This window comes from Entelurus aequoreus, linkage group LG10 (assembly GCF_033978785.1).
Source record: "Entelurus aequoreus isolate RoL-2023_Sb linkage group LG10, RoL_Eaeq_v1.1, whole genome shotgun sequence".
Taxonomy (NCBI): Eukaryota; Metazoa; Chordata; class Actinopteri; order Syngnathiformes; family Syngnathidae; genus Entelurus; species Entelurus aequoreus.
In genome coordinates, this window is record NC_084740.1 from 50629874 (window position 1) to 50774052 (window position 144179).

Genomic DNA, 144179 nt, shown 5'->3' on the forward strand with positions numbered 1-144179 from the left:
CATGTCTCAAGAAGTGCAGAAATACAAGAACACACTCACACACTGTCATGATCCGGATCATGTTTTTGTGTTTTCTGTTAGTTTTGGACTCCTTTCGTTCCTGTTTGTGCACCTCCCTGAGTTTGTTTTGGTTGCTAATTATGTTCACCTGTCTCTGATTAGTGTTCGGCCGCTCACTAATCAGAGGCATTATTTAAGCCTGCCATTGCCGGTCAGTCGGGCGGGCGTCAATGTTTCATGCCATGCCAATCATGCCATAGTTTATGCTGTTTGTTCGCTTCATGCCGTGTCCACGTGAGTCTTGTTTATTCATGCAACCCTGCTACGTAAGTTGTTTGTTTCATGCCAAAGTTACGTGTTTATTTCTTGTCCATAGTCCATGCTAATAGTAGCATTAGCTTCGAGTGAGACTTGTTTTCGTTTTTTTCGTACTACTTTGATATTTTGTGCAATAAATAATGTTCCAACCTGCACGCCATTTTACTTAAAGCTATTACAGTATGTCTCTATATGCATATGTATTTTATTAATTTTGGCCAAAGGGGGCGCATTTCCATTTCTTACACACACTTGTTATTTCATATGTTGACCAGAGGGGGAGCACTTTTAAAACTGACACACAGTCAATTTGAAAAATCCTTCCTTTTTGGGACCACCCTCATTTTTATAGATGTCACCAGCAGGGGTGCTAATGAGACATTGTCTATTAGATGCAATGTTATTGGGACCGTGATTTATGTCCTCACTTGTTCACACCTCCTCATAGGGAAGATACTTTTCCTTGTTCATGTGTCAAGAAGGGCAGAAATACAAGAACACACAAACACACACTGTGATGATCCGTGGTCCGGATCATGTTTTTGTGTTTTCTGTTAGTTTTGGACTCCTTTAGTTCCTGTTTGTGCACCTCCCTGAGTTTGTTTTGGTTGCCATGGTTGCTAATTATGTTCACCTGTCTCTGATTAGTGTTGGGCCGCTCACCTGCTACCCGAGCACTAATCAGAGGCATTATTTAAGCCTGCCATTGCCGGTCAGTCGGGCGGGCGTCATTGTTTCATGCCATGCCAATCATGCCATAGTTTATGCTGTTTGTTCGCTTCATGCCGTGTCCACGTGAGTTTTGTTTATTCATGCAACCCTGCTACGTAAGTTGTTTGTTTCATGCTAGTGATGGGTTGATGAGGCGTCATGAAGCGTTTCGACACATTGCAAAACTGTATTGATACTGTGTCGATACTGTGTCACTAAATACTGACATCTGCTGGACATGAAAAATCCCTACAGGCAACCTATGGACCCACTCAACTGACACTGATTTTATGACATAGTATATACAATAATATAAACCAAGTCATTGTATTTCATTTAGGAATATTTCATATCTTCATTTAAATAAAAATATATTTGTATCTTTTTTAGATACAGTCAATAAATAATGTGAACATGTATCATAACATGGAAAACTAAGAGAACGTGTTGTGAATGAGGATGCTTGTGGACTGGGAATTTATTTTTATTTTACACATTTTTATTAAAAAAAAACAGTTTTTCCAACGTATTCAATTTTAGATGATTTCTCTTAGTTATTATTTCTCCGGCTGTAGAAAAGACCCGCTCACAGACAATGTTCCCTCTAATTGTTCATGTGTGTGAGCAAACACAAAAACTCCCTGAGCATTCAGGGGAGCACATGTGCGCAACATCACACGTGGCAATACCAGCAGCACACCTGTCTCAAACCAATCTTTTATAATAACACTCAAATGAGAGGAGTCTTTTTCATGAGATTATTTTGGAATATTAGTGATTTGGCCCACTTGTAATGAAAATAAAAGAAATCTTGTTTTTCATAAGCTATGGATTAGTATTGTACAATATGTCTGGGTGGGGGTCCTGCTTTGGAAATCATTTGTACCCCTTTCAGAGATCACATTTAGTTCCCCTTAAACATCCTCATGTTGCACAATGAAATGTAAGCATAGGATGAAGTGTGCATTCCTGTAACTTTCTCTAGTAACAGCATTCCATGATTAATATAAATAAATTAACATTAATAATAAATGACAGTAAAATAAGCACACGTATGACTGAGGAGTCACAGTGTAACTTTGTGTGGTGTTTGAGTTGTCCGACTTTTTGTGTGGCCAGAAACGCACAGTGGCTTAGTGGTATGCGTGTTGGTGACAGATGACAAGTTGGTTTTGGCCTGGTTTGTACGGCAGAAAATGATTAGTTTTTCGAGATAGAAGTGTTTTACTCATGTTTTTGGTGTGGTTATGGCCGAATATAAACAGTTTTGCTCAATAAAGTGATCGATATAATTCCTGTCCTCAAAGCATCTGGATAGACGTTACAATAATTGAACGGTGTTCAATTGAACGGTGTTGACGAACGCCGTTAGGGCCGCTTGTTGTCACTGTCACTCAGAGTTGCATTGCAAAATTACACAGAATAAATGTGTTTATTTTGTTTAGACTTCAGATGGGATTTGATTTGGTGCGCGGCATATATTTGCTGTGCGCAGAGGACGCTTGAGCAGTGCGCAATTGCGCAGGCGCGCACCTTAGAGGGAACGTTGCTCACAGGGCACAGAGGAGGCGTCAGTGCGACACAGTTCGCGTATCGGTCACGCGACCAAAACAGCTCATGATCGGTCATGTGACTTTCTAAAAGCGGTACGCGCACCGACACAGGGTTTCGCTCTATGAGCTCGACGCATGCATCGGTGTTGCTGGACCCATCACTACTTCATGCCAACGTTACGTGTTTATTTCTTGTCCATAGTCCGAGCTAATAGTAGCATTAGCTTCGAGTGCGACTTGTTTTCTGTTTTTTCGTACTACTTTGATATTTTGTGGAATAAATAATGTTCCAACCTGCACGCCATGTCCGGAGTGGTCTGTCTGCATCCCGGGAGAACAAATCTCGCAGCAAGCTGCGTAAAACCCCACGCCCTGACACACACACACACACACACACACACACACACACACACACACACACACACACACACAATAACAATGACTTGGGCGAATCTAGCTGCGAGACAGAGACCCGTAATAAAAAGTGTTACAAATGTATTAGTATTTTATTACTATGGTATTTTATTAGTAATAGTATTGATTTTGTGATTTAAGAAAATGCTGATGAATTGTGCATTGCCGGTAATATTTTAGTCTGCCACATACAGTATAGTATTGCTGCCACTTTCTTGCTTTTGATCTGCACTATCCTTTTGAAAATCAGTATATGGAATTATTGTTTTTTAAATTCAGGAGGATCAATGTTCTTGCAATACATTTAGCAGCACAGTAATCCCTTGTTTATCCTTGTAAATTAGTTTCCATTAAGTAGGGCTGAATGCAGCTGGGATAGGCTCCAGCCCCCCGCGACCCCAAGAGGGACAAGCGGTAGAAAATGGATAGATGGATAGGAATTATTAATTAAAAAAAAATCGAATTATTTCATAATTGAAGCATAAAACACGTTTTGAGTACAACTGTTAACATTATTAGAGCCCTCTGTACATGAAATAACACCCACATTGTTACCTTTACACTCAAAAAGGCAGGGCTAGATGCTGCCTGAGGCTGAGCCAATCAGTGGCCACAATACTGAACAGCTTTGCTGATTGGTTTGGTCTCATCTCGTGGCCAATACTATTGTAGTATTGAGGAATTTTAGTTAATGTAGCATTTTTTTATGCTTAAAAATGTTCAATTTAGGCCAAAAATATGTAGAATGTGCTTTTTTTTAACAAAAAGAAAGCGACGATTACCCCATTAATTTGAGCCAGAATGAAAGATTTGTGGATGAGGAACGTGAGAGTGAAGGACTAGAGTGCAGTGCAGGACGTATATCTTTTTTTCACTCTGACCGCAACTTAGGTACAAGGGCTCTTTGGATTCCACACTTTCTCCTTTTTCTATTGTGGATCACGGATTTGTATTTTAAACCACCTCGGATACTATATCCTCTTAAAAATGAGAGTCGAGAACGCGAAATGGACATTCACAGTGACTTTTATCTCCACGACAATACATCGGCGAAGCACTTTAGCTACGGAGCTAACGTGATAGCATCGTGCTTAACTGCATATAGAAACAGACGAAATAAGCCCCTGACTGGAAGGATAGACAGAAGATCAACAATACTACCAAACTCTGGACCTCTAACCACACGGTTAATGCTGTACCGCCTGGCAAAGCCAAGCAATGCTGTTGCTAACGACTCCATTGAAGCTAACTTAGCTACGGGACCTCGACAGAGCTATGCTAAAAACATTAGCTATCCACCTACGCCAGCTTTCATCTGCTCATCAACACCCATGCTCACCTGCGTTCCAGCGATCGACGGCGCGACGAAAGACTTCACCTGATCATCGATGCGGTCGGCGGCTAGCGTCGGATAGCGCGTCTGCTATCCAAGTCAAAGTCCTCCTGGTTGTGTTGCTGCAGCCAGCCGCTAATACACCGATCCCACCTACAGCTTTCTTCTTTGCTGTCTCCATTGTTAATTGAACAAATTGCAAAAGATTCACCAACACAGATGTCCAGAATACTGTGGAATTTTGCGATGAAAACAGAGCTGTTTGTATTGTGATACAATGGTGTACCAATACTTCCGCTTCAACCATTGACGTCACGCGCATACGTCATCATACATAGACGTTTTCAACCGGAAGTTTAGCGGGAAATTTTAAATTGCACTTTATAAGTTAACCCGGCCGTATTGGCATGTGTTGCAATGTTAAGATTTCATCATTGATATATAAACTATCAGACTGCGTGGTCGGTAGTAGTGGCTTTCAGTAGGCCTTTAAAAAACGAAATGGAATTTGATGGTTTTTTCACTGAATGAGACACCCAGAATGTACATGAAAATAAAGTATGTGGGATTTACAATATTAACTATGAACGATAAAACACTGAATATTGACAACATATGAACATCACACCCCCTCTCCATCCACATATTTTACAATCAAGCGAAATCCAACAAAAATGCAACAAACACAGCGAAATATGAACACGAAGGTTAAACAAAACCCCACATACAATCTGATACATCTGATATATCACTAAGTTTAGAACTTTGTTGTAAAAATTTCCTTCCACGTCTGTCCCTGACACCCACATTTCAGGCTCTGGAAACACTCTGTGGAAACACTCCCCACCCACGCTGCTTGGTGCCTCGTCTGAGCTGCTGTGACTTAGATTACCATAGTAACTAATTAGATTACCATAGTAACAAGTATATCATGCAAAAGCGCAGATTCCAACCAATTGAAATACTTTGTATAGTTCAAGATTTATGGTAATTAGAAAACATCACTGCACATCATAATGGCGGCTACACTTTCCATCTTAAAGATCTAAAAAACTTATTTGGTAATGTCCTGTGGGCCAAGTTGAAAAGCTCAACGGGCCGCCTGTGGCCCCCGGGCCTTAATTTGCCCAAATCTGGAGTAATTAGTACTCCTAAGACACTTGCATAAAAATTCTAAAGGCATTCGTCAACATGTCAAACTCAGTTTGTCATCTTTTTAAGCAGTAACAATAACAATGTTTAAAGAAAGGAGGTCCTAAAATGCTTCTTTGGTCTAGGATTAGTCTGACACTCTTTGAACAGAAGTATTGGGACAGTACATTTACTGTAATTATACCGTATTTTTCGGAGTATAAGTCGCTCCGGAGTATAAGTCGCACATTATCGGACATTCCTACAACTAACTCCTATATTGCTCCGTGCGTAGTCAAAAACCAGTAAATAACCACCGCTAGTGGCTGTATTTGAAGTACTGTATCGTGACTACTTTGGTGTGAAATACATGTTCAACAGTTGTTTACAATGAGCTCATCAATGGTATTAAGGCTGGCTAAGCAGTTTTCTCCTTATCGCTATAACAACATATATAATAACATTGGTTAATTACTGCATAGTGCAATGTGTTTGTTAAAATGGCCGCCACTCCCTCCAGACAAATCATGACCTTTTGCGTGACAAAGTGCATGCAAAATGTCAAATAATGAATGACGGGGTACTTCATGTGAATTTTCACCGCAAATGTTTTCCTAGCCCACTCCTGTTTTGTTTTTAGTACAAATATAATGGCACATTTCACCAATCATTCTCATAGTCTCCAGTGGCTGGCCAGTGATGTGACAGCAGGGATGTTGAAGTGAATTGTTCTGAGGGCCACATTTCTAAAGAGCTAAGAACTGAGGACCAGACTTTCCCTTAAAGGCCTACTGAAATGAAATGTTTTTATTCAAACGGGGATAGCAGATCCATTCTATGTGTCATACTTGATCATTTCGCGATATTGCCATATTTTTGCTGAAAGGATTTAGTAGAGAACATCGACGATAAAGTTCGCAACTTTTGGTCGCTGATAAAAAAAGCCTTGCCTGTACCGGAAGTAGCGTGACGTCGCAGGTTGAAAGGCTCCTCACATTTCCCAATTGTTTACACCAGCAGGGAGAGCGATTCGGACCGAGAAAGCGACGATTAGCCCATTAATTTGAGCAAGGATGAAAGATTTGTGGATGAGGAACGTGAGAGTGAAGGACTAGAGTGCATTGCAGGACGTATCTTTTTTCGCTCTGACCGTAACTTAGGTACAAGGGCTCATTGGATTCCACACATTCTCCTTTTTCTATTGTGGATCACGGATTTGTATTTTAAACCACCTCGGATACTATATCCTCTTGAAAATGAGAGTCGAGAACACGAAATGGACATTCACAGTGACTTTTATCTCTGCGACAATACATCGGTGAAGCACTTTAGCTATGGAGCTAACATGATAGCATCGTGCTTAAATGCAGATAGAAACAAAAGAAATAAGCCCCTGACTGGAAGGATAGACAGAAGATCAACAATACTATTAAACCATGGACCTGTAACTACACGGTTAATGCTGTGCCGCCTGTCGAAGCCTAGCAATGCTGTTGCTAACGACGCCATTGAAGCTAACTTAGCTACAGGACCTCGTCAGAGCTATGATAAAAACATTAGCGCTCCACCTACGCCAGCCCTCATCTGCTCATCAACACCCGTGCTCACCTGGATTCCAGCGATCGACGGCGCGACGAAGGACTTCACCCGATCATCGATGCGGTCGGCGGCTAGCGTCGGATAGCGCGTCTGCTATCCTCAAAGTCCTCCTGGTTGTGTTGCTGCAGCCAGCTGCTAATACACCGATCCCACCTACAGCTTTCTTCTTTGCAGTCTCCATTGTTAATTGAACAAATTGCAAAAGATTCACCAACACAGATGTCCAGAATACTGTGGAATTATGCGATGAAAACAGAGCTGTTTGTATTGGATACATTGTGTCCGAATACTTCCGTTTCAACGATTGACGTCACGCGTTTTCAGCCGGATATTTCTTGGGAAATTTAAAATTGCACTTTATAAGTTAACCCGGCCGTATTGGCATGTGTTGCAATGTTAAGATTTCATCATTGATATATAAACTATCAGACTGCGTGGTCGGTAGTAGTGGCTTTCAGTAGGCCTTTAACGGTTAGTCTTAATTTGTATATTCCATAGAACCAGCATCCTCTACGGTAGACATTTATTTGGGGTCATTTATTTTGTCAGAGTTACAGGAGGGCTCTGCTGTTTTTAAGGACTTTTGTAAAAAAAAAAGTCTGTCAAAGATCATCTCTATGACAGCACTCTAGTGTTTTGAAGAATCTGCTGCAAAAATGTGAGTCTATCACTTGTTTTTTTAAACATAACTCCAGTTAAATAGCCCAAATAATGAAAAAGAGAGGACCTAAACTGGAACCCTGAGGAACACAACTAGTATAACTAAATAAGTTGAACATATGACTACTGACTGCATCTGAAGTAAACAAGCTACAGCAACACCTTAGTTATATAAATTACATTACAAAAAAAAAATGTAACTGCCAAACATGAGAGGACCTAAAGGAGCGCCTTGAGAAATACCTCAATTATGTAAATCACAGGTTTGGACCAAGATGTTTGGGTTAAAATACCAATGCAAGGGTCTGTCAACGTGTTTACAGTGGTCCAAGTTACTCTATAAAACAGGAGCGCTCTACTGTTTTTGGGAAATTGCTGCATACAAATGTTTGTCTCCCAAGAACTGTTGAACTGAACACGGGGGCTGGTATGACGTCATTCCCCAGGAGAATTTGTGCCAGGAACATCTCCAGTCTCTTTACCATGAATTTGTTTCAGTACAAAACATGCACCAAATTAAATTCAAGTTTAAATAAAGTATAAAAATACAAAACCCAAAAGCAGTGAAGTTAGCACGTTGTGTAAATGGTAAATAAAAACAGAATACAATGATTTGCAAATCCTTTTCAACTTATATTCAATTGAATAGACTGCAAAGACAAGATATTTCATGTTTGAACTGAGAAACTTGTTTTTTTTTTGCAAATAATAATTGACTTAGAATTTCATGGCTGCAACACGTGCCAAAGTAGTTGGGAAAGGGCATGTTCACCACTGTGTTACATGGCCTTTCCTTTTAACAACACTCAGTAAACGTTTGGGAACTGAGGAGACACATTTTTGAAGCTTCTCAGGTGGAATTCTTTCCCATTCTTGCTTGATGTACAGCTTAAGTTGTTCAACGGTCCGGGGGTCTCCGTTGTGGTATTTTAGGCTTCATAATGCGCCACACATTTTCAATGGGAGACAGGTCTGGACTACAGGCAGGCCAGTCTAGTACCCGCACTCTTTTACTATGAAGCCACGTTGATGTAACACGTGGCTTGGCATTGTTTTGCTGAAATAAGCAGGGGCGTCCATGGTAACGTTGCTTGGATGGCAACATATGTTGCTCCAAAACCTGTATATACCTTTCAGCATTAATTGCGCCTTCACAGATGTGTAAGTTACCCATGTCTTGGACACTAATACACCCCCATACCATCACACATGTTGGCTTTTGAACTTTGCGCCTTGACAATCCGGATGGTTCTTTTCCTCTTTGGTCCGGAGGACACGACGTCCACAGTTTCCAAAAACAATTTGAAATGTGGACTCGTCAGACCACAGAACACTTTTCCACTTCGTATCAGTCCATCTTAGATGAGCTCAGGCCTAGCGAAGCAGACGGCGTTTCTGGGTGTTGTTGATAAATGGGTTTCGCTTTGCATAGTAGAGTTTTAACTTGCACTTACAGATGTAGCGACAAACTGTAGTTACTGACAGTGATTTTCTGAAGTGTTCCTGAGCCCATGTGGTGATATCCTTTACACACTGATGTCGCTTTTTGACGCAGTACTGCCTGAGGGATCAAAGGTCACGGGCATTCAATGTTACATGCAGTGATTTCTCCAGATTCTCTGAACCTTTTGATGATATTACGGAGCGTAGATGGTGAAATCCCTAAATTCCTTGCAATAGCTGGTTGAGAAATGTTGTTCTTAAACAATTTGCTCAGGCATTTGTTCACAAAGTGGTGACCCTCGCCCCGTCCTTGTTGGTGAATGACTGAGCATTTCATGGAAGCTGCTTTTATACCCAATCATGGCACCCACCTGTTCCCAATTAGCCTGCTCACCTGTGGGATGTTCCAAATAAGTCTTTGATGAGCATTCCTCAACTTTCTCTGTCTTTTTTGCCACTTGTGCCAGCTTTTTTGAAGCATGTTGCGGGTATCAAATTCCAAATGAGCTAATATTTGCAAAATATAACAAAGTTTTCCAGTTTAAACGTTAAATATCTTGTCTTTGCAGTCTATTCAATTGAATACAAGTTGAAAAGGATTTGCAAATCATTGTATTCTGTTTTTATTTACCATTTACACATTTTGAGAACTTCACTGTGTTTGGGTTTTGTAGTTTGACATAAATAAAACTGATGATTTTTTTTGTAATTGTTCCTCAGGTAATAATTTAGCCCTGCTTGATGATTGATAAACACGTGGTTAAAGAGACATTCCATTTTCTCACGCAGCCCCAATTATTGTTAAAGTTGAAAAACATGCTAAATGCACTTTAAGTACTTACCGCCTTAGGTTCCTCTTCAGTGATAATTCGGACAATGTTCTTGTGTTTGTAAAGCTGGGTCTTGAAAAGGTGTTCTATTTGGGCGTTAAACTTCATAAAGATGACATACAAGGTGTAGCTGGCCACCAGCGCCATGCTCTCCCACCACATGATGACATTATCCAGGAAGAAGATGATGAGCAAGATGAGGTCCAGGATGTAGAAGGAAACATCTCTGAATAGAGGCCACCACGTGAGACAAAGAACCTCCCGGGAAAACAAAGCGCACATCCCGATCACAAACAGAATGTTGAAAACCGCTGAGCCCACGATAGTCCCGATACCCACGTTGCTGTGGGCTATGAACACGCCGATGAAGGACGTGAAAAGCTCGGGGGCAGAACCTCCCGCCGCCATGAAAGTGGCTCCTGCGACATCATCAGAGATAGCCAACTTGTCTATGATGACGCCCAAAGCGGGGACGAAGAACTCGTCGCACACGATAGCCAGGGACACAAACATGTAGACCATGCCAAGGATGTGGAGGACCACCCAGCCTTGCCGGCGCTCCTCCACTGAGAATAGATCTTTAGGGTACTCTCCCTTAACGTGAGGAGCGTCAGTAGGAGCCGATGGCGTGTTGGGGGGCTCCACCTTGGGGTCAGGGGGCACGAAGATGCAGTGCACAATAGTTCTATTAGTGGTGGCTCCAGGTGGTGTTTCAGCTTTATCAGTCGTGTTGGCAGACGTGGTGACCGTGTGAGGTTCTGGTGTCGTTTGATTTTTCACCTCCGATTGTACCATGGAGCTCTTTTCTCGACTCTCGCCTGCGACATCCTCCACCCAAGCGGCCGAGCCCTCTGCGAAAGCGTCTCTAAACTGCGGCAGAGGCAAAGTCTCGTAGCGTCTGGCGCTGATGGTCAGCTGGTACAGGACGCACATGAAGACGCCAGTGAGGAGGAACAAGACTCGCCTCAACTGCAGCCGCTTCCTCCTCAGGCAATGCATGGCCCTCCAAAAAGCAAAGATGCTGCAGGCTATATTAGGTTAAGATGCATTAAGGGACAGTGGGACGTGCCAGCTCCCTCCAATAAAAACTGGGGGCGATCCCAAACCTCCTTGGCATGTTTCACTTCACATCCCTGGTTAACATAAAGATATGACAGAAAATTATGAGGATTTTTGCAAAAAATAATTTTTAAATTTCGAAAGCAAACTTACCAAAAAAACTGTCAGCGATGTATCACGATGAGAAGCGAAGCTGAGGTGAGTGGTCCAAACACAAGTGGTTTATGTAGGACGCAGGACACGTCTTCACAATGGATCAGCATAATACCTAATACCTGCAGGCGTTAAGAGGATTATCCATATTGTCTCACTCTCCCTTCACCATTGGACCCGCCTCACCAACACATCCACGTTTAGGCTAAATGTCTGGAAATGGGTTGAACTGGTTTGTTCAAAAACAATGTAAAATGCTTCTTATAGAACATATATGACTTCTAAGAGTAGTTTTAATGCAACATACTTTTACTTTTACTTGAGTATATTTATAGAGAAGAAACGCTACTTTTACTGCGCTCCATTTATCTACATTCAGCTCGCTCCTCGCTACTGATTTTTATCCATCTGTTAATGCACGCTTTGTTTGTTTTGGTTTGTCAGACAGACCTTCAAAAGTAGGATCTATGGCATGCCTGCGTTTCACTAATCAAATACAGTCACTGGTGACGTTTGACTCCGTTTCACCAATCAAATGCAGTCACTGGTGACGTTTGACTCCGTTTCACCAATCAAATGCAGTCACTGGTGACGTTTGACTCCGTTTCACCAATCAAATGCAGTCACTGGTGACGTTTGACTCCGTTTCACCAATCTAATGCAGTCACTGGTGACGTTTGACACCGTTTCACCAATCTAATGCAGTCATTGGTGACGTTTGACTCCGTTTCACCAATCAAATGCAGTCACTGGTGACGTTTGACTCCGTTTCACCAATCAAATGCAGTCACTGGTGACGTTTGACTCCGTTTCACCAATCAAATGCAGTCACTGGTGACGTTTGACACCGTTTCACCAATCAAATACAGTCACTGGTGACGTTTGACACAGTTTCACCAATCTAATGCAGTCACTGGTGACGTTTGACTCCGTTTCACCAATCAAATGCAGTCACTGGTGACGTTTGACTCCGTTTCACCAATCAAATGCAGTCACCGGTGGCGTTTGACTCCGTTTCACCAATCAAATGCAGTCACTGGTGACGTTTGACTCCGTTTCACCAATCAAATGCAGTCACTGGTGACGTTTGACTCCGTTTCACCAATCAAATGCAGTCACTGGTGACGTTTGACTCCGTTTCACCAATCAAATGCAGTCACTGGTGACGTTTGACTCCGTTTCACCAATCAAATGCAGTCACTGGTGACGTTTGACACCGTTTCACCAATCAAATACAGTCACTGGTGACGTTTGACACAGTTTCACCAATCTAATGCAGTCACTGGTGACGTTTGACTCCGTTTCACCAATCAAATGCAGTCACTGGTGACGTTTGACTCCGTTTCACCAATCAAATGCAGTCACCGGTGGCGTTTGACTCCATTTCACCAATCAAATGCAGTCACTGGTGACGTTTGACTCCGTTTCACCAATCAAATGCAGTCACTGGTGACGTTTGACTCCGTTTCACCAATCAAATGCAGTCACTGGTGACGTTTGACTCCGTTTCACCAATCAAATGCAGTCACTGGTGACGTTTGACTCCGTTTCACCAATCAAACAGCGCCAGGCGGTCACATGATTAACAAGCTTAAGCTTACATGAACTCAACGTCAAATTTGAGGAAGCCCATGGCGGTAAGTAACGTTAGTAGATATGTTGGCTGTCACCGTAGGCTGATGTTAGCTTCCCTGCTATGAATCACTGTCAAATGTACATCATGTGGGGACGGCGTGGCGAAGTTGGTAGAGTGGCTGTGCCAGCAATCGGAGGGTTGCTGGTTACTGGGGTTCAATCCCCACCTTCTACCATCCTAGTCACGTCCGTTGTGTCATTGGGCAAGACACTTCACCCTTGCTCCTGATGGCTGCTGGTTAGCGCCTTGCATGGCAGCTCCCACCATCAGTGTGTGAATGTGTGTGTGAATGGGTGAATGTGGAAATACTGTCAAAGCGCTTTGAGTACCTTGAAGGTAGAAAAGCGCTATACAAGTATAACCCATTTATCATTATTTATCATTTATTTATTAACGCACTGCAGCCTCATAGACAAACACACACACACGCACAGTCGCGCACACACACACACACACACACACGCATGCATAGAAACACCAATCAGTGTGTTCCCAGGTGCAGTCCACACCTATCAGTTTATGGTTTGCGTAAAGGCTAACTTGTTATTTTCCTTTGTAATCTCTGCCTCCTGAGCCTACGGTGCTCTTAAGTTATTGTGGCTCAATTTGCCTTCATTTTTTTTATGTTAATGTATTATTATTTAATATATATTATTGTTTGCTCTTGAATACATCATAATTATCCCCTCAACTCCCCCCAAAATGGATTAACTCGCTGAAATAAAAAAGACAATATAACATACATCCATAAACGCGGATGCATATGAAAAAGTGCAATATATTTATCTGTACAGTAATCTATTTATTTATTTATATCTGCACCTTATTGCTTTTTTATCCTGCACTACCTTTGTTCATTGCTATTTTTATGTTTTTGTGCATTATTTGTTGCCGTCATCATTAAACGAACAGGTTACTCATCAGTTACTCGGTACTTGAGTAGTTTTTTCACAACATACTTTTTACTTTTACTCAAGTAAATATTTGGGTGACTACTCTTTACTTTTACTTGAGTAATAAATCTCTAAAGTAACAATACTCTTACTTGAGTACAATTGCTGGCTACTCTACCCACCTCTGCCTACAATACACGCTGTAGTAAAATAATATAAACATATAAATGGAAATAACAATAAGAATGTATCATTGTACTGCAGGGGTGTCATACTCATTTTAGATGGGGGGCCATATAGAGAAAAATCTGGGGTGCTGGAGCCTATCTCAGCTGCATTCAGGCGGAAGGCGGGGTACACCCTGGACAAGTCACCACCTCATCGCAGGGCCAACACAGATAGACAGACAACATTCACACTCACATTCACACCACAAGGAAGTTATGACAGTTGTAATTTTTCGCCACTAGGGGGCAATAATGGGGCTGCAGTAGTCATGCAGTTGTGTCTCACCCAACACCCCAACCCACCATCAAACATTTCAGGAAAATTGGAACATTTGTAAGGAAGTTATAACTTTTATTGTTTTTTACCACAAGGGGGCGATAATGGCACCACAGCTGTCATGCAGTAAGTCCCACCTCACACCCCAAACCACCATCAAAAATTTCAGGATGAGCATGTCAAAGGAAGTTATGAGTGGTATAATTTTTCAGCACAAGGGAACAAGGGTAGTGTCGAAATTAACATCGAGGCATGACAAGACCCCTACTTTAAAGCCTCATGTCCGTTTGGAAGAAGATCCGATCATCCAAAGTGCTGTAATGAAAGTTCTATTGGTCATAGCATGGGGTCAATTTTGCCCACTTCAAATGGCTATAAAATGGTATTAACCTATTTAGCACTTCAGGGCATCTATAACGTAATTTCTACCAATTAGGATCAAGATATACAGTATACATACAGTATATATACACAACTATATATAAATATATATATATATATATATATATATATATATATATATATACACATTAGGGTTGTACGGTGTACCGATATTAATATAGCACCGCGATACTAATGAATCACATTCGATACTATACCGCCTCTAAAAAGAGTGTATCTAGTCGATACTAGTTGTCATGTTCTGTGGTCATGTTTTGTTTTGTTATTTTCTGGTTGTTTAAGACTCTTTTAGTTCCTGTTTACGCTCCCTTGTTTGGTCACCATGGTAACTCGTTGTTTTCACCTGTCTTATTTGTTTGGACTCACGCACCTGTTTTAATCAGGAGAGACTATTTAAGCCTGTCATTTTCAGTTAGTCGTTCTGGCAACATTGATATTCTGTACCATGCACTGTGCTGACTTGTTTTCATGCGATTGTTCGTTTCATGCCATGCCACGTAAGTTTTGTTTTGTTACATGTCCATAGTTTCTGTCTTAGTGTTAGTTTTGTTTTCATTCGCTAAGTTGGTGTCTTCGCCTTGTGCGCGCCTTTTGTTTGTTCTTTTTATAGTCAAAGATTAAACATGTCTTTACCTTCACGCCATGTCCGGTCCAATTCATTTGCATTCCGGGAAAACAATCCACGCAGGAAACTGCACCATAGTCAAAGTCGTGACACTACTATGATTACGTAGACATTTTTAGCATCACAAAATCTTCTTTCGTTTTTTTTAAATTCATATTATATTTATAAACTCAGGAAATATGTCCCTGGACACATGACGACTTAAATTATGACCAATGTATGATACTGTAACTACTTGGTATCGGATCGATACCTACATTTGTGGTATCATCCAAAACTAATGTAAAGTATCAAACAACAGAAGAATAAGTGATTATTACATTTTAACAGAAGTGTAGATAGAACATGTTAAAAGAGAAAGTAAGCAGATATTAACAGTAAATGAACAAGTAGATTAATAACTCATTTTCTACCAATTGTCCTTAATAATTTTTACAAAATAATAGCATGGAAAATGACACAATATGTTACTGCATATGTCAGCAGCTAAATTAGCAGCCTTTGTTTGTTTACTTACTACTAAAAGACAAGTTGTCTTGTATGGTCACTATTTTATTTAAAGACAAACTTGCAATAAGAAACATATGTTTAATGTACCCTAAGATTTTTTGTTAAAATAAAGCCAATAATGCAATTTTTTTGTGGTCCCCTTTATTTAGAAAAGTATCGAAATACATTTCGGTACCGGTACCAAAGTATTGGTACCGGGACAACACTAATATACTGTACATACTTACATAATCAATTACACCTCTAATACTTGTTGCCGATAAAAGCTTTAAAATGTAATATCGGAAATTATCGGTATCGGTTTCAAAGTTATCGGTAACGGTTTCAAAAAGTAAAATGTATGACGTTTTAAAACGCCGCTGTGTACGCGGACGTAGGGAGAAGTACAGAGCGCCAATAAACCTTAAAGGCACTGCCTTTGCGTGCCGGCCCAGTCACATAATATCTACGGATCTTGACACACACACAAGTGAATGCAAGGCATACTTGGTCAACAGCCATACAGGTCACACTGAGGGTGGCCGTAAAAACAAGTTTAACACTGTTACAAATATGCGCCACACTGTGAACCCACACCAAACAACACATTTCGGGAGAACATCCGCACCGTAACACAACATAAACACAACAGAACAAATACCCAGAACCCCTTGCAGCACTAACTCTTCTGGGATGCTACAATATACAGCCCCCCCCCTCCCACCTCAACCCCCCCAACCCCGCCAACCTCAACCTCCTCATGTCCCAAATTCCAAGCTGCTGTTTTGAGGCATGTTAAAAAAAATAATAAATATGACAGTGCCATGTTGGCATTTTTTCCCATAACTTGAGTTGATTTATTTTGGAAAACCTTGTTACATTGTTTAATGCATCCAGCGGGGCATCACAACAAAATGAGGCATAATAATGTGTTAATTCCACGACTGTATATATCGGTATCGGTTCATATCGGAATCGGTTATTAAGAGTTGGACAATATCGGAATATCGAACATCGGCAAAAAAGCCATTATCGGAAATCTCTAGTCTGAAAGTAATTTACAAAAAGTCCCTTGTGTAAAAAATCCTAAAATAGATGATCTTAATTGTTGCATGAAAGGGTTAAAGAGGGCACACTACAATGTGGTATCGTAGCATTACACTGACCATGATAAAGAAACCGTAAAGCAGAAGCATCATGAAACCCAGCGTCTTACACAGTTTCCATTTACAGGATACGATGGAGATGATGAAGAAGAGGAGCGTGAGGAAAAGCAGAACAATTGCACAGAGGAGCCCGTCGGTGCTGACGGGCAGGACCATCAACCCGTGGCTGAGCGAGTACAGCAGCCATTTTGCCGGCAGACTTTTGAGAGAAAGAAAAAGTCTTAATTTCAAATAAAGGATTTGACTCTTCCCTGAGACTCACCATATAGTCACGTTGAAGATGTTGTTGCCCAGACAACTGGAAACGGCCATGTCACCAAAGCCTTCACGAGCCACAACCACACTGGTCATGATGTCTGGGATGGACGTTCCTGCAGCCAGAACAGTCAGGCCTATTATCTCCCCTGGTATGCTGAAGGTCTCACCGACCTGCAATAGTATATACAAACCCCGTTTCCATATGAGTTGGGAAATTGTGTTAGATGTAAATATAAACGGAATACAATGATTTGCAAATCCTTTTCAACCCATATTCAATTGAATGCACTACAAAGACAACATATTTGATGTTCAAACTCATAAACTTTATTTTTTTTTGCAAATAATTAACTTAGAATTTCATGGCTGCAACACGTGACAAAGTAGTTGGGAAAGGGCATGTTCACCACTGTGTTACGTGGCCTTTCCTTTTAACAACACTCAGTAAACGTTTGGGAACTGAGGAGACACATTTTTTAAGCTTCTCAGGTGGAATTCTTTCCCATTCTTGCTTGATGTACAGCTTAAGTTGTTCAACAGTCCGGGGGTCTCCGTTGTGCTATTTTAGGCATCATAATGCGCCACACATTTTCAATGGGAGACAGGTCTGGACTACAGGCAGGCCAGTCTAGTACCCGCACTCTTTTACTATGAAGCCACGTTGATGTAACACGTGGCTTGCTGAAATAAGCAGGGGCGTCCATGGTAACGTTGCTTAGATGGCAACATATGTTGCTCCAAAACCTGTATGTACCTTTCAGCATTAATGGTGCCTTCACAGATGTGTAAGTTACCCATGTCTTGGGCACTAATACACCCCCATACCATCACACATGCTGGCTTTTACACTTTGCGCCTAAAACAATCCGGATGGTTCTTTTCCTCTTTGGTCCGGAGGACACGACGTCCACAGTTTCCAAAAACAATTTGAAATGTGGACTCGTCAGATCACAGAACAACTTTGTATCAGTCCATCTTAGATGAGCTCAGGCCCAGCGAAGCCAACGGCGTTTCTGGGTGTTGTTGATAAACGGTTTTCGTCTTGCATAGGAGAGTTTTAACTTGCACTTACAGATGTAGCGACCAACTGTAATTACTGACAGTGGTTTTCTGAAGTGTTCCTGAGCCTATGTGGTGATATCCTTTACACACTGATGTCGCTTGTTGATGCAGTACAGCCTGAGGGATCGAAGGTCACGGGCTTAGCTGCTTACGTGCAGTGATTTCTCCAGATTCTCGGAACCCTTTGATGATATTATGGAGCGTAGATGGTGAAATCTCTAAATTCCTTGCAATAGCTGGTTGAGAAAGGTTGTTCTTAAACTGTTCAACAATTTGCTCACGCATTTGTTGACAAAGTGGTGACCCTCGCCCCATCCTTGTTTGTGAATGACTGAGCATTTCATGGAATCTACTTTTATACCCAATCATGGCACCCACCTGTTCCCAATTTGCCTGCACACCTGTGGGATGTTCCAAATAAGTGTTTGATGAGCATTCCTCAACTTTATCAGTATTTATTGCCACCTTTCCCAACTTCTTTGTCAAATTCTAAAGTTAATGATTATTTGCAAAAATAAAAAATGTTTATCAGTTTGAGCATCAAATATGTTGTCTTTGTAGCATATTCAACTGAATATGGGTTGAAAATGATTTGCAAATCATTGTATTCCGTTTATATTTACATCTAACACAATTTCCCAACTCATATGGAAACGGGGTTTGTAAACAAATATGTATTGACACAGCATTTATTTCCTATACAGCGTGCGGCGATAAGAAAATGTGAGTTTAGAAACTGACCAGGTGGGCCCACCACACCATGAGGTAGGAGAAGACAGAAATCCATAAAATGGAGCTCAGAAGTGTGACAAGGAAGAATTTTCTGGAATTCTTTAGGACAGAAAAGATTGTTAGGAGTATCCGCATAATTTAGTGATATGCAAAGCAATAATATGATAATACTCAGTTTTGGCAATCACTCTTCTGCAGTATCAGACATTTTCAAAAGCCCATGGGGATGATAGTAAATGTATCATTGCTTTGAATGCAGTAATGGTGACCGATTTAAAGCCAAATTTTTAAAACAACCTTAATATTTAATGTTATAATGAATCCAAACCTGCCCCCCAAAAATATAGTTTCTGAAGAACATTAGTTTTCTCGTACTTTTTGCACATTCATTGTGTTTTCTTTATTTTTTCAATTGATGCCTGCGGGGGGGGGGGGTGTAGTCAGCGCTGCTTGCAGGAGGAAAAGTGGTGCTCGTCCTCAGTACCATGGACAGCGGCGGGGCATGTGCTGACGGCGAGACACAGCTGGCAGGTGATTAGATTTCACAGGTGGTACGTGTTAATCTAATCATCTGTTGTCTTTAACAGTAAGCGGCCGGGAGCAGAGGAGGGAGAGGATTGGTGAGACTGAAAAGTCTGGAGAAAACTTTGCATAAGAAGATACGATCATTAAAAAGCTTGTTAAACCTGCACGCTGGACTCCTGTGCCGTGTCTGACAGTGGGACTGCAAGGAAGCCACTTCCACGGTGCCCAAGCGACATAGCAGTTTTGAAGTGGCTTCACTGCGGTAGGAAATAGATTTTTTATTGCGCGGCCCTCATTGGAAAAAGTTTGGACACCCCTGCCTTGGATCTATCAACCTATTTTCTTTTTATCTTTTCATATCCATTTTGGGCATTATCTGGAATATAAACACTTGACAATTAAACATATTGATTTAATTGTCAAACATGATTATTTACATAACTTGCAAAATAATAATAATAATGTTTTATTAATATCTAGTTTAGGGCTGCAACAACTAATCGATTAAAATTGATTATTAAAATAGTTGCCGATTAATTTAATCATCGATTCGTTGGATCTATGCTATGCGCAGAGTTTTTTGTTTTTTTTAAATAAACCTTTATTTATAAACCGCAACATGTACAAACAGCTGAGAAACAATAATCAAAATAAGTATGGTGCCAGTATGCTGGTTTTTTTTCAATAAAAGATAGAAAAGAAATAGAAATGTAGTTTGTCTCTTTTATCCGATTATTAATCGATTAATCGAAGTAATAATCAACAGATTAATCGATTATCAAATTAATCGTTAGTTGCAGCCCTAATCTAGTTATAAACGTACTTTTCAAAGTACTATAGTAAACTCTTATTTATCGCTGTTAATTGGTTCTGAGACAGGCCGTGGTAAAAAAAAAAAAAAACAGTGAAGTTGGCACGTTGTGTAAATGGTAAATAAAAACAGAATACAATGATTTGCAAATCCGTTTCAACTTATATTCAATTGAATGGACTGCAAAGACAAGATATTTTATGTTCAAACTGGAAAACGTTATTTTTTGCAAATATTCGCTCATTTGCAATTTGATGCCTGCACCATGTTTCAAAAAAGCTGGCACAAGTGGCAACAAAGACTGAGAACGTTGAGGAATGATCATCAAACACTTTTTCAAATAGTTTTTGGAAACTGTGGACGTCGTGTCCTCCGGAACAAAGAGGAAAAGAACCATCCGGATTGTTCTAGGCGCAAAGTTGATAAGCCAGCATGTGTGATGGTATGGGGGTGTATTAGTGCCCAAGACATGGGTAACTTACACATCTGTGAAGGCGCCATTAATGCTGAAAGGTACATACAGGTTTTGGAGCAATATAAGTTGCCATCCAGGCAACGTTATCATGGACACCCCTGCTTATTTCAGCAAGACAATGCCAAGCCACGTGTTACAACCGTGTGGCTTTCTAGTAAAAGAATGCGGGTACTAGACTGGCCTGCCTGTAGTCCAGACCTGTCTCCCATTGAAAATGTGTGGCGCATTATGAAGCCTAAAATACCACAACGGAGACCCCCGGACTGTTGAACAACTTAAGCTGTACATCAAGCAAGAATGGGAAAGAATTCCACCTGAGAAGCTTAAAAAATGTGTCTCCTCAGTTCCCAAACGTTTACTTGTTAAAAGGAAAGGCCATGTAACACAGTGGTAAAAATGCCCCTGTGACAACTTTTTTTGCAATGTGTTGCTGCCATTAAATTCTAAGTTAATGATTATTTGCAAAAAAAATTAAGTTAATTAGATTGAACATGAAATATCTTGTCTTTGCAGTCAATTCAATTGAATATAAGTTGAAAAAGATTTGAAAATCATTGTATTCTGTTTTTATTTACTAGTTACACAACGTGCCAACTTCACTGGTTTTGGGTTTTGTAAGATAATTTACACTAAGTAAGAATTATTTTTTATAAAATTAATTTTTTCAAGTAGCGATAGCATACAAACCCGTTTACAAACCACTCAATACTTTTTTAACACCAAGAAAGACCTCTAGACCTGAAATACTGTAGATTGAAATGGGGTCACGAACAACATTCAGAGCATCATCTTGGTAGTCCAATCTCCAAGTGGCTGTTTTTGTTTTGTTTTGTTTTTTTACCTTTTTGTAGATGTCTGGAACGGTGAGCAACAGAGGGAATATGGGCACCAGGAGAAGACTGGTGACTTGTTTACAGCAAGTGTGCGGCCATTCTATAGACAGAGGCTCCTCAAGTGGCTTTAAGGGGTCATTCTTCTCTTCATCCAGTGACTTATCTTTCGCTCTAGATTCCTGAAAAAAGGTCAAGTTAACACATGCTATTACAGACCATGATTACATTTTACAACACAATGCTTACTAGGAGTGTGGGAAAAAATCGATTCGAGTTCGAATCGCGATTCTCGCGTTGTGCAATTCAGAATCGATTCTCATTTTTTAAAAATCGATTTTTTTATTTGTTTTTTTTTTTTAATTAATCAATCCAACAAAACAATACACAGCAATACCATAACAATGCAATTCAATTCCAAAACCAAACCCGACCCAGCAATACTGCAATAAACAGAGCAATTGAGAGGAGACACAAACACGACACAGAACAAACCAAAAGTAGTGAAACAAAAATGAATATTATCAACAACAGTATCAATATTAGTTACAATTTCAACATAGTAGTGATTAAAAATCCCTCATTGACATTATCATTAGACGTTTATAAAAAATACAAAAAAAGAACAATAGTGTCACAGTGGCTTACACTTGCATCACATCTCATAAGCTTGACAACACACTGTGTCCAATATTTTCACAAAGATATAATAAGTCATATTTTTGGTTCATTTAATAGTTAAAACAAATTTACATTATTGCAATCAGTTGATAAAACATTGTCCCTTACAATTATAAAAACTCTTTACAAAAATCTACTACTCTGCTTGCATGTCAGCAGACTGGGGTAGATCCTGCTGAAATCCTATGTATTGAATGAATAGAGAATCCTTTTGAATCGGGAAAATATCGTTTTTGAATCGAGAATCGTGTTGAATTGAAAAAAAAAATCGATTTTGAATCGAATCGTGACCCTAAAAATCTATATTGAATCGAATCGTGAGACACCCAAAGATTCACAGCCCTAGTGCTTACCTTTGGTTCCTCACTGGATATAGCCTCAAAAGTGTCCCTCTTCTTAAGTAGATGTGTCTGGAAGGCCAATTTGATATGCACATTGAATTTCATGATAACTAAATAGAAGATGTAACTGGCTACCAGCGTCATGCTCTCCCACCACCTGATGACATTATCCAGGAAAAAGGTGGTGAGTAAGACAAGGTCCAGTATGTAGAAGGCTACATCTCTACAAAAGGGCCATTTGGTTAGATGAAGAACTTCCAGGGAAAACAAAGCGCACAGTCCAACCACAAACAGAAAGTTGAAAATTGCCCAGCCAACAATGTTGCCCATACCCACAATGCTGTAAGAGAAGAAATCTCCTATGATGGTAATGACAAGCTTAGGGATGGACCGAGCGGCGGCCATGACGGTAGCCCCTGCGACATCATGGGAGATGTCGAACTTGTCTATGATGCCCCACAGTGCAGGAACAAAGAACTCATTGCTCACAACTGCAAGTGACACAAAGGTGTACACTATGCCAATCATGTGGAGAACCACCCAGCCTTGTCTGCGCTCTTTCAAAGAAAAAAGATCAGCGGGGTATCCTCCGTTCCTGTGAGAAGAAGACGCACTGACGGTTGCTGGTATGTCTTGTGCACAGGTCATGTTGGAGGAATGCTGCTGATACATGCTTTGTAGTGGTGAAGGTGCAGTGGTTGCTTTAAACGAGGAAGATCCAACATCCTCTCCAGTCTGAGGTGTGGGAGAAGAGTTATGCAGTCTGATGAAAAGCCCAAGTAAGAGAAATAATATGTGCAGATGTCTCCTCATTTTGTCCAGAGAAAATGTGAATATTGACTACGAAGAATCAATCTGAAAAGGCACATTGACAAGAGTTTATAATCATGACGGTATTTATAATCACTTTTATAGTTATCCCGAACATGGAAAAGACATGATAAATGTTCAGTTCAGTTCAGTTTCAGTTTATTTGGAACATGCATACGATACAATGTAAGTAATGCATCACACATTTCCAGTTGTTTCATTACAGCACGTCCCAAAAGGAGTAGGAAGAGGCGGAGCTTATTTAATCCTACCCCTTTTCATACTATAGCAATTTAATCCAATTTCCTTGTTCTCTGTAACAGAACAGTGAACAAATAAATAATAAATAAATAATATACCATAGTAAGCAAACACATAATAAATACATAAATAATATTTTTGTCTCCATACAATAAAAGAAAAAAAAAAGGGTTCAAGATGTTCATCATAATTCTTGTTCTGTGTACTTTGTGAACACTTGTAGTTTGAACAGTCTCTTAAAAGGCCTACTGAAATGAAATGTTCTTATTTAAACGGGGATAGCAGATCCATTCTGTGTCATATTTGATCATTTCGCGATATTGCCATATTTTTGCTGAAAGGATTTAGTAGAGAACATCGACGATAAAGTTCGCAACTTTTGGTCGCTGATAAAAAAAAGCCTTGCCCCTACTGGAAGTAGCGTGATGTCACAAGCTGGAGTGCTGCTCACATTTTCCCATTGTTTACACCAGCAGCGAGAGAGATTCGGACCGAGAAAGCGACAATTACCCCATTAATTTGAGCCAGGATGAAAGATTTGTGGATCAGGAAAGTGAGAGTGAAGGACTATAGTGCAGTGCAGGACGTATCTTTTTTCGCTCTGACCGTAACTTAGGTACAAGGGTTCATTGGATTCCACACTTTCTCCTTTTTCTATTGTGGATCACGGATTTGTATTTTAAACCACCTCGGATACTATATCCTCTTGAAAATGAGAGTTGAGAATGCGAAATGGACATTCACAGTGACTTTTATCTCCACGACCACGACCGCGAAACACTTTAGCTACGGAGCTAACATGATAGCATCGGGCTCAAATGCAGATAGAAACAAAATAAATAAACCCCTGACTGGAAGGATAGACAGAAAATCAACAATACTATTAAACCATGGACATGTAAATACACGGTTAATGCTTTCCAGCTTGGTGAAGATTAACAATGCTGTTGCTAACGACGCCATTGAAGCTAACTTAGCAACGGGACCTCACAGAGCTATGATAAAAACATTAGTGCTCTACCTACACCAGCCAGCCCTCATCTGCTCATCAACACCCGTGCTCACCTGCGTTCCAGCGATCGACGGAAGGACGAAGGACTTCACCCGATCAGCCGTGCGGTCGGCGGCTAGCGTTGGCTAGCGCGTCTGCTATCCAAGTCAAAGTCCTCTTGGTTGTGTTGCTGCAGCCAGCCGCTAATACACCGATCCCACCTACAACTTTCTTCTTTGCAGTCTTCATTGTTCATGAAACAAATTGCAAAAGATTCACCAACACAGATGTCCAGAATACTGTGGAATTTTGAGATGAAAACAGAGCTTTTTTATATTGGATTCAAAGGTGTACCAATACTTCCGTTTAACTAGTTATGTCACTCGCATACGTCATCATACAAAGACGTTTTCAACCGGAAGTTTAGCGGGAAATTTAAAATTGCACTTTATAAGTTAACCCGGCCGTATTGGCATGTGTTGCAATGTTAAGATTTCATCATTGATATATAAACTATCAGACTGCGTGGTCGGTAGTAGTGGGTTTCAGTAGGCCTTTAAGGTTATATTCCTCCTCTTTTGTTGAGAAGAATTGTTGTACATTCTCGGGTCGCAGGTTATAGTTTGCTTTGTACATCATTTTAGCTGTTTGCAAATGCACCAAATCGTTGAATTTGAAATAAGAAATAAGAAGATAAATAAACAAATAAAAATGATGATTGAAGGGATTAACATTGAGCGAGTTGAGCAAAGTAAGTTTCTCGGTGTAATAATTGATGAAAAATGAAATTGGAATGCACATATTAAATATATTCATTTGAAATTATCAAGAAGCATTGGAGTGCTGGCAAAAGAGTTAGATGGAAAATCCCTCCAGCAACTCTACTATTCACTCATTTATCCTTACTTAAGTTACTGTGCAGAAGTTTGGGGAAATAATTATAAAACCAACATACATCCCTTAACAATCTTACAAAAACGGGCACTTTAGAATTATCCATAATGTGGGGTTCAAGGAGCACACAAATAGCTTATTTTTTAAGGTCAAAACTGTTAAAATGTCCTAAATTTAGTAGAATATTTGACAGGGCTTATTATGTTTAAAGCAAGAAGTTATCAATTGCCTGCAAATATTCAAAGTGTATTCATAGAAAGGGATGTGGGGTATAACCTCAGAGGAAGGGCAAAACACTTTAGCACAAGGAACATTTTGTGTCTCGGTCTGTGGGGTGAAAATATGGAACAGCCTGAGTGATGAATTCAAACACTGTTCAAACATTGAGCATTTTAAGAAATTGTACAAATCTAATATTTTGTTCTAGGCTTATTTTGAATGTGAGTATGAATGACTTATATGACTTACTTATGATGATATATTGAGAATTGTAAGCACATTGTTTTGGGCAAATTACTGTAAGTTATGTGGTTCCAGATGCATGTGATCAAATGGAAACTGGATATTAGTTAAAGTAATTATGTAAAAAAAAAAAAAAAAAAAAAAAGGGGGGGGGGGGGTTAAAAAGTGTATACTTCTTCTCATTACCCTTTTGAGATATGTTTAATAATTTTTTGGTTTTTTTTATTAATTAAATGTTATTTTCTTTTTTGTGCATGTACAGTATATGATGTACTACATGTATGAGGTGGAGTTGACTATGACATATTCAATAAACATCTTGACATCTTGAATGTTTGAATTAAAGAAAAAAAAACCTTCAAATTACAAACCCCGTTTCCATATGAGTTGTGAAATTGTGTTAGATGTAAATATAAACGGAATACAATGATTTGCAAATCATTTTCAACCCATATTCAATTGAATGCACTACAAAGACAAGATATTTGATGTTCAAACTTCTCTTTTTTTTGCAAATAATAATCAACTTAGAATTTCATGGCTGCAACACGTGCCAAAGTAGTTGGGAAAGGGCATGTTCACCACTGTTACATGGCCTTTTCTTTTAACAACACTCAGTAAACGTTTGGGAACTGAGGAAACTAATTGTTGAAGCTTTGAAAGTGGAATTATTTCCCATTCTTGTTTTATGTAGAGCTTCAGTCGTTCAACAGTCCGGGGTTTCCGCTGTCGTATTTTACGCTTCATAATGCGCTACACATTTTCGATGGGAGACAGGTCTGGACTGCAGGCAGGCCAAGAAAGTACCCTCACTCTTTTTTTATGAAGCCACGCTGTTGTAACACATGCTGAATGTGGCTTGGCATTGTCTTGCTGAAATAAGCAGGGGCGTCCATGAAAAAGACGGCGCTTAGATGGCAGCATATGTTGTTCCAAAACCCGTATGTACCTTTCAGCATTAATGGTGCCTTCACAGATGTGTAAGTTACCCATGCCTTGGGCACTAATGCACCCCCATACCATCACAGATGCTGGCTTTTCAACTTTGCGTCGATAACAGTCTGGATGGTTCACTTCCCCTTTGGTCCGGATGACACGATGTCGAATATTTCCAAAAACAATTTGAAATGTGGACTCGTCAGACCACAGAATACTTTTCCACTTTGCATGAGTCCATCTTAGATGATCTCGGGCCCAGAAAAGCCGGCGGCGTTTCTGGGTGTTGTTGATAAATGGCTTTCGCTTTGCATAGTAGAGCTTCAACTTGCACTTACAGATGTAGCGATTAACTGTATTTAGTGACAGCGGTTTTCTGAAGTGTTCCTGAGCCCAAGGGGTGATATCCTTTAGAGATTGATGTCGGTTTTTGATACAGTGCCGTCTGAGGGATTGAAGGTCACGCTCATTCAATGTTGGTTTCCGGCCATGCCGCTTACGTGGAGTGATTTCTCCAGATTCTCTGAACCTTTTGATGATATTATGGACCGTAGATGTTGAAATCCCTAAATTTCTTGCAATTGCACTTTGAGAAACGTTGTTCTTAAACTGTTTGACTATTTGCTCACGCAGTTGTAGACAAAGGGGTGTACCTCGCCCCATCCTTTCTTGTGAAACACTGAGCATTTTTTGAGAAGCTGTTTTTACACCCAATCATGGCACCCACCTGTTCCCAATTTGCCTGCACACCTGTGGGATGTTCCAAATAAGTGTTTGATGAGCATTCCTCAACTTTATCAGTATTTATTGCCACCTTTCCCCAACTTCTTTGTCACGTGTTGCTGGCATCAAATTCTAAAGTTAATGATTATTTGCAAAAAAGAACAAATGTTTATCAGTTTGAACATCAAATATGTTGTCTTTGTAGCATATTCAACTGAATATGGGTTGAAAATGATTTGCAAATCATTGTATTCCGTTTATATTTACATCTAACACAATTTCCCAACTCATATGGAAACGGGGTTTGTACAACCAGCAAAATAATAGCGGAACTATTGCACACCAGAAGGTTGCTTGCCAACCGCCATAAAAACAAAAGAATAATAATAAGAAGCATGGCGGAACTATTCATTTCTTTTTGTTGGCAACTCGGACGGACAAAAAGGTGCACGTGACTGACGTCAACACGACAGGCTTCCGGTGGTACCTAAACGGCGAGATTGAGCTCTCGATTTATTTAGCCGAGTTTAAAACAATTGTCTATCTGATGCATATTCTATTTATATAATAATTGTTTCTATAATCCATCGAATGACAATTTTTATTTCAATGTAGCGTCAGTTGTATAAAATACGAACGGCGATGCTAATGCTAGCATATGCTCAGCTAGTTAGCTAGCTAGCTAACCTCGCGTTTTAACTTGTAAACTCTGGCATTTTATTCCTTTTTTTTTAGTTCTCCCTGGAGTGGTCGACATTAGCAGCCAAGCATGCCTACTGTAGTTTTGGTGGACGCGTCCCTGTCCATGACGAGGCCAGTGTGCCAGGACAGCAGCGAGGAGTTCCAGAGGAAGAACTTGGCTGTGCACGGCCTCAACATGTTGTTTGAACACATGGCCTCCAACTACCGCCTGGAGTTCACCGCGCTTATGGCCTTCTCGTCCCTCTGGGAGCTGCTGGTGCCATTCACCAGGGATTATAACGCCCTACAGGTAAAACTCCAAGCGTCTGCAAAGTCGGCAGAAGAAGAAGGCACTAAAAAAACGCTACTTCCGGTACAGGATGCCCTGAGCGGTTTAGACGACTACGACAAGACCTGCGTGGAATCAGCTCTGAATGGGGTCAACAACGTGGTGCAGCAAGAATGGGGCAGTGGTTGTCCCTGTCAGGTATAATGTTAAATGCAGCTGCCTTCAGTCTTGTATTTATGTCACGCCCCCTGTGACCTGAAGGTGGTGCTGGTGACTGACGGATCTCTCGGGATTGGCAAAGGTTCTCTGCGTCATTCCCTGCAAACCCTGAAGCACCCTGCGGAAGACAAGAAGTTCCCTCTGCCCTTTCCTTTTCCGGCCAAAATTTTCATCATGTGCGTTGCCAATACAGAGGAGGTAATACAACAATGTATTTCACATGGATTTCATCACCCCTTGTTTACCTTTTTGACTAGAGTTTTTGATTGATTGATTGTTTGCAACTTTTATCAGTAGATTGCACAGTGCAGTACATATTCCGTACAATTGACCACTAAATGGTAACACCCCAATAAGTTTTTCAACTTGTTTAAGTCGGGGTCCACTTAAATTGATTCATGGTACAGATATATACTATCATCATAATATAGTCATCACACAAGATAATCATCAGAGTATATACACTACTGTTCAAAAGTTTGGTGTCACCCAAACTATTTTGTGGAATAGCCTTCATTTTTAAGAACAAGAATAGACTGTCGAGTTTTAGATGAAAGTTCTCTTTTTCTGGCCATTTTGAGCGTTTAATTGACCCCACAAATGTGATGCTCCAGAAACTCAATCTGCTCAAAGGAAGGTCAGTTTTGTAGCTTCTGTAACGAGCTGAACTGTTTTCAGATGTGTGAACATGATTGCACAAGGGTTTTCTAATCCTCAATTAACCTTCTGAGCCAATGAGCAAACACATTGTACCATTAGAACACTGGAGTGATAGTTGCTGGAAATGGGCCTCTATACACCTATGTAGATATTGCACCAAAAGCCAGACATTTGCAGCTAGAATAGTCATTTATCACTTTAGCAATGTATAGAGTGTATTTCTTTAAAGTTAAGACTAGTTAAAAGTTATCTTCATTCAAAAGTACAGTGCTTTTCCTTCAAAAATAAGGACATTTCAATGTGACCCCAAACTTTTGAACGGTAGTGTACATTGAAATATTTACATTATTTACAATCCGGGGTGTGGGATGTGGAGGGGGGGTTAGGTTTGGTTGATATCAACACTTCAGTCATCAACAATTGCATCATCAGAGAAATGGATATTGAAACAGTGTAGGACTGACTTGGTAGGATATGTACAGTGAGCAGTGGACATAGAGAGAGAGATCAGAAAGCATAAGAATAAGTATATACATTTCATTATTTACATTTGATTATTTACAATCCGGGGCTGTATGATGTGGAAGGGAGGGTGTTAGTTTAGGGTTGAAGTTGCCTGGAGGTGTTCTTTTAGTGCGGTTTTGAAGGAGGATAGAGATGCCCTTTCTTTTACACCTGTTGGGAGTGCATTCCATATTGATGTGGCATAGAAGGAGAATGAGTTTAGACCTTTGTTAGATCGGAATCTGGGTTTAACGTGGTTAGTGGAGCTCCCCCTGGTGTTGTGGTTATGGCGGTCATTTACGTTAAGGAAGTAGTTTGACATGTACTTCGGTATCAAGGAGGTGTAGCAAATTAGATGTCCGATAATGGCTTTTTGGCCGATATTGTCCAACTCTTAATTACCGATTCCGATATCAACCGATACCGATATATACCGTTGTGGAATTAACACATTATTATGCCTAATTTTGTTGTGATGCCCCGCTGGATGCATTAAACAACGTAACAAGGTTTTCCAAAATAAATCAACTCAAGGTATGGAAAAAAATGCCAACATGGCACTGCCATATTTATTATTGAAGTCACAGACAATAGTATTTTCAGTTGTTTTTTTTGGCCTAGTGGTTAGAGTGTCTGCCCTGAGATGGGTAGGTTGTGAGTTCAAACCCCGGCCGAGTCATACCAAAGACTATAAAAATGGGAACCATTACCTCCATGCTTGGCACTCAGCATCAAGGGTTGGAATTGGGGGTTAAATCACCAAAAATGATTCCCGGACGCAGCCACCGCTGCCGCCCACTGCTCCCCTCACCCCCCAGGGGGTGAACAAGGGGATGGGTCAAATGCAGAGGACACATTTCACCACACCTAGTGTGTGTGTGACAATCATTGGTACTTTAACTTTTACCTTTATGGACATTACTGACTATTTTGTCAATATAATGTTATTGCAATATATATCTCAATTTAGATTTTAGGCCATATCCCCCGTCCCTAGTTGTACACAGGGCGGAACAAATATGTTGGTCATAAAAATAGTTATCTTCAAAACAAAAAAACAATTAAAACAATCAGTCATTTTTCTACACAACAAAAACAACACTATATGGCCTTTTGATTTCATTAAATGCCTGCAAAGCAATTTTCTCTGCTCAGGAATGCGAGTGAATAACTACAGTTAACCATGTTAAATTTTGATATAATAATGTGCTTTATTATTTCTTTTATTTTGTGTGTAAAACAGTAAATTTGAGCTAAAAGTTTGCATAAGAAATATAATAATGGTTAAAGGGCTTCTGCATACTAGTGAATTAACCTACAGAAGCATTAAATATACAACAAAAAAAAGGTTTTGGTAGAGCTGTGTCATAAACCTTAGTTTGGGTAGTGGTCTAATACATTTGTTAAGCTAGTTCATGTTCATGTTCACTAGTTCATGTTTGTACGTGTTTAACATCTGGGTAAATGTGCTTATGCACCCCATTCCAAATAATGTTCAATGCAAAGTATATCCTATCTAAAACCATACAAAACCAAGGCAACATTTAAAGAAAAGATGATGGTTATATACTACAGAAATACCAGTGTTTCCCACACATTCATTTATTTGTGGCGGCCCGCCACGAAATAATTAATGCCGCCACAAATAGATTTTTTCATTTAAAAAAAAAAAAAGTATTTTAATTTTTTTTTTTTTTTGTCCTGTCCAGCTTCTCAGGCAAATCATATAGTTGATGTAGATGCCCATATCGGCTGTTCAGATTTACTTTACAAAAGAGAAGTGTAGGATCAAGATTTTTGGAGCTCTTTGTTCAGTGGATCAGATGTTTGATGAAGCTTTGTGTCTATCTACCACCACTACTGTTTTCTGTTTATTTGTTACTGACTGTGGCAGGACACCTCTGCCTCTGTTTCACTTTATGTTGCTGGTAAATAATATGGTTGTAGTAGTAGGCTAATGTTAAATTATTTAGTATGCACTAATTAAAGGGGCAGAGCTTTAAGAGACATTTTAGCTTTTATATTTTTATAAGATATATTTTTTGTAAGAACCACAATTAATAAATATATTTCAGTGAATAACTTATTGTTCAAATCTGTATATAAATATGTACATAAAGTGTTGTAATTATATTGTAAAATGGATGGATGGATGGACGTTTAAAACAAAACTGTTATTAATTAGTAAGTACACATTTTTTTAGCCTTTTTAGAGAAAATCATATCATTGTAGTAAATTATGCAAATTACTCGATGATGTCATGGTGACCACGCCCCCACCGCCGCAGGTATCTTGGCAGTTTATGGGAAACACTGAATACCTACAATTACCCTACTGTTGTTATAAAATCTCGAACATGCTTCAGTCTCTCATTAACACATGCAAACAATACTTTGTGATGTGTAAGTATTTTATATATAAAACATCAAATATTTTAGCATTTGACATGTGGCTGTCAATAGTTTGTAACCAGTGCTGCCCTGCCTTGTGTCATTAACAGTTAAACATGACAGGTGCTTTGGACAAATGGGAGGAGCTTCTCTGTCTGGGTGGAGGTGATGGAGAGGTCTTCACTGTAGAGGGAGCACTCTGCATGCAGGGTGTGCAGGCCATGTTTGGGTAGGGTGAAGTGATTTCCACTTTCAGTTCTCAATGTCTGTAAAGAAATTTAATGTTCTGTTATGTGTCACCAGGAGATTGATTGACAGGGCCTACTCTCCCTTCCATGCTGTGCTGCACTGTGGGAACTTGTCCTCAGACGTTCAGGTGTTCCCACGACCCGAGCCTGTCGTGGTGGATGAGGAGGTGGAACCTTTACCTCGAACTGTCAACACAGGTATTATAGGAAAATGCATTACACCCTCACAGTTTGTTCTACTGGTTGCCCATCGATATTTGATCCCATAATAGAAACTGTTGCCACCATAAAACCTGTATGAACGTTTCAGACCATTTTTAAACCATAGTTTTAGGTCATACAAGTGCAAAATGTAAAAAAAAATATCTTTAATGACAAGAGTGATTTGTGTCACCTCCTGCATCACTTTGGCATTCCTGATTTGTCAATCAAGTGCAAAAAGAAGTTAAGCACCGATTAAAATGGCAACACACGAGCTTACCTTTCATAACAAGTCAAAATGTCGGACATTAGACATTAGACAAACTTTAATGATCCACAAGGGAAATTGTTCCACACAGTAGCTCAGTTACAATGATGGAAAGTGTAAGGATGGAAAGGACAACGCAGGTATAAATAAACTAAATATAGCGATATAAACTATAACATACATGTTAACGTGTGTTGTTCTCAAATGAACACTTTACGACAGTTCTATGTTTCCCTTTACGGCTATTCATGCTGGAGGCGGGGCAGTGGGGGCTGCTGGGATATGGCATCTCATGGAGGGAACTATGTTGACATATCGGCTGCCTCAGTGTCTGAATAAAACTCAATATACTTAATATACGTTGTGTCTACTAAGTCTATATCAACATTGGTAGCAGAGGATGGTTTGAAGATGGCTGCGAACTACAGAGTACCGCCGAAGTTTGACGAAACCAGGCCGTATGAATGTTGGAAAAATGAAGTTAACATATGGGCACGAGTTACCGAACTCGACAAGAAAAAGCAGGCGCTTGCTGTGGCTTTGGGTCTGGAAGGACGAGCCAAGGATATCGCTATGGAGATACCAGCAGACGACTTGGACAAAGACACTGGTATGGCGACATTACTAGCAAAACTGGACGGTGTGTTTCAGCAAGAAGAAAAGGACCGCGCGTACGAAGCGTATTCCCAGTTTGATCGTTTAATGAAAGACAGTTCCGTTTCAATGGCAGACTACATAATTGACTTTGAGCAGCGATACAATCGAATTAAAAAGTACGACATGGCGCTTCCAGATGCTGTGTTAGCCTTCAAGTTGTTGGACACGGCCTGCCTCGATGAGAAAAACAGACAACTTGCACTAACGGCGTGCCCCGACCTAAAGTTTGCGTCCATGAAGTCGGCACTCAAGCGGATTTTTGGAGCGAAAACGGCGCCAGGTTTGTCGCACGGGATTCAACTAAACCAAGATGCAGCTTTCTTCACTGAACAACGACAACGACAAGGACAGGGAAGACGGAACACGTTTCAACAGACGAGTGAAAGGACACCGTTGCCGGGCACCAACCCATTGGATAAGTTCGGTAAGCGTTCAAGATGTGCCGTTTGTCAAAGCACATTTCATTGGGCCAAGGACTGTCCTTACAAGAAGAACGAACAAGTAAGACTAACAGAAGACGAAAATGTAGAAGAAGTTAACATAACGTTGTTGACAAATGACCCTATGTCTGACGCTGAGATTTTCATAACTGAATCCCTGGGATCAGCCATCATAGACACGGCATGCACTCGTACAGTATGTGGGGAGAAATGGCTTGACAGTTATGTTAGTTGTCTTAGTCAAGAGCAGACAGACAAAATGATGAGGACAGAAAACACCAGTTCAAGACCATTTCGTTTTGGAGATGGCAACTTAGTATATTCCACCAGAAAAGTGAAACTACCTGCCAAAATAGGACAAACAAAATGTCACATTGAGACAGAAGTGGTCAACGCTGACATTCCACTGCTGCTGAGTAAGTCCTCACTGAAGAAGGCAGGAACTGTTTTAGATATGGAGAATGACAGAGCAGTGATGTTTAAACAGCAGATTCCTCTTGAGTTCACCAGCTCAGGACACTACTGTGTGGACATAAGAGACAAAAACAGCACAACACAGCAAATGAAAGATGACGTGATACTTGCAGCGACAGCTGAAGATGAAGTCCTGACAGTGACAGAAAACATGTCTTCAGCCGAAAAGCGCAAAATCCTTCTCAAGCTACACAAACAGTTTGGCCACGCATCTGCAGACAGGCTGCAGAGGCTAATTCAAAGCTCGGGTAATAAAGACAAGGACTGCCTCACTATTTTGCAACAAATAGTGCATGATTGTGACATATGTCAGAGATACAGCAAAGCGAAGCCGAGGCCAGCTGTTGGTCTGCCTCTAGCTACAGAATATAATGAGACGGTGGCGGTGGACCTGCATGAGTTGGAGCCAGGAGTGTGGTATCTACATGTGATCGACCAATTCACCCGGTTCAGTGCAGGAAGCATTGTGAAGACAAAGAAGGCCTCTGAAATGGTCAACGCCCTCATCCACACATGGATAAGTGTTCACGGCCCTCCTCGTATTTTGTACAGCGACAACGGTGGAGAGTTCAATAATGAAGAGTTTCGTGACATGGCCGAAAACTTCAACATCGAGACGAGGACAACAGCAGGATACAGTCCCTGGAGCAACGGGCTGTTGGAGAGACACAATCAGACTCTCACCGACATCCTACTGAAGGTGAGACGGGAAAATGGATGTGACTGGCACACTGCCCTAGACTGGGCTCTTATGGCTAAGAACTGTATGCACAGTGTTCATGGTTATAGCCCACATCAACTGGTATTTGGTCAAAACCCTAACCTTCCCTCTGTATTAATTGATAAACTACCTGCACTCGAAGGCACTACTGTTAGTGCAAGGGTAGGACAACACATATCAGCGTTGCATGCTTCTAGGAAGGCTTTCACTGAAGCTGAATGTTCAGAGAGAATAAGGAGAGCGTTACGTAAGCAGCTCAGATCCACAGATGAAAAATATGAGACAGGAGACAAGGTCTATTACAAACGAGCTGACAGTACAGAGTGGAAGGGACCAGGGATAGTTATTGGTCAGGATGGGGCTGTTGTATTTGTAAGACATGGTGGTATCCTTGTTAGAGTACATCACTTGAGGCTTAATAAGTTACACACAACTGCTCAAAGTGAGGTTCTCGATGACACAAACAGTGAGATAATTGTACAGAATCAAGCAGCAGACAGTGAAAACACAGATGTAGTGAACAGAGCCACAGGTGGCTCATTCAGTACACAAAACACAGATGCTGATAACGAACAGGAAAGTGACAGAGAGTCCAATGCAGGAGAGGGAGCTCATTCGTTAGTGACTCATAATGATGTAATTCAAACTCAAATGGAGCACAATGTCTATAATGATAACCCTGTTATTCCTGTGTCCAGTGTCAAGGTAAAAGCGGGACATACTGTAACCTTTATGAAAAGTGATGAAAGTGTTCTATGTAAAGCAAAAGTCCTAGGTAGAGCAGGCAAAGCCACAGGAGGGTATAAAAATTGGTATAACCTGCAATTTATTGAAAATGATGGGAGTCATGGTCAAAAAGAAGCTGTTGATCTGTCACGTGTGAATAGTCTCAGCATTGAGTCCGATTCAGAAGTCATGGATGCTGATGTACTTATAACAAAAGACATATCATTTGATGAAGCTAAACAAATAGAGATTGAAAACTGGAACAATAATAATGTTTTTGAAGAAGTTGAAGATACAGGCCAAAGATGTGTTTCCACCCGTTGGGTCTGTAGTCTAAAAGAAACTGAGAACGGTATTGTGCCTAAAGCTAGACTTGTAGCCAGGGGTTTTGAAGAGTTCAATATCCAACAGGTGCAAAAAGATTCACCAACCTGTGCTTCTGAATCCCTGAGGTTATTGCTAGCAGTGATTAGCCAAAATCAGTGGAAGGTCCATTCTATGGACATTAAATCTGCCTTTTTGCAAGGCATGGAGTTATCAAGGGACATTCATGTTCACCCCCCCCCAGAAGCAAACAGTAAAGGGGTGCTATGGAAACTTAAGAAATGTGTATATGGTCTTGCTGATGCATCACTTTATTGGTATAATAGAGTGAAAGAAATAATGCTGAGCACAAGTGGTAAAGTGTCACAAGTGGATCCTGCAGTCTTTTATTGGTTGGATGAACAATGCAAAGTTAAAGGGGTACTTGCATGTCATGTGGATGATTTTCTCTGGGCAGGTTCACAAAACTTTGTAACTGATGTGATTCCTCGACTGAAGTGTGCGTTCCGTGTGGGACGTGAGGAACATGATAATTTCTGCTATGTAGGAATGGACATTGCCACTGTAAATGGTGTAATTGAGATGAATCAGCAGGGCTATATTGACAACATGCAACCCATAAACATGCAGCCAGCACGTGCTATACAGAGAGATTCAGCTCTTAGTGAAACGGAAAGAGAGCAGCTGAGATCAAAAATAGGACAAATTCTTTGGGTTGCAAAACAAACTAGACCTGATGTTATGTTTGACGCTTGTATTTTGGCATCTATTCTGAAAAATGCTACTGTGCAGTCCATTCATGATGCAAATAAGGTGATTCGTAAACTTAAAGCAGGAAAGGTTACTCTGAAATTTCAACATTTGGGTAATAATGATGCTTTGAACTTGACTGTCTTCAGTGATGCCTCGCTGGGAAACTTGCCTGATGGAGGTACTCAAGGAGGGACATTGATCACTCTCATGGGGGAAAACGGGAAGTTTTCTCCTCTCTGTTGGCAATCTAAGAGGATCAGGCGTGTGGTGCGGAGCACCCTTGCGGGAGAGACACTCGCTATGTCGGATGGAATAGACAATGCTATTTTCCTTTCTACTCTTTTTTCGGAGCTCACTACTGGGACCACCAAATTAAATGCTCCCACGTTGGTCTGTGTGACTGACAATCACTCTCTTTATGATGCCCTTAAGTCCACTAAACAGGTCACAGAGAAGAGACTTCGGTTGGATATAAGCGGGATCAAGGAGCTCATTCAGAGTAAAACAATCAAAAAGGTGCTCTGGTCAGTGACAAAAGCCCAACTAGCTGACTGTCTGACGAAAAAGGGGGCATCATCCCTAGTGCTCTTGAAAGCACTATGTGAAGGACTGTGGAATCCACCCTAATTGGAATTCACCCTAATTGTTGTTTAAAAAAAAAAAAAAAAAAAAAAACACAGGCGAGAATGCTGATTGTATTTTGTTATTTTCTTGAATGTTTTTCAATTGCCTTTTCCCTTGTTGCACTTGGCTTTTGTTTTTCTTATTTTAAAGAAAGAAGAGGGAGATTGTTAACGTGTGTTGTTCTCAAATGAACACTTTACGACAGTTCTATGTTTCCCTTTACGGCTATTCATGCTGGAGGCGGGGCAGTGGGGGCTGCTGGGATATGGCATCTCATGGAGGGAACTATGTTGACATATCGGCTGCCTCAGTGTCTGAATAAAACTCAATATACTTAATATACGTTGTGTCTACTAAGTCTATATCAACAATACATACGTAATATTTACATAATATATGAGGTGGCGACTTGTCCAGGGTGTACCCCGCCTTCCGCCCAAATGCAACTGAGATAGGCTCCAGCACCCCCCGCGACCTCAAAAGGGACACGCAGTAGAAAATGGATGGATGGATGTACAGTATATTATATATATTATATTATGTCTATATCATATATACAATATACCGTATTTTTGGGATTATAAATCGCAGTTTTTTTCATAGTTTGGCCGGGGGTGCGACTTATTCTCTGGAGCGACTTATGTGTGAAATTATTAACACATTACCGTAAAATATCAAATAATATTATTTATCTCATTCACGTAAGAGACTAGACTTATATCATCAATCGTCACACACACACATACGTCAACCAATACAAATTCGGCGGGGGCGGGTCATGGCAGAAGTGCATTGTGAAAAAAAAGATGCTACCTGCTACTACTTCCGTACCTATGAAAATTGATCATTTCAATATTGGCGGTAACTTATAAAAACTGAGAAGGGCTGAACAAAAATGGCACCGAAAAGGAAATCATATGCTGCAGATTACAAGCTGGAAGTAGTGAAATATGCAGCAGAAAACAGCAATCGTACACTTATTCAGCTTGTTGTTCACTATTCTTTATTTATTTTAAATTGCCTTTCAAATGTCTATTCTTGGTGTTGGCTTTTATCAAATAAATTTCCCCAAAAAATGCGACTTATACTCCAGTGCGACTTATATATGTTTTTTTCCTTCTTTATTATGCATTTTCGGCCGGTGCGACTTATAATCCGAAAAATACTGTATAACAATTACCATGTACAATATTACAGTATATGTGACAGCAGCAGCATAAAATAGAGAGTAAATCCAGCAGAAAATATACATTATAAACAAAGAGAGGTAGCTAACATGTCAGGTAATAGACAGATATCATCTATTGCTGTATGGCGAGTGATTATACAGCTGGATGGAGTGCGGAATGAAGGGAGTTCTTGAATGGAACACTGTGGGAAGGAAGTTGAAGGAGCCTGTTGGAGTATGAACTCCGCTGTCCCTCAAATGTCTGGTGGAGTGGGTGGGCAGGATTGTCCATGATGACCAGCAGTTTGTCCACTGTCCTCCTGTTCCTCACTGACACAAACGCCCCCAACTGCGTGCCAATAGTTTGGCCAGCAGTTGGAGGCGTTTGTGGAGTCATACTAAGTCAATAACTTGTAATGAATGAGTGTTACAACAAAAGCCAACGACATGCACTAAACTGAAGTCTCATTCAATATACTGGCATGTCAGAATGCATCATATCTTTAACATAAGATGTTCTCTTTAACACACCCAGAACATGAGTAAACAGAGAGTAGATGATATTGTCCTTACAAAAAGGCCAATATTAATAAGTGATCTAATATTCATCTACTGACAAGTAGAACAAGTGTGTCATGGATTTCAAACACACAGACCAAAAAGTATCCAGTGTGATTATCTGGAGACTATAGGAAGATGGTGCAAGATTGCAATTATTTAAAAAATGTTTTTTATGACTCATGTTGACCTCCAAGTACGTGTGTGCTTTTGGTTCCAGATCTAGAAATCATGGGCTTCATTGAGATTGCTGACATCTCCAGTCCACCTGTCATATCCAGACACTTGGTCCTGCCTATTGCTGTCAATAAAGGTGGGTGTTTGTGTGCATGTGCACTGAATATTACAGTCCAGTACTTTGAATGAAAAGACAAAGATTATTAGTCACAATATCACGTCTCCTTGCGAAATGGAAGATATTCCAGTTAAAACTGTGGTGGAATCACTAGTGGAAGATAAGGATGGTAATGTAATGAAGATAATGATGGTAATGGTAATTCATACGGGATTGCAGTACAAATGCAGGGCTGCTTTCATATTAATAAAATGTTTATTGTTACTACTCTACCTGCAACTTTATTTTTTTACATGTAAGCTCTTAGATCAGGGGTGGGCAATTAATTTTTACCGGGGGCCGCATGAGCAACCCGAGCACTGCTGGAGGGCCACACCGACAATATTTCATTTAAATTTTGCTCAAATTATTTTTGATATACCGTAAGATAAATAATAATAATAATAATAATTTCATTTAACCTAACTTAACTTTATACAAAAGCAGATTGCTTTTGATTGTTTTATTTTTAACACTGTCTTACACAACACTTCCTGATGTATAATACAATGCAAAAACGTCAATTTCTGTCACTTTATCCTGCATTCTCTTTAAAAGTCCAACATTTTTCCCCATCAGATTTGGACAACCATCTGTTGTCACACCTGCCAGCTTGTTCCATTTCAGTCCTAACATGTCCAAACACTCATTTACCTATGTGAACAAGTCATTACCTGTGGTTGTCTCTTTAATTGACTGCTTGGCTGCCAGCTACTCCGTGATTTGAAAGTCTGCAGTTATCCCACGTAAGAAGATGAGCAGCTGGGTGGTGTCACGTACATCGCAGCTCTCATCCAAAGCCAGCGAAAAACAGTCAAAGTCGGCCGTTCTGTTCTTCAGCTGAAGCTCCAAGTTTCCAGCGATGGTCTCAACCCGCCTCGTTACAGTACGTCGGGAGAGTGACACGTTGTCAAATGTGCCCCTCTTCTCCGGGCATATCAGTGCAACAGAGTCCAATAAGTACTCCTTTATAAACTCTCCGTCAGAAAACGCCTTACTTTTTCTGGCGATTTTGGGAGAAATGACAAAACTTGTCCTGACAGCTGTATCTCTGGGGGTGTGAAATTTGGCAAAAAGTCTTTGTTGGGTTTGCAGTTTTACCATCAATGCATCAGCCTCCCTTGTGCGCGCTTCATCAGACAGATTCCGGTATTTTTCCTCGTGCTTCGTCGTGTAGTGGCGATTCAAATTATATTCTTTAAACACAGCAACCTGTGTACTACAAATTAAGCACACGGCTTTACCTTTAATTTCTGTAAAGAAATACTTGGCAGTCCATGTCTTGTTGGAAACACGCCATTCCTCATCAACTTTTCTCTTTTTAGCGTCTCGGGGATAACCGCGCATCACTTGTCGCTGTGCACCTTCACTCACAGGTTACACACGGACATACGCCCATGAATAACACTTTTCAAAATAAAAGCAGCACAGTTGTATTGCACGCACAACATAGATTTTTTTAAATGTATTTTGTAATTTGTGATTGCCGCTGTTCACATTCACTAACAATCGCGCACGCGCATACGTCCACACGGAAGTAATACAAATAACGCTTTTCAAAACAAAAGCAGCACCGTTGTATTGCACACTCGACATAGATACTTTTTAAAATGTATTTTGTAATTTATGATTGGCCTCACGCGGGCCGGACAGGGACGCACAAAGGGCCGGATGTGGCCAGGTCTGTCTTAAAATTAAAGTATCAAGTTTACTGTGGCCCATTTAGCAGATTACTGGCGCTAAACACTGATTTGTGATTTCCTCTCAGAGGTAGATGACATGGGCACAGGAGTCACAGAAGAGCTGGAGGAGGAAGTGTCTGCCAGCCAAATGGCAGGGAAAAGTCCAAACTTCTGTGTCCTCTTGCATGGCAGCCTTAAAGTAGAAGGCATGGTGGCGCTTGTCCAGCTTGGGTGAGCTGAAAAACGTTTTCATTTGAGACATAAGCATGTGTGCACACAGATGTTAGGCAGTATACAGATCATGAGAAGTCTCAAAACTGGTCTGCTTGTCTCAGGCCTGAGTGGTTCGGCATGCTGTACTCCCAAGCAGACAGCAAAAAGAAGTCCAATCTAATGATGTCTGTGTTTGAACCTGGTCCTGAACCTCTGCCTTGGCTGGGCAAGAGCGCCCATTTGGGACCAATCTCAGGTAGCACCTTGTCAGTATGACCTCATTCTTTATCTTCACTTGTGACACTGACCTTTCACCTAATTGTTGCTTCCTCAAGAGCAAAGGTCTTTTATGTGTGTGTTTACGTAAACAGGAAGTTAATCATTGACACATCTTCAATGTTGAATGATGTCTGCTTTCATCCGTGCGCTTTGCCTCCTCACGCCTTCCAGAAGCGGCAGAAAATCCCTACGGAGAAGACGACAGCAAAAGTCCTTTCCCCCTGCAGCCGCCTGTCAAACGTAGCTACGCCCAGAACGTTACTGTGTGGATCAAAGCCAGTGGACTACAGGTGAAGTTATTTAGCACCAATTCACGACACAAGTTATTGCAAGTCATTTTACGCATGGAGCAGGTCTAGAACCACGCTCCTCATACTTAAAACACAACCAACAAGTAATTTTACGCATGGAGCAGGTCTAGAACCACGCTTCTCATACTTAAAACACAACCAACAAGTAATTTTACGCATGGAGCAGGTCTAGAACCACGCTTCTCATACTTAAAACACAACCAACAAGTCATTTTACGCATGGAGCAGGTCTACAACCATGCTCCTCATACTTAAAACACAACCAACTAGTCATTGGGCGGTATAGCTTGGTTGGTAGAGTGGCCGTGCCAGCAACTTGAGGGTTCCAGGTTCGATCCCCGCTTCTGCCATCCTAGTCACTGCCGTTGTGTCCTTGGGCAAGACACTTTACCCACCTGCTCCCAGTGCCACCCACACTGGTTTAAATGTCACTTAGATATTGGGTTTCACTATGTAAAGCGCTTTGAGTCACTAGAGAAAAAGCGCTATATAAATATAATTCACTTCACTTCACATTTTACGCATGGAGCAGGTCTAGAACCACGTTCCTCATACTTAAAACACAACCAACAGAAGCCCACTTGAGCAAGCACATGGCGGCAGAGAGAAATAAATACTCCCTCTATGCTGCTAATTGCTACCTGACAACTAGCGCACTAATCGTTAGCTGACAATACTATACTAATCGTTAGCTGACCACTAGTGCGCTAATCGCAAGTAGGGATGTCCGATAATGGCTTTTTTGCCGATATTCCGATACTGTCCAACTCTTAATTACCGATACCGATATCAAGCAATACAGATATATACGTCGTGGAATTAACACATTATTATGCCTAATTTTTTTGTGATGCCCTGCTGGATGCATTAAACAATGTAACAAGGTTTTCCAAAATAAATCAACTCAAGTTATGGAAAAAAATGCCAACATGGCACTGCCATATTTATTATTGATGTCACAAAGTGCATTATATTTTTTTAAACATGCCTCAAAACAGCAGCTTGGAATTTGGGACATGCTCTCCCTGAGATAATCCTGATACCCACTACAACTATGGGAAATACTATACTTTGACTTTTTTTTTTAAAACATGCCTCAAAACAACAGCTACAAAAACAATGACGGCACACAGCTTCAGTCCAGAGTATACTAGAAACTGGGCTCAATCTGCCCTGTTCTTAACGTATTCATACGAGTAACAAAAATGTGCAAATATAAACAAGAAAGGCACAAAAATAAAAAACTGCTTCAGTCTAGACAAGTAGAAAACACAGCCATCCTTTAAAGTGCATGGGGAAAAAAGGCACAAAACATAAATAAAACGGCTTCACTCAGTCCAGACTATTTGTGCAACAGATGAAGCTCAAAGAGTGGGCTAATTATTTTTCTCCTTGTCGTCACGTGTGAGAGGTAGATTTTTCTGAATAAAAACAAGCATCTGCAAAGGTTTCTGGGTATTTGTTCTGTTGTGTTTATGTTGTTACGGTGCGGATGTTCTCCCGAAATGTGTTTGTCATTCTTGTTTGGTGTGGGTTCACAGTGTGGCGCATATTTGTAACAGTGTTAAAGTTGTTTATACGGCTACCCTCAGTGTGACCTCTATGGCTGTTGCTTGCATTCACTTGTGTGTGTGTGTCAAGCTGTAGATATTAAGTGACTCAAGTAAATATTTGGGGGACTACTCCTTACTTTTACTTGAGTAATAAAACTCTAAAGTAACAGTACTCTTACTTGAGTTTAATATCTGGCTACTCTACCCAGCTTTGATCATAGATGCCAAACCTGAAAATAATACTGATATGTTTGATCAAATTATATGTTAATTTTACAGGAACATTTTTCATTGCCTCTGCCACCAAAATGCCTGCTAATGTGTGGTTCAGTTCATTTCCTTGACTAGTAAACTGCTCTGTGTGTAAAGTACCTTGAGATAAAGTTGCAAAACTGGCACTACGTAAATAAAAATACTTGCCTACTTAGGGAATTCTTCATTCCATAAGCACCCTTAAGAGATTCCCCTAAAATGCCAATTGAGTTTGTTAATTATAGTTTATGAAATAAAAAGGTAGCGTTAATTGTTGACATACAACTAAGAATATTTTAAGGTTCTTTTCAATTCATTTCAGACGGATGTGCAGAAGATTTTGAGGAACGCTAGAAAATTGCCGGATAAAACTCAGACCTTCTATAAGGTAAATTGTGCTGCTCAACACTTATGTTTTTTCTCTTTTGTTTACATCTTATTTCTGCATTTTATTCCAATTTACCAGGAGCTGAATCGCCTACGCAAGGCTGCCTTGGCATTCGGGTTTTGGGATCTCCTGAAGAGAGTGGCCGAGCTGCTGGAGAGAGAGTGCACGATGCTTCCCGACTCGGCCCACCCAGACGCGGCTTTCCAGCTGTCCCACGCCGCCCAGCAGCTCAAACTGGCCAGCACAGGTGACTCTCAATACGCCGCTTTTGACCACAACATTGTTCCCATGCACACCGACTTCTCAAGCTGAGCCACGCCTGACTTTGTTACAAATGCACTGAAATATGGATGCTGCTGACAGCACCTGGTGTGGAACAACTATGCTTATCTTGCAAAATATACATGTTTTTATACTTTTAGTAGTAAAGATTGTGTCGAATCACTGCCTCAATTAAAAGAATGACAAAAAAATACTAGAAAAGTACTGTGAGAGGTATTAATTTAGCAATGTTTATTATTGTGGTTACACTTTGCAATGGTGTAAAAATACCTTGTTCTACACCCCAAAACACAATGATGAAATTATTGAATTACTTTTGACAGTGTCACAGAAATCAAGCTTTTGTGGTGGGGCTTATCAGATGATGTGTACCTAAATAAGTGGCTGGTAAGTGTCTTTCACAAGTCAAGGTAAGAAAGCATTGGTCATCTAGTTTTCACCCTGAGGGCTGTAGTGATTCATTCTCAAAAGATGATATTCAAAAATACTGTAAACCAATCAAATGAGCACTAATACAGTAGCAGCTTAAAATCAAAATAGCCAAGCCTTCCACTATCATTAACAAAATGGGAAGAGGGTGTAGTAAAGGTTCTTAAAGAGTAGTCCCAGTAAACCATCAAGAGGAACCAATTAGCAGCAGGAAAAGAAGAACACATCAACATGAGAACTTTTAAAACAGGCAGTGACAGTGCATCAATGTGCCTTCCTCTTCTTGGTGCGGAAACGCTTCTTCCTTTGCTTGTAGAGATGACGAAAGTTGATAACGAGTCCTGAAAGAATGGCAGGATGTGAATTTTTTTAAACTTTAGTTAAATGGGAGGACTTACCCAGAAACATGAGAATGATGTATACACGCAGGACGTAGGAGAAGCTCAGAGAGAGGCCGATGGTTTTGGGCAGAGGAATGCTGAACAGTCGGGTCTCGTCAAAGATGGGAATGGACTGAATCACGGCAACAGCTACATGAGCGACAGGAGTGTTTGTTCTTTGTCTCGGCAGGTTAGATAATCAACTTTCAGACAAGTAAACATACCCTCAGCTATGACCCCTAGAGGGTAGAGCGGTATCCACAATGAGTATCGCAGCCATGTGAGGATCTTCCACTCTGTGTTGAAACATCCCAACATGTAGAATGGATACCTGCATCAAAACCATAGCACTTACATGAACTAAATACATTTGCAAACATCTCTATAAAAAAAATCATTGTATGTAGAATTTTAAGGACAAAACTGAATTTATTCTGGTTTTTTTTAATAAGGCCGCAGCGTAACAAAATGTGGAAAAAGTGAAGCGCTGTAAATACTTTCTGGATGCACTGTGTGATATGTTATGAACATGGCTGATAGTGCAGAAAAAAAAAACCTATTGGGCGATTAGAAAAATGTGATTGGTTGTCATGTGCCTTAAAAAAAAGGATGGTCACTACAGTGGACGTATGTCATTGACTTCAAAGTATTGTATTTTGTAAGTCATGCATTGATCATATTTACACTAATGCTGGTCAACTTTGCGCCTAGTGATCATAACTGGGATATTATTTATTCAGAAAAACAGACCAATAATGCTCTATATGTATTTGTAGCAATGCTTAAAGAAAGTAGCCGATTAACAAGCACACTTAAAGAAAGCGTTAGTTAAAGACCACGGCAATTTGGCTCAATAAACAAGTAAAAAGGTGTATAACTCAGAGATGAATCAAAGCAAGCTGCTGTAAAACCAGCTGATACGAGCATGTGGGGAAATACCGTACACTCAGAAGTATGGTGACAAAATTTAAACAATCACAAGAAAAAAACATCATTCAAATCAAATCTACAATGCGAAGAAGCACGGGAAGAAACTCTGGCAGGTTTTAATAACATACACCTTCTGTACTTGGAAGAGTTAAAAATAATGAACCTGCTTTTATTGAAATTGATGGTACATTTTTAACCAAACATGGTGAAATTGCCAACTATTTATTATGTTTTTATGAGTAAGGTAATCTATTTGATGAATAGACAACTTAAGCATACCGTATTTTTCGGACTATAAGTCACAGTTTTTTTCATAGTTTGGCCGGGGGTGCGACTTATACTCAGGAGCGACTTATGTGTGAAATTATTAACACGTTAGCGTAAAATATCAAATAATATTATTTAGCTCATTCACGTAAGAGACTAGACGTATAAGATTTCATGGGATTTAGCGATTAGGAGTGACAGATTGTTTGGTAAACGTATAGCATGTTCTATATGTTATAGTTATTTGAATGGCTCTTACCATAATATGTTACGTTAAAGGCCTACTGAAACCCACTACTACCGACCACGCAGTCTGATAGTTTATATATCAATGATGAAATCTTAACATTATAACACATGCCAATACGGCCGGGTTAACTTATAAAGTGACATTTTAAATTTGCCGCTAAACTTCCGGTTCGAAACGCCTCTGAGGATGACGTATGCGCGTGACGTAGCCCGACGAACACGGGTATGCCTTCCACATTGAAGCCGGTACGAAAAAGCTCTGTTTTCATTTCATAATTCCACAGTATTCTGGACATCTGTGTTCGTGAATCTGTTTCAATCATGTTCATTGCATTATGGAGAAGGAAGCCAAGCAAGCAAAGAAGAAAGTTGTCGGTGCGAAATGGACGTATTTTTCGAACGTAGTCAGCCACAACAGTACACAGCCGGCGCTTCTTTGTTTACATTCCCGAAAGATGCAGTCAAGATGGAAGAACTCGGATAACAGAGACTCTAACCAGGAGGACTTTTGATTTGGATACACAGACGCCTGTAGAGAACTGGGACAACACAGACTCTTACCAGGATTACTTTGATTTGGATGACAAAGACGCAGACGTGCTACTGTGAGTATGCAGCTTTGGCTTTTTTTTGCGTATGTACGTAACTTTTTTAAAATATATAAGCTTTATGAACCTTGGGTTAGGTGAACGGTCTTTTGGGCTGAGTGATTGTGTGTGTTGATCATGTGTTTGAATTGTATTGGCGTGTTCTATGGAGCTAGGAGCTAGCAGAGGAGCTAGGAGCTAGCATAACACGTACCGTACCGTAAGTGCGCGTCACGTACGTAACTTTTTAAAAATATATAAGCTTTATGAACCTTGGGTTAGGTGAACGGTCTTTTGGGCTGAGTGATTGTGTGTGTTGATCGGGTGTTTGAATTGTATTGGCGTGTTCTATGGAGCTAGGAGCTAGCAGAGGAGCTAGGAGCTAGCATAACAAACACGCAGGTGTTATTATGCAGGATTAATTTGTGGCATATTAAATATAAGCCTGGTTGTGTTGTGGCTAATAGAGTATATATATGTCTTGTGTTTATTTACTGTTGTAGTCATTCCCAGCTGAATATCAGGTACCGTGAGTATGCAGCCTTGGCTGCTAAACATTCGATAACTTGACCGTATGTGCGCGTCACGTACGTAACTTTTTAAAAATATATAAGCTTTATGAACCTTGGGTTAGGTAAACGGTCTTTTGGGCTGAGTGATTGTGTGTGTTGATCAGGTGTTTGAATTGTATTGGCGTGTTCTATGGAGCTAGGAGCTAGCAGAGGAGCTAGGAGCTAGCATAACAAACACGCAGGTGTTTTTATGCAGGATTAATTTGTGGCATATTAAATATAAGCCTGGTTGTGTTGTGGCTAATAGAGTATATATATGTCTTGTGTTTATTTACTGTTGTAGTCATTCCCAGCTGAATATCAGGTCACCCCCGGCTCTCACAGCATCTTCCCTATCTGAATAGCTTCAACTCCCCACTAGTCCTTCACTTGCACTTTACTCATCCACAAATCTTTCATCCTCGCTCAAATTAATGGGGAAATTGTCGCTTTCTCGGTCCGAATCTCTCTCACTTCATGCGGCCATCATTGTAAACAATAGGGAACTTTGCGTATATGTTCAACTGACTACGTCACGCTACTTCCGGTAGGTGCAAGCCTTTTTTTTATCAGATACCAAAAGTTGCAATCTTTATCGTCGTTGTTCTATACTAAATCCTTTCAGCAAAAATATGGCAATATCGCGAAATGATCAAGTATGACACATAGAATAGATCTGCTATCCCCGTTTAAATAAAAAAAATTCATTTCAGTAGGCCTTTAACATACCAGGCACGTTCTCAGTTGGTTATTTATGCCTCATATAACGTACACTTATTCAGCCTGTTGTTCAATATTCTTTATTTATTTTAAATTGCCTTTCAAATGTCTATTCTTGGTGTTGGCTTTTATCAAATACATTTCCCCAAAAAATGCGACTTATACTCCAGTGCGACTTATGTTTTTTTCCTTCTTTCTTATGCAATTTCGGCCGGTGCGACTTATACTCCGGAGCGACTTATACGCCGAAAAATACGGTACTAATATTTGCAACACTAAATCAATAGAACTGACAGAATCACATTAAAAAAGAGAAAACGTGCAACTTCACCTTTTAACCAATATCATTACTTGATGTCGGATTAAATACGATACATTTTTAACCCGAGTTTAAACGATCGTATATTACCCTAAACTTGGAAAGTAGCCAAAGTGACACCCATAGCCAAAAATAATAAGACTGCCTTATTTGCTGCCAATAGTAGGTCAATTAATATTGTACCTCATAATCAGCAAAATCATGGAAAAACTTGTGTTTTCTCCAATAATATATCTTGGTTCTGAGCTTCAGCATGCCTACAAAGATGGTCACTACAGCAATTGTCCATATGAATGATGATTAGCAGCAACAAATTGATGAGAAACCTTCTGTCTTACTAGATTGTTATAGCTCATGGTTTACTGTCGAGAATGCTCTCTGCATATGGTTTTAGGGATTGTGCAATTAGTTAGATGGAGAGCTATTTAACTAATCTGTGTCAATCTGTGTATTTTAAATGCTAACCTTTCTAATGCAAATATATTAGACTGCAGTTTCCCCTCTGCTCTTTATTTTTAGAAATTATTGTTTTTAAATGTGAAAAGCACATCTATAAATATGTATGCAGATGACTACACTTCAAATAACATCAATATTTTAAACAATGTACTGCAAAGTGAACTGGACTGTGTACACAACTGTGTTGACAGTAACTGGCTTGTTCTAAAAAACATGAAAAGAAAATACATAATTGTGTGATTTAAACACACACAAACATGTACAAGCTCTGTCACTCACATTGAAGAGTATTTCTGTGGAGCAGCTGCATGACATGTTGGGGTTAAATAAATAATCAAATTGACATTGGTCATGTCATATGAACACGATCGTGTCTAAAATGGGCAGGAATGTTTCTGTTGCTAGAAGATTTGCCTATTTTATGATTTATTCTTCAATCTTAACACGTTTTACAGTCACTGTTGTTGTCTCATTATTCAGTCATTCACTCCAAAGAAAGATATTCAAAAGTTCAATATTATGCAAAATAAAGCTGCATGCTTGGTACTGAAATGTCTCCCTTGGACTTGTATTGACAGTATGCCTCAAGACCTCTCATGGTTATCAGTTTATTGAAAAACCTTCTGGTATTTCCAATACTATTCATAGTACAATAAAGCCAAACAATCTTACACTCTAAAATATCATATTTTTCTAACAGACAGCCACTCCACTAGACAACAGACTAATGGAGACATAGCAGTACCAGGAGCAATCACATGTGTTATATAGGGGTGTAACGGTACACAAAAATTTCGGTTCGGTACGTACCTCGGTTTAGAGGTCACGGTTCGGTTCATTTTCGGTACAGTAAGAAAACAACAAAATATGCATTTTTTTGGTTATTTATTTACCAAATTTGTGGCTTTATCCTTTTAACATTGGGAACACTATAATAATTCTGCCCACGTTAATCAACATTAAACTGCCTCAAGTTGTTGCTCAGATAAATAAAATGACAAAACTTTTCTTCTACATATAAAAAGTGCAACATTAAACAGTTTCAAGTCAACTCATCATGCTTAATTTATTACAGCATTTGGGAAGCCTGTATTTGATTTTTATTATGTAAATGTTATCTTTTTATCAACATGTGATAGCAGGGACCCTGCCATTCAAAACTAGGCTGCTCCATTACAAATCAGTGTTTCCCACACATTCATTTATTTGTGGCGGCCCGCCACGAAAGAATTAAAGCCGCCACAAATAGATTTTTTTTTTTTTTTTTTGTCCTGTCCAGCTTCTCAGGCAAATCATATAGTTGATGTAGATGCCCATATCGGCTGTTCAGATAGGATCAAGATTTTTGGAGCTTTGTTCAGTGGATCAGATGTTTTATAATAAATGATAAATGGGTTATACTCGTATAGCGCTTTTGTACCTTCAAGGTACTCAAAGCGCTTTGACAGTATTTCCGCATTCACACGCACACACTGATGGCGGGAGCTGCCATGCAAGGCGCTAACCAGCACCCATCAGGAGCAAGGGTGAAGTGTTTTGCCCGTGACTAGGATGGTAGAAGGTGGGAATTGAACCCCAGTAACCAGCAACCCTCCGATTGCTGGCACGGCCACTCTACCAACTTCGCCACGCCGTCCCTACGAATTGATGAAGCTCTGTGTCTATATACCACCACTACTGTTTTCTGTTTATTTGTTACTGACTGTGGCAGGACACCTCTACCTCTGTTTCACTTTATGTTGCTGGTAAATAATATGGTTGTAGTAGTAGGCTAAAGTTAAATTATTTAGTATGCACTAATTAAAGGGGCAGAGCTTTAAGAGACATTTTAGCTTTTATATTTTTATAAGATATATTTTTTGTAAGAACCACATCTAATAAATATATTTCAGTGAATAACTTATTGTTCAAATCTGTATATAAATATGTACATAAAGTGTTGTAATTATATTGTAAAATGGATGGATGGATGGACATTTAAAACAAAACTGTTATTAATTAGTAAGTATACATTTTTTGAGCCTTTTTAGAGAAAATCATATTGTAGTAAATTATGCAAATTACTCTGTCATGGTGACCACGCCCATAGCCACGCCCCCATCCGCCACAGGTATCTTGGCAGTTTATGGGAAACACTGCAAATGATTAATGTAACTATAGCTGACAAAATGGTACAATAGCAATAGGAGAGACTATTCATCCCTGAACACCATGGAGTTCATGTAGGCTTAATGATGCAGTTACATTATTATATCAACTATCAGAGACAGAAACTCTTCATTTAACATAATGCCCTTTTTTGCTGCTTCAACACAGCTCAATCAACACAGAAAAAGGTAAAGTGAAATAACAGACAGACAGGGCTTTGCTGTCCGTAACACGCACGCACGCACACACCGCAAAACGAGCTAACGTTACGCTAAAAGCTAATTAGCATTCACCTCAAACCAGGATTGCGAGCGAGCTGAGCTGCCATTTATATTTCTAGAAGGTCAACGGGCTCACAGGGATGTTACTAGTAGTTGACTGGGAGGTTTTTATTATAATTTGGGGAGAGTCCGCTGCCTGATGCTTACCTGCTAAACACCAATCTGGTAACCCCACCGCAGAAGCACTGACGACATGCGCTCTGAATACGCACTGCTGATTGGCTGTTACCGCTCTGTATGTAACCAATCAGATGGTTGTGTGGGTGGGACAATGCTGAGTGCTGTGTAGAGTACTGACAGAGACGGGCAGAAGGAAGCGGAGCAGCTTGTTAAGACTTTAGCTTAGGCGGCTACTTAATATGTCCGTGTGGAAACTTGTTCGGTATACCTCCGAACCGAACCAAAACCCCCGTACCGAAACGGTTCAATACAAATACACGTACCGTTACACCCCTAGTGTTATACAAAAAACTGTGTTGTACAAAGCTGCTTCCTAGTGGAATAGGCTGCCTGGGGACAAGCCGTTGAAAATGAATGGATGGATGGATGGATAGGGGTCTTAAAGTAGTCAAAACTTTTAAATAAGCTTAAAGAGCTACGACACTAAAGTCTGCCTTTTCCTTTTCATTTAGTCTTTACTTTATATATGACCTGTTTGTATTTGATGTATCGTAGTACTGTTTATGTATAGCATTTTTTAAGCATATCCTTTGTTTTTGAGTGTCTTTTCTATGTAATGTTGAGTTTTTATATAAATGTTGCTATTGTCCTGTGTGATGGACCCCAGGAAGAATAGTGGCTACTGTGTAGCAACTAATGAGGATCAATTTAAAACAAATAAATGTGTGGGCATTGGGAAAAAAACAAATTTAATCCCAAATGTTTTAATAAAAAGACTGACATAGGTCACAGCACCCACAAACCACCGCTCTCATGTATGCTCTGCTATAGCGGCTGTGTGGAAACCGCATATTTAAAGTTACAGGCATTATATGGGCTCAGGATTCTATCAATTGTATATATTAATTACACTTATCGTGCGGTAGGAGGGTAAAATGGCGTAATAGTTGAATTTGGATAATTGACCATGGAATATGTGCAAAAAGTGAATGATAAACATGAAAAGCTTATAAACTGTTCATATAATAAAATACAAATGAACTTTATTCTGTCTACTCATTTTGTAGTTTCCTTTTAGTTGTATGTGAGTGCTTTAATAATAATAATAATAAGCCCAGTTTTTCCCACACATTCATTTATTTGTGGCGGCCCGCCACGAAAGAATTACGTCCGCCACAAATAAAAAAAAATTTTTTTTTGTCCTGTCCAGCTTCTCAGGCAAATCATATAGTTGATGTAGATGCCCATATAGGCTGTTCAGATTTACTTTACAAAAGAGGAGTGTAGGATACTTCTCTTGTTGCCTTATTTGTATTTGACCACTACTGTTTTCTGTTTGTTTGTTACTGACTGTGGCAGGACACCTCTGCTTCTGTTTCACTTTATGTTGCTGGTAAATAATATGGTTGTAGTAGTAGGCTAAAGTTAAATTATTTAGTATGCACTAATTAAAGGGGCAGAGCTTTAAGAGACATTTTAGCTTTTATATTTTATATATATTTTTTGTAAGAACCACAATTAATAAATATATTTCAGTGAATAACTTATTGTTCAAATCTGTATATAAATATGTACATAAAGTGTTGTAATTATATTGTAAAATGGATGGATGTTTAAAACAAAACTGTTATTATTAATTAGTAAGTATACATTTTTGAGCCTTTTTAGAGAAAATCATATAAGTGTAGTAAATTATGCAAATTACTCGATGATGTCATGGTGACCACGCCCAAAGCCACGCCCCCACCGCCACAGGTATCTTGGCAGTTTATGGGAGTTTTTTAATAATAATAATAATGGAACTACTACTCATTTTGTAGTTTCCTTTTAGCCGTATGTGAGTTCTTTAATAATAATAAGCCGTATGTGAATGTTTTAATAATAATGGATTAGATTTATGTAGCGCTTTTCTAGACACCCAAAGCACTTCACAGAGAAGTGAGAACCCATCATTCATTCACTCCACATTCACAGCTGGTGGTGGTAAGCTACATTTGTAGCCACAGCTGCCCTGGGGCAGACTGATGGACGCTTTAGATGGGGGCGGGGCTTACAGCAGCACTCAGTGTTTGCTGGGAAGATTATAAGTGCTTTCATTCCAGGGCAGATGTGGCTACAAATGTAGCTTACCACCACCGTGAGTAACAACACGCTTGGAGTCACTAGAAAAAAACGTGACACAAATCAAGTCCATTATTATTTTGATACAGCTCTCATAAAACTTAGATTGTCGGTGTACCTAATGCATTGTCCAGTGAGTGACAAGCAGTAGGTGTTGTGAGACACATTCAAAATAAACAGAATACAAAATAAGCATGCACCTTATAGTAATGTGTTGAGTGCTACCTGAATATTTCAATGGCGCTCCACAGGTAGAAAACAAAGAAAACCACCGACTTATTGTGCATTTCTTCCAAGCTGCCAAAAATGATGAAGAGGATGAAATTCCTTCCAACCACCTTTGAAAAGAGGAATAAATGTTATATTCCAGAGAGAGCACACAGTCAGACATGTGCTACCTGTATAAGAGTTGGGATAACGCCGGTCCTGACGATGCCAAAAGCAGCGTTGAGAACCTCGACGGCCGCCAGGATCTGGCAGAAGAACATGATGTCCGATATGGTGTGAAATGTGTCGTAGAAAGAATCTGAAAGTTGAGGTAAATAAGGCGTTATTATGGCCATGCCTCATGGGAAGTACAAACCCCGTTTCCATGAGTTGGGAAATTGTGTTAGATGTAAATATAAACGGAATACAATGATTTGCAAATCATTTGCAACCCATGTTCAGTTGAATATGCTACAAAGACAACATATTTGATGTTTAAACTGATAAAAAATGTTTCCTGTGCAAATAATCATTAACTTTAGAATTTGATGCCAGCAACACGTGACAAAGAAGTTGGGAAAGGTGGCAATAAATACTGATAAAGTTGAGGAATGCTCATCAAACACTTACTTGGAACACCCCACAGGTGAACAGGCAAATTGGGAACAGGTGGGTGCCATGATTGGGTATAAAAGTAGATTCCATGAAATGCTCAGTCATTCACAAACAAGGATGGGGCGAGGGTCACCACTTTGTCAACAAATGCGTGAGCAAATTGTTGAACAGTTTAAGAAAAACCTTTCTCAACCAGCTATTGCAAGGAATTTAGGGATTTCACCATCTACGGTCCGTAATATCATCAAAGGGTTCAGAGAATCTGGAGAAATCACTGCACGTAAGCAGCTAAGCCCGTGACCTTCGATCCCTCAGGCTGTACTGCATCAACAAGCGACGTCAGTGTGTAAAGGATATCACCACATGGGCTCAGGAATACTTCAGAAACCCGCTGTCAGTAACTACAGTTGGTCGCTACATTTGTAAGTGCAAGTTAAAACTCTACTATGTAAGGCGAAAACCGTTTATCAACAACACCCAGAAACGCCGTCGGCTTCGCTGGGCCTGAGCTCATCTAAGATGGACTGATACAAAGTGGAAAAGTGTTCTGTGGTCTGACGAGTCCACATTTCAAATTTGTTTTGGAAACTGTGGACGTCGTGTCCTCCGGACCAAAGAGGAAAAGAACCATCCGGATTGTTATAGGCGCAAAGTTGAAAAGGAAGCATGTGTGATGGTATGGGGGTGTATTAGTGCCCAAGGCATGAGTAACTTACACCATCTGTGAAGGCGCCATTAATGCTGAAAGGTACATACAGGTTTTGGAGCAACATATGTTGCCATCCAAGCAACGTTACCATGGACGCCCCTGCTTATTTCAGCAAGACAATGCCAAGCCACGTGTTACATCAACGTGGCTTCATAGTAAAAGAGTGCGGGTACTAGACTGGCCTGCCTGTAGTCCAGACCTGTCTCCCATTGAAAATGTGTGGTGCATTGTGAAGCCTAAAATAGCACAACGGAGACCCCCGGACTGTTGAACAACTTAAGCTGTACATCAAGCAAGAATGGGAAAGAATTCCACCTGAGAAGCTTCAAAAATGTGTCTCAGTTCCCAAACCATTACTGAGTGTTGTTAAAAGGAAAGGCCATGTAACACAGTGGTGAACATGCCCTTTCCCAACTACTTTGGCACGTGTTGCAGCCATGAAATTCTAAGTTAATTATTATTTGCAAAAAAAAATAAAGTTTATCAGTTTGAACATCAAATATGTTGTCTTTGTAGTGCATTCAATTGAATATGGGTTGAAAAGGATTTGCAAATCATTGTATTCCGTTTATATTTACATCTAACACAATTTCCCAACTCATATGGAAACGGAGTTTGTACAAAAGCAATCATGTGAGCCTCACCTCGGCCGAACCTGAGGAGGCGAAAGGTCATGTTGAAAAAGATCCATGAAAAGCCAAGGAACTGTACTAAGTTATACATAAACAAAAATGCTGTTTTCAGACTGATGAACCCTGAAACAAAAAAGCAACAGTCAATATTGGGATTGGTCAAAAAAAAAATTTGGTTAATGTTTCTGATTGACTTCAATGACCTTCCTCATCATGCTGAGGATCCTTCAGCTTGTTCCTTCTCTCCTCCTTTGCAAAGTACAAGCCGATATTATCTTTCCCCACATACCACAGGTGTGTTATCCTGCAACTTTCTGCTCACATTTTTCCTGATCTCCATCTCGGCGTCTGACTCATCGAGCCAGCGGTCGAAGTCCGGAACCAAGAAGAGCGGCTTACGTTCCTGTTTGGTCAATCTTTCCCACCAGCCTCTCTGCTGCTTCCTAACGGTGACGTTCACCTGCCGCTGAGTGGACTTGTGAGCCACCTGGACACAATCACCGTATTATAACATAACATATATCAAGAAAACGTGCAAATCAAATGGATTCGTACCTCTGTCTTTACAGGTAAAAGGAACTCCAGGCTGAACTCGTACTGGTTCTGCCCCTTAGCACCGTGACCCAGGGCTGCACACACAACATATGGAGTTCTAATTATCTTTCCCAAAACATGCTTTGCAACCATACAAGCATTATGAACACACACATATTTAGGTCACCTGTAAAGTGAAGCATGTTTTCATGCACATGGACATCAATGTTCTGCAGGGAGGAATAGAAGTGTTTTCCTGTTAGTCATGTTAAGGAGTGAGTAATAACATAACACAGCAACAAAAGCACTCATTTGGTCAGTTCATTCAAAAATAAAGGGAAGATAGCGAAAAATACACAGAGAGGGAGACGAAACCGTAAGACTGCATGCTGACAAGGTGACTCACAGGAAAGATTAGCCTCTAGAATGGAACCTAGGTAGGTGACCTCATCTTTCCTGGTGATAACAATGTCACCCACTTTTATAGTGAAGTCACTGACTTTCTTGAGATTGATTTGGGACCCAAATAAGATGATTCCGTTTTACCTAAGTGTATGGATAGTGCACTTAATTTTGCCTCAATTGGTTGCCCTAGGTATCAAACAGCATTGTGTATTTATCGATGACTATAACCATTGCTACTATATAGGTAGATCAACTACATTAGGGCCCTATTTAAGAATCAACGAAGAAAACAACACCTGACCTATCCCCCTGTGATCACTCTCGAGTCCATCCATCCATCCATCCATCCATCCATTCCTACCGTTTGTCCCTTTCGGGTCATCCAATAGTTTTTTTTAACTCACGTGACTGTAAACCTACTATATCTACTCATGACTGCACTATAACAATCTGTATGAAGCTGTTCATGCATGTAGTAATAGGCGCAGTACTGAAAACCACAGTAAAGCAGCAGTGTTGTGTTTAACAGGAGCCATTTATGCTACAAACCCCGTTTCCATATGAGTTGGTAAATTGTGTTAGATGTAAATATAAACGGAATACAATGATTTGCAAATCATTTTCAACCCATATTCAGTTGAATATGCTACAAAGACAACATATTTGATGTTCAAACTGATAAACATTTTTTTTTTGTGCAAATAATCATTAACTTTTGATAAAGTTGAGGAATGCTCAACAAACACTTATTTGGAACATCCCACAGGTGAACAGGCAAATTGGGAACAGGTGGGTGCCATGATTGGGTATAAAAGTAGATTCCATGAAATGCTCAGTTATTCACAAACAAGGATGGGGCGAGGGTCACCACTTTGTCAACAAATGCCTGAGCAAATTGTTGAACAGTTTAAGAAAAACCTTTCTCAACCAGCTATTGCAAGGAATTTAGGGATTTCACCATCTACGGTCCATAATATCATCAAAGGGTTCAGAGAATCTGGAGAAATCACTGCACGTAAGCAGCTAAGCCCGTGACCTTCGATCCCTCAGGCTGTACTGCATCAACAAGCGACATCAGTGTGTAAAGGATATCACCACATGGGCTCAGGAACACTTCAGAAATCCACTGTCAGTAACTACAGTTGGTCGCTACATCTGTAAGTGCAAGTTAAAACTCTCCTATGCAAGGCGAAAACCGTTTATCAACAACACCCTGAAACGCCGTCGGCTTCGCTGGGCCTGAGCTCATCTAAGATGGACTGATACAAAGTGGAAAAGTGTTCTGTGGTCTGACGAGTCCACATTTCAAATTGTTTTTGGAAACTGTGGACGTCATGTCCTCCGGACCAAAGAGGAAAAGAACCATCCGGATTGTTTTAGGCGCAATGTTGAAAAGCCAGCATGTGTGATGGTATGGGGGTGTATTAGTGCCCAAGACATGGGTAACTTACACATCTGTGAAGGCGCCATTAATGCTGAAAGGTACATACAGGTTTTGGAGCAACATATGTTGCCATGCAGATACTTTTTCTTTTTCTTATGCCTTCTGATCTCTCTCTCTCTCTCTCTCTCTCTATGTCCACTAGTTGATGTCCATACCCCCCCCCCCTCCACACCCCTGATTGTAAATAATGTAAATAATTCAATGTGATTATCTTGTGTGATGACTGTATTATGATGATAGTATATATGATAGTATATATCTGTATCATGAATCAATTTAAGTGGACCCCGACTTAAACAAGTTGAAAAACTTATTCGGGTGTTACCATTTAGTGGTCAATTGTACGGAATATGTACTTTACTGTGCAACCTACTAATAAAAGTCTCAATCAATCAATCAATCCAAGCAACGTTACCATGGACGCCCCTGCTTATTTCAGCAAGACAATGCCAAGCCACGTGTTACATCAACGTGGCTTCATAGTAAAAGAGTGCGGGTACTAGACTGGCCTGCCTGTAGTCCAGACCTGTCTCCCATTGAAAATGTGTGGCGCATTATGAAGCCTAATATACCACAACGGAGACCCCCAGACTGTTGAACAACTTAAGCTGTACATCAAGCAAGAATGGGAAAGAATTCCACCGGAGAAGCTTCAAAAATGTGTCTCCTCAGTTCCCAAACGTTTACTGAGTGTTGTTAAAAGGAAAGGCCATGTAACACAGTGGTGAACATGCCCTTTCCCAACTACTTTGGCACGTGTTGCAGCCATGAAATTCTAAGTTAGTTATTATTTGCAAAAAAAAATAAAGTTTATGAGTTTGAACATCAAATATGTTGTCTTTGTAGTGCATTCAATTGAATATGGGTTGAAAATGATTTGCAAATCATTGTATTCCGTTTATATTTACATCTAACACAATTTCCCAACTCATATGGAAACGGGGTTTGTACATGAGTTGCAGGTGTAACTTACCTGAACGTCCGTCAGCTCCACCCGCAGGTAAATGTCTTCATGGCGTTGAGCCCAGTAAACAAGCGGCGTCAGCACCATTGTTTTGTGCTTTCAATAGTTTTGTATCAAACAAATAATGGACCGAAATCCCCTTTTCCTCATGCTAGCCGCCTAGCAAGTTGCCAGAACATTCTACGAACGGGCGCGCTCGAATGATGTCATCTGTAGAAGACGTGCGCGTGCTCGGGAGCTCACGTTTCACCATCCTCGTCTCTGATTGGCTGAAGGGGGTTTGTTTACGGAAATGGGAACAGTTACCAACAGTCGGTAGCTAGACGAAGGAGTATTGTTACTTTAGGTGGTGATAAGTCAACATGCAGGCGGATGAAGATGTTCCTCTACCTCAAACTGACTTGGTGAAATCTCCCGGGACTTTCTGTGTTCTTGTTGGGGTGACGGGGAGCGTAGCTGCCCTTAAACTTCCACTTTTAGTATCCGAGCTTCTTATGCTGCCAGGGGTGAGCGTTTTAAAAGATGATTTTCTCCCTCTTAACACCTAAGCGTCTTTGTCTCCATCCATCCATCCATTTTCTACCGCTTATCCCTTTAGGTCTCCTTTGTAATAACGCACCTATGACCTTTTACAATGACTACTCACATCCGGGTACTCCGGCTTCCTCCCACCTCCAAAGACATGCACCTGGGGATAGGTTGATTGGCAACACTAAATGGTCCCTAGTGTGTGAATGTGAGTGTGAATGTTGTCTGTCTATCTGTGTTGGCCCTGTGATGAGGTGGCCACTTGTCCAGGGTGTAACCCGCCTTCACCCGAGTGCAGCTGGGATAGGCTCCAGCACCCCCCATGACCCTGAAAGGGACAAGCGGTAGAGAAGGGATGGATGGATATGTATATATATATATATATATATATATATATATATATATATATATATATATATATATATATATATATATATATATATATATCCATCCAAGCGGTAGAGAAGGGATGGATGGATATGTATATATATATATATATATATATATATATATATATATATATATATATATATATATATATATATATATATATATATATATATATACTGTGTATATAGTGTTTGTGTGTGTGTGTGTGTGTGTGTGTGCATGTGTCTGTCTGTGTGTGTGTGTGTGTGTGTGTCTGTGTGTACATATTAACATATATATATATATAGATATTAATATAATGTGTATATATAGTTAATATAATTGGAAAGTTTGTAATAGTCTGTTTACTTTCGTGACAATCACCCTAAAGTTTTGTAATCAATCAGAAATATCAAACATCTAAAATGTGCCAAACATGGATAAACGTAGAGAGTGCGTTGCATTTTTCCCATCATGCTTTGTTATGGATTTAAATGGGTGTAATTTGGATTTTTTTTTGTTTTTATGGTTAATGGACGTTTTTTATAATGTCCACAAAGTTCAGTGAGCAGGTTGTGTTATGTGTGACCATTTCTTTTGACATTTTGTGTTTGTTAGATTGTATTTATTTATTTATTTGTTTTGCACCATGACTAGGTAAGGTTATTTGCATATATAACTAAATGCTGCGCATTCATTCATTCATTCAGAGTATAATTAAATGTCATTGACCTAAATTACTCACATTGCTGAATGGCAACTTAACAACTGCATCAAAACAGTCAGACTCTTTAAATAAATCCAATATCCCTGTGGATAAGATTTTATTATTGAACTTAAGATTCTTTATTAAACTCATGATGTCTCGCAGGCCAAATTGAAGATGTCAGCGGGCCGCACTTGGTCCATGAGCCGTAGTTTGGACACTTGCTGCATCCCGTTTTAAAGTTTGTGGCTATAACTCTGCATATTTTGGCCTAAATTAAAGATTTTCAACAGTTAAAAATGGCTAAATGAATTAAAGTATCAACACTACAGTAGTATTGGCCACTAAATGAGACCAAAGCAGTCACAACACACTGGCTCAGCCTCAGTAAGCATTACTATATTGGATTGAATGAGACTAGGTAGATGCTATTACATATCTAGAGGGCTCTCATAATGTTAAAACCTATATTTAGAATGTAGTAAACATTTGTTTTATTATGTACCTGTAAAAATATTAAGAGTTATAATGAATAATTCCTATTTTGTGGAGGTTATTTTACCACAGGGTTTTACTGTACAGTACATTTGTGATGATACATTCATCTAAACCAGGGGGTTAGCAACCAAAAACGTTGAAAGAGCCGTATAGGACCAAAAATACAAAAAACAAATCTGTCTGGAGCCGCAAAAAATGAAAAGCCGTGTATATGTCTTATAGTAAAGGCAACACATGACGTAAGTGTCTATATTAGCTATACTAGCCTACTATCAAAATGACTGTTTCGCAGGCTGAAGCAAATATTCGTTGACAGAAATGTTGAAATGTAATATTTATTTTACACATTTTTACAACATTACAAACCATTAGTAAATCAGAGGCTACTCAGAAGGTGAGATAACTCTTGGAAATAACTGGCTTTTAATGGCCAAAGGTATAGATGTGTGTTTCCATATTGAAGGAAACAGCAGGCTGTCTTATTTTAGTAGATTCATTACAATCTTTGGCCAGCTAGGTAATGTTTGCTGTGGTCTGGAACAACATGGCACACAAACAACTATCAGAAATGCAGCCAATATTACATACAGATACTGTGTCATGAGGCAAACCTAAATTATATACAAAGAGGATAAAAGTAAAGGATATTAAATGAGCTCAAATACACCTACAAATGAGGCATAATGATGCAATATGTACATACAGCTAGCCTAAATAGCATGTTAGCATTAATTAGCTTGCATTCATGCACTGACCAAATATGCCTGATTAGCACTCCAACAAGTCAATAACATCAACAAAGCTCACCTTTGTGCATTCACGCACAGCATAAAACATTTGGTGGACAAAATGAGACAAAGAAGGAGTTGAAGATTTTACATGTAAACAAACTGTTGTGTCACAGTCCACACTATGGTGAGTTCAAGAACCACCTAAATTAGGACAAACGGATGTTCACCAAATACTGTCATCAGTGAAGCATACACACAAATATATTAAACTGTGGTAGTTCTAACAATTGGGAAGGTTTGTGTCATGTTTGTCAAACAAAAAACATACCAAAACAAAAAAACAAAATTTTCCCCCATCTTTATCCATTTTAATCCTTTTTTAAAAATGCTCCAGTGAGCCACTAGGGCGGCACTAGAGAGCCGCATGCGTCTGACCCCTGATCTAAACCAATGAAAATGTTTGCCATATGCTCCATTGTATCTGCTTAGGACATAAACATATACACATTTAAACAGGTTTGCCTTGGGCTACATACTTTGTTCTTAATAATTCTATTTTTGTGCTTCAGGTGAACGTAAGAGTTGTGACCACTGAGCATGCCCAGCACTTCTATAACCCCGAAGAGGTTTCTGTTAAAGTCTACAGTGACAAAGATGAATGGGAGGTAAGTTTTTCTAGTCCAGTGTGTGATAATTAACTGGCTGTATGTAGGATGGAATATACTGGATATATCGCGGGTTTGTCTCTGTGCAATATAGAAAATGACTATATGGTGATATTGGAGTATACATTCTCACACAGTTGCTTTTAGCTGCGGGCATTACACTACAGGCTCTTCTCACTCTTTCTTGTCTCTCCTTCACACAGAGACATAAAACAAGCGCACCTTCTTACATACGTCACATACGTATACGCCCTCGCTGAGCAGAGAGGTAGCGGCATGGGTAACGTTAGCTGTGGTGCGAGTGGTAATACGAGAGAAAGAAGGTGCGAATCTGGTAACAAATGAAGGAAGAATTAATTCCTAAGAAAAACAGCAGGGGGTCCATCGTCTGGCGGTGGTTTGGCTTCAAGCGGGAAGATGTCGAACAGACAACCGTAATTTGTCAAGTGTGGGGCGAAAGCGTTGCTACAAAAATTAGCATTACTGCTAATATGTAGCATCATTTGAAAAGTCACCCGCTAGAGAATGAAGAGTGTTTGAAACTCCACATGTCAACATCTCCGTTCGGTGCCACACCAACAAAATGCAGAGGCAACCATTTCCACATCAACACCGTATGAAACAAATAGTCCACGACATAAGGAGATAACGTCCGCAGGAACCTACCACCAATGTTCCCTCTAATTGTTCATGTGTGTGAGCAAAGGCAAAAAGTCCCTGAGCATTCAGTGGAGCCCATGTGAGCAACATCAGACGTGCACACTGCGGCTACACCAGCAGCACACCTGTCCCAAACCTGACTAAATGACTAGCTACATCTCCATCCATCCATCCATTTTCTACCGCTTGTCCCTTTCGGGGTCGCGAGGGGTGCTGGAGCCTATCTCAGCTGCATTTGGGCGGAAGGCGGGGTACACCCTGGACAAGTCCACACCTCATCGCAGAGCCAACACAGATAGACAGACAACATTTTATTTTTATTCTATTGTAATATTTTTCTATTTTATTTCCATTTATACCCCCATTATTTACTTTTTACTTTTTACATTCGATCTCAATTCTGTACACTACTTTTTTTTTTTTTAAATTTTCCTGAGGGAACTCTCCTGAAGGAATCAATGAAGTACTATCTATCTATCTATCTATCTATCTATCTATCTATCTATCTATCTATCTATCTATCTATCTATCTATCTATCTATCTATCTATCTATCTATCTATCTATCTATCTATCTATCTATCTATCTATCTATCTATCTATCTATCTATCTATCTATCTATCTATCTATCTATCTATCTATCTATCTAACATTCTCTTATTATTATAATCAAATGACAGCAGTCATTTCCATGAGGTTATTTTCTAATATAAGTGTTTAGGCCCACTTACAATGACAATAACAACAAATATTGTTTTTCATGAACTGTGTACTTGTATTGTTTGTCTGGGTGGAGGTCCTGCTTTGGAAATAATTTGTACCCCTTTCAGACATTGCATTTAGTTCCCATTAAAACATTAACATGTTGCACAATGAGATGTAAGCAGGGGATCATGTGTACATTCCTGCAACTTCCTGTTTGTAAAAAATATCTTTTTATTAGTATTTATTTAATATACTAACAGCATTTCATGATTAATATTTATAAATTAAGATTCCTAATAAATTACACTAGAATAAGCACACATTTGATTGGTAAATCATAGTGTAACGACCTGGAATGACACTTTATGTGTGGTTTTGGAGTTGTCCGACTTTTTGTGTGGCTGTAAACGCATCACTGGCTAAGTGCCATATGTGCATGTGTTGGCGCAAGTGAGAAAGAGCGATCGGCTGCTGTTGATGTAACAAAGTTGCTTTTGGTCTGGTTTGTACTGCAGAAAATGACCACTTTTGCTAGATATAATTTTTTTTACTAATGTTTTGGTGATGTGTTTATGGCCGACAATAAAGAGTTTTGCTCAGTAAAGTGATGGATGGAATTCATGTCCTCAAAGCGTCTCGACAGACGTTACAATATTTGAACAATGATGACGGAAACGGTTTTCTCTGTTGAAAATTGTTATGCGCTTATTTTTTTATTTGATTTTGTGCGTGGCATAGATTAGATAGCGCAGAGGACGCTTGAGCAGTGCGCAATTGCACAGGCGCGCACCTTAGAGGGAACATTGCCTACCACATAGCGAAGGACATACACTATTTGATTTCCTATTATGCAGCTCATTTTTATTTGACACTTATTGAAATATCTTGTGTGACATCATGCACAAAAGTGCACTTTATTTGTTTCAAACTATTGTAGTGGCGTTCTGTACAAAAAGTGCACTTTAATTTAGTGTTGTTTTGATATGTCATCTTAGTGACTTCATGCACAAAAGTGCACTAATAGCTTGTTTTAAAATGTCTCTGACAATCTTGCACTTTCTGTTTTGAAATGACATGAATGTTTGTGCCACTGCTTAATAACTGTTTAATAAATACACTTTTAGTTGTGGTTTCCCTCTCTGCATGAAAGTTTAAAAGTAGCATATATTAATGCAGTATGAAGAAGAATGTTTTAATGTAGACACATAGAATCATCATACTGCTGTGATTATGTGCATCAAGTGTTCATTCAAGGCTAAGGCAAAATATCCACATATACCTGTATATGGTGTATCGTGACATGGCCTAAAAATCGCCCAGCCCTATACTGTATGTGTACACAGCCAATTCTGACCAAATAAAAGCACACATTATCTTTCTATTTGTGTAGTCCTAGGTTGGCCTACACAGGCAAAAATAAACACACAGCAACATCCAGTCCAGTTAGTCCTCTCCTTCTTTAGTGTTTTATGTCTAAATTGCCATTTTCTTGCTTTTCCAGATGTGGACTCAGAGATCTGACCCTGTGCTACACATTGAGTTAAGACGCTGGGCAGACTTACTCGTCATCGCCCCCTTGGACGCAAACACATTGGGAAAAATTGCGAGTGGCATTTGTGACAATCTGTTGGTGAGCACATGTGTGATTGCTTCTTTAGTAAATGAGTGCTATGAGTGTAAAAAAAAATGGTACTTTGGCAGACATGTGTGGTGAGAGCCTGGGATACGAGTCGGCCTCTCCTCTTCTGTCCTGCGATGAACACAGCTATGTGGAAACATCCTATCACAGCCCAGCAGGTGGACAGGCTAAAGGAGTTTGGCTATGTGGAAATCCCCTGCATTGCGAAGAAGCTGGTGTGTGGAGACAAAGGTGTGTCATAACACCACTAAAAATACTGTAGATAATACTTTTTAAAATGACTTCTTTTTATATGATTAGGTTAGTCATTTCACAAAGGTATGCAATAATAGCAACAAACACTACATATATTGAACAATAAACTTGCTGAAATTACTTTTTTGATTTTAAGTTAGTTTTATGAAAGTGCATAATAATAGCACTAAAAACTACAGATGGATATTGAATAATATCCATCCATTTTCTACCGCTTGTCCCTGTCATATTCATGTTAAAATGTTATATTTTTTTGTATTAGGTTAGTTATTTTACAAAGGTATGCAGATACTGAATAACTACTACAAACGCCGTTTCCATATGATTTGGGAAATTGTGTTAGATGTAAATATAAACGGAATACAATGATTTGCAAGTACTTTTCAACCCATATTCAATTGAATGCACTACAAAGACAACATATTTGATGTTCAAACTCATTTTGCAAATAATAATTAACTTAGAATTTCATGGCTGCAACACGTGCCAAAGTAGTTGGGAAAGGGCATGTTCACCACTGTGTTACATGGCCTTTCCTTTTAACAAAACTCAGTAAACGTTTGGGAACTGAGGAGACACATTTTTGAAGCTTCTCAGGTGGAATTCTTTCCCATTCTTGCTTGATGTACAGCTTAAGTTGTTCAACAGTCCGGGGGTCTCCCTTGTGCTATTTTAGGCTTCATAATGCGCCACACATTTTCAATGGGAGACAGGTCTGGACTACAGGCAGGCCAGTCTAGTACCCGCACTCTTTTACTATGAAGCCACGTTGATGTAACACGTGGCTTGGCATTGTCTTGCTGAAATAAGCAGGGGCGCCCATGGTAACGTTGCTTGGATGGCAACATATGTTGCTCCAAAACCTGTATGTACCTTTCAGCATTAATGGCGCCTTCACAGATGTGTAAGTTACCCATGTCTTGGGCACTAATACACCCCCATACCATCACACATGCTGGCTTTTACACTTTGCGCCTATAACAATCCGGATGGTTCTTTTCCTCTTTGGTCCGGAGGACACAACGTCCGCAGTTTCCAAAAACAATTTGAAATGTGGACTCGTCAGACCACAGAACACTTTTCCACTTTGTATCAGTCCATCTTAGATGAGCTCAGGCCCAGCCAAGCCGACGGCGTTTCTGGGTGTTGTTGATAAACGGTTTTCGCCTTGCATAGGAGAGTTTTAACTTGCACTTACAGATGCAGCGACCAACTGTAGTTACTGACAGTGGTTTTCTGAAGTGTTCCTGAGCCCATGTGGTGATATCCTTTACACACTGATGCAGTACAGCCTGAGGGATCGAAGGTCACGGGCTTAGCTGCTTACGTGCAGTGATTTCTCCAGATTCTCTGAACCATTTGATGATATTACGGACCGTAGATGGTGAAATCCCTCAATTCCTTGCAATAGCTGGTTGAGAAAAGTTTTTCTTAAACTGTTCAACAATTTGCTCACGCATTTGTTGACAAAGTGGTGACCCTCGCCCCATCCTTGTTTGTGAATGACTGAGCATTTCATGGAATCTACTTTTATACCCAATCATGGCACCCACCTGTTCCCAATTTGCCCGTTCACCTGTGAGATGTTCCAAATAAGTGTTTGATGAGCATTCCTCAACTTTATCAGTATTTATTGCCACCTTTCCCAACTTCTTTGTCACGTGTTGCTGGCATCAAATTCTAAAGTAAATGATTATTTGCAACAAAAAAAATGTTTATGAGTTTGAACATCAAATATGTTGTCTTTGTAGCATATTCAACTGAATATGGGTTGAAAATTATTTGCAAATCATTGTATTCCGTTTATATTTACATCTAACACAATTTAGTTAAAATTACTTCTTTTTTTTAATATAAGGGTTATATAAGTGTGTAATAATAGCACTAAAACTACATAAAGATACTGAATAATAGCCTGTTATAATTAGTTTTTTTATAGGATTAAGTTAGTTATTTTACAAAGTTATGTCATAATACCACTAAAAACTACAGATATTGATGAAATTACCTGTTAAAATAAAGTCTTTAATGATTAGGTTAGTTATTTTCTTCTAACACCAGGGTAATAGTTTTTTAAAAGCTGTTTTTAAGTTTAATGATCGCAAGCGCTTTCTTTTGGCAATGTGCTTTTACAACAATATTTTAATCACTAGGTTTGAGGGGTTTTCTCAATAACTGAAAGTTATAAATCCACTGCTTGTTTAGAAAAATATTTTAGTTTTAAAAATATCCATCTATCTTTTTTCTACCGCTTGTCTGTCTCGGGCTAGCGGGGGGGCTGGAGCCTATCCCAGCTGCACTCGGGCGGAAGGCGGGGTACACCTTGGACAAATCGCCACCTCATATATATAATATATATTATTGTTAATGAGAAATCTGTGACTATTGTGACAAACAATGCGGTCAATACCACAGGACAAATAGACAAAGTTATACTGTAACATGCCGTCACAGTGTTACTGATAATTGTTCAATTTGTTCCAGGCAAAGGCGCCATGGCGGAGGTATCAACTATCATTGCTGTTATAGACCAGTATCTTCAGCAAACACATGAGCCATCTCAGGAAACATGACCAGCACGCAAGACTTGCAACTTTCATTGACTTTGTAGCTTTTAACTGAAGAACCGCAGCCAGAAAAATGGGAATTCTGGGAACAATGCCACAATTTCCTGACTTGAAAAGGTAAGGAAAAAGAGAAAAGAAACCTGAGACACCACAGAGTCCAGATGATAACACCAAAATAAAACTTCAAACAGCAACCTGACTCTCCTATCCATACAAGCTATTCATGTAAAAATGAACGCCATTTTATCATGACAAATGTAATCAAACTCTACGGCAATCCAGCAAATTTTAGAGTGCGTATATTTAAATTAAATTAATGTATGTACTGGTACATGCGTCAATCAATCAATCAATCAAAGTTTATTTGTATGGCCCTAAATCACAAGTGTCTCAAAGGGCTGCACAAGCCTCAACGACATCCTCGGCTCAGATCCCACATCAGGGCAAGGAAAAACTCAACCCAATGGGATGACAATGAGAAACCTTGGAAAACATTAGTTTTGGATGATACCACATATTTAGGTATTGATCCGATACCAAGTAGTTACAGGATCATACTTTGGTCATATTCAAAGTCCTCATGTGTCCGGGGACATATTTCCTGAGTTTATAAACATAATAGGAATTTAAAAAAAAGGAAAAAATAATTTGTGACTATAAAAAATGTCGATGTAATAATAGTAGTAACGACTAGATATGCTATTGTACTTGGTATCATTACAGTGGATGTCAGGTGTAGATCCACCCATGGCATTTGTTTACAAACCCCGTTTCCATATGAGTTGGGAAATTGTGTTAGATGTAAATATAAACGGAATACAATGATTTGCAAATCCTTTTCAACCCATATTCAATTGAATATGCTACAAAGACAACATATTTGATGTTCAAACTCATAAACTTTTTTTTTTTTTTGCAAATAATAATTAACTTAGAATTTCATGGCTGCAACATGTGCCAAAGTAGTTGGTTAAGGGCATGTTCACCACTGTGTTACATGGCCTTTTCTTTTAACAACACTCAATAAACGATTGGGAACTGAGGAAACTAATTGTTGAAGCTTTGAAAGTGGAATTCTTTCCCATTCTTGTTTTATGTAGAGCTTCAGTCGTTCAACAGTCCGGGGTCTCCGCTGTCGTATTTTACGCTTCATAATGCGCCACACATTTTCGATGGGAGACAGGTCTGGACTTCAGGTGGGCCAGGAAAGTACCCTCACTCTTTTTTTATGAAGCCACGCTGTTGTAACACGTGCTGAATGTGGCTTGGCATTGTCTTGCTGAAATAAGCAGGGGCGTCCATAAAAAAGACGGCGCTTGGATGGCAGCATATGTTGTTCCAAAACCTGTATGTACCTTTCAGCATTAATGGTGCCTTCACAGATGTGTAAGTTACCCATGCCTTGGGCACTAATGCACCCCCATACCATCACACATGCTGGCTTTTCAACTTTGCGTCGATAACAGTCTGGATGGTTCGCTTCCCTTTTGGTCCGGATGACACTGTCGAATATTTCCAAAAACAATTTGAAATGTGGACTTGTCAGACCACAGAACACTTTTCCACTTTGTATCAGTTCAGCTTAGATGATCTCGGGCCCAGAGAAGCCGGTGGCGTTTCTGGGTGTTGTTGATAAATGGCTTTCGCTTTGCATAATAGAGCTTTAACTCGCACTTACAGATGTAGCGACCAACTGTATTTAGTGACAGTGGTTTTCTGAAGTGTTCCTGAGCCCATGTGGTGATATCCTTTAGAGATTGATGTCGGTTTTTGATACAGTGCCGTCTGAGAGATCGAAGGTCACGGTCATTCAATGTTGGTTTCCGGCCATGCCGCTTACGTGGAGTGATTTCTCCAGATTCTCTGAACCTTTTGATGATATTATGGACTGTAGATGTTGAAATCCCTAAATTTCTTGCAATTGCACTTTGAGAAACGTTGTTCTTAAACTGTTTGACTATTTGCTCACGCAGTTGTGGACAAAGGGGTGTACCTCGCCCCATCTTTTCTTGTGGAAGACTGAGCATTTTTTGGGAAGCTGTTTTTATACACAATCATGGCACCCACCTGTTCCCAATTAGCCTGCACACCTGTGGGATGTTCCAAATAAGTGTTTGATGAGCATTCCTCAACTTTATCAGTATTTATTGCCACCTTTCCCAACTTCTTTGTCACGTGTTGCTGGCATCAAATTCTAAAGTTAATGATTATTTGCAACAAAAAAAAAAGTTTATCAGTTTGAACATCAAATATGTTGTCTTTGTAGCATATTCAACTGAATATGGGTTGAAAATGATTTGCAAATCATTGTATTCCGTTTATATTTACATCTAACACAATTTCCCAACTCATATGGAAACGGGGTTTGTACATTCATGGGTGCTAGCTTGCGGTTAGCGGTTAGCTGTCGTATCCTCCTACGGTATGTAGTGAAGCATGTTTAGCTATTCCTCGTCCTGCAGGGATGATACTTGTAAGAAACTCACTTTATTTGTCGCCATGGAGGCAGTTTTGTTCTGTAGCTTTGATGCTTGTGAGTGTCTTCAAGAAGCGCTGTTGTTGTTTTGTTATCCACTTTTTACATGAACAATGTAACTCTGCACGCGTCCATCATAATAGATGACATTTACAAAAATGTCCCATTAGGAATGACATAGGAGGTCGGACACAAACGTTAGCAACACTAGCTATCGGCTAACATTACAATCACATTTTAACAGCAACATCAGCTTAGCCTAGTTGCTGAAGAAAAACAAATGCTCCGCCGGTAGCAGAATGACTGATAGTTTATTTAATTTAGTGCAATATTGTTTTGATACTTTAAAGTCCTACTGAAAGCCACTACTACCGACCACGCAGTCTGATAGTTTATATATCAATGATGAAATCTTAACATTGCAACACATGCCAATACGGCCGGGTTAACTTATAAAGTGCAATTTTAAATTTCCCGCTAAACTTCCAGTTGAAAACGTCTATGTATGATGACGTATGCGCGTGACGTCAATGGTTGAACCGGAAGTATTGGTACACCATTGAATCCAATACAAAAATATCTGTTTTCATCTCAAAATTCCACAGTATTCTGGACATCTGTGTTGGTGAATCTTTTGCAATTTGTTTAATGAACAATGAAGACTGCAAAGAAGAAAGTTGTAGGTGGGATCGGTGTATTAGCGGCTGGCTGCAGCAACACAACCAGGAGGACTTTGAGATGGATAGCAGACGCGCTAGCCGCCGACCTCACCTTGACTTCCTCCGTCTACGGGCCGCCGACCGCATCTATGATCGTCGCTCCGTCGATCGTCGCTCCGTCGATCGCTGGAACGCAGGTGAGCATGGGTGTTGATGAGCAGATGAGGGCTGGTGTAGGTGGATAGCTAATGTTTTTAGCATAGCTCTGTAGAGGTCCCGTTGCTAAGTTAGCTTCAATGGCGTCGTTAGCAACAGCATTGTTAATCTTCGCCAAGCTGGAAAGCATTAACCGTGTATTTACAGGTCCATGGTTTAATAGTATTGTTGATTTTCTGTCTATCCTTCCAGTCAGAGGTTTATTTCTTTTGTTTATATCTGCCTTTGAGCCCGATGCTATCACGTTAGCACCGTAGCTAAAGTGTTTTGCCGATGTATTGTCGTGGAGATAAAAGTCACTGTGAATGTCCATTTCGCGTTCTCGACTCTCATTTTCAAGAGGATATAGTATCCAAGGTGGTTTAAAATACAAATCCGTGATCCACAATAGAAAAAGGAGAAAGTGTGGAATCCAATGAACCCTTGTACCTAAGTTACGGTCAGAGCGAAAAAAGGTACGTCCTGCACTGCACTATAGTCCTTCACTTTCACTTTTCTCATCCACAAATCTTTCATCCTCGCTCAAATTAATGGGGTAATCGTCGCTTTCTCGGTCCGAATCGCTCTCGCTGCTGGTGTAAACAATGGGGAAATGTGAGGAGCCCTTCAACCTGCGACGTCACGCTACTTCCGGTACAGGCAAGGCTTTTTTTTATCAGCGGCCAAAAGTTGCAAACTTTATCGTCGATGTTCTCTACTAAATCCTTTCAGCAAAAATATGGCAATATCGCAAAATGATCAAGTATGACACATAGAATGGATCTGCTATCCCCGTTTAAATTTAAAAAATTCATTTCAGTAGGCCTTTAAGATATGTAGCATGACATCATAAGCGGAAGAAGATGGATGGATGGATGGATGGACATCATACAAACATGAAACTTTAAAAGAGACTGTGCTAGGTCTCATTATTAGTTAATAACGTTAAACTTTTGCACTTTTCCCCTTTAGTCTTTAATGTAATCTTTTATATTTCCTTCTTTTCAATTTGGTGCTATTCCTCCTTCGTAAAGTTCTGATTTGGCCTTTTTAAATTTGATTTTTACACTAAGACTAAGGATTTTTTTTTTTGGAATTGCAGAAGTTCAAAACCTTTGTTCTTATAAAGTTCCAATGTGTTGATCAGGCATTAAAATGGCACCAATCGCATGTGTTTATTCAGCCGTCCACAACAACTCCGGTAGTTTAGTGCTGAGCAGGGTGCCTCTGGGGTTGTAATCATGTGCTGCAAATGAGTGGAAACATTTGATGCAATTCAGGTTAAAAGAATGCATTCACTTGTCAGCTGACAACTCCCAGAGCAGCACGCCCGTTAAGCTTTCTTTTCCATTTGTGTTTTTGCAGAATATACAGTGAGGAGACCATTAACCTGACACTCCAGACAAATTATATCACAAAAAAAAGATGTCTCCTGCATCCAGCTAACTGCCTTGTATAAACTATAAAACCATTACTTTTGTCGGGTTCAAACACTGATGACATCTATTAAACAAGACAAGAGGCAAAGAATCAAACAGAGACAGAATTCAATTTGGACTCAATATATTGAGGAGAGGAGCGGCGTCTGTACTCGCTGTACCGTCTTGCACCACGCTCTGACGAAAAAGGTTTACGTCTCCCCTTTTATTTAGATATTCAATGTTTACGCAACAACACATGTCTCAACAGGAATGGGGAGTATGTAAACAGTCATTGTTTTCGGTCACGTTAACACAAAACAAAAAGATGCCTCGGGCTTGGGCTGGTCCTGGATTCAGCTTGGCGCAGGTCTTCGAGGACAATAGATAACCCCTCCCGTCTCATTCCATCGTACACAGCGGAATTTTCCAAGACGTTGCTTGGTGCAACAAAGACAGCTCTCATCTGTTCACTGGAAAGTCAGAGAACGGAAAGTTTTTTGATAATTTACATACAATTTTTCTTACAGCTTTTTTAAAAATACATTATTTTTGTAATTATTTTTTTTAAAATAATTTTGTTATTAATAATATATTTGTTAAATTATATGTATATATACAGTACATATATATATATATATATATATATATATATATATATATATATATATATATATATATATATATATATATATATATATATATATATATATATATATTATATTCATGTATATATGTATATACAGTATATATGTATGCATATACAGTATATGTGTATATACATATATGTATATGAAAATACTGTATGTATATATATAATATATGTATATTCATGTATATATATGTCCCACAAGCTCATCTGCCAGTGTGCCGCTATTACTATTTGGAGTCTGTTTATGGCTTTTTGTCATGGCCAAAGAACCCATTGAAATACGTTGGAAAATTAACATAGTAGAGCTTTTTCATTGTTGTATTTGAAATACTTGTATACCTACAGTATGTACCATGATAACATCTTTTTGAAATTATTGCCTTATAATGACACCTAGATTAAAATGTTTCATTGTCCATAAAAAAAATTAAAAAAAAGTATTTCTAATAAGGGTGAATTGTTACTTTTCCTCGCAGCCAAAAAGCTACAAAAGCATTTCTAGTAAGTCAGTGAGCCATTATTTCCCCTCCTTCTGCATTCCATGTGGTATCATACTTTCCTTATCTTCCCATCAGATACAATTGAAGAGCATAGCAGGCATTACATTTTTGTCGTCAAGGTTGCAGTGCACATAGCTGTGTGATTTGCTCTCCAAACAAAAATCCTCATCATATAGCTTTTGGCCGCTGTGTGATTGTGGTAATGTACAAACCCTGTTTCCATATGAGTTGGGAAATTGTGTTAGATGTAAATATAAACGGAATACAATGATTTGTAAATCATTTTCAACCCATATTCAGTTGAATATGCTACAAAGACAACATATTTGATGTTCAAACTGATAAAACATTTTTTTTTTTGCAAATAATCATTAACTTTAGAATTTGATGCCAGCAACACGTGACAAAGAAGTTGGGAAAGGTGGCAATAAATACTGATAAAGTTGAGGAATGCTCATCAAACACTTATTTGGAACATCGCACAGGTGAACAGGCAAATTGGGAACAGGTGGGTGCCAGGATTGGGTATAAAAGTAGATTCCATGAAATGCTCAGTCATTCACAAACAAGGATGGGGCGAGGGTCACCACTTTGTCAACAAATGTGTGAGCAAATTGTTGAACAGTTTAAGAAAAACCTTTCTCAACCAGCTATTGCAAGGAATTTAGGGATTTCAACATCTACGGTCCGTAATATCATCAAAGGGTTCAGAGAATCTGGAGAAATCACTGCACGTAAGCAGCTAAGCCCGTGACCTTCGATCCCTCAGGCTGTACTGCATCAACAAGCGACATCAGTGTGTAAAGGATATCCCCACATGGGCTCAGGAACACTTCAGAAAGCCACTGTCAGTAACTACAGTTGGTCGCTACATCTGTAAGTGCAAGTTAAAACTCTCCTGTGCAAGGCGAAAACCGTTTATCAACAACACCCAGAAACGCCGTCGGCTTCGCTGGGCCTGAGCTCATCTAAGATGGACTGATACAAAGTGGAAAAGTGTTCTGTGGTCTGACGAGTCCACATTTCAAATTGTTTTTGGAAACTGTGGACGTCGTGTCCTCCGGACCAAAGAGGAAAAGAACCATCAGCGCAAAGTGGAAAAGCCAGCATGTGTGATGGTATGGGGGTGTATTAGTGCCCAAGACATGGGTAACTTACACATCTGTGAAGGTGCCATTAATGCTGAAAGGTACATACAGGTTTTGGAGCAACATATGTTGCCATCCAAGCAACGTTACCATGGACGCCCCTGCTTATTTCAGCAAGACAATGCCAAGCCACGTGTTACATCAACGTGGCGTCATAGTAAAAGAGTGCGGGTACTAGACTGGCCTGCCTGTAGTCCAGACCTGTCTCCCATTGAAAATGTGTGGCGCATTATGAAGCCTAAAATAGCACAACGGAGACCCCCGGACTGTTGAACAACTTAAGCTGTACATCAAGCAAGAATGGGAAAGAATTCCACCTGAGAAGCTTCAAAAATGTGTCTCCTCAGTTCCCAAACGTTTACTGAGTGTTGTTAAAAGGAAAGGCCATGTAACACAGTGGTGAACATGCCCTTTCCCAACTACTTTGGCACGTGTTGCAGCCATGAAATTCTAAGTTAACTATTATTTGCAAAAAAAAAAATAAAGTTTATGAGTTTGAACATCAAATATGTTGTCTTTGTAGTGCATTCAATTGAATATGGGTTGAAAATGATTTGCAAATCATTGTATTCCGTTTATATTTACATCTAACACAATTTCCCAACTCATATGGAAACGGGGTTTGTAAGATGAAATCAGCCAAGTGATTTATTTATGATTTATTTATTTATAATTTCAGTGAAATGTGGCCTCAACACCACAGCTGCTCCTGCTGGGTACAAACACTCTTGTTCTCATTACAAATGTGTCAATCTTATTAGTGTGAACAAGAAAAAAGAATGACCAAAATAAGTAGGGAAACATAAAAAAAATCCAACCTTTTTGATTTTGAGGAGAGATAATACTGTATATAGGACCCACTTTCTGTCAAACTGTTTATCAAAGTGATGACATCATATCAATTTAAAACGAAAAAACAAAAATTAAACTAAACCAGTGTGTGTGAGAGAGTAGAAGGATACACCTTTAGTCCAAAAAAGATTTACGACCTTAAGGTCAAAAGGTCATAGGGGCGTGGGGTGAAGGGGAGGTCAGAAGGAGGCGGGGCTGAGGGGGGAATACACTTTATGTCAAAATGTGATTGATGGCCCTGTAAGAGGAGGGGTGGGGTGAAGGGGAGGTCAGAGGAAGGTGGGGTTATGGGGGGAGACACTTTATGTCAAAATGCGATTTACGACTTTTTGAGTATTAACACATGTACGTACACACACACACACACACTGGTATATGTGAATGGTAAGTCTTTGTTAGTACGAGCATTAAGAGAAAATGGAAAAGATGGAGAAAGCTGTTGTTTCAGTAGGCATGATTAGCGAAACGCCAGTTTCAATTTATAAAAATGATAAAACTTACTACGACGCTCCTCGAAAAAGTAGGATTTTTCTGAATCGTACTCAAATTCCTCCAACCGAGTCTTTGCGGGAGAAGTGGTGCTTGGAGGGTTATGGAATGATTGGATCTTTTGGATACGTTTTCCGATACCAGATGGGAGATATCTGTTTGTTTCAGCTGAAAGAGAGAAGAGACGAAAGCCCTTTTTCGATTGCATCGTCGCTATCAACCGTGGATTGGGATGTTTTAAGTCTGACAATGCCTGATATTTTGTGGCATGATCCTTCTCCGATGGAAAAACGGGTAAAAGGAAGCTTGTTTACTTACCCGACGCTGGATGAGTTGCGTGAGAGAAGAATTCTGTTTAGCGCTACTTGGGAGACGAAATCTTCTGCCTCAGGTCGTTGGTTTTTTCGTGCCAGTCTCCGTGCTCCTAAAATCAACGGATCCTATCAGCCTCAGTCGACCGAACCAGACGTCTTTTCTTTGGAGTCTTTTAACTCCGAATGCGGGGTGTTTACCCCGGTGGTGGTGGTTCCTATAGCGGCATGGCGAGAGTGTATGGGAGAAATGAAGGAGAAGATAGACGTCTTGTTTCGAAGCAGTCGAAATTGGAAATGCGTACTGACGACGAAAAGAAGGTTGTCTTTTGAGACCACACCCCCGACGGAGTACGAAAGGACCTCCCCTGCCAATACATCAACCAATAGTATTTGAAAACAATCTTTCTACTAGTCTGATTGGTCAAAACATTTTACGGGGCTCCTCCCCTTTGAAAACAATACGCCCCGTAATTTTTTGACCAATCCACAACGGTTTCTTTTTTTCGTACCCTTTAAAAACAAGACAATCCTGCAATTTTGACCAAGCCACATCGGTTCCTTTCTGAACGTGCGATCTCTCAAACAAGAAAATGGCAAACAAGACAAGCAGACGCGTACAGACTTCTTTTATACCACAGGACAAATTTAAACCATCCGTACACACGGCTGATGAACCATCCGGCATTACGGCTGATGAAGCAGCCATGAGAGAGATTTTTAATCCTCCCGAGACGATGGTGGATGCAAACGGCGAAGAGACCCCTTCAATTCCGCCGTGTCGCTTCAGCAGATGCTTCGTCAGACAAGGCATGAAAACCTGCGAGGCTACACCGTCTTTGGCAGACAACGATACGGAGGAGGAGGTAAAGGAGAATTGTTTTGTAAACATAACTCCGCCATCATCCCAGCCATCATCTCCGTCACTCTTGGAGCCTACATTGCACATTGACGACGAAACCGATGGGGGTCTGTGGTTGTTTTTCGCCAGCACGGTGAAAACGGCTGTGTTTCATCTCCTCAACCACGCCATCTACAATTTCAGGCAAAGCAAGTGCTACGGTTGCTGGGTAAACCATCCGAGCCAGAGACAACACCAATGCCTGGAGCCGTATGAGCAGGACTTTTTGTTGTACAACTACGACGGAGTCATCAGGAGTCTACGCAGGCCTAAATTCATTCAGGCCATTCAATGCTTGCTGATGCTTCGTTGCATCAAGGCTGAGGATTCAAAGGTTGAAGCCTATGCAGACTCTTTGCTGTCTCAACTGGGATCTGAGACAAATATCTGGGGGGCTATAGATGGCATGTACAGCGAGCTGGTGGGAAATGATGAAACGATTTTTGGACATTTGGGTATGGTGACAGAGTGTTGGAAAAAATAAAAAAAGATGGGTAATTATTGGGGAAATCTTGTCAACTTTGTGGAGAACCATGCTGTTATATACCCATTGACGGACGTGATAGAAGCATTTATTTTAAAACGCGACAAACCTCAAAAAATACAAATCATTCTTGACTATGCCCGCTCTAAGCCCACCTGGGAAACTGTTGTTTCTCATGCTTCTGACTTTGACATTTTTGAAATGATTTTGTCTGAATGGTCTAAAGAAAAGTCTTTTCAACCTTCACCTTGTCATGTGTTTGTTTTATATGCTCTGTTTGTTGATATGACGATGTATCGGCTGCGCTATGGCATCCCCGTTAATGTTTTGTTTGAACTACAAAAACTACATAATGCGATTAAATGTACCTACGGTATACCTGTTTTATATCAAACCTTGATTATAGTTTATAGTTTATAGAAAAATTGTTTTAGATACAATGTGTTGTTTTTCATGAATAAAAACAAAATGTTTTAGATACACTGTGTTGTTTTTTATAATAAAAACAAAATGTTTTAGATACACTGTATTGTTTTTTCATGAATGAATAAAAGAAATGTGTACCAAGCAAACCGAGGTCATTTTTCTGTGTCTTTCCACAATGAACAAAGCTATGGAAAAAGCGTACTATACACCCGCACACCCTGGTAGTTTTGGAGGGGTAGATCGACTCCGTAGAGCTGTACAGGATGAAACGGGGCAACGTGTCAAAAGAGAAAAAGTTCAAGAATATTTAATGGGGCAAGATGCCTATACACTCCATCAACCGGTTCGCATCAATTTTCCAAGAAACAGAGTCTTTGTACCTAGACCCTTAAATCAATTTCAAGCCGACCTCTGTGACATGCAAGCCTTGGCTAAATATAACGACGGTTTTAATTATTTAATAACGGTCATTGATGTATTTTCCAAGAAGGCTTACGCAAGGGTTTTGAAGAGAAAGACAGCCGAGGATGTGGTTAATTCGTTTCAATCGGTGTTAGAGGAAAGCCAAATCCCTCTTAAACTACAAACTGACGCGGGAAAAGAATTTTTTAACAAAAGTTTTCAAGCTCTGATGAAGAAATACAATATTGTACATTTTTCTACAGCCAGCGATCTCAAAGCCTCGGTGGTTGAAAGATTTAATCGTACTTTGAAAGGAAAAATGTGGAGATATTTTACAGCCAATAATACTAGGCGGTACCTAGACGTCTCACAAGACTTGTTAAAAAGCTACAACCACGGATATCACAGCAGTATTAAAATGAAACCCGCTGATGTAACTTTGGAAAATACTCCTCAAGTGTTTGAAAATCTTTATGGTTCAAACACAGCGTCCAAACACAAATACAAATTTGTCACGGGAGATACGGTGAGAATATCCAAAGTGAGAGGAGTATTTGATAAAAAATACGAACAAAGTTTTACAAACGAGGTGTTTACAATAAACAGACGTCTCCCTCGCACTCCCCCTGCATACAAACTGAAAGATTTTGACGGAGAAATAATAGAGGGTTCTTTTTACGAAGCCGAACTCCAAAAAGTAAAAGAGAGCGAGAACAAGCTCTATCACGTGGAAGAAATTTTAAAACGACGGACGGTTGATGGCAAAAAACAAGTTCTAGTGCGCTGGAAAAACTGGCCCGAAAAATTCAACAGTTGGGTGGACGCTGACCACCTTACAAATGTATAAAACAATCTGATGCCATGATGAGACTCCCAGTCACGAGGACAAAAGATCAACGAGCATTATGGATCATTCCTACGAGGGTTTTTACCTCACCTTACCTTCAAATGCTAGCCTCAATGTGTTTAAAAAAAACAAAAGTTCCCATTACCAGATAGATTTGACTCAACATATAGATTTAGCAGGGTCATGGGAGGTGGCCTTAACAGAGATTTCATACCCTCACTCATGGTATAATGTTCGTAGCGGGGTGTTTTATGAATGGATGAAGATACCCCCACCTGAGCCCAACTCGTCTAAGGATTCTAGCAAGAGCCCTGTATTTAACTCGCAAGTTTTTCATTCTCATACTTTATACAAAGAAGCGGATGAAAATTCTAACAGGCGTCCCGTAAACATCCCTCAAGATGGGGTAGTTTTTCCCCTTCGGGAGCGCGAGACCTCTAAAACCGGCCACACCTTTAAACGACCGGAAGGAGGGGTACACCCCGCACAAGATGATGCCACATCAGAAGACAACTCGCAAGTTTTTCATTTTCCTACCTTAAACACAGAAGCGGATGAGGATTCTATCACGGGTCCCGTAAACATCCCTCAAGATGGGGTAGTTTTTTGTCAAGAAATGAGAGTAGGGTGTTATGAGACCGTTAAACGATTCATAAATGAGCTGAATGAATCTTTACAAAAAATTGACCCTGATGTGAGGATAGCCTTTGACGACGTTAAAAAACGAATCTCCTATCAATCAGGGGGTCAAACTATTTTTTGTTTTCCCCCACCCCTGGCTTACATTATGGGAGTGGAACCAGGAAAGTGGATCAAGTTTGACCGAGGGTCGGCCCCCTATCCGATGGATATAAATGCTGGTTTCAACCACCTTTACTGTTACAGTGACGTGGTGCGTCCTCAGATAGTAGGCGACGCTTATGCACCTCTCTTGAGAATCGTGAGTGTACAAGGAGCTTATGGAGACGTTGTCACCAAGTATTTTAACCCTGTCTACTATTTACCCGTCTCGAAAAATCACATTGAAAACATACGGGTGGAGATTAAATCTGATCAGAACAAATACGTCGACTTTACCTTTGGCAAGACTATTGTGAAGCTCCACTTTAGACCCGTCAGAAAGTAAAAACAACAACATTGAAAATGAGTCAACCCATGCACAACCCTCTACGTTTAGTGGGTTATTATGAAAGCCAAGTGGGGGGTTCCCTCCCCGGTTTCGCAGGTTCGCCTGTGATGTACGGGCGTGGGATAGGCTCTGTGTTTTCAAGGTTGTTTCGTTTTGTTTCGCCTCTGGTGAAAAGAGGTTTCGCCTTGGCCAAACCTCATCTTAAAACAGCGGCAAAAAATATTGCTTCCGACGTATTCGGTCAAGCTGTTGGAAAAACGGGTCGAGGAGTACAAGATGGATCGGGGGGAATAATGGTCCTGGCTAGACAACCCCGAAAGAGACCCCCAGGGCGACGTGTCTCGAGGGTTAATAAAAAACGTAGACGCCTAGGGAAAAAAAAATCAGTCGGCGAAAGACTTACAAAGAGAAGGACCACTGACACCTCGCACGATATATTTTAAAAAAGATGGCTCTTTTACATCAAAATTCATCCGAATGCACGATGGCGGAACTGGATTTATTTTCAGCTCCTATGACTCAAATGTCTATCGAAGATAAAACCTACACAGAAGTACGACCGTTGTCTGCCATATCAGATGGAGGACCTATCGAATTTTTTATCCCGGGAGAAGGTGAAAAGTACTTGGATCTGAATGACACATTACTTTACCTGCGGGTTAAAATTACCCGCGCCGATGGAACAAATATCCCCAACGACGCAAACGTGGGTCTCATCAATTATCCTCTAAACACCATCTTTAGCCAATGTGACATTATGCTCGGGGATAGACTGATTTCTCAATCCAGCGCCACTCACCCATACAGAGCAATAATTGAAACGCTACTAAACTATTCTGAAGCTACCCTCAGAAGTCAATTTTCTGCTGGTTTATTTTACAAAGACACCGCCGCCTCTATAGACTCTATAGCAGGGGTAAATAGACCCAACAAAGGACTTAACATCAGAAGCGGTTACACGGCCGAATCTAAAGAAGTTCACCTGCTGGGACCGCTTCACGCCGACATTTTTTTCAGCGAGAGACTCCTTCTCAACTCGGTGGATGTGAAAATCAAACTCACGCGCGCCAGTGACGCCTTTTGTCTGATGGGGGCTGTGGACAGTACTTTTTGTCTAAAAGTGCTGGGCGCTTCTCTCTTTACAAAAAAGGTCACCGTTTCTCCGGCCGTGCGATTGGGGCACGCTTCAGCCTTACTCAAAGGAAACGCGCTCTACCCTTTGTCAAGGCTCAGCGTAAAAACGTACTCTATCCCTGAAAATTCCAGAGTATGTACCCAAGAAAATTTGTTTTTGGGGACGATGCCTAAATACGTTGTTTTGGGCATGGTGAATCACGAAGCTTTCACAGGAAGAAGGGATCTCTCCCCCTTTAATTTTCAGCATTTTAATGCAGAATACATCACTCTCTGTCAAGCAGGAAAACAAATTCCCTCCAAAGCTTTTCAACCTCAATTTAACCAGGGGGCTTCAGTTAGAGAGTTTTACAACATTTTTAGTGCTGCAGGGAGGCATCTGAAAGATTTACCTCTATGCATAAACAGACAAGATTTTGAGCGGGGGTATTCGTTGTTCGTGTTTAATCTTAATCCGGGAGAGGACAGCGACGCATTGTCCAGGGTTTCAAACGGAACTTTAAGACTGGAAATGAGATTCAGAGTGCCCTTACCCAACACGGTCACTCTTGTGGTTTACGCCTGCTACGACTCTATTTTGGAAATTGATTCTAAACGACAAGTGCTGGTGGATTATTATTGATGTTGGAAATGAATAACCATCAATTGGAGAAGCTTTTGCAACAAGTGTTGGGGGATGTTTTTTGTGGTGTATGGGCCTCCGACCAACTCATCTCGCTGACTCACTCCTTCACCCCACCCTCCTACTTTATCGTCAACACTCACGAAGGACATCGGCCGGGGGAGCACTGGTTATCGATGACTCTGGAAGAAGATGGGACCGCCACTTTTTTTGATTCTTATGGATTTTCTCCCAATTTTGACTACTATCCACGGAGCATCTTGAGCTTTTTGGAAAATCGTTCTGATCGGATATTGTACCACGACCTCCAGCTTCAACACCCTTTGTCCGTAGTGTGTGGTCAACACTGCGTTTATTATCTGTACCATCGATTTTGTGGACTGTCTTTTAAACAAGTTTTGTCTTTATACGACGATGATGTAGTAAAAAATGATCTTGAAGCATATACCCTGGTTAAAAAATTGCAACGATGTACTTGCTTAAATAAGAATAATAGTAGGAGCTGCAACGTACAAACCGTCTGTTGTTTAGAAACTTTTTTGAATCGTTAAAATGAAATGAAAATGCTGTACACAATGCGTTTGATGAATAAAAACATTTTATTAAAACAAAAGTTTATGTCACATCATTCAAGGTTTAGCCAACGCGGGGATAATGTCACTTTTTTACTTTTTCTTTTCCTCTCAGGGGTTAGAAATGTTTCATTTTCCAAACCAACCCGTTTCTCCTCTTCATTCCATGCCGGTTCAAACTCCACACCCGCTTTTAGACGTCTGTATTGATCTCGTGCTCCTGGGTTATGAATGGTTGAGACAGGGACGTTTAGCTCCGACAACGCTGTTAAAATTTTTTTCCATCCCTCGGGTGGACGGTTCTGTGGTCTTTTGGTCCGTTGCATTAGGTGTTTTAGTAAATCGATCATATGAGATCCTCGCACCGGTGTTCCGTTTTGAACAAACTCTCCTTTGGCGGTCCAACCCTTATCATTCTCGGATAATTTTTTCATAATGTACTCGGCATTGCTACGATCGCGATGGGGGAGGTTTTTTATAACTTGGGTCATCGTGACATCCTCCGGCTCCCCGGTTGTGTTCCTTGGTTTATCCAGCGTTTTATCATCAGGGAAGTTCCACGGGTCATCCTTTGAATCCTTGTGTAAAGTCACAGTCATCTTTTTTTCCTCACGCTGGCCCTGCTTTACCAAACTAAGATATCTTTGCATCAAGGTGTCGTACATTTTTATTTTTTCATGAGGATTCATTCCGTGTTCGTTTAAGACGGTTTTCATTTTAGCGTCCAGATCATCCTCTGCCGAGTGTCTGATGCTCTGCTCAGTTCGAGTCAAACGATTTAATTGGTGGGGGGATAGGAGAAACATTTTTTGAGCCTTTTTCATCTTTAACCTTTTCCGCTCAATCCTCCGATAAGACTTCCTATAAACGGTATGATTGTAGAGAGCAAGGGTAAAAGAAAACCACCCGACTGTTTCATTAGAGTCTGACGTTTGCGTTTTAGTCCGGTCCTTTTATCAGCCAGCAGTCTGATGATTTTCTTTTGTTTTTTAAGTTTAGCAAATTGAGATGGAGATAAGGGAACATTACCCTTTAAAATGTTTAAAGCAATTTCACACAGCGTCCTAATAAAGTCTGGAGACCCGTAACTCAAAATGTCTCGACGTTTTTGAGGCGAGGCATGGTACAGAGCTTTTAACATAGGACCATTCCTTTTTACACGCTTTGACATTTTTGAAATTATGTTTTTGGCACGTACACAACAGGCCACTGGTGCGGAAGCAAGCCCGACCTTAGTCTGTATTGATCTGGGCAAAAAGGTGTCAGGTCAACCAGTAAATACCCACGCTCGTCCAAAGTAGCGTCCGCAAAACTTTCCAAGAAAAAACTTTTTTGTGAGGGAAACATTTGCTGAGCCAACACGTTAATCTGCAATCTGTCCCTCGGGTTCTTAAACAGTATCATATAATTACAGTTTAAGCTAATTGTGCGTGAAAATTTACCTTGATGAAAAACATTCTGGGTCAGCATCATAACGCTCATATTTCGATGATGTCTGTACTGAGTGAAAATTTTAACCACTTCAGGATGATTGGAAGCTTCAAAAATAACATCGTCCAAAATAACCAAATGAGTCTGATCGTCCGGAAACAAGTTTTCATCTTCAAAAGAATCAGGCAATCCTTTAACAAATTTTATTTTTTTATTCATCTTTTTTAGTTCAGCATAGATGGGCTGGAAGGAAGTATAAATCCACACAATGTTATCGGGTACAGAATTCATGACATGTTCAAGTCTTTCCACAACCGCTAGGCCCTACAATCAAGCATGAAAAAGGTGTATAAAATCTAGGCTCAAAGTCTACTTGTTCCATTTTTTCAATTTTTTTTCTAATACCCAAATGTTAACGTTTTTCCGTTAGAAAAGAGACGTCTCTTGTCGTACACCACTCTAAACTTCTTTTCAAATGAAGTGTTTTTTAAAAGGAAGCCCCTTTTATCGCGAACAATTTGTTGATGTGGCGTGTATATCTCACCCGTTTTCTCTCCCTGTAGATAACCCTCCACCAAATCTTTGACACTGTCAAAGTTGACCCTCTCGCAACACTCGCGGGTTTGAGTGATTCCCTTGGCACGCAGCACAGTTTTTTTACCCTGAAGGGTTTGGTAGGCATAACTCTTTGGACCGGCAGAGGCAAATTCTTGAATGCTGTCGCCCCCCAACTCATCCGTCAACTCCCCTAGATACGAACTCGTCTCCAGAGAAGCTTCCCCCTCGTTTACCGTGTAGATTAAACTATCGGTGTCTGTGTAAAGAACTCTCTCTTGCAGCCTCTCTAGGTACCCGTACATTTTTAAGCGTGCGTAAGCGGTGGTAAAAGCGGCGATAAATACATTATTTGTGCTACCGGGAAGCACCACGCTGTTTTTGCCATATCTCCACTGTACCATAGCAATCTTATCGCTGAGAAAGGAGAAATATTCAACCTTATATTTTCCTGAAAATACAAAGTCGAAAAATTCCGCACTTTTTTTCACCGAGGTGGTCTGAGTTCTATTGTGCCTCTCCGCAAACTTTCCCCAAAGACTGTTTAAAAAGAGTTTTGACATTTGTCTCTTGGCAGGGTTGAGCTCGATTTTTTTAGCATCCAGCAGTATTCCCTGATTTTCATGATATTCACGAATGTACTTTTCCCTGCCTTCTGCATCGATGACTTCTTTAGGATACCCAGAAGCTTCTTGCTTCCCCTTTAAAAAAGTTTGAACGTAACCCGTAAAGACGCTACTGCTCTGCTTTTCAAAGTGCCACACCTCCATAATCTTACCAACTCTGTACCCCAACTGCAGAGCTTTGGTAAATTCGACCGTGACCCAAACTCCCGTCAGCGCCCTACCTTCCTCATCATGCTCGCAAGACCCCTGTTGGTTATTGTTTTCGGCGCATGTACGACAAAGTGTAAACACTAGTTTGCCCTTGACCGTTCTGTGGGGTAGCATTGGAAAATAGAGACCGCGAGGAGGGTAAACCTTGGCTCTGACCAGACCAAAATAGTTTTGAACATTGTCAAAATCCGTATGGATGATGACGGGATGACCCAGCGGATAAGAAAATGCACTGTTGACATACGGGTAGAGAGAGGTGACATCCTCGTACAATACACGCTGCTTCTCACCCGCCGTGTACCTCAATCTAAACGCGCTCGTCCTACCCCCAAAAAGAGCATCTCGTGGAATGAGAGGTTCGGGGAAATTGCGAGTTTTAAGAAAGTTTATTACCCCGGGGTGTGATTTTTTCATCTCATTCCACTCATGCTCTCTAATGATAATGGTGTTGACCTTGTGGTCGCGCTTTAAAGCCTCCTTTTTTTCCTCGGTAGCCCTGTGCAACTCTTCAAAACGAGTGTTTGTCAAAGGACAAATGGCACTGGGTTCAAAACACGTCGGGCAGCCATGATAAAAACATCCCTGAAATTCCCAGACAAACGGTTTGTCGCCGATTACAGCAAAACCGTCTACAAAGTATGAACCCATCTGTTTTTCTCCTTTGTTTAAAGCGTGCTGTATAAAAATTCCACGACGATGCGCCTCCCATTCTAACCATTGGATGCCGGCATGTGAGTATTTTTTACATGTCCCTCGGTAGTTATCTGAGGAAGGTATGGCTAGAGAGTCTGCTTCGAGAAAATTAGTCACAAACACCTTCATACATGCCGAGGCTATGGTAATTTTACTAAAGGGATCAACATGCGTTTCGTTCATAAATTCCTCTCTAAATTTGATGCATCCTGCCCGCAAAACGTCAACATCATTTTTACAGTAAAGTATCGCCTGTTTTTGAAAATCAAAGACCTCTTGACTCTTTTCATGATCATCATCAGCCATTGTCAGTCCACTGCTGGACGAAAGCCTCAGCATGTTTCTGCCATAGTGAACGATCTCTAGCTGCTCCCTGCCACTGCACTGTTCCCCAATATTTGTCTATCTCATCTCGCCATCTCACTCTTGGTCTTCCTCTATTTCTGCTCCCATCCATGGGTCTCCATGATGTCATTAGGGAAGTCCATCTATTATCTGTTCTCCTACTGATATGTCCAGCCCGCTTCCACTTACTTCATTTGATAGTTCCCATAATGTCTTGGACTTGCGTTTGTTTTCTCACCCATTCGTTTGTTTTTCTGTCTTTATATGTGATTCCGAGCATATTTCTTTCCATGTTGTGTTGTGCTGCTGCTATTTTCTTTTCCATTTTATTTGACAATGCCCAGGTTTCAGCTCCATATGTCATGGTTGGTAACACGCATTGATTAAAGACCTTTCTTTTTAGGCTTAACGGTATTTCTCCTCTCATGATGTTGCTCAGTTTTCCATATTGGCACCAGCCCAATCTGATTCTCCTCCCTATCTCCTGTTCTTGACTATTTTCTTTCAGGCTAAATCTCTGCCCCAGATAGATATATTCATTAACTTCATCAATTTCATTTCCATTAACAGTCACAGGTCCATGAGGTACCATGGAATTTGCCATAACTTTTGTTTTTTTCATATTCATTTTCAATCCACAACATTTGCTGGCATTTGCAAGGTCTTTAAGCATATCTTCCACTTCACTGATTTGCTCTCCCAAGACAACAATGTCATCTGCAAATCTCAGATGATTAAATTTGTCTCCGTTGATATCAACTCCTTTATCCTCCCACTCCAGAGAGCGAAATATGCCTTCCAAACAAGCTGTAAACAGTTTAGGCGAAATTGTATCGCCTTGTCGGACACCCTTCTTTATGTGGATTTTCTCGCTTGGTTTGTGCAGCGTAACTGTGGTAGTGCAGTTTGTGTAGATGTCCTTTTCATGATACCACATCTCAAACTTGTACAGCTCGTCAGCCGTCATGCGTTCTACTCCGTAATTGGTGATTGGGGGGTATTTTCCAACATAGTTTAAATGTTCCTCCGAACTAAATTTATGAGGAAAATACCCCTTGGACCAGCAATCATCGAGTCCCATCGCATTAGGCATGGCGCTGAGTGGCATGGTAAGGAAAGAAACCGAGTCAATGTATTTTAGCCTAAAATCACGGTCTTCAAAAAGGAGAACTTTACTCCCCTGCATAATGATAGAGGGTGCTATGCCCAACTGTACCATACCACTCAAAATCAAGTATCCGTCAAATCCTCTGGAATTGTGGGCAATAAATGTAGATTGACGAAAACGAGCTTTCCTAAAATGTGTGAGAAAAACGCAGTCCGTCCCAAAAGCACACCACTCTTCTCCTTGCAACGTCTTTGTACAGACTAAAAAGGGAATGTGTGTGTTATTGGCACCGACAAACGTCTCAAAATCGTAAAATATGATGTTATCATTGTGCTTTACATCGCATGGTAGTTTTTGTATATAGCAAAGATGTCCTGTTCCTGCCGCCTCTGTGTCACCGCGGGGTAACGCCACTTTACATATTTGACATTTTGACTTGGGGCACTTGTGATTGACAATACCTGTAGCAACGGGTACATCGTAATATAGCCCACATTCAAGGCATTTTTTTCGACGATCGCAAATGCTGACGAGTTTACCCATCACCAGCTGTTTTTCCCTATGTTTGAGTAGACATGTAGGTGACAGGGCCCACATGTTGCAATCCTGGCAAAAGACCATTTTTCCCGTTATTTTTACGCAGTCGTTATCATTACACACTACGCAATGGCCGTCGCATTGGTGTCTGCTGTAATTGGTGTACCCTCTGTAACAGTAGTGGCAAACGTACGGTTTTGACAAAAATCCTTTAATGTCAGAGATACCGTTGTAATGATTTTGAGATAAATACAAATACAACGGGTTATCTGATTTTGGAAAATCCGTCTCAAACAGTGAAAAGGGACGTTGATCCTCTTCTCTGTACAGTATAACAATTTTACGTCGTACAACTTTTTCAAATTTAGAAATATCACTAAAAGTGATATATATATATATATATATTGTATGTTTTTTCTTGTAAAATAAAAATCGTACCTACCAAATTGTGATTGTGAAAAAGCAATCACTTTAGATTCTTCCCACAAGCCCTCTATAAAACAAAATAATGAGTACGCATAATATTACACATTTTAATAGTTTTAACTCACCCTGTGAGTCATTTTCCAACTTTGTAAGATCAATCGAACAAAGCTCGTCGTCTCTTACTTCATCGTCGATTAAATCATCGTCTAATAAAATATACCAATAACGTTATAAAACAAAGGTAATAAAACAATGTAAAAAAATAATCTGTACTTACGCAAAATGGATAAAGGTTCTGCTAGAACGTCCCTTGGTTGAGCGTGAATTTCGGCGCGATGAATAACTGTTTTTATTAAAAAATAAATACTTGTTATTATATAAACTGCAAACAAATATATTACAATCAGTAAAAAAATATACCCTTCATTTTCAAAAGCCTCTGGAGACTGTGTGTGCGCTAGCAGAGTTTTTTTCTCTTTAAATATGCTTGAGTACCTAATCTAAAAAACCTATGTTTGTTAAGAACCTGTTTTAAAAGACATGGTTACTTGCTTCGACAAATTCTTCAACCTTAAATCTTTCTCTACCAGTCACTTCAGGTATGGTTTTCAACTAAAAGCAGACATTCGCCTTAAATCTGTCTCTACCAACCATGGTTTTGTCAACAAAAAGCATCTGCCAACAATAAATCTGTCTCTACCTATCTCTTTGAGCATGGTTTTGTCAACAAAAACCAGATGCCAACAATAAACCGCATACCAACCAATTTGCTGTGTGTGTGTGTGTGTACGTGTGTGTGTGTGTGATTTCATCCCGCCAAAAAAAAAAAAAAAAAAAAAAAAAAAAAAAAAACTATCAATAAAGATGGTAACTTTGCTTAAAAATATTTATTCATACCGTAATTGTGCTGTTTCTTATGTGTGTATTTTTTAAACATTTTCATGACTTTTGCTGTGCATGTCTTCTCACTGCTGCTGTGCTGCTGCGAAAGTCCCAAAAGGGTGTTCTTACCCCTCCAAACTCTCTCTCTCTGTTTATAATGCATATTTTCTGCTAGATTTACTCTCTATTTAATCCAAAGAAAAAAACTAACCAACAATGGTAAATTTTTACCATCGGTCTCCAAACTACGGCCCTACCCCAAACGCGGTACGCCGACGTCCAAAATCCGGCCCCCTAATTTTTTAGATATTTTTAGATTATTCTGTACATATTGGGCATCCTTAGACTCACGAGGTCAGCGGCGAGACTTATGGTAATGGTATCAGTGTAATTTTTGAACATTTTCATGACTTTTGACCACTTTTCCAACAAATTAGTCAAAAAACTACGGGGCGTATTGTTTTCAAAGGGGAGGAGCCCCGTAAAAAGTTTCGACCAATCAGACTAGTAGAAAGATTGTTTTCAAATACTATTGGTTGATGTATTGGCAGCGGAGGTCCTTTCGTACTCCGTCGGGGGTGTGGTCTCAAAAGACAACCTTCTTTTCGTCGTCAGTACGCATTTCCAATTTCGACTGCTTCGAAACAAGACGTCTATCTTCTCCTTCATTTCTCCCATACACTCTCGCCATGCCGCTATAGGAACCACCACCACCGGGGTAAACACCCCGCATTCGGAGTTAAAAGACTCCAAAGAAAAGACGTCTGGTTCGGTCGACTGAGGCTGATAGGATCCGTTGATTTTAGGAGCACGGAGACTGGCACGAAAAAACCAACGACCTGAGGCAGAAGATTTCGTCTCCCAAGTAGCGCTAAACAGAATTCTTCTCTCACGCAACTCATCCAGCGTCGGGTAAGTAAACAAGCTTCCTTTTACCCGTTTTTCCATCGGAGAAGGATCATGCCACAAAATATCAGGCATTGTCAGACTTAAAACATCCCAATCCACGGTTGATAGCGACGATGCAATCGAAAAAGGGCTTTCGTCTCTTCTCTCTTTCAGCTGAAACAAACAGATATCTCCCATCTGGTATCGGAAAACGTATCCAAAAGATCCAATCATTCCATAACCCTCCAAGCACCACTTCTCCCGCAAAGACTCGGTTGGAGGAATTTGAGTACGATTCAGAAAAATCCTACTTTTTCGAGGAGCGTCGTAGTAAGTTTTATCATTTTTATAAATTGAAACTGGCGTTTCGCTAATCATGCCTACTGAAACAACAGCTTTCTCCATCTTTTCCATTTTCTCTTAATGCTCGTACTAACAAAGACTTACCATTCACATATACCAGTGTGTGTGTGTGTGTGCGTACGTACATGTGTTAATACTCAAAAAGTCGTAAATCGCATTTTGACATAAAGTGTCTCCCCCCATAACCCCACCTTCCTCTGACCTCCCCTTCACCCCACCCCTCCTCTTACAGGGCCATCAATCACATTTTGACATAAAGTGTGTTCCCCCCTCTGCCCCGCCTCCTTCTGACCTCCCCTTCACCCCACCCCCCTATGACCTTTTGACCTTAAGGTCGTAAATCTTTTTTGGACTAAAGGTGTATCCTTCTACTCTCTCTTGTGTGTCCCGCCTTCTGACATCCGGCTATGATTTGACTGATCAATCTTTTAAAGATGATAATGTAGTTTACAGACAGTCTGATACTCACACTATAATTTGTCAGATGTCACTTTTTTTGAAAATAATAATCTATATACAGTACAGGCCAAAAGTTTGGACACAACTTCTTCTCATTCAATGCGTTTTCTTTATTTTCATGACTATTTACATTGAAGCTCGGGCACCCATGGTGGACACTTTAAATAAGGGGACAGTGAGATAGATGAATGAAGAGGATCTTAGGGAACGTGAGGGCGAGGCGACATGGATCAGGTCAGAGAGATATGACGGAGAGAGGTTATGGATGGCTTTGAAAGTGAGGAGAATTATTTTAAAGTGGATACGATGTTTGATGGGTAGCCAGTGGAGTTGCTGCAGAACAGGGGTGATGTGCTGGATTGAAGGGGTTCTGGTCATTATCCGGGCTGCAGAGTTCTGGAGAAGCTGGCGTTTGTGAAGTGACTTGTGAGGGAGACCAAACAGGAGAGAGTTGCAGTAGTCCAGGCGAGAGGTGACCAGGCTATGGACTAGTATGGCAGCAGTATGCGGGGTAAGGGATGGGCGAAGACAATTAATGTTCCGTAGATGAAAGTAAGCAGACCGGGTAATGTTGTTTATGTGGGCTTGAAAGGAGAGTGTGCTGTCGAGGTAGATAGCACTCTGTCAGTGTGCTGATCGAGTGATTGCAGGACATACTTGTTGGTCACAAAAAACATTCATGAAGTTTGCTTCTTTTATGAATTTATTATGGGTCTACTGAAAATGTGAGCAAATGTGCTGGGTCAAAAGTATACATAAAGCAATGTTAAAGGCCTACTGAAAGCCAATACTACCGACCACGCAGTCTGATAGTTTATATATCAATGATGAAATCTTAACAATGCAACACATGCCAATACGGCCGGGTTAACTTATAAAGTGCAATTTTAAATTTCCCGGGGAACCTCCGGTTGAAAACGTCTATGTTTAATGACGTATGCGCGTGACGTCAATGGTTGAAGCGGAAGTATTGGGACACCATTGTATCACAATACAAACAGCTCTGTTTTCATCGCAAAATTCCACAGTATTCTGGACATCTGTGTTGGTGAATCTTTTGCAATTTGTTTAATGAACAATGGAGACTGCAAAGAAGAAAGCTGTAGGTGGGATCGGTGTATTAGCGGCTGGCTGCAGCAACACAACCAGGAGGACTTTGAGTCGGATAGCAGACGCGCTATCCGACGCTTGCCGCCGACCGCATCGATGATCGGGTGAAGTCCTTCGTCGCGCCGTCGATCACTGGAACGCAGGTGAGCACGGGTGTTGATGAGCAGATGGGGGCTGGCGTAGGTGGAGCGCTAATGTTTTTATCATAGCTCTGACGAGGTCACGTAGCTAAGTTAGCTTCCATGGCGTCGTTAGCAACAGCATTGCTAGGCTTCGACAGGCAGCACAGCATTAACCATGTAGTTACAGGTCCAGTGTTTGGTTCGGTGTCTCCTGATAGTAGTATTGTTGATTTTCTGTCTATCCTTCCAGTCAGGGGCTTATTTCTTTTGTTTCTATCTGCATTTAAGCACGATGCTATCATGTTAGCTCCGTAGCTAAAGTGCTTCACCGATGTATTGTCGTGGAGATAAAAGTCACTGTGAATGTCCATTTCGCGTTCTCGACTCTCATTTTCAAGAGGCTATAGTATCCGAGGTGGTTTAAAATACAAATCCGTGATCCACAATAGAAAAAGGAGAAAGTGTGGAATCCAATGAGCCCTTGTACCTAAGTTACGGTCAGAGCGAAAAAAGATGCGTCCTGCACTGCACTCTAGTCCTTCACTCTCACGTTCCTCATCCACAAATCTTTCATCCTCGCTCAAATTAATCGTCGCTTTCTCGGTCCGAATCGCTCTCGCTGCTGGTGTAAACAATGGGGAAATGTGAGGAGCCTTTCAACCTGAGACGTCACGCTACTTCCGATACAGGCAAGGCTTTTTTAATCAGCTACCAAAAGTTGCGAACTTTATCGTCAATGTTCTCTACTAAATACTTTCAACAAAAATATGGCAATATCGCGAAATGATCAAGTATGACACATAGAATGGATCTGCTATCCCTGTTTAAATAAAAAAATGTCATTTCAGTAGGCCTTTAATATTTACTTACATGTCCCTTGGCAAGTTTCACTGCAATAAGGCGCTTTTGGTAGCCATCCACAAGCTTCTGGTGGAATTTTTGACCACTCCTCTTGACAAAATTGGTGCAGTTCAGCTAAATGTGTTGCTTTTCTGACATGGACTTGTTTCTTCAGCATTGTCCACACGTTTAAGTCAGGACTTTGGGAAGGCCATTCTAAAACCTTCATTCTAGCCTGATTTAGCCATTCCTTTACCACTTTTGAGGTGTGTTTGGGGTCATTGTCCTGTTGGAACACCCAACTGCGCCCAAGACCCAACCTCCGGGCTGATGATTTTAGCTTGTCCTGAAGAATTTGGAGGTAATTCTCCTTTTTCATGGCCCCATTTAAAGCAGCAGTTCCATTGGCAGCAAAACAGGCCCAGAGCATAATACTACCACCACCATGCTTGACAGTAGGCATGGTGTTCCTGGGATTAAAGGCCTCACCTTTTCTCCCTCAAACATATTGCTAGGTATTGTGGACAAACAGCTCAATTTTTGTTTTATCTGACCACAGCACTTTCCTCCAGAAGGTCTTATCTTTGTCCATGATGTTCGCAACTGTAGATACAATATCTATAATAGCTGTTCCAAGCTGGGACCCGGGATGGACCACTGCTCTATGCATCAGTTGTTGACGTCTCTGCTCTGCTGACTTGTTTACATACAAGAGGATCCACTGCTGGCCTCACTATGAACTAGACTCTCACGTTATTAACAGCATCCACTCGGCATCCATTGCACTGGTCACCCGGGGAGTTGTCCCCACATCTGCGGTCCATTCCAAGGTTTCTCGTTGTCCCTATTGGGTTGGGTTTTTTCTTGCCCTGATGTCGTTGTGGCTTGTGCAGCCCTTTGAGACGTTTGTGATTAAGGGCTGTATAAGTAAACTTTGATTGATTGATTATATAGTTCATATAGAAAGGCAAAACACATCACACACTCATTTTACTCTGTTGTTGTTCACATTAACATTTTGGCAACAATCAGGTGTGTGTGTGTTGTGTGCCTGTTTATCTGCATGCTTGCGTGCGTGTGTGTGTGAGTGTGTGTGCGCGCTTGTGTGTGTGTGTGTGTGTGTGTCTGACGCAACTTCAGCTGTCTCTGGGCTCAACCTGTTTGTTTCTCCTACTGGGAATACACACCAGGGTTTCATCAGACATCCTAAGAGATCACCTGCAATGCTTAGTTGCATCACCTTAAGCCATTACAAGATGTGACTACGCACGGTTTAAAGGCCTACTGAAATGACATTTTTTTATTTAAACGGGGATAGCAGATCCATTCTATGTGTCATACTTGATCATTTCGTGATATTGCCATATTTTTGCTGAAAGGATTTAGTAGAGAACATCGACGATAAAGTTCGCAACTTTTGGTCGCTGATAAAAAAAAAGCCTTGCCTGTACCGGAAGTAGCGTGACGTCGCAGGTTGAAAGGCTCCTCACATTTACCCATTGTTTACACCAGCAGCGAGAACGATTCGGACAGAGAAAGCGACGATTACCCCATTAATTTGAGCCAGGATGAAAGATTCGTGGATGAGGAACGTGAGAGTGAAGGACTAGAGTGCAGTGCAGTGCAGGACGTACCTTTTTTCGCTCTGACCGTAACTTAGGTACAAGGGTTCATTGGATTCCACACTTTCTCCTTTTTCTATTGTGGATCGCGGATTTGTATTTTAAACCACCTCGGATACTATATCCTCTTGAAAATGAGAGTCGAGAACGCGAAATGGACATTCACAGTGACTTTTATCTCCACGACAATACATCGGTGAAGCACTTTAGCTACGGAGCTAACGTGATAGCATCGTGCTTAAATGCAGATAGAAACAAAAGAAATAAGCCCGTGACTGGAAGGATAGACAGAAAATCAACAATACTATTAAACCATGGACCTGTAAATACACGGTTAATGCTTTCCAGCCTGGCGAAGCTTAACAATGCTGTTGCTAACGACGCCATTGAAGCTAACTTAGCAACGGGACCTCACAGAGCTATGCTAAAAACATTAGCTATTCACCTACGCCAGCCAGCCCTCATCTGCTCATCAACACCCGTGCTCACCTACGTTCCAGCGATCGACGGAGCGACGAAGGACTTCACCCGATCATCAATGCGGTTGGCGGCTAGTGTCAGATAGCGCATCTGCTATCCAAGTCAAAGTCCTCCTGGTTGTGTTGCTGCAGCCAGCCGCTAATACACCGATCGCACCTACAGCTTTCTTCTTTGCAGTCTCCATTGTTCATTAAACAAATTGCAAAAGATTCACCAACACAGATGTCCAGAATACTGTGGAATTTTGCGATGAAAACAGAGCTTTTTGTATTGGATACAATGTGTCCGAATACTTCCGTTTCAACAATTGACGTCATCATACATAGACGTTTTCAACCGGAAGTTCCCCGGGAAATTTAAAATTGCACTTTATAAGTTAACCCGGCCGTATTGGTATGTGTTGCAATGTTAAGATTTCATCATTGATGTATAAACTATCAGACTGCGTGGTCGGTAGTAGTGGCTTTCAGTAGGCCTTTAAACGCTCAACAATACCTACAACAGGCCAGTCTGTATTTTTGCGTCCTTGCAGAGCAGTGTATTTACATTTCATTTCGTTACATGTTTGTCTTTCTCCTCAAAGTGTGTCAAATAACTGACAAACACTTACTAAAACCGAGCATTGTTTGTAATACAGCTCTTGTATTGGATGTTACCGTATTTTTCGGACTATAAGTCGCAGTTTTTTTCATAGTTTGGCCGGGGGTGCGACTTATACTCAGGAGCGACTTATGTGTGAAATTATTAACACATTAGCGTAAAATATCAAATAATATTATTTAGCTCATTCACGTAAGAGACTAGAGCAGTGGTTCTAAACCTGGGTTCGATGGAACCCTAGGGGTTTGGTGAGTCGGCCTCAGGGGTCCGGCGGAGGTCAAGACACACCCCACTCATCGTGTAAATAAAAACTTCTCCCTATCGGCGTATTACGGATACGACAACAGCAGAAGTCACTGATTTGCAGGTGTGTAATTTGTTGTGAGTTCATGCACTGTGTTGGTTTTGTTGTTTGAACAAGGTGATGTTCATGCACGGTTCATTTTGTGCACCAGTAAAAAAACATGGTAACACTTTAGTATGGGTAACATATTCACCATTAATTAGTTGCTTATTAACATGCAAATTAGTAACATATTGGCTCTTAAAGGCCTACTGAAAGCCACTACTACCGACCACGCAGTCTGATAGTTTATATATCAATGATGAAATCTTAACATTGCAACACATGTCAATACGGCCGGGTTAGATTAGTAAAGTGCAATTTTAAATTTCCCGCGAAATATCCTGCTGAAAACGTCTCGGTATGATGACGTTTGCGCGTGACGTCACGGATTGTAGCGGACATTTTGGGACAGCATTGTGGCCAGCTATTAAGTCGTCTGTTTTCATCGCAAAATTCCACAGTATTCTGGACATCTGTGTTGATGATTCTTTAGCAATTTGTTTAATGAACAATGAAGACAGCAAAGAAGAAAGCTGTAGGTGGGAAGCGGTGTATTAGCGGCAGGCTGCAGCAACACAAACATGTAGCCGGTGTTTCATTGTTTACATTCCCGAAATATGACAGTCAAGCTTTACCATTGGCCTGTGGAGAACTGGGACAACAGAGACTCTTACCAGGAGGACTTTGAGTTGGATACGCGCTACCGTGAGTACGCAGCTGCGGCTTCCAAACGTTTGATCGCTTGCCCGTACGTGCGTGCCGCTATGTGCATGTCACGTACGTAACTTTGGGGAAATATATGTGCTGTATGAACTTTGCGGAGGTGAACGGTACTTTGGGCTGTGGGATTGAGTGTGTTGTGCGGGTGTTTGATTTGTATTGGCGGGTTATATGGACGGGAGGGGGGAGGTGTTTGTTATGCGGGATTAATTTGTGGCATATTAAATATAAGCCTGGTTGTGTTGTGGCTAATAGAGTATATATATGTCTTGTGTTTATTTACTGTTTTAGTCATTCCCAGCTGAATATCAGGTCCCACCCGCCTCTCACAGCATCTTCCCTATGTGAATCGCTTCCACTGCCCTCTAGTCCTTCACTCTCACTTTCCTCATCCACGAATCTTTCATCCTCGCTCAAATTAATGGGGAAATCGTCGCTTTCTCTGTCCGAATCGCTCTCGCTGCTGGTGGCCATGATTGTAAACAATGTGCAGATGTGAGGAGCTCCACAACCTGTGACGTCACGCTACTTCCGGTACAGGCAAGGCTTTTTTTTTATCAGCGACCAAAAGTTGCAAACTTTATCGTCGATGTTCTCTACTAAATCCTTTCAGCAAAATATGGCAATATCGCGAAATGATCAAGTATGACACATAGAATGGACCTGCTATCCCCGTTTGAATAAGAAAATCTCATTTCAGTAGGCCTTTAACTAGTCATTATTAAGTACTTATTAATGCCTTATTCGGCATGGCCTTGTTATAACCCTAACCCTCTAACCCTAAATTAAGTCTTTGTTACTTAGAATATGTTCCCCATACTAAAGGGTTACCAAAAACATAACTTTTTCTTGAATTAAAAAAAAAAAATTTTTAATTTTTCACTAAAGAAGGGTTCGGTGAATGCGCATATGAAACTGGTGGGGTTCGGTACCTCCAACAAGGTTAAGAACCACTGGACTAGACGTATAAGATTTCATGGGATTTAGCGATTAGGAGTGACAGATTGTTTGGTAAACGTATAGCATGTTCTATATGTTATCGTTATTTGAATGACTCTTACCATAATATGTTATGTTAACATATCAGGCACATTCTCAGTTGGTTATTTATGCCTCATATAACATACACTTATTCAGCCTGTTGTTCACTATTCTTTATTTATTTTAAATTGCCTTTCAAATGTCTATTCTTGGTGTTGGCTTTTATCAAATACATTTCCCCCCAAAAATGCGACTTATACTCTAGTGCGACTTATATATGTTTTTTTCCTTCCTTATTATGCATTTTCGGCTGGTGCGACTTATACTCCGGAGCGACTTATACTCCAAAAAATACAGTAAAATGAATTGTGAAGACATTGCACCTTTGCATGGATTTGGATATATTATGGTTTGCACATGCAGCCGTGTGAATAATTTTCAATGCAAAATAAAAATCTAATATTCTCATGTTTATTTACTGGTGGGGACAGCAATTAAAATTGATCTCTGAGCTTAACGCTGCAGAGCTCTGTTTTAACAACTGATGTGTCGCATATGTCCCTCTCGCTCTCACACACACACACACACAGTTAGCCCCATGACGCCTTATGTTGCTGAGCCTTAAGCTGTATTGCCACGGTAACAGGAAGTGCGAAGCTACTCCGATGGGAAAGGTCCATGTCGTCTTCTCACCAGAAACACTCGCTTGCATGTGTGGGAGACACCGACGTGTCTAGACCAAACTGTGGCGGTCCTTTGGGGGCTCATAAATGAAAGTCCAACTCACAGATGGAGACGGGCTGGTATGATGCAAGGGCAGGGAGATGTTGACTCATTCACCAGGCGAGTAAACATCATTCAGTTTGGCAGGGACAGAAAAATATTGTCATGATGTCATAATGAAAGCTTTTGTTGCAGGATGAATAACTAAAAAGGCAGAAGATATTTTGGAAGAGCTGACTTTCATGTTAGTATTGTACAGTATAGTGCAGGCCTGGGCAATTATTTTGACTCGGTGAGCCAAATTTAGAGAAATAAATGTGTCTGTGGGCCGGTATATCTATATATATATATTAGGGCTGGGAATCTTTGGGTGTCCCACGATTCGATTCAAAATCGATTCTTGGGGTCACAATTCGATTCAGAATCTTTTTTTTTTTTTCAATTCAACACGATTCTCGATTCAAAAACGATTTTTTTTTTTTTTATTTTATTTTATTTTTTTAATGAAAACAATACACAACAATACCATAATAATGCAATACAATTTCAAAACAAAACCCGACCCAGCAACATTCAGAATAGCAATAAATAGAGCAATTGAGGACACACAAACATGACACGGAACAATCTAAAAGTAGTGAGACAAAAATTAATATTATCAACAACAGTATCAATATTAGTAACAATTTCAACATAGCAGTGATTAAAAATCCCTCATTGATATAATCATTACAAACATTAATAAAAAAAATAAAATAAAAAAAATGAACAATAGTGTCACAGTGGCTTACACTTGCATCGCATCTCATAAACTAAATGTCTAATGATAATGTCAATGAGGGATTTTTAATTACTGCTATGTTGAAATTGTAACTAATATTGATACTGTTGTTGATAATATTCATTTTTGTTTCACTACTTTTGGTTTGTTCTGTGTCGTGTTTGTGTCTCCTCTCAATTGCTCTGTTTATTGCAGTTCTGAGTGTTGCTGGGTCGGGTTTGGTTTTGGAATTGGATTGCATTGTTATGGTATTGCTGTGTATTGTTTTGTTGGATTGATTAATTTAAAAAAAAATAAAATAATAATATTTATTAAAAAAAATAAAATCGATTTTTTAAAAATGAGAATCGATTCTGAATCGCACAACGTGAGAATCGCGATTCAAATTCGAATCGATTTTTCCCCACACTCCTAATATATATATATATATATATATATATATATATATATATATATATATATATATATATATATATATATATATATATATATGTATATATATATATATATATATATATATATATATGTATATATATATATATATATATATATATGTATATATATATATATATATATATATATATATATATATATATATATATATATATATATATATATATATATATATATATATGTATATATATATATATATATTAGGGATGTCCGATAATGGCTTTTTGACGATATCCGATATTCCGATATATTATCCGACTCTTAATTACCGATACCGATATCAACCGATACCAATATAAACAGTCGTGGAATCAACACATTATTATGCTTAATTTGGACAACCGCCACTGTAAAAAAAAATTCTGTAAAAAAACAGTCATCTACTGGCAGCTACGGCTGCCAAACGAAAACCATAAAATTAAAGTAAAACATTGTAAACCAAATAATGATCAAAAACATTATATTTACAGAAATTTTCATAAAACGTTTTGTGGAAAAATATCGTAATTTTACAGATTTTTACTAAATTATTTAGATCAACCACATTTAATAAAGTGACGATGCAAACAGTTCTGCAGAAAAATACCTTTATTCTACAGAGTTTTTCCAAATTATTACGATCAAACACCTTTAATGAAGTGACAATGCTGGCAGTTCCACAGAAAAATACCATTATTTTACAGATTTTTTCTGAATTGTTAAGATCAACCACCTTTAATAAAGTGACGATGCAAACAGTTGTGCAGAAAAATACCTTTATTCTACAGATTGTTAGTATGGACATAGACTTTTATATAACAAGCTACATATTTAATAAAAGATAATTACTGTAATTTTACATGAATTTGAAAGTAATTTAAGGAAACAGAAAATGCTATGTATAATTAATTTGGTATTTTTCTGTAAAAGAAATAGAAATATACATAGTTTGTCATTACTGGCTAATTACTTAAAATAACAGGGAGATTGTTTATTTACAGATAATGTCTTCAATTCTACAGTTTTATCAACTATATAAAAAAAATAGAAAAATTACAGTACAAATTTAGAGTAAAATAACCATAAAAATAGGATTTTTTTTTTTTTACAGTGCAGGTATGGTGAAGATGAGGTCCTTTTTTAAAAAAATCAATAAAATAAAATAAGATAAATAAATTAAAACCATTTTCTTGAATAAAAAAGAAAGTAAAATCATATAAAAACAGTTACATAGAAACTAGTAATGAATGAAAATGAGTAAAATGAACTGTTAAAGTGGACCAGCAGCATGCACAATCATGTGTGCTTACGGACTGTATCCCTTGCAGACTGTATTGATATATATTGATATATAATGTAGGAACCAGAATATTAATAACAGAAAGAAACAACCCTTTTGGTGTACTAATTTTAAGTGTATCTTGTGTTTTTTATGTTGATTTAATAATACAAAATTAAAAAAAAAACAAAAAAAAACGATACCGATAATAAAAAAAACGATACCGATAATTTCCGATATTACATTTTAAAGCATTTATCGGCCGATAATATCGGACGTCCCTAATATATATATATATATATATATATATATATATATATATATATATATATATATATATATATATATATATATATATATATATATATATATGTTGATTGGCAACACTAAATGGTCCCTAGTGTGTGAATGTGAGTGTGAATGTTGTCTGTCCATCTGTGTTGGCCCTGCGGTGAGGTGGCGACTTGTCCAGGGTGTACCCCGCCTTCCGCCCGGATGCAGCTGAGATAGGCTCCAGCGACCCCCCCGCGACCCCAAAAAGGGACAAGCGGTAGAAAATGGATGGATATACGTATATAGTATATATATAGTAACCACTTTGTGTCAAACTGTCAAAAACCCATCAATCAAAATGATTTATGACCTATAAGCCCCGCCCCCTGGTGTGTATGTCCCGTCCCTTGGCTTCCGGTGTGTATGTCCCGCCTTCTGGCATGTATGATGTGATAAGATATGATTTATATTTAATATATTTAATTTGGACAGGTCTTCGAAAGATGTGTCTATGACATCTCTATATATTTCATACATTTAATTTAACAGGAAAGTGTATGTGAACTATACAACGCGTCTTCATTGTTGCAAAATAAAATGGCGAGGGTGTTATGTTAGGCTTGGGACCACCCAAAAAGGATAGAAGAATGTCTTGTTCTACCATGATGGGTTTTATGTGGGGTCAGCCTTTTCCATGTTCAGAGTTGAAAAAACAAATGAGGAAAAATATATTTAATCTGTTGGTGGTATTTAAAATCAAGATATATTTCAGAAACAAAGAAAGACTTATTTGTAACTTTGTTAGTTTGACTATGGTATAAAGTAAGATTAAAAGTAGCATTGTAAAACAGAGTGTTACAGCATTCTCCTGAAAATAGTGGACAGTGTCAGGGTTAGGTAAAAACTGATGTGATGTTGCGACGTCATTGTATGATCAATTGTCTCAGCATCATCCAACGACGAGGAGCGTGGTTACATTCAACAGGCATGTGATCTGAACTTAATGAAAAAAACTGAAACTAATCCTTTGACAATTGAAGGTCGGGACACACATGCATTGGTGCAGTCATTAGCCAACCCCCACCAGGTTCGACAAACCCCTTTCATCGTTATCTCAATCAACATCAACATCTTTATCCAAACACACGCTACGATGACTTTTATTATTAATAAACAGAGCACCTGTTTCAACTTGAGCCCTCAGGGAGTCAAGACTTCCCCTTTTTGCATGGTACAGGCTGACCCCTACTGACCCCCACATAAAACCCATCATAGTGAAACAAGAAATCCCCCAAACTTCCTGTAAAAAAAAACATAACATAAATATATTCTACATATCCTCTACATTTAAGTGCAGTCAAGGAACATATGCATTATACAGTCTGATGGCTGTCGGTATGAAGGACCTCCTGTGTCGTTCCGTGTTGCATTTTGGGAGTCTGAGCCTTCCACTGAACGTGCTCATTCTCTCTGCCAGGTCCGAGTGTAGTGGGTGGGAGGTGTTGTCCATAATGGCTAGGAGTTTTGCTAGACTTCTCCTCTCTGACACCACCGCCAGAGAGTCTAGCTCCACTCCCACCGCGTTACTGGCCTTCTCTACCAACTTGTCCAGTCTGTTTGCGTCCCTCGCCGTGGCCCCAGCAGGCCACGGCGTACAATAAGGCGCCCGCCACCACCGACTCGTAGAACATCTTCAACATCTTTGTGCAGACGTTGAAGGATCCTAGCCTCCTGAGGAAGTAGAGGCGGCTCTGTCCCTTCTTGTAGAGTGCCTCAGCGTGTTTTGACCTATTCAGCTTGTTGTCCATGTGTACTCCCAGGTATTTATAATCCTCAACCATGTCCACATCCACCCCCCTGATGGAAACGGCGGTCGTCGGAGTACTCCTCCTCCTTCCCAGGTCCACAACCAGCTCCTTGGTCTTCGTCACATTAAGCTGGAGGTGGTTCTTTCCACACCATGTGACAAAGTCCTCCACCAGTGCCCTGTATTCCTCATCATCACCATCCTCAATACACCCCACTATCGCAGAGTCATCAGAAAACTTCTGAAGGTGGCAAGACTCTGAGTGATAGTGGAAATCGGTGGTGTAGGTGGTGAAGAGGAAGGGGGAGAGGACTGTGCCCTGCGGGGCCCCGGTGTTGCTGACCAGCCTGTCAGACACACAGTCCTGCAGTCGCACGTACTGTGGTCTGTCAGTCAGGTAATCAACAACCCAGGACACCAAGGGGGCCTCCACCTGCATCGTCTCCAACTTCACACCCAGTAGTCCAGGCCGTATGGTATTAAAAGCACTGGAGAAGTCAAAAAACATGACCCTCACACTGCTCGCAGGCTTGTCTAGATGGGTGTGGGCTCGGTTCAGCAGGTAGATGACTGCATCCTCCACTCCCAGTCGGGGCTGGTAGGCGCAATGGAGTGGGTCCAGGTGGGGCTTGACTGTAGGGCGGAGTTGTTCCAGGACCAACTTCTCCATGGTCTTCATGATATGGGAGGTTAGAGCCACCGGCCTGTAGTCCTTCGATGTGCTGGGTCGCGTGCACTTGGGGATGGGGACCACGCATGAGGTTTTCCACAGTGTGGGGACTTTCTGCAGCCTAAGGCTCATGTTGAAGATGTGCTGTAGCACACCACACAGCTTTGAGCACCCTGGGGCTCACACCGTCAGGACCCGCGGCCTTGCCTGTTTGTAGCTTATTTAGCTGTGCATTCACCTGTTCTGCAGACAGACACACTGGGGGGGTCTCAGGTGATTGGGGGAGGGGGGGGGGGTCATCATGCTGAGGGTGAGGTGTTAAGTGGGGGGAGGTAGTCATTGGAGTTGGGGGGCTGTGAGGAGGGGAGGGGGGGTGAATTGTTAGGGGGTCGGCTGGCAGGTCTTGGGGGGGGGGCAGGAACTTGTCGGAGCCACTGTGTCAAACCTGTTAAAGAACTGGTTTAGTTCATTGGCCCTCTCTTTGTCTCCATCCACCCCCCTACCCCCTGACGGTTTGAGGCCGGTGATGGTCTGCATACCTCTCCAAACCGCCTTCATGTTATGTTATTTTCATTTATTATGCGCCCCCCAACCAACTGTTACATCAGCCCGGGGCGCAGCCCGAGTAGAGAAATAAAACAAAAAAACAGAAACAGAAACTGAGACACACAAAGGAATCTAAACTAAACATTTAAGACTCACAATGAAAACATAAATTAAAAGTCATCTGCGGTAAAAAGGTGAGTTTTAAGCCGTGCTCTAAAAGAGTCCATGTTGTTGTCCTTCAGCTTCCTTTCCAGCTTCCTCCTGTAGTTCTCCTCAGCCTCCCTGAGTTTGGTCTTCAGCAGCCCCTGAACTCTTTTCACCTCCTCCCTGTTACCAGCATTGAATGCCCTCCTCTTCTCATTCAGTAGGGCTTTGATGTCCTTGGTCCCCCACGGCTTGTTGTTTGGGTAGCAGGTGACCGTCTTTGATGGGACATTTGAGTCAACACAGAAGTTGATATAGTCTGTGATGCACTCGCTGAGCCCGTCAATGTCCTCTCCATGAGGCTCCATGAGCACCTGCCAGTCAGTTACCTCAAAACAGCCCTGTAGTGTCTCTTGGACCCCTTCTGACCACCTTCTCACTGTTTTTTTGGTCACAGGCTGTCTTTTGATCAGAGGCACATAACAGGGGTTGAGGTTAACAAGGTTGTGGTCTGACCGGCCCAGCTCTGGTAGTGGTATGGAGCTATATGCATCCTTGATGTTTGCGTACAACAGGTCCAAGATCTTATTTCCTCTGGTGTGGTAGCTGACATACTGAGTGAAGTTGGGTAGTGATTTGTCCGTAGTAACATGGTTAAAATCCCCCGAGATGAGGATGAGAGCTTTCGGGTGCTTGGTTTGGAGTCTGGCTATCGAGCTGTGGATGACGTCACTGGCAGCTGCAGCGTTAGCAGAGGGGGGGATGTATACTGCTATCATGATAACATGCGGAATCTCCCTGGGCAAATAATATGGTCTGAGTCCTACAGCTAACATCTCTATATTCGGGTCACAGTGGCGCTCTTTTATTGTGATATGACCGGGATGACAATATTTCTTATTAATAAACAAAGCAAGCCCCCCTCTTTTCCGCTTGCCGTTGGTTCAGTCCCGGTCAGTGCGCACTGTTTGAAACCCGTTTATAGAGACGTTACTATCCGGAACATGGTCGTGCAGCCACGTCTCAGTAAAACACATTAGGCTACACTCACGATATTCTTTCTGACTAGCGGCAAGCACCGACAACTCATCCAGTTTATTAGCCAGAGACCGCATGTTACCCATGACGACGGAAGGAAGATATGGTTTATATCTCCTTCTCTCCCTCCTCGCTTCAGCCCTCTTCTGTCTCGAGCGTCTCCCTTTCCCTCGACAGCCACGAGCACCTCCATTAGTCCTTTTTAGCTCCTCCGGGATCTGGTTAGTTAGCGCCGGGTCCGTTAGCTGGATGCTAATAACTGATGTCGCTAACAACTGTTCCCTGGTGTAGATGAAAGAGCCTCTCAACTGTTGTCCGTCTGAGCTCTTTAGTAGCGTCCCCACCGTCAGTAGGACGAACAAAACACTTCTAAACTGCATTTTTAGAAGGGCACGACTTGATAAAAAGTAAATGTAGACTAAATGTAAAAGTATAAAAAAGAACAAAACGAACAAAGAACAAAGACAAAAGACAAGGACGGAGCGAACTGCAGCAGCGGCCGTCTAGATCGACGCATGCACACTAAAAAATAAAAAAATTAAACTAAAAAATTAAAAAATTAAAAAATCATATCATATCTTATCAAATTATAGAGGCCAAATGGCGGGACATACACACCGGATACCAGAAGGCGCGGAAGCCAGGGGGCGGGACATACACACCGGATGACAGGGGGCGGGGTTTAGAGGTCATCAATCATTTTGATTGATGGGTTTTTGACAGTTTGACAGAAAGTATATCCTATAATCTCTCTATCCTTGCCTTCATGGCGACAATTAAGCTGTGTTTCTTACAAGTTTCGACCCCGCGGAATAAGGAATGGCTAAACATACAATATATATACAATAACTAACCGCCAACAGCGAGCTTGTGCTCCTGAATGTAAACAAATGTCATAAGTGGATCTACACAGATATCGACTGTAACGATAGCAAGTACAAGAGCCGTGTATATACAATGATTACATCAATATTGTTAATATCACAAAACCTTTTGTCATTTTGTTGTTGTTTAGAAACACAGGGGGACTTTAAATATGACCTATGTATGAACCTGTAACTACTTGGTATTGGATTGATAGTAACGTGTGTAGTATCACCCAAAAATAAAGTATTAACAACAGAAGAGTAAGCGCTAATTACATTTTAACAAAAGTGTAGATACGCTTGCACAAAAGTGTAGATTACGCTTGCACCTCCTGGTACCCCAACACCTCCAAAACCCTCAAATCTAGACTCCAAACATCCCAGAACAAGCTAGTCAGGTTACTTTTAAACCTCCACGCCAGATCACACCTCACTCCTACCCACTTCTCCAAAGTGGGCTGGCTCAGGGTGGAGGACAGAGTAAAACAACTTGCACTGAGCCTAGTCCAGGGGTCGGCAACCTTTACCACTCATAGAGCCATTATGACCCGTTTCACAAATTAAAGAAAACAATGGGAGCCACAAAACTCTTTTGAAATTTAAAATGAAATAACACTGCATACAAAGTTTTTTTTTGCTTTGTGCTATGTATAAACCAGGGGTCTCAGACACGCGGCCCGCACCTTAATATAAAAATGTAAAGTTAGTGCGGCCCGCAAGTTTTATATGATTGGCGCTTGACAGCGTCATACCAACCCTCCTGATATTTCCGGGAGACTCCCGAATTTCAGGGCAACTATTCTCTCGAATTACTGTTGATATTCGCCCAAACAACAATAATAAGGGCGTGCCGTGATGGCATTGCCTTTAGCGCCCTCTACAACCTGTACATACTGCGTGCCAGCCCAGTTACATGTTATATGAGGCTTCTGCAGACACACATGAGTGACTGCAAGGCATACTTGGTCAACAGCCATACAGGTCACACTGAGGGTGGCCGTATAAACAACTTTAACACTCTTACTAATATCCGCCACACTGTGAACCCACACCAAACAAGAACGACAAACAAATTTCGGGAGAACATCCGCACCGTAACACAACAGAACAAATACCCAGAATCCCATGCATCCCTAACTCTTCCGGGCTACATTATACACCTCCGCTACCACCAAACCCCCCCCCCCTCCGGAATATGTACTGTACTGTGCAATCTACTAATAAAAGTTTCAATCAATCAATCAATCAACATGTTAAAACAGAAAGTAACCAGATCCCTACATCCATCCATTTTCTACTGCTTGTCCCTCATAATGTTGACAAAATAATAGAATGGGAAATGACACAATATGTGACTGCATGCGTCGGCATCCAAATTAGAAGCCTTTGTAACCCGTTTGCTTGTAACACGTTTGCTTACTTACTATTAAATGACAAGTTGTCTACTTTGTTTACTATCCAATTGAATGTCAAAATTGGTCTTTTATTGCAATAAGAAACATATTTTTACATATCATAATATGTTCTGTCATAAATAAAGCCACTAATGACAATTTATTTTGGCCCCCTTTATTTTAAAAAGTAATAAAAAGTACCGAAATACATTACCAGTATTTTGGTACTGGTAAATATTGGTATCGGGACAACAGTACCAGGCACCGTCAAGAACAGACCTGGGCAAATTAAGGCCCGGGGGCCACATGCGGCTCATTAAGCTTTTCAATCTGGCCCGCCGGACATTTCCAAATATTATTTTTAGATCTTTAAGATGGAAAGTGTAGCTGCCATTATGATGTGCAGTGATGTTTTCTAATGACCGTAAGTCTTGAGCTAAACAAAGTATTTAAAGGCCTACTGAAAGCCACTACTACCGACCACGCAGTCTGATAGTTTATATATCTGATGAAATCTTAACATTGCAACACATGCCAATACGGCCGGGTTAACTTATAAAGTGCAATTTTAAATTCCCGGCAAACTTCCGGCTTAAAACGTCTCGATATGATGACGTTTGCACGTGATGTCAATGGTTGAACCGGAAGTATTCGGACCCCATTAGATCCAATACAAAAAGCTCTGTTTTCATCCCAAAATTCCACAGTTTTCTGGACATCTGTGTTGGTGAATCTTTTGCAATTTGTTTAATGAACAATGAAGACTGCAAAGAAGAAAGCTGTAGGTGGGATCAGTGTATTAGCGGCGGACTACAGCAACACAACCAAGAGGACTTTGAGATGGATAGCAGACGCGCTAGCCGCCGACCTCACCTTGACTTCCTCCGTCTCCGGGCCGCCGACCGCATCTATGATTGGGTGAAATCCTTCGTTGCTCCGTCGATCGCTGGAACGCAGGTGAGCACGGGTGTTGATGAGCAGATGAGAGCTGGCTGGCGTAGGTGGATAGCTAATGTTTTTAGCATAGCTCTGTCGAGGTCCCGTAGCTAAGTTAGCTTCAATGGCGTCGTTAGCAACAGCATTGTTAAGCTTCGCCAGGCTGGAAAGCATTAACCGTGTAGTTACAGGTCCATGGTTTAATAGTATTGTTGATTTTCTGTCTATCCTTCCAGTCAGGGGTTTATTTCTTTTGTTTCTATCTGCATTTAAGCCCGATGCTATCACGTTAGCTCCGTAGCTAAAGAGCTTCACCGATGTATTGTCGTGGAGATAAAAGTCACTGTGAATGTCCATTTTGCGTTCTCGACTCTCATTTTCAAGAGGATATAGTATCCGAGGTGGTTTAAAATACAAATCCGTGATCCACAATAGAAAAAGGAGAAAGTGTGGAATCCAATGAGCCAGCTTGTACCTAAGTTACGGTCAGAGTGAAAAAAGATACGTCCTGCACTGCACTCTAGTCCTTCACTCTCACGTTCCTCATCCACAAATCTTTCATCCTCGCTCAAATTAATGGGGTAATCGTCGCTTTCTCGGTCCGAATCGCTCTCGCTGCATTGAAAACAATGGGGAAATGTGAGGAGCCCTTCAACCTGCGACGTCACGCTACTTCCGGTACAGGCAAGGCTTTTTTAATCAGCGACCAAAAGTTGCGAACTTTATCGTCGATGTTCTCTACTAAATCGTTTCAACAAAAATATGGCAATATCGCGAAATGATCAAGTATGACACATAGAATGGATCTGCTATCCCCGTTTAAATAAAAAAAATTCATTTCAGTAGGCCTTTCAATGGTTGGAATCTGCGCTTTTGCATGATGTACTAGTTACTATGGTAATCTAATTAGTTACTATGGTAACCTAATTAGTTACTATGGTAATGTAAGTCACAGCAGCTCAGACGAGGCACCAAGCAGTGTGGGTGGGGAGCGTTTCCACAGAGTGTTTCCAGAGCGGCCAGCCTGAAATGTGGGTGTCAGGGACAGACGCGGATGTAGATTTTTATTACAAAGTTCTAAAGCTTAGTGATGTATCAGATGTATCAGATTGTAGGTGGGTTGTTTTTTTTCCCTTCGCTTTCATATTTTGTTGTGTTTGTTGCATTTTTGTTGCGTTTCGCTTGATCGTAGAATATGTCGATCGAGAGTGGGTGTGACGTTCATATGTTGTCAATATTCAGTGTTTTATCGTTCATAGTTAATATTGCAAATCCCACGTTCTTTATTTTCATGTACATTCTGGGTGTCTCATTCAGTCAAATTCCATTCCGTTTTTTAAGGTGGTCTGTCACAACGTTTTTAGCATTCAATCAGACATTATTGTGAGTGAGGTTTTGTATTAGTGTTCCTAAAAATAGATATGCCGGCCCCCAGACACATTTTTTCCTCTAAATTTGGCCCCCCCGAGTCAAAATAGTTGCCCAGGCCTGGTCAAGAACACTGAAAAACAAAAAAAAATGGAAGGTGGCAATGAATGGGGTAGAGAGCGGCCCACACCGACATTGTTTCGGGCGGCTCAGAATTCCCAGCAATGGCCCTGAGTGTACATAGTGTAAGATTATGTAGTCATTTCAATCTCTAGTTTAAGACTGCAGATAAATAAGAAATCTGTGTGAAAGTTGGCCAAAATTACAAACCCTCCATCAAAGCGACTTCATCTGTGTGAACTCTGTACTAAGTACAAATCAATAACACTAAGTAAACGTTTGCTTCAACTGATGTGACTGTGTGGATCTAACCAAAAAAGGAGAAAAACTCTTGCTATTTGATTAAAAAAAGACACGCAGGGTGTAGGGTTGTACGGTATACCGGTATTACTATAGTACCGCGATACTAATGAATCATATTCGGTACTATACCGCCTCTAAAATGTTTACGAGCAGAGGAGCATGTTCGGCAGCGCACACTCACTGAGTACTTACAAGCAGACAATGTGTGTAGACAGAAAAGGGAGAACGGATGTATTTTCGCTTAAAAATTTGATTGATTGAATTGATTGAAACTTTTATTAGTAGATTGCACAGTACAGTACATATTACGTACAATTGACCACAAAATGGTAACACCCCAATAAGTTTTTCAACTTGTTTAAGTCGGGGTCCACGTTAATCAATTCATGGTACAAATATATACTATCATCATAATACAGTCATCACACAAGTTAATCATCAGAGTATATACATTGAATTATTTACAATCCGGGGGGTGGGATGTGGAGGGGGAGGGTGTTAGTCAAGGGTTGAAGTTGCCTGGAGGTGTTGTTTTAGTGTGGTTTTGAAGGAGGATAGAGATGCCCTTTCTTTTACACCTGTTGGGCGCGCATTCCATATTGATGTGGCATAGAAGGAGAATGAGTTAAGACCTTTGTTAGATCGGAATCTGGGTTTAACGTGGTTTGTGGAGCTCCCCCTGGTGTTGTGGTTATGGCGGTCATTTACGTTAAGGAAGTAGTTTGACATGTACTTCGGTATCAGGGAGGTGTAGCGGATTTTATAGACTAGGCTCAGTGCAAGTTGTTTTACTAAACCAACGATAAAGGTGAAGTTATAACACTGAAACAGCCTCAGGAAGAGGTGCTTTAAGACATGGCTAGCTAGCTAGCGGCTAAAGGATTAGTGATTTAGCTACTTCTAAATCACTAATTCTCGCCTCCATGGCGACAAATAAAGTAAGTTTCTTACAAGTATCATCCCTGCAGAACGAGGAATAGCTAAACATGCTTCACTACACACCGTAGCTCACCCCCGTCACAATGTAAACAAACGCCATTGGTGGATCTACACCTGACATCCACTGTAATGATACCAAGTACAGGAGCGTATCTAGTCAATACTACTATGATTTCATCCATATTTTTTGGCATCACATCTTCTTTTGTTTTTTAAAAAGCTATATTATGTTTATAAACTCAGTAAATACGTCCCTGGACACATGAGGACTTTGAATATGACCAATGTATGATCCTGCAACTACTTGGTATCGGATTGATACCTAAATGTGTGGTATCATCCAAAACTAATGTAAAGCATCCAAACAACAGAAGAATAAGTGATTATTACATTTTAACAGAAGTGTAGATAGAACATATTAAAAGAGAACAGAAGCAGATATTAACAGTAAATGAGCAAGTAGATTAATAATTCATTTTCTACCACTTGTTTTTAATAATTTTGACAAAATAATAGAATGGAAAATGACTCAATATGTTACTGCATATGTCAGCAGCTGAATTAGGAGCCTTTGTTTGTTTACTTACTACTAAAAGACAAGTTGTCTAGTATGTTCACTATTTTATTAAAGGACAAACTTGCAATAAGAAACACATGTTTAATGTACCCTAAGATTTTTTGTTCAAATTGAAGTGTATTTCTGGTCTTGTCGTCCCCTCCCGAGTGGAGGGAAGACGCGGCTGCGTAGTTGCATCAAAAGAGACGTCAGAGACGCTTTGCTGAACCAAAAGTTGCTTTATTACAAGCAAGCGTCATTTAAACAGGTCTGCAGTACCCGGAGGAATCTTAGTCAAAAATGGAGGATTCCTAACTGGAGAAGCCAAACCATACATGTATATATTCCTTCTTTGTCTGTCTGGGTGTGCGCTAAGTCTAAACCAGGGGTGTCCAAAGTGCGGCCCGGGGGCCATTTGCGGCCCGCAGGTAATTTTTTAACGGCCCCACGCCGCATTTTAAAAATACGATTGAAAAAAATTCAAAACATAAAAAGTGGTATAAAAGAGCAAACAGGTGAAATGTAACAAGAAAATGTTGCAATGTTTACTCTAATAACACAAAGCTGCCATGCAGGCTGTTTCTTTCTTTAAAAAACAATAACGAATCAAAATCAATGTTAGTATGAACTATTGACCTATTCAAGGCTCCAATTAAGTCACATTAAATATTCCACTTTGAGGTATTTTTTGGGGAAAATGTTGCATATTTTGTGTTTGCCATATAAAAAACTGAGCTGATTTTTAAAAAATAAGGGCCTAAAACTAACAAACAAAAAATATAAACAATATTATAATTGACGGTAAAAAAAAATTAGAATTTATTTTTTAACACTTTAATGAGTAGGACCCTTTCGGATCCCCAATCATTTTAGTGTGATTTGTTTTTAAGTGTCATTGCTCAAAAAATAATAATGAATTAAAATCAATGGTGTTATGAGTTATTGACCTTTTTAAGGCTCCAATTATTATATAATCTGAAATATTCCACTTAAAAATTGTATTGGGTGAAAATATTGCATATTTTGTGTTTTTTCCACAAAAAACTGGGTTTTCTTTGACAAAAAGAGCACACAACTTAAATCTTTAAAAATGTTATATTGACAGATAGACCTAATGTTGATCTAGAGATTTAAATAAAAAATAATAATAATAATAATAATAATGAATAATGACACATTTTTTATATTTTTTTGACCAAAACCCTTTGGGGTCCCCGGGATCAAGCCTGAGTGGAGGCCTAAATGTATATTTTTTATACTTACACTACCGTTCAAAAGTTTGGGGTCACCCAAACAATTTTGTGGAACAGCCTTCATTTCTAAGAACAAGAATAGACTGTCGAGTTTCAGATGAAAGTTCTCTTTTTCTGGCCATTTTGAACGTTTAATTGACCCCACAAATGTGATGCTCCAGAAACTCAATCTGCTCAAAGGAAGGTCAGTTTTGTAGCTTCTGTAACGAGCTAAACTGTTTTCAGATGTGTGAACATGATTGCACAAGGGTTTTCTAATCATCAATTAGCCTTCTGAGCCAATGAGCAAACACATTGTACCATTAGAACACTGGAGTGATAGTTGCTGGAAATGGGCCTCTATACACCTATGTAGATATTGCACCAAAAACCAGACGTTTGCAGCTAGAATAGTCATTTACCACATTAGCAATGTATAGAGTGTATTTCTTTAAAGTTAAGACTAGTTTAAAGTTATCTTCATTGAAAAGTACAGTGCTTTTCCTTCAAAAATAAGGACATTTCAATGTGACCCTAAACTTTTGAACGGTAGTGTATATTCAATTAGTTTTTAAAATAAAAAATATCAAAATGGCCCTCGCTTGCTTTGATTTTTTAGTGCGGGGCCCTATGTGGAAAAAAGTTTGGACACCCCTGGTCTAAACAGCACCACCTGACCATAAAAGGAGATGTTCGTGTGTAAGTGTCTGGAAAACAACTGCTTTAAGTCATATCTTAAAGGTTGGTGTTTGAACCAGACAGGTAGTCTCCTCTCAAGGATACGGTTATCACTTTTGCATTCCGAAGTCCGAATGAGGGCCTCCATCCTACGAGAAGTGATCCAATTCCCCTGCGAATATCAAACTAATGGGCCTTATCTTATCATGTGCTCAAACTGAAATGCCACTGTGTACTCAAACTTGAAGGTTTGCTTTCTCCAAGATGAACATGAGCATTCACCGTATGTAGAACACAGTGGTGTGCCGTCAGGGCCAGCCAGGCCTTCTCTGCTGGCCTAACATAACCAGGAATCATCATCATAATTAAAGATAAAAGTCATTTTTAATTTACTTTCCCTAAATATCTAAAAGTATTCATATTCTCTTCATGTCATATTATGCTCCTTCCAGTGCTGTTGTTTTTAAGTTACCGTATTTTTCGGACTATAAGTCGCAGTTTTTTTCATAGTTTGGCCGGGGATGCGACTTATACTCAGGATTATGTGTGGAATTATTAACACATTAGCGTAAAATATCAAATAATATTATTTATCTCATTCACGTAAGAGACTAGACGTATAAGATTTCATGGGATTTAGCGATTAGGAGTGACAGATTGTTTGGTAAACGTATAGCATGTTCTATATGTTATAGTTATTTGAATGACTCTTACCATAATATGTTACGTTAACATACCAGGCACGTTCTCAGTTGGTTATTTATGCCTCATATAACGTACACTTATTCAGCCTGTTGTTCACTATTCGTTATTTATTTTCAATTGCCTTTCATATGTCTATTCTTGGTGTTGGCTTTTATCAAATACATTTCCCCAAAAAATGTGACTTATACTCCAGTGCAACTTATATATGCGTTTTTCCTTCTTTATTATGCATTTTCGTCCGGTGTGACTTATACTCTAGTGCGACTTATATATGCGTTTTTCCTTCTTTATTATGCATTTTCGGCCGGTGCGACTTATACTCCGGAGCGACTTATACTCCGAAAAATACGGTATAGAGCAGGGGTGTCCAAACTTTTTCCACTGAGGGCCGTACACGGAAAAATTAAAGCATGCGGGGGCCATTTTGATATTTTTTAATTTTCAAACCATAACAAAATATATAGATTTTTTTTTTTACCTTTAGGGCTCCTGGGGCCCATAAAGGGTCTCAGTCATTCAAATGTTAAAAACAAGTCAAATTATTATTTTTTTTAATTTATTTAACGCTTACAATAAATCTGTATATCAACTTCAGGTTGATATAAAGTACAAAAAAAAATGCCTTATACCTTTTCTGCCAAAGACAACTTTGTTTTTTTTTATAGTAAAACTGAATTATGCAGTATTTGGACAATTGTGAAGTAATTGGAGCCCTGAAAAGATCAATAATGCATGACACCATTGATATTATTTTCATTATTATTTTTCATTAATCACAGTGAAAATATAAATAAAATCCCCACTATATATATTTGAGATCCAAAAGGTCCCCCACTCATAAAGTGATACATTTTTATTATTATTTGTTTTACTTTCAAGACTTAGGTTACGAGTTCAACTTCAGATATATCTGTCGATTTTACGTTTGAAATACACTACCGTTCAAAAGTTTGGGGTCACCCAAACAATTTTGTGGAATAGCCTTCATTTCTAAGAAACACAATAGACTGTCGAGTTTCAGATGAAAGTTCTCTTTTTCTGGCCATTTTGAGCATTTAATTGACCCCACAAATGTGATGCTCCAGAAACTCAATCTGCTCAAAGGAAGGTCAGTTTTGTAGCTTCTGTAACGAGCTAAACTGTTTTCAGATGTGTGAACATGATTGCACAAGGGTTTTCTAATCATCAATTAGCCTTCTGAGCCAATGAGCAAACACATTGTACCATTAGAACACTGGAGTGATAGTTTCTGGAAATGGGCCTCTATACACCTATGTAGATATTGCACCAAAAACCAGACATTTGCAGCTAGAATAGTCATTTACCACATTAGCAATGTATAGAGTGTATTTCTTTAAAGTTAAGACTAGTTTAAAGTTATCTTCATTGAAAAGTACAGTGCTTTTCCTACAAAAATAAGGACATTTCAATGTGACCCCAAACTTTTGAACGGTAGTGTATATTGTGATGTTATGAGCTAGGTCAGTGTTTTTCAACCTCTTTTAAACCAAGGCACATTTTTTGCGTGGAAAAAATGCGAGGGCACACCAACAGCAGAAACCATTAAAAAACGAAACTCAGTTGACAGTGAAAAGTCGCAATTGTTGTATACGACTTTAAACCATACCACCCGAATGCAGCTGAGATAGGCTCCAGCGACCCCCCGTGACCCTGAAAGGGACAAGCGGTAGTAGAAAATGGATGGATGGACTTTAAAGCATAACCAAGCATGCATCACTATAGCTCTTGTCTCAAAGTAGGTGTACTGTCACCACCTGTCAGATCACGCCGTGACTTATTTGGAGTTTTTTGCTGTTTTCCTGTGTGTACTGTTTTAGTTCTTGTCCTGCGCTCCTATTTTGGTGGCCTTTTTCTCTTTTTTTGGTATTTTCCTGTAGCAGTTTCACGTCTTCCTTTGAGCGATATTTCCCGCATCTACTTTGTTTTAGCAATCAAGAATATTTCAGTTGTTTTTATCCTTCTTTGTGGGGACATTGTTGATTGTCATGTCATGTTCGGATGTACATTGTGGACGCCGTCTTTGCTCCACAGTAAGTCTTTGCTGTCGTCCAGCATTCTGTTTTTGTTTACTTTGTACCCAGTTTCGTTCTACATAGCCTTCCCTAAGTTTCACTGCCTTTTCTTAGGGCCACTCACCTTTTGTTTATTTGTGGTTTAAGCATTACATACCTTTTTACCTGCACTCTGCCTCCCGCTGTTTCCAACATCTACAAAGCAATTAGCTACCGGCTGATATGGAAGAGTATTACACGGTTACTCTGCCGAGCTCTAGACAGCACCGACACTCAACAACAACACATCATTTGCAGACTATAATTACTGCTTTGCAACCCAAATAGGAGAAATTAGATAATCTCCCACGGCACACCAGACGGTATCTCACGGCACACTAGTAGTGGTTGAAAAACACTGAGCTAGGTAACATAAGAACTTCATTACCCAGCATGCCACAGCATTGGCGTTGTTAGGCCTATTTTCGGGGGGCTCAAGCCCCCCTAAAATATTCTTAAGCCCCCGTAAATAATTTGGTGTTTTATATATATATATATATATATATATATATATATATATATATATATATATATATATATATATATATATATATATATATATATATATATATATATATATATTATTTTTTTTACAAATACATGCCGACATATTCATTATAAAGTGGCCCGAATATGAGTTTAAATAAATAATCATATAACCTGTTATTATTCACTCAGGTTCCCCTCACTTCATAGCGTAAGGTAGAGAGCCCCTTTAGTGCATTGGTATCCAATCCATTCCACTTGTTCATATAGAAAATGCCCACATCACTCAAATTCCAGTCCGCATTTTCTCTGCGACCTTGCTTGCGGTCCTGCAGGTGTACGAAGCACATTATCTTCCTTTACAGTGAGCTGCACGAAACCTTGTGTGTGCAATTGTAAATTATTTAGTTTTTAAGTTTTGTGTTTCTTTTAGAATCTATATAAAATAATATACATTAGCCTATTGTTAAAATTATGAAAAAAACATCATTAAATATATTTGTTTTTATTGTATTGTTACATTAATAGCTGTTGTATTATTATAGGATGGCTTGTTAAACATTTCATAGGATTTTCAGAGGGAGGAAAAACCAAGACATTTAATATAAAATGTAAAATTAATAAATACATAAAAAGAAAAAGAAAAAAAATTGTTAAAAGCCATCGTCCCGGGGAGCATTTCATTTCGTCCCGTGCATTTTTTTTAAATAATAATAATAATAATGAATAATTTCTAAGTCTTTGTTAGCCGTTTGTAAAGTTTTGTGCTCGTGCGTAACGTTCGCTCGCATCCTGTGCATCTCCTGGGGGCTAAGCCCCCCCTGTCCTTAAAAGTTAGTGACGCCCCTGTGCCACAGTAGTGAAGATCATGCGCAGTAGCCCCGTTTGGGTTGTTCAATGTAGCCATACCGGCAGCGGGATGTTATTGATGAGCACGCTGTGGAGTAAACTTTAAGAACTCAGCCAACATGCTTCGTCTGCATCTTTTATGATTAGACAAGACAACACATATATTTGCATGGCCATTTTCAGGAAGGATATTTAAAGAGAAACTACATCTTGTGAGACGATGTCGGCCAACCCTGGAAGCTACCTCAGCTGTCGATGTGAGTTCAGATATTGTTTTTCTTTATTTTTTCACGTTTAAATTTTTTTTTTTGCAATTTTAATTTACACAGTACCACATAAGATATGTTTTAATTGCTGATGCGGGTTTATTGATTTTTAAATGCGCCAGAAAATAACCAGTTTTGTACAACGCCCAGCAGTGCGTAAATGTGTTACTGTGTAGTATTTCTCCAGCAATGGTCATGTGGTGACATCAATGATGCTATTTTGAGAGGTCGTCATTGAAGTCGGACATCACTGAAGGCCTAGGTGGGAAACGCACGGTCCGCCCCTCGTAGACATACTTGCCAACCCTCCCGAATTTTCCGGGAGACTCCCGAATTTCAGCGCCTCTCCCGAAAACCTCCCGGGACAAATATTCTCCCGATTTTCAGCCCGAGCTGGAGGCCACGCCCCCTCCAGCTCCATGCGGACCTGAGTGATGTGTCGACAGCCTGTTTTCACGTCTGCTTTCCCACGATATAAACAGCGTGCCTGCCCAATCACGTTATAACATCTACGACGAGGAAGATACAGCCATGGTGACGCCGACGACGAGCAAGATGAAGAAATACGCTTGTAAGTTCCAAAACGAATGGAAACAAGAATTTCAGTTTATCCAGGACAGTTCGAAGGGGAAGGGGTATGCTGCCTGTAAATTTTGTAGAACAGACTTCTCCATTGAACACGGTGGCCGAAAGGATATACTCACTCATGAACGGTCAGCGAGGCACAAGGTGGCAGCAGCGCAGCGCAGCCCAGTATTATGGGCCACCTCGCTAAATGGAGACCCGAGGGTGTAACTTATGCCGAGACAAAGATGGCTATGCTGATAGCTGGAAGCTTCAACAAATCCATGAAGGATATGTTCCCGGATTCAGAGATCGTTCGCCAGTACGCAAATTGCAGAACAAAGGCTACTCCAATAGTGAAAGGTAAGTGTTATGTTTTTTTTTTTAGTAAGCAGCAAGCTGTGCTTCTGGCTGCAAAGCATTGCACTTTCAAGTACAAACCCTGTTTCCATATGAGTTGGGAAATTGTGTTAGATGTAAATATAAATGGAATACAATGATTTGCAAATCCTTTTCAACCCATATTCAATTGAATGCACTACAAAGACAACATATTTGATGTTCAAACTCATAAACTTAATTTTTTTTTTGCAAATAATAATTAACTTAGAATTTCATGGCTGCAACACGTGCCAAAGTAGTTGGGAAAGGGCATGTTCACCACTGTGTTACATGGCCTTTCCTTTTAACAACACTCTGTAAACGTTTGGGAACTGAGGAGACACATTTTTGAAGCTTCTCAGGTGGAATTCTTTCCCATTCTTGCTTGATGTACAGCTTAAGTTGTTCAACAGTCCGGGGGTCTCCGTTGTGGTATTTTAGGCTTCATAATGCGCCACACATTTTCAATGAGAGACAGGTCTGGACTACAGGCAGGCCAGTCTAGTACCCGCACTCTTTTACTATGAAGCCACGTTGATGTAACATGTAGCTTGGCATTGTCTTGCTGAAATAAGCAGGGGCGTCCATGGTAACGTTGCTTGGATGGCAAAATATGTTGCTCCAAAACCTGTATGTACCTTTCAGCATTAATAGCGCCTTCACAGATGTGTAAGTTACCCATGTCTTGGGCACTAATACACTAATCACACATGCTGGCTTTTCAACTTTGCACCTATAACAATCCGGATGGTTCGTTTCCTCTTTGGTCCGGAGGACACGACGTCCACAGTTTCCAAAAACAATTTGAAATGTGGACTCGTCAGACCACAGAACACTTTTCCACTTTGTATCAGTCCATCTTAGATGAGCTCAGGCCCAGCGAAGCCGACGGCGTTTCTGGGTGTTGTTGATAAACGGTTTTCGCCTTGCATAGGAGAGTTTTAACTTGCACTTACAGATGTAGCGACCAACTGTAGTTACTGACAGTGGGTTTCTGAAGTGTTCCTGAGCCCATGTGGTGATATCCTTTACACACTGATGTCGCTTGTTGATGCAGTACAGCCTGAGGGATCGAAGGTCACGGGCTTAGCTGCTTACGTGCAGTGATTTCTCCAGATTCTCTGAACCCTTTGATGATATTACGGAGCGTAGATGGTGAAATCCCTAAATTCCTTGCAATAGCTGGTTGAGAAAGGTTTTTCTTAAACTGTTCAACAATTTGCTCACACATTTGTTGACAAAGTGGTGACCCTCACCCTATCTTTGTTTGTGAATGACTGAGCATTTCATGGAATCTACTTTTGTACCCAATCATGGCATCCACCTGTTCCCAATTTGCCTGTTCACTTGTGGGATGTTCCAAATAAGTGTTTGATGAGCATTCCTCAACTTTATCAGTATTTATTGCCACCTTTCCCAACTTCTTTGTCACGTGTTGCTGGCATCAAATTCTAAAGTTAATGATTATTTGCAACAACAAAAAATGTTTATCAGTTTGAACATCAAATATGTTGTCTTTGTAGCATATTCAACTGAATATGGGTTGAAAATGATTTGCAAATCATTGTATTCTGTTTATATTTACATCTAACACAATTTCCCAACTCATATGGAAACGGGGTTTGTACAACAATGAGTAGATGAGTGTTATGTGTGTGTATATGTGTAAATAAATTAACACTGAAATTCAAGTATTTCTTTTATTTATATATATATATATATATATATATATATATATATATATATATATATATATATATATATATATATATATATACATATATATATATATATATATACATATAGCTAGAATTAACTGAAAGTCAAGTATTTCTTATATATATATATATATATATATATATATATATATATATATATATATATATATATATATATATATATATATATATATATATATATATATATATATATATATATATGTAAATATACTCCTCCCCTCTTAACCACGCCACCGCCCCACCCCGACCACGCCCCCATCTCCCGAATTCGAAGGTCTCAAGGTTGGCAAGTATGCTGGTAGAACATAATATGAGTTAGTTAATACACTTCAAAATATAGCCAATAATGTAATTTTTTGTGGCCCCCTATATATATATAAAAGTACCGAAAAGTATAGAGATACATTTAGTAGTTACCGGGACAACACTAGCAGGGTGTAACTCCGCCTATTGATCACAGACCATCCTCCATTCCTCCTCCTCCTTCTCCTCCTCCTCCGCACTTTCTTCACACACCGCATGGATAGCTGCAGAGCGCGGGAGCGTGTGTTTAAAGACAGAATCCCCCCCACCACCACCACCAGAAACCATCTTCCCGCCCCCTTTTGTAAAAAGTTTTCCCTCTTCTTCCGCAGGATTTGGGGGACATCCGTGTGGAGGACTTTTCCTATTTTGGACTTGTTCCACGGAGTGTCGAAAGTGTGGCGTGGTAACACAGTGCGAGGTCAACTTACTAATTGAGCTGATGACTGAAGGAGGAGAGAAGACGAGGATACAAGACATCAACGTGAGCTTCTTTCACCACTTTTATGTTCTCGTCTTCAAATGTTGCGTGTTTTGGGGAAGCCACAAACAACCAGCTATTATTATTTTTTGTATAAATATGATATTCCAGCGAAGTTGAACTGGGTTCCTGTTGACTAACCGCAGCAAACAATGTTGCGTAGAATTCAAGGCAGGAGCTGCTTATCAAATGTTTAAATAACTTTGACACAGACTGACATTCATTGCAAATGTTTGGTCTGTTTGTTTATCTACTCTAGTCAGGAGATAAAACGTTCCTCTCAAAGCTTTGACATCAAAGATGTGCCTTAAAGTCATCCTCTATCTAGAGCAGTCTCTATCTTAACCTTCTTGGAGGTACGAACCCTTCTTTAGTGAAAAATAAAATGTTGTTTTTTTTTCAAATTCAAGACAAAGTTATATGTTTTTGTTAACACTTTAGTGTGGGGAACATATTCTAAGCAACAAAGACTTAATTTAGAGTTATTTGGACACTAGGGGAACATATTCTAAGCAACAAAGACTTAATTTAGAGTTATTTGGACACTAGGGTAGCATATTCTAAGCAACAAAGACTTAATTTAGAGTTATTTGGACACTAGGGGAACATATTCTAAGCAACAAAGACTTAATTTAGAGTTATTTGGACACCAGGGGAACATTCTAAGTAACAAAGACTTAATTTAGAATTATTTGGACACCAGGGGAACATATTCTAAGTAACAAAGACTTAATTTAGAATTATTTGGACACTAGGGGGAACATATTCTAAGTAACAAAGACTTAAAGGCCTTTTTTTTAAATTTAAACGGGGATAGCAGATCTATTCTATGTGTCATACTTGATCATTTCGCGATATTGCCATATTTTTGCTGAAAGGATTTAGTATAGAACAACGACGATAAAGATTGCAACTTTTGGTATCTGATAAAAAAAAGGCTTGCCCCTACCGGAAGTAGCGTGACATAGTCAGTTGAACATATATGCAAAGTTCCCTATTGTTTACAATGATGGCCGCATGAAGTGAGAGAGATTCGGACCGAGAAAGCGACAATTTCCCCATTAATTTGAGCGAGGATGAAAGATTTGTGGATGAGTAAAGTGCAAGTGAAGGACTAGTGGGGAGTTGAAGCTATTCAGATAGGGAAGATGCTGTGAGAGCCGGGGGTGACCTGATATTCAGCTGGGAATGACTACAACAGTAAATAAACACAAGACATATATATACTCTATTAGCCACAACACAACCAGGTTTATATTTAACATGCCACAAATTAATCCTGCATAAAAACACCTGCGTGTTTGTTATGCTAGCTCCTAGCTCCTCTGCTAGCTCCTAGCTCCATAGAACACGCCAATACAATTCAAACACCTGATCAACACACACAATCACTCAGCCCAAAAGACCGTTCACCTAACCCAAGGTTCATAAAGCTTATATATTTTTAAAAAGTTACGTACGTGACGCGCACGTACGGTACGGTACGTGTTATGCTAGCTCCTAGCTCCTATGCTAGCTCCTAGCTCCATAGAACATGCCAATACAATTCAAACACCTGATCAACACACACAATCACTCAGCCCAAAAGACCGTTCACCTAACCCAAGGTTCATAAAGCTTATATATTTAAAAAAAGTTACGTACGTGACGCGCACGTACGGTACGGTACGTGTTATGCTAGCTCCTAGCTCCTATGCTGGCTCCTAGCTCCATAGAACACGCCAATACAATTCAAACACCTGATCAACACACACAATCACTCAGCCCAAAAGACCGTTCACCTAACCCAAGGTTCATAAAGCTTATATATTTTTAAAAAGTTACGTACATACGCAAAAAAAAGTTGCGCACATACGGTCAAGCGATCAAATGTTTAGAAGCCAAAGCTGCATACTCACAGTAGCACGTCTGCGTCTTTGTCATCCAAATCAAAGTAATCCTGGTAAGAGTCTGTGTTGTCCCAGTTCTCTACAGGCGTCTGTGTATCGAAGTCAAAAGTCCTCCTGGTTAGAGTCTCTGTTATCCGAGTTCTTCCATCTTGACTGCATCTTTCGGGAATGTAAACAAAGAAGCGCCGGCTGTGTACTGTTGTGGCTGACTACGTTCGAAAAATACGTCCCATTTCGCACCGACAACTTTCTTCTTTGCTTGCTCAGCTTCCTTCTCCATAATGCAATGAACATGATTGAAACAGATTCACGAACACAGATGTCCAGAATACTGTGGAATTATGAAATGAAAACAGAGCTTTTTCGTATTGGCTTCAATGTGGAAGGCATACTCGTGTTCGCCGGTCTACGTCACGCGCATACGTCATCCTCAGAGGCGTTTCGAACCGGAAGTTTAGCGGCAAATTTAAAATGTCACTTTATAAGTTAACCCGGCCGTATTGGCATGTGTTATAATGTTAAGATTTCATCATTGATATATAAACTATCAGACTGCGTGGTCGGTAGTAGTGGGTTTCAGTAGGCCTTTAATTTAGAGTTATTTGGACACTAGGGAAACATATTCTAAGTAACACAGATTTAATTTAGAGTTATTTGTACACTAGGGGAACATATTCTAAGCAACAAAGACTTAATTTAGAGTTATTTGGACACTAGGGGAACATATTCTAAGTAACAAAGACTTAATTTAGAGTTATTTGGACACTAGGGGAACATATTCTAAGTAACAAAGACTTAATTTAGAATTATTTGGACACTAGAGGAACATATTCTAAGTAACACATACTTAATTTAGAGTTATTTGGACACTAGGGGAACATATTCTAAGTAACACAGATTCAATTTAGAGTTATGTGGACACTAGGGGAACATATTTTAAGCAACAAAGACTCAATTTAGAGTTATTTGGACACTAGGGGAACATATTCTAAGCAACAAAGACTTAATTTAGAGTTATTTGGACACCAGGGGAACATTCTAAGTAACAAAGACTTAATTTAGAATTATTTGGACACTAGGGGAACATATTCTAAGTAACACATACTTAATTTAGAGTTATTTGGACACTAGGGGAACATATTCTAAGTAACAAAGACTTAATTTAGAGTTATTTGGACATTAGGGGAACATATTCTAAGTAACAAAGACTTAATTTAGAGTTATTTGGACACCAGGGGAACATTCTAAGTAAAGACTTAATTTAGAATTATTTGGACACTAGGGGAACATATTCTAAGTAACACAGACTTAATTTAGAGTTATTTGGACACTAGGGGAACATATTCTAAGTAACAAAGACTTAATTTAGAATTATTTGGACACTAGGGGAACATATTCTAAGTAACAAAGACTTAATTTAGAGTTATTTGGACACTAGAGGAACATATTCTAAGTAACACATACTTAATTTCGAGTTATTTGGACACTAGGGGAACATATTCTAAGTAACAAAGACTTAATTTAGAGTTATTTGGACACTAGGGGAACATATTCTAAGTAACAAAAACTCAATTTAGAGTTATTTGGACACTAGGGGAACATATTCTAAGTAACAAAGACTTAATTTAGAGTTATTTGGACACTAGGGGAACATATTCTAAGTAACACAGACTTAATTTAGAGTTATTTGGACACTAGGGGAACATATTCTAAGTAACAAAGACTTAATTTAGAATTATTTGGACACTAGGGGAACATATTCCAAGTAACAAAGACTTAATTTAGAGTTATTTGGACACTAGGGGAACATATTCTAAGTAACAAAGACTTAATTTAGAGTTATTTGGACACTAGGGGAACATATTCTAAGTAACAAAGACTTAATTTAGAGTTATTTGGACACAAGGGGAACATATTCTAAGTAACAAAGACTTAATTTAGAATTATTTGGACACTAGGGGAACATATTCTAAGTAACAAAGACTTAATTTAGAGTTATTTGGACACTAGGGGAACATATTCTAAGTAACAAAGACTTAATTTAGAGTTTGGACACTATAGGGGAACATATTCTAAGTAACAAAGACTTAATTTAGAGTTATTTGGACACCAGGGGAACATATTCTAAGTAACAAAGACTTAATTTAGAGTTATTTGGACATTAGGGTAACATATTCTAAGTAACAAAGACTTAATTTAGAGTTTGGACACTATAGGGGAACATATTCTAAGTAACAAAGACTTAATTTAGAATTATTTGGACACTAGGGGAACATATTCTAAGTAACAAAGACTTAATTTAGAGTTATTTGGACACCAGGGGAACATATTCTAAGTAACAAAGACCTTATTTAGAGTTATTTGGTTAGGGTCCGGGTTAGAGGGTTAGGGTTATAATAAGGCCATGCCGAATAAGGCATTAATAAGTACTTAATAATAACTAGTTAAGAGCCAATATGTTACTAATTTGCATGTTAATAAGAAACTAATTAATGGTGAATATGTTCCCCACACTAAAGTGTTACCATGTTTTTTTACTGGTGCACAAAATGAACCGTGCATGAACATCACCTTGTTCAAAGAACAAAACCAACACAGTGCATGAACTCACAACAAATTAGACACCTGCAAATCAGTCTGACTTCTGCTGTTGCTGTATCCGTAATACGCCGATAGGGAGAAGTTTTTATTTACACGATGAGTCGGGTGTGTTTTGACCTCCGCCGAACCCCTGAGGCCGACTCACCGAACCCCTAAGGTTCGATCAACCCAGGTTAAGAACCACTGCTCTATCTAAAGCAGTGGTTCTTAACCTTGTTGGAGGTACTGAACCCCACCAGTTTCATATTTGCATTCACCGAACCCTTCTTTAGTGAAAAATAAAATGTTGTTTTTTTTTCAAATTCAAGACAAAGTTATATGTTTTTGGTAACACTTTAGTATGGGGAACATATTCTAAGTAACAAAGACTTAATTTGAGTTATTTGGTTAGGGCCAGGGTTAGGCTTATAATAAGGCCATGCCGAATAAGGCATTAATAAGTACTTAATAATGACTAGTTAAGAGCCAATATGTTACTAATTTGCATGTTAATAAGCAACTAATTAATGGTGAATATGTTCCCCATGTGTACAGCTCCACTAATGGACATTGGAGTGCTACTTTCAAAGGCAAAGTTAAAGTATTGCTAGAAACATAATTTTATATGGGACTTTTTTGTATTATATGTATAGTACATTTTTCAAAAAGAAAAAAGCATAAAACACAGTATATTTAAATATACTAAATGTAAAAAAGGGTATACATATTCAAAATAATCTAGTTTGGTTACGCCATCATGAGCACAACACAAGGTTGTAAAAGTTTCAACTACAATTCTAAATAAGATGTCAAAAGCAAACTGAAATCAAATACACACAGCTTAAAGATTGATCAATACCTATTTATGATGATTTATCAAAATATAAAAGAAATATACCTGAACAGAACGCTCATGAGGGTTACACCAAAAAGTAACGCTATGAATCGCGTTTTTCCAAGTTTTTGGGGCATTTTTATGGTATTTCCAAGCATCTCCTTTTTATTATCGTTTATTTTAAATGGTCAAACTAATGCATATTATATATGCATGCCCTAGTAAACAAAAAAAAAGTCATATTTATTTTGATTGTTACATTTTGAAGTACATTTGTGCAGGTGTGTGCGAATGTACCCATTACCAGAGCTGTACACCCATACTAAAGTGTTACCATGTTTTTTTACTGGTGCACAAAATGAACCGTGCATGAACATCACCTTGTTCAAAGAACAAAACCAACACAGTGCATGAACTCACAACAAATTACACACCTGCAAATCAGTCTGACTTCTGCTGTTGCCGTATCCGTAATATGCCGATAGGGAGAAGTTTTTATTTACACGATGATTCGGGTGTGTCTCGACCTCCGCCGAACCCCTGAGCCCGACTCACCGAACCCATAGGGTTCAATCGAACCCAGGTTAAGAACCACTGATCTAAAGCATTGTTCCATTGTTTCAGTGACACCTTTTGCAGCGCTTGTTTGTTTGTTGACAGTGAATTAAAGTGTAACGAAACCCTGGTTTGAAGGTTAGAAAAGTTATTGGGAGTCATACAACAAATTTGTAAAATTGAACTTTCTTTCACCCGCCGTTTACTGAGATAGCCTCTGCAATAAATGCATAGATGTATGACGTCTTAAAGCTTTTCATAAAATGTATTTGATGTTCTTTTAAACTTTCATCTAATATATTAGTTTTATTGTCTCAGAGGAGAAATTTGTTTTGGCCATCAAGACGCAGCGTTTTACATACATGCATACATACATACATAGTTCATCAAACAATACAGTGAACAGTGCGCAAGTGATTGTTTGATTGAAACTTGTATTAGTAGATTGCACAGTACAGTACATATTCCGTACAATTGACCACTAAATGGTAACACCGCAATATGTTTTTCAACTTGTTTAAAGGCCTACTGAAATAATTTTTTTTTATTTAAACGGGGATAGCAGATCCATTCTATGTGTCATATTTGATCATTTCGCGATATTGCCATATTTTTGCTGAAAGGATTTAGTAGAGAACGACGACGATAAAGTTCGCAACTTTTGGTCGCTGATAAAAAAAGCTTTGCCCCTACCAGAAGTAGCGTGACGTCACAAGCTGGAGGGCTGCTCACATTTCCCTATTGTTTACAATGCAGCGAGAGAGATTCGGACCGAAAAAGCGACGATTACCCCATTAATTTGAGCGAGGATGAAAGATTCGTGGATGAGGAACGTGAGAGTTAAGGACTAGCGTGCAGTGCAGGACGTATCTTCTTTCGCTCTGACCGTAACTTAGGTATTGGAGTCCACACTTTCTCCTTTTTCTATTGTGGATCAAGGATTTGTATTTTAAACCACCTCGGATACTATATCCTCTTGAAAATGAGAGTCGAGAACGCAAAATGTACATTCACAGTGACTTTTATCTCCACGACAATACATCGGCGAAACACTTTAGCTACGGAGCTTACGTGATAGCATTGGGCTTAACTGCAGATAGAAACAAAAGAAATAAACCCCTGACTGGAAGGATAGACAGAAAATCAACAATACTATTAAACCATTGACATGTAAATACACGGTTAATGCTTTCCAGCTTGGCGAAGCTTAAAAATGCTGTTGCTAACGACGCCATTGAAGCTAACTTAGCAACGGGACCTCACAAAGCTATGATAAAAACATTAGCGCTCCACCTACGCCAGCCAGCCCTCATCTGCTCATCAACACCCGTGCTCACCTGCGTTCCAGCGATCGACGGAAGGACGAAGGACTTCACCCGATCATCCGTGCGGTCGGCGGCTAGCGCGTCTGCTATCCAAGTCAAAGTCCTCCTGGTTGTGTTGCTACAGCCAGCCGCTAATACACTGATCCCACCTACAACTTTCTTCTTTGCAGTCTTCATTGTTCATTAAACAAATTGCAAAAGATTCACCAACACAGATGTCCAGAATACTGTGGAAGTTTGAGATGAAAACAGAGCTATTTTGTATTGGATTCAATGGTGTACTAATACTTCCGTTTAGCTAGTGACGTCACACGCTTACGTCATCATACATAGACATTTTCAACCGGAAGTTTAGCGGGAAATTTAAAATTGCACTTTATAAGTTAACCCGGCCGTATTGGCATGTGTTGCAATGTTAAAATTTCATCATTGATGTATAAACTATCAGACTGCGTGGTCGGTAGTAGTGGCTTTCAGTAGGCCTTAAGTCGGGGTCCACGTAAATCAAAAAAGTAAGACCAAATTCTGAAAATTGGGTCTTACTTTTTTGTAACCGTTTTGAAAACAAATGATAAATGTATGCATTATCCTGTTATATCTCACATTCTATATTGTGTTTTGGAAAAAGGTTGTCATAAACGTTAATTCATAAAAAATAAAAATAAATACAAAAGAATACACATTTTTATGTATTCCCTATTTTTCGGAGTAGAAGTCGCACCGGCCGAAAATGCATAATAAAGAAGGAAAAAAACATAAGTCGCACTGGAGTATAAGTCAAATTTTTTTGGGAAATTTATTTGATAAAAGCCAACACCAAGAATAGACATTTGAAAGGCAATTGAAAATAAATAAAGAATAGTGAACAACAGGCTGAATAAGTGTACGTTATATGAGGCATAAATAACCAACTGAGAACGTGCCTGGTATGTTAACGTTATGGTAAGAGTCATTCAAATAACTATAACATATAGAACATGCTATACGTTTACCAAACAATCCGTCACTCCTAATCGCTAAATCCCATGAAATCTTATACGTCTAGTCTCTTACGTGAATGAGCTAAATAATATTATTTGATATTTTACGGTAATGTGTTAAAACTGCGACTTATAGCCTGAAAAATACGGTATGTAAATGTATTCAGTTATAAACATTCATTCACTTTCTTCTTTCCTTCATGGATCTAAACTTTACCGCTGCCAATATTTTTTCCTATATTTTTATTGTAATATTTTCAGAATGTATTTTTGGCCAAAGAAAACAATCTGAAGTTGTCTTTATTTTTAGTTTTAATGCCATGATTTTAATAGTCCGCCCCGCGTGTGCACAGATATTCCTCCATGCGGCCCCTGAGCTCAAATGAGTTTGACAACCCTGGCCTAAACAAATGCATTATGATGACATTGAAAGTGGCACTTTAATTACTTACTGTCACATATTTATTTTATTTCAAAGCTTTCAGACCAAATTGTGGAAATACTAATTATTTTAAAGCTATTACTATAGCTGAAAAGCTTCAGTCGGGCATTGATGTATGTTGTCAAATTGTATCGATCCACCCACCCCTGTTTATATTGAAGAGCTCTGTGTAGCTTAGCGGTTAGCACGGCGTCTTGTATCTTACTGTGTGTGGTGGCCTGTTAACTATGTTTTTCCGCCAGTGGTAATGATACCATACATACCATGGAGGCGAGGATTGGTGACTTAGAAGCCGCTTCACTTTATAGAGGGACGTTAGCTGCGAGCGACGCTGCTACATTGCATTGAGGACTCAGGCGTCCGTTCACTTGTCACAGTCAAATTTCTGTGACACAGCTAAAATGTGTCATCTATGTGCATTTTTCACGATATTACAATAGTAACAAAACCCTCTAACATCGACCAAATTTAAATGATTCATATCGGTTAATGCACAACCCTATTATAGACAAAAAAATGCTCACAATTATATTTTAGGCATTAAGGAAAAATCAGCCCGACACCTTAAGCACACATACTTTTCTGAAGCTTATTTGTCATTGACCATGTTTAATTTTTTTCAGCAATGTGGACAAAAATGTTGACTCGTTCTGTCAGTCTGACAATATACAAGAAAAATGCATATTTATCACTTTACAATTAATCTGCCAATAACTTCATCAGATGCTTTTGTAACAAGGCAAAACTAGAAGGAACGAATAGGCCTGGGCCGATAACACATTTTGCTTGACAATGTATTTACTTCCAAATAGCTTATAAACGAAGAGTTATAACAATCTTATTGTCAACATTATTTTAAGACCAAATTAACCACTGATGTAATGATAATACATAATAATAATAATGCAATAATACCCTTTCAATTGCAATCATTTTGTATTTCTTGTATATTTTAACATTGTAATTGAAATGCAAAATTGTACATTTCCAAGTTAAATAAAACAAACAAATAATACAATAAAATATGTTCTGTTTGCGAAATTTTGCACTTGAATAAAAATCGCAACCAAAAGCAGTAAAATAGGTTATGTCTCTTTTTATATGCACTTACTAAAACATAAAAAATATGGCTATAGTTATTGTGGCCATAATTATCATGGTAATCAATATTATCTGCGGTATTGTTGAATGTGCTCGAAAACTAATTATACACACAATCAAATATTTTAACCAAGTTGTATTTTCTTTTAAAATAACGAAAATAAATAGCCACACAATATACTTTCTTGGTAGACGAAACATCAAATATTGTTTAGCTTCAAAAGATCCAACCATTTTTTTGTTTAAACATTTTCTTTCATTTTATCCATTCATCCATCTATCTTCTTCCGCTTATCTGAAGTTTAGTTGCTGGGGCAGAAGCCTAAGCAGAGAAGCCCAGACTTCTCTTTTCCCAGCTACATCGTCCTGGGTCTTCCCCGTGGCCTCCTACCGGTCAAACGCGCCCTAAACACCTCCCCGGGGAGGCGTCCTGGGGGACATTTTGAAACCGATGCAAACTGTGACTGCTTTTGCTGCCCGTAACAACGCATGTAGGCCTATATAGCGGTTATCGAGGCTGGAAAACAACAAAAGGTCATTTTGATTTATTGTTTGCTGAATTGACTTACTGCGATGAGGTGGCGACTTGTCCAGGGTGTACCCCGCCTACCGCCCGATTGTAGCTGAGATAGGCTCCAGCGCCCCCCGCAACCCTGAAGGGAATGAGCGGTAGAAAATGGATGGATGGATGGATACATTGACTTAGCAAATATCAGCCCAGGCCTAGCCACGCAAGACAAAACATCTTGAATTATTGACCACTTCACAGAGACCCACCTCCTACTTATGTATAAAATGTATGCATTATTCATTCATTTTAAAAAAGCTATTTGTTATAGCTGATTTTGATAGAGATATGCTCTAAATCTCTACTGTGGCGTGGTGTTTGTAAGCCAGTCTGCCTCTCATCAGTCTCCCTGAGCAGGCTAGGCAACAATAAATGTAGATAGATTGACTCATTTATTGTAATTCTGAAATATAATAAATAGGTTTGTCTTACACTTATTTTCTATTTTTAGGTTTGGATGTGCAACCAAAGCCTCACTGCGGTGATTTGACCCTGGATGCCATTATTTGATGGCATTCTGCAGACTGTCAAAGCCATCAGATATGTCTGGGTTTCTTGAGAGGCCGGTGCTGCAGTACGGCGGGCCCTACTTTTCCAGCGACCCCAGAGGGTTGCCATCCTGCATTAACTCGAACTCCTCTCTGCTGGATGCGAGAAGTCCTATTAGTCACCTGTCGAGCCCACAAGGACAAAGCCTCATCTTTCGCAGACAAGACAGCAGTTCCTCTGATGACAGCCATTCCTCCTCAAAGCATCACAGGCCACTCACACTGGGCTTTACGGCGGACTCTAATAAAAATGCAGGAAGCAGTATCCCAACAGCAGCGACTATTAGAGAAACAAAAACAGGAGACGAGAATGCTTCTCTGTTAACTGACAGCCCTGTTTACCTGGCTATTCCTAGAGCCATGTATGGACATAACCCCTGCTGCCATAACCTGAGCTGCATGATGGGACATCGGTACAGTGTGGCGCATGGATCCCAGCAAATGCTAGCAAATACTGAGTTAGAGCACAATTGGACGCAGGCTGGAGTTCACAACAGCAAAAGATTATGCATGCAGCGGAAGGCAGACACCGTTCAAAGAGGTTTACAGTTAGATTCCGGTGATGAGCAAATCAGGATCGCACAGAGCACAAACGAAGGAAGGACTATGCCAGCTAGGACTGAGCCAAACTATGGCGCCTATCCCTATATGCCTCACCATTCTACGTCTACCTCTTTAAGTGAGCAGAATTTACAGCCGTCTCCCAGAGGCTATGCAGGCATCCACCCCTCCCATGCAACATGTGAGCATATGACCTCAGAGATTTATCAAGAATGTTCTCCAATGTCCAAATATGGCAATCAAACAAAGCAGCCAATGTTTTACTCCCCTCAGGCCACGGTAGAAGTAAAGAACAGGACACATGGTAGAGATACTGGTGCAAGGCATGAAGAGGCCCCCCCTCTTCGAAAACACACAACCCCGAACCAAGGGGACCATTATTTATGTCCTCAGAGGCTTCATGGTGACATTCCTTTGTTTTTGCATAGCCCTGAAACACTACCACATCACTCCTTTGTGCAAGGCTTTGATTATCCATGTTATGCTTTTCCTGGGTTTCATTTAGGCCAACTCAGAACCCTAAAAAGGCAACATGCCTCACCTGTGCTGAATTCAAATAGCGTCAATAATGTTTCCCCCTCAGGCCAATATTTAGATCACCCAATTTCCCCTGTAGCCAGTAGCACCAGCCAGCATGTTGGACCATCACACACGTCACATTCCTTCCTGAGAATGGACCAAATCAGGCCAACGCGATGTCAACCTGTGTCGCCTTCCCCCATTCAAGCAAGACTATTCTTTCCCTCTCCTGCCAGCCGACACATAGATCAAGCTGTCTTCTCACCTCCTGGTTTAACCACAGAGAGGCTCCTGGACTATTCAGCTTGTGTAGGTCAGGTCACTTCCCCAAATCAGCCCAGAGACCCACCAGTTTCCCCCATGACATGGCTTCCTCTATACCCCAATCAGACGTCAGATTGTATCCTTGCAGCTAATAATCCTAACCTTCGCACAGTCATTGTAACAGGAAATAGACACAGTGATTCAAGTGATCCATCAACTCCTGTTCACACAGGTAACCTGAAGACGTGCGTTCCTCATACACCTCCACTACTAAAAATAAAAGAGGAAGCTTTGGATTTATATGAAACTGACTCATTTAAAAAGCAACAGCCACAAGAATTGAAGGACTACCTGGTGCAAAAAAAAGCAGTCTCTCCCCAAATGCCAGTTATTGACAATGTGTTTAGCCTGGCGCCTTACCTGTCAGCATCTCGAGTGCTACCTGTAGAAGGGGAACCTCAGAAAACTCCGCTGTCACCTAAGAAATGTGAAATTAACCACATAGCGAGCACTAAAGAAATAAAACCAGATCCAGAAGGGCCACCCACTGATGTCTGTAGAGATACTCCAGTTGCAGAAACGTTTGAAACCACAAATATTAAAGTGGAGAAAATAAATCCTCCCAACGGGTGTGACTCGAGTGAAGGTTCTGTGAGTCAGGCCATAAAGGATCAAATCAAAACAGAACCAGAGGACACAACTTTGTTAGAAATCAGCTCTATGCTGGTCATTAAGAAATGTGAACCTGAGGAACTTGAAACTAAACCTACCCCGGTAGAAGAAACTGAGCTTTCAGATGAGCCCGAACCGCCAAGCTCATCTTGTCTGAGCGACGTAAGGACACTACATGAGCAGCAGGCGGTCAGCAGCACTGAACCTCCATCTCAGAATCCACCTCAACCCCCAGGCCCCAAATTTGATATCAAAAATATTTCACCCGAGTCCCTTAAGATTTCCAACCACAAAATTAGTCTTCGTGATGTGTTGTTGTCTTATTCAGCACCACCTCAAAAAGTTCCCATTGTGAGCGTTCGTATAGAACCAAATAAACCAAAAGTGCAAGCACCAGTTCGTAAGCACTTTATAGAGATGCACCGCTCCCTCTGCAAGTTGGTGTCCAAATGTGTGTCGGCCACCCCGGAGCAGCAGCTCAGAACTTGGCTTTCTAAGCAGGAACTGCCTGAACTCCCCACCAAAATCCTGAAAATCTCCTGCCTGCTGGGAATTAAAGCAAGACGAAAATGGCACAATGAGGACATCAACTCTGCTCTCCAGGAAGTGCTCGATAGGCTGATGGATTACACCATGCTGGGCTGCTGTCCTTTTCCGTACGTCATGCGGACAGGGGACGTGTTCCTCCCCATGCTGGTGGTCAAAGAAATTCTTTTTCCCATAGTCCCCGTCCACTTCGTCGACCAAGTCCTGCAAAAACACAAAGTGGAACTGCGGCCCACGACGCTCTCCGAGGAGAAGATCCTCATCCAGTTCCATAAACGAAGCTGTTCGTCCCGACTGAGGAGGTTGATGTCGCTCAAGCATCTGCCCAGCATCTACATGGATGTGCTTAACCTTTTCTATTATTCCACTGTGTGTAAACACTTAGGTGAGTGCAGTTAATCTGTTTGGATCTTTTATCTCTTTATTGGACAAGGAAGTCAATTTGGCAACGTAAACGTGGGTCCAAATTGATGCCAATTATTGCAAATTCTACTTAATAGCCTTTTTTTCAGAGATCCCGCTTGAATTGGCGCATTAAAACCTTAACACTAGAGGGCATAACACTAGAGGGCATTTATTAGCCCATGGGCTCATTAAATCTGAATATTTCCGTCTAATTGTGTTTTCACACACAGCCATCAAGAAAGTTGAAAGCATACCGCAGTAAAACAAGGTTTGGTAGATAAACGCAGTGATATCTGACATGATTCACTTGAAACTACAAGTAAATAGACCTATAGCTACGTCTGCAGTGCATAAATGCATAGGGCCGCTTTTAACAATGAGTAATATATGAATATACATGTGTGTATATATATATTTATATATATATACATGTATATATATATAATACATTAACAATATATTTTTTTTACATAAGCTGCAAAAAATATTTAAATTTTACTTTAAAAACTGGCAGCTCAATAATGAATAATGAATTGCATTTTTAACACACTTTACATTTGTTAAAATCTCAAAGTGCTACAAAGTATAAAAATAGAAATTAAGAATATGCAATAAAAAAATAATATATAAAAGAAATCATGACACACAACAGAAACATAGATAAAAATAGAAATAAAAGCATAAAGCACTGGATAAAAAACAGATAAGCAAGCAGTGCATTTAAAAACAAGAAGGCAGAGAAATTAGATAAAAGCTGTGCTAAAAAGGTGGGTTTTTAGTCCCTTCTTAAAATGGTCGACCGACTGTGGTGCTCTAAGATGGTTGGGGAGAGCGTTCCAAAGTTCGGGAGCGGTCGAGCAGAAAGCCCGGCGGCCCATAGATTGTAGCTTTGTCCTGATGGGTTTGAGGATGTTAGTGTTTGAGGAGCGGAGGTTGCGGGTAGGGGGTTGAGGGGAAACTAAGTCCTTGAGGTAGGAGGGGGTGTTGCCGTAGATGCATTGGTGAGTGAGAAGGTTGATCTTAAATTGGGTCCGGGTTGCAATAGGGAGCCAGTGGAGTGATTTGAGAATAGGTGTGATATGATTATGCTTGCGTACTCTCGGCTCAGTCACCAGAATTTTACAGTGAAAGCAGTGGGTTTTTTACAGAATATGAAAAAATGGAATGGAATGGAAAAACAATACCACTGTTTAGAGCTGCCAGTTTTTTTTTGTTTTTTTTACCGTAAAATCTTGTTGTTTCATCTCATACTGTCCTCGCGGAAGTGTTATACAAAGTTTAACTTCAAATTGTGACAAATATATAGACATTAGGAATGTCCCCATCAATCTGCCAATGATCAGTATTGGCTGATTTCCGTGAAAAAGTGTGTGAGTTGCCATTTCCGATTAATGCCTTTCAATGCCGATCATAAACGCAGATCCTCTGTCTGACACTGTATTTATTTTTAGCCACCCGGCTGAACGGCTGGCAGCTAATTATGTTTTTCCATACACAGTGTGGAGCCGCTCCCCTAGGTTAGTAATAATCACTTCCATTGCGGCAAATAAAAAATATTTTTTTATCATTATCAAGTACAATATCACTGGAAGATGAGGCTAAAACATGTTACACAACAGTAGCAAGCCAGGGGAAAACATTCTAATAGCTAGGCTAATTGCTGAGATAAACAACACCACACATAGGATGAACAAAAGCTTTAAACAACACCAAGAAATACTGTAAGTGCTTGATAAACTTTAAGAAGTGCAGATAGAATCACGTTAAAGCAGAAATTAAGCAGTTATTAACAGTAAGTGAAAAAGTAGATTAATAATAGTCTAGAAAGAGGATAATATAACAGCAACTGTTGGTGTGTCAGCATTGTCAGTCAGTACAATTGTACCGATCCATAAATAGGTGGGGTCTGCACCAATTTTAGTCTCAGTATAAGATTGACACCAGAGTGACTAGATCGCTATTTTTATTTTGTCAAAATCACTTTTGTTAATGTTTACAAATTCAGAATTATTTCCTGGAGACAGGTGGACTGTAAGGGTGCAAACAAAGGGATTTAAATCAGCATTAGATCGTAGTTTCTTTGTTTAGTTATTGTGTACTACTTCATTTAATTTGCTGTCAATAGCATGCTCCATGAATACATTTAAAATACAGGTAATACATGTATTGGTATCGGCCGATCTCACTCATGGATAATCGGTATCGACTCGGCAGCATAAAACCCTGGTCAAAACATCCCTAATAGATTTCAGATGTAAACCACTACTTATTAACAAAGGTAGTCGCTGGTTTCTTTTTATATCTTAATTATGTAAATACATTGAATATCGAAATCACTACACTAACTTTAGTTGTTTTTTAATAATTATTACAACTACCGTATTTTTCAGGGTATAAGTCGCACCGGCCGAAAATGCATAATAAAATAAGAAAAAAACATATAAGTCGCACTGGAGTATAAGTCGCATTTTTGGGGGAAATGTATTTGATAAAAGCCAACACCAAGAATAGACATTTGAAAGGCAATTGAAAATAAATAAAGAATAGTGAACAACAGGCTGAATAAGTGTACGTTATATGAGGCATAAATAACCAACTGAGAACGTGCCTGGTATGTTAACGTAACATATTATGGTAAATCATTCAAATAACTATAACATATAGAACATGCTATACGTTTACCAAACAATCTGTCACTCCTAATCGCTAAATCCCATGAAATCTTATACGTCTAGTCTCTTACGTGAATGAGCTAAATAATATTATTTGATATTTTACGCTAATGTGTTAATAATTTCACACATAAATCGCTCCTGAGTATAAGTCGCACCCCCGGCCAAACTATGAAAAAAACTGAGACTTATAGTCCGAAAAATGCGGTATGTGTACTGTCTCAGAGTGCTCTGTATACGCAGGTGCTTTTACACCTAACCCAGATAACCATTCTTAGAATGTTGTGATTATGTTAGCCTTTTGTAAAAATATAGTACATACTGCGATAAAACCACATTTTTGAGGGTAATCGCCAATAGGTGGTTATACATAGACAAGCATTCACATTAGAACTAGAGATAATAGCTTTTTTGCCGATATCCCGATTTTGTCCAACTCTTAATTACCGATTCCAATATCAACCGATACCGATATATACGGTCGTCGAATTAACACATTATTATGCCTAATTTTTTTGTGATGCCCTGCTTGATGCATTAAACAATGTAACAAGGTTTTCCAAAATAAGAGAACAACTTTAACTCAAATTATGGAAAAAAGTGCGAACAAGGCACTGCCATATTTATTATTGAAGTCACAAAGTGCATTATTTTTTTTAACATGCCTCAAAACAGCAGCTTGGAATTTGGGATATGCTCTCTCTGAGATAATCCTGATACCCACTACAACTATGGGAAATACTATACTTTGACTTTCACAAAGTCTTAAGTCTTAAGAAAGTGCATTATTCTTAATTTTTTTTTAACATGCCTCAAAACAACAGCTACCAAAACAATGAAGGCACACAGCTTCGGTCCAGAGTATACTAGAGTAATAAAGTAAACCATAACATAGTCCTCCTTTAGTGCAAGACTGCCTGGCATACTGTATAGCAGGAAATTATAAACTGGGCTCAATCTGCCTTGCTCTAACGCGTATTTGTATGAGTAACAAAAATATGCTGCAAGCTAGTGGTGAGTGCTTGAAGTGGCCTACCAGTCAGTCAGAGCTTCTGAAATGCTGCGTTGAGACAGGGCAGCTCCGTTCACTGCAAGCTGCAAAGTGTGCGCCATGCAGGGCAGACTAGCCACACCAAACTCCACCGTAACTTTTGCCATACTGCGTGCGTTGCCCCTGACCACAACGTGGGCTTTCGCCCCAGGGTGGTTTTTGTTGTATTTTTGTTTTTTCTCGGCGGAGTCTTTAAGCGACAACTGTGTGGTACTACTTTTTTCGCTGTTTGCTTTTCATCCATCTTCCGCTTGTATTCATCGTGTACCTCCTTAGGATTCTTGAAGAGGTGGGAGATCAAATTGCTTGTATTAAAGGAAGACGTCTTGGTCCCTCCTCGCATAACCAACTTTTTGCAGTCATTGCAAATTGCCAGATTTTTATCCGTCAGACACACTTTAAAATAATCCCAAATCATAGACATGGTGTCGTTAGTCAGTCACCGAGCAAGCTCGCTTGTTAGCCACGGCTACAGCACCGGCAACAACACACTCTAGTTGTTATGCTCCGCTTGCGGCGGTTTGATGAGGTCATCAAGCGTCGCCAGTAAACCTCTCATGCTGCAGTTGTCAACTCCTGTGTTGTGTGTGGGAGAGGAGAGAGGGGAGGGGCTGCTGACTGGGTTTATATCCGTGTTTTACCGGATATGTACCGCTCCGTACAACGGCGTTTTAAAAAGTCATTAATTTTACTTTTTGAAACCGATACCGATAATTTCAGATATCACATTTTAAAGCATTTATCGGACATCTCTAATTAGAACGCTTTTTTTTATTGCCACACTGCGGAGCGTTAATTGTGATGTGACAACAATCATTTGTTAAAAAAACAAAACAAAAGTTTGCATTGATTAAAGCAAGCTATAACAGACTGAACAACACATAACTTAAACTACATCAACTTTAATAACACCCCCCACACACACACACCAGTCTGTGACGACAATGCAACAAAAAGTATAAACGATAAAACATTGAACATTAAGAGTATGTGAAAGTTCGACTCCTACCTTGTTTACATCCCTGACGACTTCCTTAAAGTTTTGTAATCAATCAGAAATATCAAGCAGCTAAAATGCTGCAAACATGTGGAAGTGTGGAGAGAGTGTTATGCATATATCACTCATCATGCACTGTAATGGATTTATAGATTTGTAATTTTAAATGATATATACGTGTTTTAAAAGGATATTTAAGTGTTTTATAATGTCTACAAAGATCAATTGTGTTATGTGTGACTGTGTGTTGACTTTATTTGTTGGTTATAGTTCATTTACACCATGAGTGGGTAAAGTTGTATGGATTGGGTCATATAAATTGATGCTGTGCCTAATTTTGATTTGAAAATAATTTGGTGTGCGTTAACTAGTGATTGCATGGAGGTTGGCAAATTTGACCTGATTTCTTAACAACCTGATTTGCAGACGGATCAATTAAAGCTAGAATAAACTGCCGGCTATACTTGTTAAACTTCTGATGTCTCGCGGGCACATGGCTGTTTTAAGCCAAGTATGGGGTGTTCATGTTATCTGTGCAACAAGACATCATAATGATCCCCTCTTTTCCCCCAAAAAATGGGTTAACTCGCTGGATTATAAAGACAATACAACATATATCCGTAAACTGGGATGCATATGCAAAAGTGCAATATATTTATCTGTACAGTAAATCTTATTTATATCTGCACCTTCTTTTGTACATGCAACTTTTATCCTGCACTACAACAAGATAATGCAACACAATTTCGTTCTTATCTGTACTGTAAAGTTCAAATTTGAATGAAAATAAAGGAAGTGTAAGTCTCTAAGTCCAAAATGTCAGCCAGTGCAACAATGTTTTTGTTTTTTTGAACTCATTTGTGCTATCACAAATGTCTGCTTATCTGGCAGTAAACGTTCATATTCCAAATAAAATGCATTTATTTTTTACAGAGTCAACTTCACCTGACGTCCAAAAGAATACCCAGGTATCTTTTTTTTTTTATGTTGTTCTTTAACCTCCATATTCTTTCTCGCTTTTTCCTTTGAGCGCAGGGAAGCTAATATCCAGGGAAAAACAGGAAGTTGCATGTGATTGCACTGCACTTGTTCACAGCGTGTGGTGAGGAAATATTTTTTTGGTTTTCCTCACATCCATGAGACCGTGCATATTGGGTGGACTCCTACTCAAACATTAATGATGACTAAAGCACATTCAGGAGCTTGTTAAACTTGTTTTCTAATATCATGTCAGGACAAGCTGGAAGGAATCCTGCTTTGTTTAAAAGCCTGTAAGACCAACTGTTTGTTCGGCCCCAGGATCTAGTAAACAAATAGTTGCATGTTTTAGCCACACTGCAAAGACTCTGCTTTACACTCCATTGTTTGTTGACTTCTCTAACTGCACTGTTTTTTGTTAAATTGTTAAAATAGGGTTTTTGTTTCAATGAGTTAAAGGTCATCACATGGTTTAATTTGTGTAATTGCACATGTCCGAAAGGAAGTAGGAAGAAGCAGAGCTTATTTAATCTTACCCCTTGTCCATATCTACTACTGACACTTCATTCACATTATATGTTACATTACGAAACTTACAATATTTAATTTTCTTACATTTTGTCATTTGACGTTTATGTATGTGTGTGTGAGTGTGTGTGTGTGTGTGTGTGTGTGTGTGTGTGTCTGTGTGTGTGTGTGTGTGTGTGTATATTAGTGTATGTATATGTAGATGTGTGTATGTAAAAATGTGTGTGTGTGTGTGTGTGAATATATATATATATATATATATATATATATATATATATATACATATATATATATATATATATACATATACATATATGTATGTGTGTGTATATATATATATACATACATATATGTATGTGTATATAT

At 39.8% G+C, this 144179-nt stretch overlaps 8 protein-coding genes across 16 annotated transcripts in view; 5 read left to right on the plus strand and 3 right to left on the minus strand.

The window, feature by feature from the left end:
- LOC133658751 (sodium/potassium/calcium exchanger 1-like) overlaps positions 1–11317 on the minus strand; it is a 25927-nt gene extending 14610 nt beyond the window's left edge. For 2 of the 3 annotated variants that reach the window (XM_062061115.1, XM_062061114.1), the window contains exons 1-3: positions 11205–11317; positions 10005–11125; positions 2877–2954 (exon numbers count right to left, since the gene is read on the minus strand). In XM_062061115.1, coding sequence (XP_061917099.1) covers positions 2877–2954; positions 10005–10991 — 1065 coding nt within the window. In that variant the 5' untranslated portion in view covers positions 10992–11125; positions 11205–11317. The remainder of the gene's footprint in view (positions 1–2876; positions 2955–10004; positions 11126–11204) is intronic. The other variant, XM_062061116.1, reaches the window with a different exon arrangement.
- Positions 11318–16768: 5451 nt separating this feature from the next.
- On the minus strand, positions 16769–28878 carry LOC133658753 (sodium/potassium/calcium exchanger 1-like). 3 transcript variants are annotated; one of them, XM_062061122.1, is made up of 7 exons: positions 28489–28878; positions 24771–24939; positions 22647–23489; positions 21624–21794; positions 18981–19070; positions 17182–17348; positions 16769–17118 (listed from the first exon to the last, which is right to left on the minus strand). In XM_062061122.1, exons 3-7 carry the CDS (start codon positions 23445–23447, stop codon positions 16875–16877), a joined length of 1473 nt encoding a protein of 490 aa, XP_061917106.1. In that variant the 5' UTR covers positions 23448–23489; positions 24771–24939; positions 28489–28878; the 3' UTR covers positions 16769–16874. The 3 variants fall into 3 exon arrangements, with proteins under 3 accessions (XP_061917106.1, XP_061917105.1, XP_061917107.1); XM_062061121.1 differs by lacking the exon at positions 24771–24939; XM_062061123.1 differs by lacking the exons at positions 18981–19070; positions 24771–24939.
- Positions 28073–45124, plus strand: ints14 (integrator complex subunit 14). 3 transcript variants are annotated; one of them, XM_062061119.1, is made up of 12 exons: positions 28073–28194; positions 28447–28702; positions 28772–28879; positions 28943–29098; positions 32566–32684; positions 32759–32901; positions 39838–39930; positions 41720–41864; positions 41969–42102; positions 42297–42415; positions 44564–44629; positions 44708–45124. In XM_062061119.1, the coding sequence occupies exons 2-12, from the start codon at positions 28481–28483 to the stop codon at positions 44939–44941; spliced, it is 1539 nt and encodes a 512-aa protein (XP_061917103.1). In that variant the 5' UTR covers positions 28073–28194; positions 28447–28480; the 3' UTR covers positions 44942–45124. The 3 variants fall into 3 exon arrangements, with proteins under 3 accessions (XP_061917103.1, XP_061917104.1, XP_061917102.1); XM_062061120.1 differs by having other exon boundaries at positions 28126–28156; XM_062061118.1 differs by having other exon boundaries at positions 28167–28702.
- On the plus strand, positions 33512–37518 carry LOC133658750 (uncharacterized). The gene is made up of 2 exons (XM_062061113.1): positions 33512–35443; positions 37414–37518. The coding sequence occupies exons 1-2, from the start codon at positions 33584–33586 to the stop codon at positions 37414–37416; spliced, it is 1863 nt and encodes a 620-aa protein (XP_061917097.1). The 5' UTR covers positions 33512–33583; the 3' UTR covers positions 37417–37518.
- Positions 45112–60199, minus strand: hacd3 (3-hydroxyacyl-CoA dehydratase 3). Of its 2 annotated transcripts, XM_062061124.1 has the most exons (11): positions 59992–60199; positions 57357–57399; positions 57191–57264; positions 56958–57122; positions 56839–56884; positions 56648–56758; positions 54871–54998; positions 54698–54810; positions 45945–46051; positions 45739–45870; positions 45112–45681 (listed from the first exon to the last, which is right to left on the minus strand). In XM_062061124.1, the coding sequence occupies exons 1-11, from the start codon at positions 60067–60069 to the stop codon at positions 45605–45607; spliced, it is 1074 nt and encodes a 357-aa protein (XP_061917108.1). In that variant the 5' UTR covers positions 60070–60199; the 3' UTR covers positions 45112–45604. The 2 variants fall into 2 exon arrangements, with proteins under 2 accessions (XP_061917108.1, XP_061917109.1); XM_062061125.1 differs by lacking the exon at positions 57357–57399 and having other exon boundaries at positions 45113–45681; positions 59992–60137.
- A 44-nt stretch (positions 60200–60243) lies between these two features.
- ppcdc (phosphopantothenoylcysteine decarboxylase) lies at positions 60244–69636 on the plus strand. The gene is made up of 5 exons (XM_062061127.1): positions 60244–60488; positions 63384–63479; positions 66346–66474; positions 66546–66714; positions 69223–69636. Exons 1-5 carry the CDS (start codon positions 60345–60347, stop codon positions 69309–69311), a joined length of 627 nt encoding a protein of 208 aa, XP_061917111.1. The 5' UTR covers positions 60244–60344; the 3' UTR covers positions 69312–69636.
- Positions 69367–79752, plus strand: LOC133658755 (uncharacterized). The gene is made up of 2 exons (XM_062061126.1): positions 69367–69422; positions 77863–79752. Exon 2 carries the CDS (start codon positions 78599–78601, stop codon positions 79388–79390), a length of 792 nt encoding a protein of 263 aa, XP_061917110.1. The 5' UTR covers positions 69367–69422; positions 77863–78598; the 3' UTR covers positions 79391–79752.
- A 43791-nt stretch (positions 79753–123543) lies between these two features.
- The window catches only part of lg10h15orf39 (linkage group 10 C15orf39 homolog), a 37475-nt gene continuing 16839 nt past the window's right edge, over positions 123544–144179 (plus strand). The window contains exons 1-3 of one of the 2 annotated variants that reach the window (XM_062061129.1): positions 123544–123800; positions 134524–137567; positions 143343–143409. In XM_062061129.1, the coding sequence (XP_061917113.1) occupies positions 134582–137567; positions 143343–143409 (3053 nt within the window). In that variant the 5' untranslated portion in view covers positions 123544–123800; positions 134524–134581. The remainder of the gene's footprint in view (positions 123801–134523; positions 137568–143342; positions 143410–144179) is intronic. The other variant, XM_062061128.1, reaches the window with a different exon arrangement.

Coding starts and splice junctions, on each gene's coding strand:
- LOC133658753 (XM_062061121.1), bottom strand. CDS start 23,447: ATGAGGAGACATCTGCACATATTATTTCTCTTACTTGGGCTTTTCATC. Junction 17,349..18,980: donor TGGTGTGGTGGGCCCACCTG/GTCAGTTTCTAA, acceptor ATACTATTGCAG/GTCGGTGAGACCTTCAGCAT. Junction 17,119..17,181: donor ATCTTCAACGTGACTATATG/GTGAGTCTCAGG, acceptor TTCTCTCAAAAG/TCTGCCGGCAAAATGGCTGC.
- ints14 (XM_062061119.1), top strand. CDS start 28,481: ATGCCTACTGTAGTTTTGGTGGACGCGTCCCTGTCCATGACGAGGCCA. Junction 28,880..28,942: donor GCAGTGGTTGTCCCTGTCAG/GTATAATGTTAA, acceptor TGTGACCTGAAG/GTGGTGCTGGTGACTGACGG. Junction 41,865..41,968: donor GTGGCGCTTGTCCAGCTTGG/GTGAGCTGAAAA, acceptor TGCTTGTCTCAG/GCCTGAGTGGTTCGGCATGC.
- LOC133658750 (XM_062061113.1), top strand. CDS start 33,584: ATGGCTGCGAACTACAGAGTACCGCCGAAGTTTGACGAAACCAGGCCG.
- hacd3 (XM_062061124.1), bottom strand. CDS start 60,069: ATGGTGCTGACGCCGCTTGTTTACTGGGCTCAACGCCATGAAGACATT. Junction 57,123..57,190: donor TTTTACCTGTAAAGACAGAG/GTACGAATCCAT, acceptor GATTGTGTCCAG/GTGGCTCACAAGTCCACTCA. Junction 46,052..54,697: donor AGCGCCATTGAAATATTCAG/GTAGCACTCAAC, acceptor GTTTTGATGCAG/GTATCCATTCTACATGTTGG.
- ppcdc (XM_062061127.1), top strand. CDS start 60,345: ATGCAGGCGGATGAAGATGTTCCTCTACCTCAAACTGACTTGGTGAAA. Junction 63,480..66,345: donor GTGACAAAGATGAATGGGAG/GTAAGTTTTTCT, acceptor TTGCTTTTCCAG/ATGTGGACTCAGAGATCTGA. Junction 66,715..69,222: donor GCTGGTGTGTGGAGACAAAG/GTGTGTCATAAC, acceptor AATTTGTTCCAG/GCAAAGGCGCCATGGCGGAG.
- LOC133658755 (XM_062061126.1), top strand. CDS start 78,599: ATGGCAAACAAGACAAGCAGACGCGTACAGACTTCTTTTATACCACAG.